Below are 121,896 nucleotides of genomic sequence, written 5' to 3' on the forward strand. Positions count from 1 at the left end.
CTTCGTAGAGCTATCCGCACGACTAAACTGAACAATCGGGGGAGTAGGGCCTTGGTCAGGGAGGTGACCAAGAACCCGATGGTCACTCTGACAGAGCTCTAGGGTTCCTCTATGGAGATAGGAGAAACTTCCAGAAGGACAACCATCACTGCAGCACTCCACCAATCAGGCCGTTATGGTAGTGGACAGACGGAAGCCACTCCCCAGTAAAAGGCACAAGACAGCTTGCTTGGAGTTTGCAAAAAGGCACCTAAAGAATCTTAGACCGTGAGAAACAAGATTATCTGGTCTGATGAAACCAAGATTGAACTGTTTGGCCTGAATGCCAAGCATCATGTCTGGAAGAAACATGGCACCATCCAGACGGGGAAACATGTTGGTGGCAGCATCATGCTGTGGGGATGTTTTTCAATGGCATGACTGGGAGATTAGCCAAGATCAAGGAAAAGATGAACAGAGCAAAGTACAGAGAGATCCTTGATGAAAACCTTCTCCAGAGCGCTCAGGACCTCAGACTGGTGCGAAGGTTCACCTTCCAACAGGACAAAGACCCTGAGCACACAGCCGAGACAACGCAGGAGTGGCTTCAGGACAAGTCTCTGAATGTCCTTGAGTGACCCAGCCAGAGCCCGGACTTGAACCCGATTGAACATCTCTAGAGAGACCTGAAAATATTTGTGCAGCAACGCTCCCCATCCAACCATACCGAGCTTTAGAGGATCTACAGAGAAGAATGGGAGAAACTCCACGTAACAGGTGTGCTAACCTTGTAGCGTCATACCCACGAAAACTCAATGCTGTAATTGCTGCCAAAGGTGCTTCAACAAAGTACTGAGCAAAGGGTCTGAATAATTATGTAGAGGTGACAGTTTTTTTTACACATTTGCAACAATTCCTTAAAAACAGTTTTGCTTTGTCATTATGGGGTATTGTGTGTAGATTGAGGGAAAAAAAATGTAATACATTATAGAATAACGTAAACAAATTTTGAAAAAAGTCCAGGGGTCTGAATGCACTGTACAGGATTTAGGGTTAGATTTATTTTTTTTCCCCCTTTCCCTTTTTTGAGAACAAAATGTGTAATTCCCTTTCCGACCTGTGAAAAGTCTGAAATACACAACAAAGCATCTAGTCTGCCGTAAAACCACACGAAGAAGAAGAAGCAGTGTGTAGGTTGATTGGGCATGTTTGAGTGTTAAATTGATAGTAGCCGACTGTAGACGGAAGTCGACAGGTAAAGTTGGGGGAGGTACATACTGTATGCACTGACAGCAATTCGGATAACTTCTGATGATTCTAAGGAAACCCGACAATGGCAGACATGGCATTCGCCTTTGTTATTGTCGATGAAGTGGATGCTGTCGAAATTCCACTTCTCCTACACTAAGCTGAACTTAATCAACATGGCCCAAGGAATGAATATCCTGATAAGGAAATTAGATAATAGCCCAAGATCTTTATATATACACATACTGTATTTGTCAACAGTAACCTTGGGAAAATCCTCTGCATTATTATTAACAGCAGACATTTCCTCAATGAAAACAATGTACTGAGCAAATGTCAAATTGGCTTTTACCAAATTACCGTACAACAGACCATGTATTCACCCTGCACACCTTAATTGACAACCAAACAAACCAAAACAAAGGCAAAGTCTTCTCATGCTTTGTTGATTTCAAAAAAGCCTTCGACTCAATTTGGCATGAGGGTCTGCTATACAAACTGATGGAAAGTGGTGTTGGGGGTAAAACATACGACATTATAAAATCCATGTACACAAACAACAAGTGTGCGGTTAAAATTGGCAAAAAACACACATTTCTTCACACAGGGTCGTGGGGTTAGACAGGGATGCAGCTTAAGCCCCACCCTCTTCAACATATATATCAACGAACTGGCGCGGGCACTAGAAAAGTCTGCAGCACCCGGCCTCCCCTGCTAGAATCCGAAGTCAAATGTCTGCTGTTTGTTGATGATCTGGTGCTTCTGTCACCAACCAAGGAGGGCCTACAGCAGCACCTAGATCTTATGCACAGATTCTGTCAGACCTGGGCCCTGACAGTAAATCTCAGTAAGACCAAAATAATGGTGTTCCAAAAAGGTCGAGTCACCAGGACCACAAATACAAATTCCATCTCGACACTGTTGCCCTAGAGCACACAAAAACTATACATACCTTGGCCTAAACATCAGCGCCACAGGTAACTTCCACAAAGGTGTGAACGATCTGAGAGACAAGGCAAGAAGGGCATTCTATGCCATCAAAAGAAACATAAATTTCAACATACCAATTAGGATTTGGCTAAAAATACTTGAATCAGTCATAGAGCCCATTGACTTTATGGTTGTGAGGTCTGGGGTCCGCTCACCAACCAAGACTTCACAAAATGGGACAAACACCAAATTGAGACTCTGCACGCAGAATTCTGCAAAAATATCCTTGTACAACGTAAAACACCAAATAATGCATGCAGAGCAGAATTAGGCCGATACCCACTAATTATCAAAATCCAGAAAAGAGCCATTAAATTCTACAACCACCTAAAAGGAAGCGATTCACAAACCTTCCATAACAAAGCCATCACAAACAGAGAGATGAACCTGGAGAAGAGTCCCCTAAGCAAACTGGTCCTGGGGCTCTGTTCACAAACACAAACACACCCTACAGAGCCCCAGGACAACAGCACAATTAGACCCAACCAAATCATGAGAAAACAAAAAGATAATTACTTAACACATTGGAAAGAATTAACAAAAAAACAGAGCAAACTAGAATGCTATTTGGCCCTACACAGAATACACAGCGGCAGAATACCTGACCACTGTGACTGACCCAAAATTAAGGAAAGCTTTGACTATGTACAGACTCAGTGAGCATAGCCTTGCTATTGAGAAAGGCCGCCGTAGGCAGACATGGCTCTCAAGAGAAGACAGGCTATGTTCACTGCCCACAAAATGAGGTGGAAACAGCTGCATACCTCCTGCCCAATTATGACCATATTAGAGAGACATATTTCCCCCAGATCACACAGATCCACAAAGAATTCGAAAACATATCCAATTTTGAAAAACTCCCATACCTACTGGGTGAAATTCCACAGTGTGCCATCACAGCAGCAAGATTTGTGACCTGTTGCCACGAGAAAAGGGCAACCAGTGAAGAACAAACACCATTGTAAATACAACCCATATTTATGCTTATTTATTTTATCTTGTGTCCTTTTAATTATTTGTACCATTTATAATATGACATTTGTAATGTCTTTACTGTTTTGAAACTGTTTACTGTTAATTTTGTTGTTTTTCACTTTATATATTCACTTTGTATGTTGTCTACCTCACTTGATAAAGCAACTGACTGACTTTTTCCTGGCCAAGATAAAGCAAAGCAGTTCGACACACACAACAACAGAGTTACATATGGAATAAAACAAACACAGTCAATAATCGGGTGGGGTGCAAAGGAGCAAAATAAATAAATACAGTGTGGTAATTGATTGTATGTTAGCATCACTACAACCTGCAGTATATTTCTTTCATTCTCAATGTTCATGTTGCTTTTGTCAGTAAGAATGTCAAGCATGTCAATTGAATCTATGAAGGACAAAACACTAATTGTACAGAAAAGGATTCGACTATATACAGTGCATTCGGTAAGTATTCAGACCCCTTGACTTTTCCCACATTTTATTACGTTACAACCTTATTCTAAAATGGATAACATTTGTCTTTACCCCGCATAATGACGAAGCAAAAACTGGTTTTCAGACATTTAAAAACAGAAATACCTTATTTACAAAAACAATGCAAGATGTTTTGAATACTTTACGAAAGCACTGTATGTTACTGGGTAAACAATAAGAAAATGATTCGATTATACATGTACATCAGTTCATATAAGTTACCGGGTAAACAATATGCCAACCAATATACCAAGCAGTCAAATGCACTTGGTATTAACCCCACGACTGGTGTCTGGGGTAATTACTCAGGCCGGTTTCCTACACACAAATTAAGCTTCTAAAATTGCCAGTGAAGAAATCCCCCAACATAACCGATGTGTAGCCTACAATATGTCTAACATTTTATTCACACTTAATAGACAATGAACACATTGGAATTTGTTTGGTGAGAACAATATTACAGACAAGACCAATTGTAGGCTTTAACATGGGACACAACATCACAGTAACATCTAGATAAATATATTAGCTATATTGTTGTCGGATTTATTTATGTTAGAAATGTGGATTACATGTAGGCCTACGTAATTACATTGGAAGGATGAATATGTATTCAAGCTCTAAAAAGTTATCCACCCAAAACAGTAAACATGCGTCAATAATAACCAATCATAGGTGGCGACACCAACCATTTATGAGCATGTAAAAAAGCAGAAGGTTGTCTCCCATATTGCTTTGGTTCCGACTTCATGTTGCAGTTGGTGAGGAACAACTGCAGAAATTTCCAGTCAACTGCAGTCAAAAGTTCATAACTTTAGATCACATGGTTGGTGTAAAGGTCATGCAGTCGACTTGTAGCAAAGATTGTCTTTCCTTCCTAACAATGGGAATCGTTGTCCACAAAGCGGCTCGGTGGGCTGTCTAGCTCCCGCCTGTCCTTTCTTTGGATTGGTGGATACATCTCATTATTGTAATCCTTTTTTGAATATTCGGGTTGTTGACGTCAACCGCCTGTATTCAACGGAGAGAAGTGCTATGCTACTAGCCTCATGCCATGAATATGCATAGCCATCACAGGTCCTACTTATATCAGTACACTCGTAACAACGTGAGCAGTACGAAACGTCTATTCGATAAAATAAACCTTACGTAGCAAATAAACTCTCTTATTGAACTCCATACAAAAACTCCTTGCTTGGTGGGCGAAACGATTAAAAACGCCACCTGCTGGAGGGAGAATAAATAAATAAACTCTCTCATTGAGGTGCACCTCTATTCCTCTTCCTCTCTGCATGTAGTCAAGTCAGACAATGTTTATGCACACAATGCAACACACTTTGAAAAGTGGTGACCAATGTTAGTTTAAGTCTTGACAAAAGTGATCCGCTTGAACCAAGAGGCCAGGGTTTCGGTGTAGAAGCACTGTTTCAACTGCTCCTATAGTTTTGCTTCGGTTCTGCAGTTTAAAACTGACGCCAGGCCCAGAAAGACAATTTCCATAGATGGCCACATAGAGAAGTCACATATGAAAATTCCTACTGAGACACTTTAGTCATCACCTTTGTGGACAAAACATCCATTGAATTATTCAAATAATTATCGATGAGTACAATTTTTTTCCATCACTCACAGCCAATGTTTGTCATGTTTTTGGATAACATAATTCTGCTCTCTTTGCACACAGGTGATGCAATTTGGATATAGTTGAACCATGAATCAGGGTGTGCAAGCCTGAGTAGATTACCTTGAAAACAATGGTTGGACATCTTGGATGCTGTCTCCAGCTGTTATTATACCTCAGTGTCTCGAATTATCCAATGTCTTTAAACCTTAGTGTGCCCTGGGTGTTTTCAACTGCCAATGGTTTGTGCCTATTTACTGTTTAACTTTCTTTGCAGTTTTAAAATAAATCTACAACATTATTCTCAGTCATTGTTATAAGCCTTTTGAAGTCGTATCACATGCTGACAGCCTTAAACACGAGTTACTTATCATTAATTGTCAACCTTCTTTGAAAGTTGATCTAACATTTTAGATGAGATTCAGTCATTGCCTAAAATTACTCAAAATACGCCAATTTATGCGCATTTTACGGTATGTAGGCGAAATGTCACTGTTCTATCGCTCCTCCCACCCGACCCTCCCCCAATTACCTACTTCCCCTCTTCCATAGAACCTAATAAGTGATCAACTCCAGGACAGGAAATGGCGACGGCGGGGAGCCGGACCTCGTCGTCGGGAATGTATGAGTCGAATAACGGCACAAACGTTGGAAGTGGTCCTCAGGGAAACTCAAGCACTCCTGGTCTTCCAAGCTGTCCCGGTAAGGCGAAGAGTAGTGCCGGGGAAACCTCGCAATGGGGACATAAAGAGCTACTGAAAGTCCGAAGTGTGGATCTGGATAAGCATGAGTCGCTGCTCCTGTCTCCCGAGACTGGGACGGACCCGATATCAGTGCAGCTGCACTTGTCTATGTCCTCGCCTGGTGCGGTGCAGGCTACTTTATTAGAGCAAACTCACTACATTCAGCAGAGCAACTCACTAACCGATCACCCTGTCTCAGATAAAACAAGTACTAGTTTATCTACAGACGCTCAGGAATTGTTGAACACTTCTTTAAAAAACAGCAGCGACCATCTCAATCCCGATAATGGTGCTTCCCGAACTTCAATAGAAGTGAGCGCAACACAAAATAGGTAAGGTTTATAAGATTGGCTCTTGTGCATGGATTTTTGATGATCATTAATACTTTGTTGGTTGCATTCTGTCAGTTGCAGACATAACAGCTTGTAATTTGTTGCACAATTTTAAATTGATTTGTGAGATTTCCTCATCTTAACTTCCATTTATTGAAGTCAAGTGCGTCTTTACCCTAAAGCGTGACAGTAAACGTTTTATTGGTTTATAAATTATTAATTAATAATGATAATGCTTCTTATGTAGGCTATTTATATATTATAATTATTCAAACGCATATCCCAATTCCAAGACAGGATAATTTAAGGTCTGAAATGCTCCATCTCTAACCCAGTATAACTTTTTGTGTAAACTATAGAGGCAAAATACTTTTCACTGCCTATTTACAGATGTAGCAGCACTAGGTTGCACTCGCAATTGGTTGTCTGGGAGTAAGACTTAAATGTCATTACACTGAGAACATTACATTTACATTACATTTAAGTCATTTAGCAGACGCTCTTATCCAGAGCGACTTACAAATTGGTGCATTCACCTTATGACATCATAGGTGAAACAACACAACATAGGTGAAAAGCAAACAATATTTAAATACAATTGTTTTATTTATAAACATTTTGGATTGAAATCATTTGTGTGTATGACAAACTCAGATTTATAGCAGGTCACGTGCTTCAAGACGGTATTTCAAATTCTACTGTTGATCCTTTGCTATGCAATGTTCTACCATTCAAATAAATGTACACACACTACAATATATCTCTCAAAAACAATGTGACCTGTCATAATAATGTTACTAATTTACTCCTTGTTTTGTAATGGTTGTCATAAAAATGAGTCAGCTTCTAGGTGTTTATTTTTGTGAGTAGTGTTTAACAATCAACAGTTATGGTTCCCGGTTCATTTACCATAGCATGCAGGTGCTTAGGCTCACTGAAAATGTAAATTCTGTGTACCTTTACAGAATGAAGAGCCTCGGTTAATGAGTGATATATAGTACATAGATAATTGAACATAATCACATGAGAAAGACAAGAGTCGCCTTGGATGAATGACAGCTTTTTAGAAAATAAAGATTGTGAGACGACAATTTGTTGCAACATGAGACGTTGGCTTTTGGAACTGTGCATATAATAAAAGATTAATAGGATGTTGTAAGCTAAAGAAATGGATGGAAAGAGAGCTGGATTCCATTGTGGCGTTTCTTGTCCGGGATAATTGGCCAAGGGAAAACATCAGTATCCCCTCACCGCACAAATGTAGAATTCCAACAAACAACTGAACCCCATTCACTGAGACCCACTACTGGACCGCAGAGGCCCAAACCTTTTCTGACACAATCGTTTCCAGGTTGACCTTTAGTCCTTTCTCCGCTGATCCTTTAGAAACAACACAATGAAATATACAGAACATTTAGACATTTCTGTATTATTACAAATGAACGCAACAGCATTCATAATTGTAAGCAGTCATGCTGTATAAAAAAAACAGCAGCAGCTGTGATGGAAACAGGAAGATTCGATACAATTTGATTAATGCTGACGGATAATTTGTTTGTTCGACAAGGTGGGATCTTTTTGTCTGTAAAATGATTTATGTGATGGTGGTGGAAACGCCTTTGTGTGCAAATATTGACATAATTTACATCATATCGAAGTAAATTTGGAGTCACCCGATGATATGGTGTGTGGTCCTCCCACTACAACTTGGGAACAGTGCAGTTTATTAGGCAACAAATGAAATAAGTTACGATGAACTTCACAGGGTGGTGAAAGTGCATTCTTGATGAGCTTGATGCTCCTTTCCAATAAATATCGAGGGTCTTATTCTGGTGATATGATGATCGATGCTTGACTGCCATTTGACAAACGCAGTGCCTCTAGAAAGTATTAATACCCTTTACTTATTCTACATTTTGTTGTTTACAGCCTGAATTCAAAATGGATGACATTTCTCACCCATTGCTACATATAATAATACCGAATAATGACGAAGTAAAGACACATTTTTTGAGATTTTAGCACATTTTTTGGAAAATGAAATACAGAAATGTCTCATTTGCATAAGTATTTACACCCCTGAGTCAATACATGTTAGAATCACCTTTGGTAGTGATTACATCTGTGAGTCTTTCTGGCTATGTCTCTTAAGCGCTTTGCACACCTGGATTGTAACAGCCCAAGGAGAAGTGCATGAATGTAAATATTCAATGCTTTGCTTCTACTACTTTACTTAACGTTGGTGGCTCCTTGAATCTCTCTATCAATCATAGATTGAGCCCAGGACAAATATACCTGACTCTGTAAAGAATAATCTCATTTAAAGCCCAAACCACATACAAATAAACAATCTATACTGAACAAAAATATAAACGCAACATGTAAAGTATTGGTCCCATGTTTCATGAGCAGAAATAAAACATACCAGAAATTGTCCATACGTGCAAAAAGCTTTTTCTCAAATTTTGTGCACAAATTTGTTTACATCCCTGTTCATGAGAATTTCTCCTTTTGCCAAGATAATCCATCCACCTGACAGGTGTAGCATATCAAGAAGCTGCTTAAACAGCATGATTATTACACAGGTGCACCTTGTGCTGGGGACAAAAGTCCACTCTAAAATGTGCTGTTTTGTCACAATGCCGCAGATGTCTCAAGTTTTGAGGAGTGCAATTGGCATCCTCTGTTGCCAGAGAATTGAATGTTAATTTCACTACCATAAGCCGCCTCCAACGTAATTTTTTTGAGAATTTGGCGGTACGTCCAACCGGCCTCACAACCGCATGATTTATGTGTGTAACCACGCCAGTCCAGGACCTCCACATCTGGCTTTTTCACCTGCAGAATTATCTCATATATGCCACCTGGACAGCTGATAAAACTGAAGAGTATTTCTGTCTGTAATAAAGCGCTTTTGTGGGGAAAAACTCATTCTGATTGGCTGGGCCTGGCTCCCAAGTGGGTTTGGCCTATGCCCTCCCAGGCCCACCAATGGCTGCGCCTTTGCCCAGTCATGTGAAATATATAGATTCAGTCCTAAGGAATTCATTTCAATTGACTGATTTCCTTAAATGAACTGTAACTCAATAAAATGTTGAAATTGTGCATAGCATTTACACTGAGTGTACAAAATATGAAGATCACCTTCGTAATATTTAGTTTCAACCCGCCCCCCCGACTCCAATACTTTCTACAGTGACTCCAATACTTTCTAAAGTTGTGTCAAGTTGGCTGGATGTCCCTTGGGTGGTGGACAATTCTTGATGAACATGGAAAACTGTTGAGCGTGAGAACAAGCAGCATTGCAGTTCTTGACATACTCAAACCGGTGCGCCTGGCACCTACTACCATACCCCGTTCAAAGGCACTTAAATATTGTGTCTTGCCCATTCACCCTCTGAATGGCACACTTACGCAATCTGTGTCTCAAGGCTTAAAAATCATTATTTAACCTGTCTCCTCCCCTTCATCTACACTGATTTGAAGTGGATTTAACAAGTGACATCAATAAGGGATCATATCAGCTTTCACCTGGATTCACTGGTCAGTCTATGTCATGCAGTGGTGGAAAAAGTACTCAATTCTAATACTTGAGTAAAGGTAAAGATACCTTAATAGAAAATGAGTAATGTAAAAGTGAAAGTCACCCAGTAAAATACTAATGTAATCGTTAAAATACTTATATACCTAAGTATCAAAAGTACAAGTACAAATAATTGAACATTCTTTTTAAATTTTTTATTAAGGATAGCCAGGGTCACATTTCAACACATAATTTACAAACAAAGCATTTGTGTTTAGTGAGTCTACCAGATCAGCGGCAGTAGGGATGACCAGGGATGTTCTCTTGATAAGTTGCGAATTTGACCATTTTCTGTCAGGAAAAACATCAGGGACAGACTGGTATTCTGCAAAAGGTACAGGGATTGGACTGCTGAGGACTGGGGTAAAGTCATTTTCTCTGAATCCCCTTTCCGATTGTTTGGGGCATCCAGAAATAAAGCTTGTCCGGAGAAGACAAGGTGAGCACTACCATCAGTCCTGTGTCATACCATCAGTAAAGCATCCTGAGACCATTCATGTGTCTGGTTGCTTCTCGGCCAAGGGAGGAGGCTCATTCACAATTTTGCCTAAGAACCCAGCCATGATTAAAGAATGGAACCAACACATCCTCCGAGAGCAACTTCTCCCAACCATCCAGGAACAGTTTGGTGATGAACAATGCCTCCTCCAGCATGATGGAACACCTTGCCATAAGGCAAAAGTGATAACTAACTGGCTCGGGGAACAAAACATCGATATTTTGGGTCCATGGCCAGGATACTTTGGCGGGTGGACAAATAAAACCCCACAAATTCTGACCAACTCCAAGCATTGATTATGCAAGAATGGGCTGCCATCAGTCAGGATGTGGCCCAGAAGTTAATTGACAGCATGCCAGGGCGGATTACAGAGGTCTTGAAAAAGAAGGGTCAATACTGCAAATATTGACTCTTTGCATCAACTTCATGTAATTGTCAATATAAGCCTTTGACACTTATCAAATGCTTGTAATTATACTTCAGTATTCCATAGTAACATCTGTCAAAAATATCTAAAGACACTGAAGCAGCAAACCTTGTGGAAATGAACATTCGTGTCATTCTCAACACTTTTGGCCATGATGGTACAAGCATACCCATGACCTGATGCAGTCACCATTATGCTTGGAAATATAGAGAGTGGTACTCAGTAATGTGTTGTACACAAACATAACACTTTATATTCAGGAGAAAAGGTTAATTGTTTTGTCAAATGTTTTGCATTATTGCTTTAGATTTCATCTTTTGCATTCTAATAAGAGGTTCCCTTCTTTTCGCTCTGTCAATTAGGTTAGTATTGTGGAGTAACTACAATGTGGATCCATCCTCAGTTTTCTCCTATCACAACTATTAAAGTCTGTAACTGATTTGAAGTCACCATTGGCCTCATGGTGAAATCCCTGAGTGGTTTCTTTCCTCTCACGAGCTGGGAAAGACGCCTGTATATTTGTAGTGACTGGGTGTATTGATACACCATCAAAAGTGTAATTAATAACTTCATCATGCTCAAATGGATATTCATTGTCTTTTTTCTTTTTTTTTTTAATTCATGAATTGGTTCCCTTCTTTCATTAACCCGTGCTGTAAGTCAAGGAGCATGGACAAGGTCAATGATTAATCAAAGCTCTAGATGTTCATGAAATGAACATTTCATGAAAGTCATGAAATGTTGTGGAGGTTAGGCCTCAGTTCTGCTGAAGATCGAATGCATTACAACAAAAAAATGGAGACCCTATTTTTATATGCACTCTGTTCAAAAGTTTTAGAACACCTACTCATTCAAGGGTTTTTATTTTTTTTAACTATTTTCTACATTGTAAAATAATACTGAAGACATCAGAACTATGAAATAACACATGTGGAATCATGGAGTAACCAAAAAAGTGTTAACCTCTCTGGGATATGTGGGACCTGGCCAAAAGCCAGGGAAAATGCAGAGCGCCAAATTCAAATAAATTACTATAAAAATCAAACTTTCATTAAATCACACATGCAAGATAGCAAATTAAAGCTGCACTTGTTGTGAATCCAGCCAACATGTCAAATTTCAAAAAGGCTTTTCGGCTAAAGCAAACGATGCTATTATCTGAGGATAGCACCTCCGTAAACAAAGAGAGAAAAACATATTTTACCCTGCAGGCGCGACACAAAACGCAGAAATAAAAATATAATTCATGCCTTACTTTTGATGAGCTTCTTTTGTTGGCACTCCAATATGTCCCATAAACATCACAAATGGTCCTTTTGTTCGATTTAATTCCGTTGATATATATCCAATATGTCCATTTATTTGGCGCGTTTGATCGAGAAAAACACTGGTTCTAACTTGCGCAACGTGACTACAAAATAACTCAAAACTTACCTGTAAACTTTGCTAAAACATTCCAAACTACTTTTGTAATTCAACTTTAGGTATCTTTTAATGTAAATAATCGATAAAATTGAAGACGGGATGATATGTGTTCAGTACAGGAGGAAAACGAACAAAAAGTTTTCTGGTCATGCGCCTCTAACAGTCCACTTCAAGTGACCCTCGTTCAAGATGGCCGTACTTCTTCATTACACAAAGGAAAAACCTTATCCAATTTCTAAAGATTGTTGACATCCAGTGGAAGCGATAGGAACTGCAAGAAGGTCCCTTAGAAATCTGGATTCCTAATGAAAACTCCCCCTCCCCTAAAATCTGAATGGTTTGTCCTCAGGGTTTCGCCTGCTAAATAAGTTATGTTATACTCACAGACATGATTCAAACAGTTTTAGAAACTTCAGAGTGTTTTCTATCCAAATCACATAAGCATATCTTATCTTCTGGGGATGAGTAGCAGGCAGTTGAATTTGGGCATGCTTTTCATCCGGTCGTGAAAATACTGCCCCCTGTCACCAAGAAGTTAAACAAATCTAAATATATTTTATATTTGAGATTCTTCAGCCTTTGTCTTGATGACAGCTTTGCACACTCTTTGACATTTTATCAACCAGCTTCTTGAGGTAGTCCCCTGGACTGCATTTCAATTAAAAGTTAATTAAAAGTTCATTTGTGTAATTTCCTTCCTTCTTGAATGCATTTGAGCCAATCCGTTGTGTTGTTACAAGATAGCCCTATTTGGTAAAAGACCAAGTCCATATTATGGCAAGAAAAGCTTAAGTAAGCAAAGAGAAATGACAGGCCATCATTACTTTAAGACATGAAGGTCAGTCAATCCATAAAATGTCAAGAACCTTGAAAGCTTCTTCAAGTGCAGTCGCAGAAACCATCAAGCGCTATGATGAAACTGGCTCTCATGAGGACCGCCACAGGAAAGGAAGACCCAGAGTTACCTCTGCTGCAGAGGATAAGTTCATTAGAGTTACCTGGCTCTCATGAGGACCGCCATAGGAAAGGAAGACCCAGAGTTACCTCTACTGCAGAGGATAAGTTCATTAGAGTTTACTGCGCCTCCGATTGCAGCCCAAAAAATACTTAAATGAGTTCAAGTACAAGCAGCACAGTAATGAAATCATCAACATGTGTTGATCACATCTTTACTAATGCTGCAGAAATTTGCTTTAAAGCAGTATCCAGATCCATAGGATGTAGTGATCATAATATAATAGCCAAATCTAGAAAAACCAAAGTACCAAAGGCTGGGCCGAATATACTGTGGTGTATAAGAGGTCATACAATAAGTTTTGTAGTGATTCATATGTTGATGATGTAAAGAATATTTGCTGGTCTGTGGTGTGTAATGAGGAACAACGAGGTGCTGCACTTGACAATCACCCATTAAGAAAATTACTGTAAAATATGTTAAATCCCCTTGATTGATGAGGAATTGCAAATTGTATGGTTGAGAGTAGAGGTTGACTGATTATGATTTTTCAATGCTGATATCAATACCGATTTATTGGAGGACCAAAACAAAACCTATGCCGATTAATTGGGCGATTTAAAAAAAAAAAATGTTTTTAATATATATATATATATATTTGTAATAATGACAATTATAACAATACTGAATTATCACTTTTATTTTACCTTAATATAATGCATAAATAAAATCAATTTAGTCTCAAATAAATACATACTAATGAAACATGTTCAATTTGGTTTAAATAATTCAAAAACAGTGTTGGAGAAGAAATGAAAAGTAAAGTATGTGCCATGTAATAAAGCTAGCATTTAAGTTCCTTGCTCAGAACATATGAAAGCTGGTGGTTCCTTTTAACATGAGTCTTCAATATTTCCAGTTAAGAAGTTTTAGGTTGTAGTTAATATAGTATTTATAGGACTATCTCTCTCTATACCATTTGTATTTCATATACCTTTGACTATTGGATGTTCTTATAGGCACTATAGTATTGCCAGTGTAACAGTATAGCTTCCGTCCCTCTCCTCGCTCCTCCATGGGCTCGAACCAGGAAAGATTAAGATTGATTGATTATTTTTTATAAGATAAGTTTAATGCTAGCTAGAAACTTACCTTGGCTCTATGCTGCACTTGTGTAACAGGTGGTCAGCCTGCCATGCAGTCTCCTCGTGGATTGCAATGTTACCGAAAATGAAAACTTGTGAAAACTTGAGACCGGCCCTAATTAATTGTCCATGCCGATTAATCGGTCAGGCAAAAGGTGTGGTAAATAAGTCTGGTAGCCCAACTGATTGGAAAACGTACTGCAAATTAAGAAATCATGTGACTAAACTAAATCAAATAAAATTCAACTATACTATGAAACAAAGATAAATGATATAAATAATGATTGTAAAACACTTTGGAGCACCTTAAATTACATTTTGGGAAAAAAAGCCAACTTGGCTCCATAATTCAGTGAATCAGATGACTCATTCATCACAAAACTCATTGATATTGCCAAATACTTCATTGACTTTTTCATTGGCTAGATAAGCAAACTAAGGGAAGACATGCCACCAACAAACACTGTCACTACAAATCCAGGAATATCTGACCAAATTTTGAAATTACAAGTATTGTATATTTTGAATTCTGTAAAGTCAGTGTCAAACAAATTATTGTTGTCTATCAACAACGACAAGCCACCAGGGTCTGACAATCTGGATGGAAATTACTGAGGATAATAGCGGACGATATTGCCACATCTGTCACGAGTCCGACTGAGGGTGGCTTCCCTTCCCGGGTGGGTGGAGCTCGGCGGTCGTCGTCACCGGCCTATTAGCTGCCACTGATTGTCTTTCCTCCCCCTCCTTGTATGTTTATTGGTAGCACCTGTCTGTCTGTTGTGCGGGATTAATTATTGTAACCTTCGGCTCTGTAGTAGAGGAACGTGTTTGTTCCTGGTCGTGCATTTTCAGTTGTACATTTTTCATTCCGCGTGTTTGGGGCCGTTATTATTGTGAGCACCCTGTGGTGCGTTGGTGCATTAAAGAGCACAGCATTGCACTCTCTGTCTCCTGCGTTTGACTCCACACCCACGACACCCGGAGCATTACAACATCTTCAATTTAAGCATACTAGAAGGTGTGTGCCCTCAGGCCTGGAGGGAAGTAAAAGTCATTCCGCTACCCAAGAATAGTAAAGCCCCCTTTACTGTCTCAAATAGCTGACCAATCGGCCTGTTACGAACCCTTAGTAAACTTCTGGAAAAAATTGTGTTTGACCAATGCTATTTCACAGTAAACAAATTGATGACAGACTTAAAGCATGCTTATAGGGAAGGACACTAAACAAGCACAGCACTTAGAGAAATGACTGATGATTGGCTGAGAGAAATTGATGATACAAAAAGATTGTAATGGCTGTCTTGCTACACTGGGGTCTTTGACAATTTTCAGGGCCTTCCTCTGACACCGCCTGGTGTAGAGGTCCTAGATGGCAGGCAGATTAGCCCCAGTGATGTACTGGGCCGTACGCACTACCCTCTGTAGTGCCTTGCGGTCGGAGGCTGAGCAATTGCCGTACCAGGCAGTGATTCAACCAATCAGGATGCTCTCGATGTTGCAGCTGTAGAAACTTTTGAGGATCTCAGGACCCATGCCAAATCTTTTTAGTTTCCTGAGGGGGAATAGGCTTTGTCGTGCCCTCTTCACGACTGTCTTGGTGTGTTTGGACCATTATAGTTTGTTGGTGATGGACTGCTTTTCTCCACTACATCACCCGATTCCTGCCACAAGCTCTACCATTACACCAGATCATCGCAGCTAGTTACCGGGTGGCTATTGTGGCTAACGTCCCTGTCTAGAAGCAAGCACCAGTTAGCCTTGAGCTAGGCCCATCTCCCGGCAAGCCAACGAAGTACACCAACTACAATTCCTCTCTTGCCAATTGGCCTCGACCCTTTGTCGTCACGGCGCCCCGCCAATCCATCACGACCCGGTCTGCTGACATTCTGCTGAGGTGCTCTCAACCGGAATCTCTGTGTCATGGATGTCAGTGAAGACCCATCTGCTTGTTCCAGCCCGCTAGCTTTCTGAATGCTGTGTTTCCCGCTTGCCTAGTGTAGTAACGACTAACGAACAGCTCCCTGTTTCATCTATTGCTGCTCATTGGACCCTATGATCACTTGGCTACACAGCTGATGCCTGCTGGACTGTTCATTTACACGGTACTTCATTTTTGTTTATCTGTCGGCCCCAGCCTCGAACTCAGGCCCTGTGTGTAGCTAACTGACCCTCTCTGCCCATTCATCGCATTGCTGTTGTCTTAGCTGTTTATCCGTTGTTGTCTTACCACTTTCTGTCTTAGCTCTCCCAATCAACACCTGTGATTGCTTTATGCCTCTCTCTAATGTCAATATGCCTTGTATACTGTTGTTTTGGGTAACTCTCATTGTTTTATTTTACTGCGGAGCCCATAGTCCCGCTCAACATGCCTTAGATAGCTCTTTTGTCCCACCCCCCACACACGTGGAAACCTCACTTAGCTTAACTGGTGCTTCCAGAAATGCAACCTCTCTCATCTTCACTCAATGCCTAGGTTTACCTCCACTGTATTCACACCCTACCATACCCTTGTCTTTACATTATGCCCTGAATCTATCCTACCACTCCCAGAAATCTGCACCTTTTATTCTCTGTTCCCAACACACTAGACGACCAGTTCTTATAGCCTTTAACCGTACCCTCATCCTACTCCTCCTCTGTTCCTCTGGTAATGTAGAGTTTAACCCAGGCCCTGTGTGTCCCCAGGCACTCTCATTTGTTGACTTCTGTAACTGTAAAATCCTTGGGTTAATGCATGTTAACATAGGAAGCCTCTTCCCCAAGTTTGCTTTATTCACTACTTTAGCACATTCCGCCAACCCTGATTTCCTAGCTGTGTCTGAATCCTGGCTTAGGAAGGCCACCAAAAATGTAGAGATTTACATCCCCAACTACAACATTTTCCGTCAACATAGAACTGCTGAAGGGGGCGGAGATGCAATTTACTGCAGAGATAGCCTGCAGAGTTCTGTCATACTATCCAGGACTATGCCCAAACAGTTTGAGCTTCTACTTTTAAAAATCCATCTCTCCAGAAATAAGTCTCTCACTGTTGTTGCTTGTTATATACCCCCCTCAACTCCCAGCTGTGCCCTGTACACCATATGTGAATTGATTGCCCCCCATCTATCTTCAGAGTTTGTGCTATTATGTGACCTAAACTGTGATATATTTAACACCCCGGCAGTCCTACTATCTAAGCTAGATGCCCTCAATCTCACAGAAATTATCAAGGAAGCTACCAGGTACAACCCTAAATCTGTAAACATGGGCACTCTCACAGATATCATTCTGACCAACTTGCCAACTAAATACACCTCTGCTGATTTCAACCAGGATCTCAGCGATCACCTCCTCTTTGCCTGCGTCCGTTATGGGTCCATGGTCAAACGACTACCCCTCATCACTGTCAAACGCTCCCTAAAACACTTCAGCGAGCAGGCCTTTCTAATCAACCTGGCCCGGGTATCCTGGAAGGATGTTGACCTCATCCCATCAGTAGAGGATGCCTGGCTGTTCTTTAAAAGTGCTTTCCTCACCATCTTAAATAAGCATGCCCTTTTCAAAAAATGTAGAATTAAGAACAGATATAGCCCTTGGTTCATCCCAGACTTTACTGCCCTTGACCAGCACAAAAACATCCTGTGGCATATTGCACCAGTATCGAATAGTCCCCGTGATATGCAACTTTTCAGGGAAGTCAGGAACCAATATACACAGTCAGTTAAGAAAGCAAAGGCTAGCTTTTTCAAACATAAATTTGCCCCCTGCAGCACTAATTCCAAAAGGTTTTGTGACACTGTAAAGTCCATGGAGAATAAGAGCATCTCCTCCCAGCTGCCGACTGCACTGAGGCTAGGAAACACTATCACCACCGATTAATACACGATAATCGAGAATTTCAATAAGCATTTCTCTACAGCTGGCCATGCTTTCCACCTGCCTACCCAAACTCGGCCAACAGCTCTGCACCCCCCGCAGCAACTGGCCCAAGCCCCACCCAGGAACTGGCCCAAGCCCCACCCACTTCTCCTTCACCCAAATCCAGACAGCTCATGTTCTGAAATAGCTGCAAAATCTGGATCCATACAAATCAGCTGGGCTAGAAAATCTGGACCCTCTCTTCCTAAAATTATCCGCCGTCATTGTTGCAACCCCTATTACTAGTCTGTTCAAGCTCTCTTTCATTTTGTCTGAGATTCCTAAAGATTGGAAAGCGGCCGCGGTTATCCCCCTCTTCAAAGCAGGGAGACACTCTAGACCCAAACTGTTACAGACCTATGTACATCCTGTCCTGCCCTTCTAATGTCTTCGAAAACCAAGTTAACAAACAGATCACCGTGCATTTTGAATCCCACCGTACCTTCTCCGCTATGCAATCCGGTTTCCGAGCTGGTCACGGGTGCACCTCAGCCACGCTCAAGGTCTTAAACGATATTATAACCGCCATCGATTAAACGACAGTACTGTGCAGCCGTCTTCATCAACCTGGCCAAGGCTTTCGACTCTGTCAATCACCGTATTCTTATCGGCAGACTCAACAGCCTTAATTTCACTAATGACTGCCTTGCCTGGTTCACTAACTACTTCTCAGATGGAGTTCAGTGTTTCAAATCTGAGGGCCTGTTGTCCAAACCTCTGGCAGTCTCTATCTGGGTGCCACAGGGATCAATTCTTGGGCCGACTCTTTTCTCTGTATATATCAATGATGTCGCTCTTGTTGCGGGGGATTTTTTGATCCACCTCTACGCAGACGACACTATTCTGTTTACATCTGGCCCTTCTATGGACACTGTGTTAACAAACCTCCAAATGAACTTCAATGCCATACAACACTCCTTCCGTGGCCTCGAACTGTTCTTAAATGCTAGTAAAAACGAATGCTCTTCAACCGATCGCTGCCCGCACCTGCCCGCCTGACTAGCATCCACTACTCTGGACGGTTCTGACCTAGAATATGTGGACAACAATAAATACCTAGGTTTCTGGCTAGACTGTAAACTCTCCTTCCAGACTCATATTAAGCATCTCCAATCCAGAATTAAATCTAGAATTGGCTTCCTATTTTGCAACAAAGTCTCCTTCACTCACACATACCCTCATAAAACTGAATATCCTACCGATCCTTGACTTTGGTGATGTCATTTACCAAATAGCCTCCATCACTCTACTCAGCAAATTGGATGCAGTCTATCACAGTGCCATCCGTTTTGTCACCAAAGCCCCATATACTACCCATCACTGCGACCTGTATGCTCTCGTTGGCTGGCCCTCGCTACATTTTCGTCGCCAAACCCACTGGCTCCAGGTCATCTATAAGTCTTTGCTAGGTAATGCTCTACCTTATCTCAGCTCACTGGTCTTCATAGCAACACCCACCCGTAGCATGCGCTCCAGCAGGTATATTTCACTGGTCATCCCCAAAGCCAAAATCTGCTTTGGCCGCATTTCCTTTCAGTTCTCTGCTGCCAATAACTGGAACGAATTGCAAAAATTACTGAAGTTGGAGACTTATATCTCCCTCACTAACTTTAAGCATCAGTTGTCAGAGCAGTTTACTGATCCCTGCAAGTACACAGCCCATCTGTAAACAGCGAATTCCACCAACTACCTACCTCATCCCCATATTTGTTTTTGTTTTTCTGCTCTTTTGCACACCTGTATTTCTACTTGCACATCCTCATCTCATCTATCACTCTAGTGTTCATTGCTAAATTGTAATTACTTCGCCACTTTTGTCTATTTTATTGCCTTACATCCTTACTTCATTTGCACACACTGTATACAAATTTCTCTATTGTGATATTGACTGTACTTTTGTTTATCCCATGTGTAACTCTGTGTTGTTGGTTTTGTCGCACTGCCTTGCTTTATCTTGGCCAGGTCGCAGTTGTAAACGAGAACTTGTTCTCAACTGGCCTACCTGGTTAAATAAAGGTGGGAAAATACCTGATCCGGTCGAGCCTCACTAGCCAGTTGAAGCTAGCTAGCTGCTTATAAAATTAGCTTTGGGCAACAGGGTAGCTGGCTAGCTATATATTTTCATGAATAGGAGAATAACAAGTGGCTACCTAGTTAATACTTAGTCACATGGATTCCTAAATCATTGTTGAGAATATTGAAAATAACTGCAGTTTCTACTGGTCTTTGTTTTCAGGCTGGTTGCATTTGTGCTAGCTAGGATGGTACCAAGCTCAAGCTAACTAGGGTTAGCTACCCCAGACATTTCTAATAACATCTGTATCAAATATATTTGCAAACATGTTTGATACTGCTCGTTTGATCTTGCTCTTATTTCAATTGCTCACTCATACGTTTTCCCATTCGGGTCTTGTGAAAGAAATGCTATAACCCCCAACCACATCTTGCCAAGTGGGTGGGTCTCTACAGAAGGTGTAAACAGAACAGCCAAATGGTTACTTGCATAGTAGCAATATCAGAAATAAATAGTGTCAATAAAATAAAATAATATTCATTATTTATAAGAACAATAACAATATCAGTGATAGATCAGGTATGCATACAATCAGGGGTAAAGTGGCTGAGCAGCAGGATAAAAAAAATTAATGCAGAAACGTATAGCGTGTGTGTTAGGAGAGAGTAATTTGAATAGAGGCACTGCAGATAGTGCTGATGACTGGTCCGTCCGAACCACGCAGGGAATCTTTATTTGGAGAGCTTGTTTCTGTCCTGCCCTTGAGTTAGGTGCAGGGCATGTGTTGTCCATAGCCTTTCCTCAGCAAAACTCTCTGATCTTCTCAAAAATATAAGTTTGTCTAGCTGTGTCCAGTCCAGGTGGTGCTTGTACAAGCAGACCATCTATGGGAGGATGGATGTCAGCGTTGCACAGCAACTGAAACCTGGTCCCGACTGAGTCCAAACGCTCCTTGACGACAACAACACCAGGCTCCAGAGCATCAAAGCTGTAAAACAGGAAATAATAAAACAAATGTAGAAGACATTACATCCTTGCACAACATCAAATCAATCACATCAATTCACCTCTTAAGTTTAGATAAGAAGAATAACCTCATACAATGCAATGAAAATTATATTCACCTGAAGTGCTGGTACTGCTTGATCTGTACAGAGTACAGAGTCAGGTGTTGTTGCTAGCAGATAGCTTTCCACCAACACCGTACCATCCTCCAGTCCAACCAGCTGTGGGATGTTGACCACTGTCACAGTGCTGTCCTTCACAACACCAGCAATCTCAGACAAAGTGTTCACTCTGGTCTTTCTGAAGCGCTACTTGATGTGGCCTGTGATCAGGAAGTAAAGGTCCAGACTGTGATGTAGCTTTTGCATGGTCCACCAGGCACAATACCAGAGCAAAGACTTGTTCTTGTTTTGGCCACTTTAGTTGTGAGGAGTTAAAAAGTAGATGGGACCTGGCTGCATCGGGTCAGAAGGATAGTGCACCTGCAAACAACAAAAGAACATTAAGATAAGTTAATGAACAGAAAAAATAATGTAAATCGTATCAATATCATTTTTTGATGCATCATTGTCAGGTAAGTTTTACTTATCTACACGTGTGTGGAGCAGCAGCACTGCACACAGAAACATAATCTTGGAAACTGGAAGTTAAAATGATAACACACAGCCTGACTACACGTAACTCTGTAAAATACAGAAATATTGTGAGATTAATAAAAGTAGTGCCAATCATGTTGGAGGTCAATTAAATAATCAAAACGTGTTGTTTATGTTTTACATCGATTCTTTGTAGAGATGCCACACTGCTGCTTTTGTCACATGGGATGGCAGCAGCTTTCCACCAAAGTGTTTGTGTCCTATTTTGGCATTATTATACAATAGATAGCCATAATCACCTTCAGACATACCTGGCTAACTTAATGGGTCATGTAATCATCTGGCGAAGTGAAGTGTTTTGTTTAGACATGCTAGCTAAACAATTAACCATAATCCTAATCCATGGAGTACTGGCAATACAAACCGATTGTCATAGCTAGCTAAAGTTAACCAAATAGGTTCAATGTTAGCTCATTAGCTAGCTAACATTAGGCTAAAACTAGCAATGCAAATGGATTTCTGAGATAATATTACGACACACAGATCATAAATGTAATGTTAGCTAGCAAGCCAGCCATCTAACGTCAGCTAGCTAGCTAACAGTAAGCTTTAATTTAGGGTCTTTTGTTTATACATGGAGCTAGCTAGCTAGTTAAACAAGGAATCATAATCCCAATTCATAGAGTACTAGCAATACAAACCGATTGTCATAGCTAGCTAAAGTTAACAAAAAATAGGTTCAATGTTAGCTAGCTAACATTATGCTATAACTATCAATGCGAAATTGTATTCTGAGATAGTATTACTACACACAGATCATAAACGTAATGTTTGCTAGCGAGCCAACAGTCTAACGTCAGCTAGCTAGCTAACAGTAAGCTTTAACTTGCAATGAAATAACTTTATGGTTTGAAACATCTATCTTAAACTGTAGCCAGACTCTTTTCCGTATACATGGATGAATGCTTCACGTCCGACTACAACCCCTTTCATTAAAAGTTTTGCATGTATAGCTTGCTTGGCCTGTTGTTGTGTCAAGACACTCTGGTTCACACTGACCGTGTGCAATGCCATAAGAATCATCTTAAACTTCAGCCCCCACCCAAACTCTGACCATTTTACTTGCCGTACCAGAGCTGGTTAGGCTGTTTTCATGTTATCCTGAGCGTTGGTGACTGTAACTGTGCTCCTGGCAACAACTGAATTATGCTTTTTTGCTGACGTTTACTGACACCGGCCATATTCAACCAGTGTTGAGTGTTTGTAAATTCATCAGTCATTCTGCGCTCTGCTACACTCAGACGAGAGTGTTCTGAAAAAGGTGTTGCAGCGATGTTCTATTGAAATGGATACTTGCATACGGGAGTATTTTGTTAAGTTTTAATACTCAATTTTTAAAAATTAAGCCGCATTAGACAGGATTACCCTACGCATACTGACCAGCTCAAATAGACAGAAGCAGGCTATATGGCAGACCAATCCAAACTCCTCTCTCGCCGTGTCCAGGCCACTCATTATCTCAGCCAATCATGGCTAGCGGAAGGTTGCTGACTTTTTCTGTGGCTTAATCAACTAGGCTCGTAATTTAACAATTGTATTCGTATTTACATATGGCATACAAGTGTGTTATTATGAAAGTTCACATGTTCGAGAAGGCAAATCTGCCCAAAACTTTTTTTTTAAAGTTTTCATTCAAACATCTCTCCTGTGTAGTGACTCGCGACATACGCCTAGTTTCCTGAAACGGGTCACATATGTTAGTAGATGAAGAAGATTGCATTCTTCATTTCACCTGTCACATAAATTGTCATTATGAAGCTCACTGGCAGTCCCCATTCACGTGGTGTATGTTTACAAACACTCAACGACCAGAGACCGGAGCCTTGTGAGTCACTCACTGTTGTGTTGCACGTGCCAGATTATCTAGTTACAGTACTAAATTCACAAATAAATGTTTACCAGCTAGATATCTTATAACTATTACGTTAGCTGTCTAAAACGTGCTAAATGCCCTCCAGTTGTGCATTTAATAGCTCGTTAGCTATCTAGTTAAGTGGTTAGCTTCTTCCTTGCTGTATGTTTGTTTTGTGCATGCAGAAAACTGTGAGTAGCATTTTTCAGGTACTTGTACACTTGTATAGTTTAGGCCAGAGACTGTGTAAAATAGTTTGCAATATGCTCGTTATCATTTAGTTAGCATTCTCTATGGGATTTTACATGTACTTGTTAGCATTGCTAACCTTCGGATCACATGTGTTTTGAAAACAGCGGCCCTTGTTTTCAAATCCAGTATTGCCGAATATCCTGGTATGGCACAAGGTCGGTATGAAAATCTGGATACCGCCCAAGCCTAAATTTAATGGCAATCTTTAACTACGTTTTTATCTGATAACCTTTCCAAAGGTCATGCGTTGTTGAGAGAGGTAGTCTGGTAGTCGGCCTGTTTCTGTAGCCCAGCTCAACGCTAACAGCTGGAGGCCGCCAACAAAAGGCCTGGATATTTCCATCCCCATTAGGCGTGTTGGCAGGCCTAGGGTCGCCCCTCCCAGATTCTGTTTAGTTAGCAGCAGGACGAGGCAAGCTGGAGAGTACATGTAAAAAGTAAGCACATGGGTTCCTGCCTAAACAGGGTCAGATTACCAGTTAAAACAACGGGTCTCTTGCAGGCCCTCAGTAGACGCATTCAACACAGCCCACATACACACAGATGTGTATACACACACACACACACACACACACACATGACGACATGTTCTGAAAATAGTCCTCCTAAAATCATATGGCACTGATACTACACACTCCTTCAAATCTGGAGCAGCAAGTAAGGAAATAAGAACCAAGCTATCCAAAGGAGTTGAGTCTCATAACTATAGCTGGCCATTTATGGGGACCTTGCTTTGAATTGTCTGAAATAAAATATACACTGCTCAAAAAAATAAAGGGAACACTAAAATAACACATCCTAGATCTGAATGAATGAAATATTCGTATTAAATACTTTTTTCTTTACATAGTTGAATGTGCTGACAACAAAATCACACAAAAATGATCAATGGAAATCAAATTTATCAACCCATGGAGGTCTGGATTTGGAGTCACACTCAAAATTAAAGTGGAAAACCACACTACAGGCTGATCCAACTTTGATGTAATGTCCTTAAAACAAGTCAAAATGAGGCGCAGTAGTGTGTGTGGCCGCCACGTGCCTGTATGACCTGCCTACAATGCCTGGGCATGCTCCTGATGAGGTGGCGGATGGTCTCCTGAGGGATCTCCTCCCAGACCTGGACTAAATCATCTGCAAACTCCTGGACAGTCTGTGGTGCAACGTGGCATTGGTGGATGGAGCGACATGATGTCCCAGATGTGCTCAACTGGATTCAGGTCTGGGGAATGGGCGGGCCAGTCCATGGCATCAATGCCTTCCTCTTGCAGGAACTGCTGACACACTCCAGCCACATGATGTCTAGCATTGTCTTGCATTAGGAGGAACCCAGGGCCAACCGCACCAGCATATGGTCTCACAAGGGGTCTGAGGATCTCATCTCGGTACCTAATGGCAGTCAGGCTACCTCTGGCGAGCACATGGAGGGCTGTGCGGCCCCCCAAAGAAATGCCACCCCACACCATGACTGACCCACCACCAAACCGGTCATGGAGGATGTTGCAGGCAGCAGAACGTTCTCCACTGCATCTCCAGACTCTGTCATGTGCTCAGTGTGAACCTGCTTTCATCTATGAAGAGCACAGGGCGGCAGTGGCGAATTAGCCAATCTTGGTGTTCTCTGGCAAATGCCAAACGTCCTGCATGGTGTTGGGATGTAAGCACAACCCCCACCTGTGGAAGTCGGGCCCTCATACCACCCTCATGGAGTCTGTTTCTGACCGTTTGAGCAGACACATGCACATTTGTGGTCTGCTGGAGGTCATTTTGCAGGGCTCTGGCAGTGCTCCTCCTTGCACAAAGGCGGAGGTAGTGGTCCTGCTGCTGGGTAGTTGCCCTCCTACGGCCTCCTCCACGTCTCCTGATGTACTGGCCTGTCTCCTGGTAGCACCTCCATGCTCTGGACACTACGTTGACAGACACAGCAAACCTTCTTGCCACAGCTCGCATTGACGTGCCATCTTGGATGAGCTGCACTACCTGAGCCACTTGTGTGGGTTGTAGACTCCGTCTCATGCTACTACTAGAGTGAAAGCACCGCCAGCATTCAAAAGTGACCAAAACATCAGCCAGGAAGCATAGGAACTGAGAAGTGGTCAGTGGTCCCCACCTACAGAACCACTCCTTTATTGGGGGTGTCTTGCTAATTGCCTATAATTTCCACCTGTTGTCTATTCCATTTGCACAACAGCATGTGACATTTATTGTCAATCAGTGTTGCTTCCTAAGTGGACAGTTTGATTTCACAGAAGTGTGATTGACTTGGAGTTACATTGTGTTGTATAAGTGTTCCCTTTATGTTTTTCAGCAGTGTACATTTACATTACATTTAAGTCATTTAGCAGACGCTCTTATCCAGAGCGACTTACAAATTGGTGCATTCACCTTATGACATCCAGTGGAACAGCCACTTTACAATAGTGCATCTAAATCTTTTAGGGGGGGGGATTACTTATCCTATCCTAGGTATTCCTTAAAGAGGTGGGGTTTCAGGTGTCTCCGGAAGGTGGTGATTGACTCCGCTGTCCTGGCGTCGTGAGGGAGTTTGTTCCACCATTGGGGGGCCAGAGCAGCGAACAGTTTTGACTGGGATGAGCGGGAACTGTACTTCCTCAGTGGTAGGGAGGCGAGCAGGCCAGAGGTGGATGAACGCAGTGCCCTTGTTTGGGTGTAGGGCCTGATCAGAGCCTGGAGGTACTGAGGTGCCGTTCCCCTCACAACTCCGTAGGCAAGCACCATGGTCTTGTAGCGGATGCGAGCTTCAACTGGAAGCCAGTGGAGAGAGCGGAGGAGCGGGGTGACGTGAGAGAACTTGGGAAGGTTGAACACCAGACGGGCTGCGGCGTTCTGGATGAGTTGTAGGGGTTTAATGGCACAGGCAGGGAGCCCAGCCAACAGCGAGTTGCAGTAATCCAGACGGGAGATGACAAGTGCCTGGATTAGGACCTGCGCCGCTTCCTGTGTGAGGCAGGGTCATACTCTGCGGATGTTGTAGAGCATGAACCTACAGGAACGGGCCACCGCCTTGATGTTAGTTGAGAACGACAGGTTGTTGTCCAGGATCACGCCAAGGTTCTTAGCGCTCTGGGAGGAGGACACAATGGAGTTGTCAACCGTGATGGCGAGATCATGGAACGGGCAGTCCTTCCCCGGGAGGAAGAGCAGCTCCGTCTTGCCGAGGTTCAGCTTGAGGTGGTGATCCGTCATCCACACTGATATGTCTGCCAGACATGCAGAGATGCGATTCGCCACCTGGTCATCAGAAGGGGGAAAGGAGAAGATTAATTGTGTGTCGTCTGCATAGCAATGATAGGAGAGACCATGTGAGGTTATGACAGAGCCAAGTGACTTGGTGTATAGCGAGAATAGGAGAGGGCCTAGAACAGAGCCCTGTACATGACTATATGATGTATTCATACCAAGTAACACATTTATTACCTTAATAAGGGATTAATTAGGGCCTAAAAGTAGCTCTATTAAGAATCATTCACTTATTGAACACGATGAGGCTGTAAGGAGGGTGACGGAATAGGAATTGTGAACCCCAAGTCAAAAACAGCGTCATGGCAGGCAGGGGCGGCAGGTAGCCTAGTGGTTAGAGCGTTGGACTAGTAATCAAAAGGTTGCAAGATCAAATCCCTTAGCTGACAAGGTAAAAATCTGTCATTTTGAACAAGACAGGTAACCTACTGTTCCTAGGCCATCATTGAAAATAGGAATTTGTTCTTAACTGACTTGCCTGGTTAAATAAAGGTAAAAATAAAATAAAAATTTTAAATGACTGGCGTGTGAGATCCAAAAAGTGATCGGTGGAGGCATACATAATTGGGAGAAATTTAAGCGCTACTGTAACCTCAGTGGGGAATCCTGTAATATCAGAAAAATTGGATAAATAGCTCGTGTTTCATCGCAGAGGCTGTTCTGGCCCAGATTGACAAGTATAATTTTACAACCACATTACGAGTTGATAAACTGAAAGTTGTAATAGTAGCTTGGGTGATAGATTGTTATTTTCACTCCCGATCCCCTCTGGGTTTTGCCATGGGCGATCAGCTTGTAAACAACATGGTGTCAGAGCCAATTGATTGGTCCTCTCCCAGACACATGCTCCATGTATGTCCATAGGGGGGTAGCTGGCAGATCAACAATGGACAAAGGCCCTCTTGTCACGTAACGAGGAGGGTCCCTTGACTCTACTTTACCCCTCATTAGTTACAGCCTAAGCTGTTTATAGAAGGGCTTGGAAATGCTTTCTTAGCCAGGCCTTTCTTCCACAGTGTGTTCATCTGGGCAGCTGCCTTGGCCTCCTCACACTCCCCCAGATCAAGTTGTTTTGTTTCAAGCCACGTTTCCTCAAGCAGATTGCTGAAAACGCTGGCTTGTGCCTGGCTGAATGCTGCTGTGTTATTCATCTTTTCACCCTCATTTGAGTGTCCCTGCCTTTGACGACAGCGAGGGAAGCACTTTTTTAAAACGATCCACAAGCCAGTTTGAATGAGTCTTGGAAGAGATTACGCATGTTGTTAGAGGCTCTGAGTTTCTTAGCGAGATACTATCTTGTCTTACGATAGAGCTGTTACCTGGTAGCCTAGTCAAAAACAACTTCTGATAGCCATTGACCATCAGCCTCACTTATCTACCGCTCCACAGAGAAGAGAACTTTGCAGTTCTACTGCAGTGCCAACCTTGCATATTGCTCTCCCTCCCGCACTCTCTCTTTCTCTCCTTCTCTCCCTTCTCTCTTCCTCCCTGTCAGTAGTGCTAGAGGAGAGGCCATGCATGTAATTCTCTTGGTAGATTTGGCCCAGATTCTCCCATGAATCGAGTCGCTCTCACATGTGACTGGGGAGGGCCTGCTGAAATCCTGTGAAATGTGCTGCTGCTGTTGCCTCTGCTCACTATGAGGACGGGTGAGTGGTGCGAGCGAGGGAGAATGAAAGAAAGATGGATAGTTAGAGGATAGGGGGGTGTCAACCACTGCCCCATGTAGTAGCCACCCTTGCCCTGAGGGGCTCCCATGGGGTTCTGGGTGTTTGTGTTTGGACATTTGTTAAAGTGTTTTGTGCTTTGCGTTTAATGCATGTACCCCGATGGGCCCTGTGCGAGCTCCATCGTTTTCCCCCTGTTAGCTTTCCTCTCCCGTGAGGATCCTGATGTGCACAAGGACAGCAGCTCCAAACATGATCTCAGAGAGATAATGACTGCAGCAGCCAGTATCTCATCCAATATAAATGAGGAAAGGTCATGGGCAGTTCATGAATTATATCTACAGACTCCCATACTAGCTTCTCTGCTATATGCACAGTTATCCAGCTTCAGAATAAAGGTTACTACAGGCTCCATTCCGCTGATCTATGTGTGCATGCAGGCACGTGGGTGGAGTGGGATTTTTGGAGTAGCGGGGACACCTTTTGGTAACATGATATCCTTGACGGTCCCACTCCCATTCACAAGGGGGCAATGGCAACGTATTTTATTTTTGTCTTGATTTTGTGAAAACAAGAAAGGGTCGCCTTTCCTTGCTAGTAGTAGCTACAGTGGTTCCTCCTTTAAAAGTTGCGAGCTTACACCGTGGGACTTAGAGGTACCCAGCATCACGGCTTCATTGCTCCAGACCACCACAAGGGGGAGGTAGAGCACTCATTATGCATTTGGGTCCCACGGTTTTTATATGACCAATCATATCGAGTGGTTCCAATGATGAATTTGATGCGAGCCACCCCTCCCTGGTGACTTTCTTCAGCAAAGATGGCTGACAAAACATTATGGGGGAAGCAGATGTAAGTAGTTATAACATCATAACGAGTCAAGCTAAAAACTTACAATTGAGAGGAATATGTTAGTTCATGTAGAGACAAACGATTGTGCATATTTTTTTGTCATAAAGTTAATTTACGAAAATTGCGACTTTGCAAGTTAACTGACTAGCTAACATTAGTCAGCTAGCTAGCTGTTGTAATTTTACATTTTACATTTAAGTCATTTAGCAGACGCTCTTATCCTGACATGAGTACAGTATGACTTGTAATTCCTGTTGTTTAATGTTTTAGGGACTAAGAAAACTAGCAAACCAGGCTGCCATCTTGGGAAACAGTAGATGTAAAGAATCGAGCTAGCTAACGTAAACTCACCCCATTCCCTATAAATGTGCGCAACCGCAACATTCAAACAAGGCTACAAAGAAAACTAAATGGGACTGTAGCGACTGGGTTGACTTCAAAATCTGGGTTGTGAACTACGCTTCCATTCAAGCGTTGATCGACATGGTAATGGCTCTATAGTATTGGAGAAAAAACTGACCCTCTGTTACATCTAGACGTGTCATGTCGTAACGTACAGCACACAAAAAGCAACTATTTCTGTCTTTCAATCTCTCTCCACCAGATGTAGCACTTCTCTCATCCTTTAAAAACAAGAAATGGACAGTGATGGGGGTAAGGGGGGATACCTAGTCATCATTCTCAAAGCCGCTGTTTACTTCTAAGATCACTTTAACACCGCCCTAAAAACCAGATTCAAATTTGACACAAACCTTCAAATAGGTATGTAATGACACATTATATAAACTCTTTATAGTGTTTTATTTATATTTTAGAGGCTATATGGTGATAAGTTGGTCAGTTTTCCCACACAACATCTCTCCTTCTCACTATCACGCATTAGTTTCGCTTACCCACCCGCCATTTTTAAAAAGACCCGACGGGGCTCGTTGCCTTCTTGAATTATGCAGAAACAGGCAGCGTTTAGGTCATGTAATTGATTCTGTTGGAAAGGGGAGAAAATGTGCTTTACAATGGTATTGACATTACAGTTTATCTGGAAGTATTATGTTTTTTGGGGTGCTAAAATAAGGTCAATTGTACGGCCCAAGGCGATGTACAAAAGTGAGTAAGGTTACATTAAAGCATTTACTGCAAATTGAATGTACAATTGTGAAAGCTTGCCTTGCTGTGTAATGCAGCTTAAGTCATAAGGTGAATGCACCAATTTGTAAGTCGCTCTGGATAAGAGCGTCTGCTAAATGACTTAAATGTAAATGTAAATGTAAGTAACATAGCTAACTTTAGCTAACTATTTACTTGCTTAATGTGTAGTGGAGAATAAAAATAACTGTATGCTTATGGATGTATAGCTAGCTACAGTATGTAGCTAATCTGTTTGCCTATGGATCTGTAGCTTGCTATACAGTATGTAGCCGATCTGTGTATGAACCCTAAAACGTTAGGTTCTGAACTAATATTCATACCAATCTAAGAACCTCAGCTATCATAGTTGTTGTATCAACTTCAAGTCTGAATGGCATTAATGAAGCCCATGGATTGAGTAGAATATAATGACTTTATTGTGCCAAGGATGCAAGTCCTATATACTGTAGTTATTACCACGCACGAGATCCACACATTGTAGCCTGTACATTGAATATATTCACTGATCATGTACTGTAGTTATTACCACGCACGATATCCCCACATTGTAGCCTGTACATTGAATATATTCACTGATAATGTACTCTCATATCCAATACCAGGTGTATCAAACTCCATTATTTGAATAATGCTGTGTCTGCAGGTGTGTATTACAATGATACACTTCAACAGTGTTTACCACTCCTGCTCCTGGGACATCAATGATTACACATTGTAACTATGCAATAGAATACAAACATGATTGATTTGTAATTCATATATACAGAAAGAAAACTATGCATATCTAACTCCCTTCATCTGCATTAATCTGAGGACACAGGATAGTATTTCAATGAGATACTTAATTTCAACCAGCAGGGAATGTGAGACGCTTTATTGAAAGAAGTTCATTATCCAGGTGTTTGAAATACATAATACATGCATTATAATTATGATAATTGTAATATTATATTATAAATACAAGTTCACTCTGTACTTCAATGCACATATGATCATTAACTCTGGGACTACTACATCTCTGTCTGTATTTCAATGTAAAGCATCTCTTTAATAACCTCTCACCTATGATCATGCTTTGCCCTCTATGTCAGCCAGTTCAAAAGCGGGAGGGGTTCACCGACACAGCTGATATAGCCTAGAGGATTTAGGTAGAAGGGGGAGAGGGATGAAGTGAAGGAGAGAGACTGTTATTGTGCGTTTGTGGTCTCACCTGGTGTCCACACGAAGTGGCTACAGAGTACTTTATGCTGAAAAACAGACAGACGAGGACAAACAATAGAAGATAATGTCATTATTAGACATAAATACCAATTGAAGCTTGATGATGACTTGATCATTTGAATCAGCTGTGTACAAGGAAACACAGAATGTGCACAGGTGTTTGGAGCATTCCGATATGCCACAGCTGGTGAGGTCTTAGGTTTGCCTCTATACTTAAAGGGGGATTACTCCAACTCTCTGTGAAATGCTGCAGATCTGCCCGCAGACGAGGTAGGAACACATTTCACACAGAAGAGGTGGATAGAATTCGACAAGGTCAAGGTATTCTTCTTCTTCCAAACTGTGCATGTGAGACCGGATCCATGTACAACATTTTCCTTCAAAATCCATGTATACCGCTAAAGATGACAATGTTGTATCTTCAAAATCCATGTATACCGCTAAAGATGACAATGTTGTATCTTCAAAATCCATGTATACCGCTAAAGATGACAATGTTGTATCTTCAAAATCCATGTATACCGCTAAAGATGACAATGTTGTATCTTGAAAATAAGTATTGGGATTAAAAGTGACTGTTTAACCTATTAACCTGTATCATTATTTATGTGTTACCAGTTGATGAAGAACAACTCCAATTTTATACATCATTGAAAATATGTCTACTGTCACGCCCTGACCTGAGTATTCTTTGTTTCCTTTATTTGTTTTGGTTAGGTCAGGGTGTGACATGGGTGATGTTTTTGTACTGTCTAGGTTTTTTTTGTAGGTTAATGTGGTTGTTTACCATCTAGGTGTTTACGTAGAATGTAGAATGTATGCACACATGACTGTAAGTCGCTTTGGATAAAAGCGTCAGCTAAATGGCATATATATTATATTATTATATTATGTATGTCTGTGGTTGTCTAGATTCGTTCTCAATTAGAGGCAGCTGTTTATCGTTGTTTCTGATTGGGAACCATATTTAGGCAGCCATCCTCTTTGGGTATTTCGTGGGTTATTGTCTATGTGATGTTGCATGTTAGCACTCAGTTTCTTTAGCGGTCACGGTCGTCTTGTTAGTTTGTTTTAGTGTACTTCGTGTTTTTTTTCGTCCAATCATTAAAAGCATGCATTCACACCACGCTGCGCTTTGGTCTACTCAATACGACGATCGTGACATCTACAAATAAGTAAGAATAAAAAAGTTAAAATAACTTCTTAGATTTGATGCAGACATTATACATCTTAGTACCTTATCAATTTATGATTTGTATCAATGTGGACGAGACACAGGGGAGCAGGATCAGAGTATTTTTGCCGAGCAATGCAATGGATCATTCTGGCAATGATACCTGCGCCATCTACACACTGCAAAGCCTCTTCGCCATTGTACACGATGGCCCATAGCTCTGAGACTTCCTTTGACCATTCTAATGCCCTCATGGGACATCTTTGCCTTAATGGTCCTGACTTTCTGGTCTAACTCTTCATCTGACCTATCAGAATAGCATTCCCCGACAGACATATTGTGTTCTTTTATCCTTCTGTAAATAAAGCTAACTGTTATACTGTCATGAAATATGATTATATATCAACTATGAAACAAATAGGACATGGCATGCTTATGAGTTGCCATGAAAGAAAGTTAGATTAATTCAACTGAAAACGGCGAGAACAGGCGTTCGTAGCTGAATGCTTTGGCTAGCTTGAGAATAATTGCATTATTTATCATTCTACGGTATGCATGTATGTAATATAGTAGAATGTTATGAACCGACACTGAATCGTAGGAGCTAACTACTAGCTATGAAAACGTTAGACGGAAGAACGCCCAGTGCTGCTTACCTGAGATGCCATCACCACACAGTCCTTCTTTGTAGGTGTCCGCTATGACTTCCTTTGTGTCGGAAAGAAAGGCTGAACAGTATTGGTTGTAGCCAAATTGACACTCAGAAAATGGCCAAAATGGAGGGTGGTTGACAGCGAAATGAAATTGGAGTTTTGTTTTCAAGTACATTTTCGGTTTTGAAAATATTTTGGGAATAAAATGCATAAAGTTTTGCGCTCTATTACGAAATATTTGATTGAAAACATTTGTTTTTTACTTTTTATTTTTGACTTGAAAATAAAAAGCTTTGCTCTCGACAAAAGACATCCATTTGTTGCAAGTTTGGGAGGGTGCTAATAGCTGAACAATAGACTATTCAACCTTTACTAAAGAATAGTCTAATAGCCGAGCTAGGTGTGAAAAGACAGGGGTTTATCACAGACCAGATTTTCCTTAACGACCAAGGGGGAGTTCGAGCACTGATTGTGCTTTTGGGTCCCAATCCACTACTCTCTAACTGACAATGAATGGACAATATAAACCAAATAATATAGACCAGAGCGAAACTGTCTGAATTTACCCAGTGTGTTTTTCTTTTTTCATGGAATAGAAACACCATAATATTAATTTTGTTCTATGTTGCTCTGTCTGTATGCTATGTCTTGCTTGTCCTATGTTGCTATGTTGCTATGTCTATGGTGCTATTGTCTATATTGTAATTGTTTTTAATAACCTGCCCAGGGACTGCGGTTGAAAATTAGCCGGCTGGCTAAAACCGTCACTTTTACTGAAACGTTGATTAATGTACACTGTACTAGCACTACATTCAGAAGTTAGCAACACTTAAATGAAATCTTCAGATTATTTCCAAATATAAGATCTAGAGAAAGTGAATACCCGGACGTTAATTCTGTCAGCAGCCTAAATCACATGTGATTATGGAATAGAGAGGTCTTTCAAAGGCAGGGTCACAGCTTTAGTACAACATTTGGCAGATTTCTACTCTTGTATTTGTTTCAAATCAAAACTAGAGAACTCAGCTAGAAAAATATTGGGAAACAAACTAAATTGCTATTAAATGGGTAGACCTGCCATTACTCAAGCATAGTTGGGCATTACAGAAAATTATGTCATGGCTTTAGAAGCTTCTGATAGGCTAATTGACATAATTTGAGTCAATTGGGTGTGTGCCTGTGGATGTATTTCAAGGCCTACCCTTCAAACTCAGCGCCTCTTTGCTTTATATCATGGGAAAATTAAAAGAAATCAGTCAAGACCTCAGACTTTGTCTGAAATCAGCCAGGACCTGGGGACAAAGATCATACCTTTTGGAGAAATGTCCTCTGGTCTGATGAAACAAAATATAACTGTTTGGCCATAATGACCATCGTTATGTTTGGAGGAAAAAGGGGGATGCTTGCAAGCTGAAGAACACCATCCCAACCGTGAAGCATGGGGGTGGCAGCATCATGTTGTGGGGGTGCTTTGCTGCAGGAGAGACTGGTGCACTTCACAAAATAGATGGAATCATGAGGGAAATTATGTGGATATATTGAAGCAACATCTCAAGACATCAGTCAGGAAGTTAAAGCTTGGGCGCAAATGGGTCTTCCAAATGGACAATGACCCCAAGCATACTTCCAAAGTTGTGGAAAAAATGGCTTAAGGACAGCAACGTCAAGGTATTGGAGTGGCCATCACAAAGCCCAGGCCTCAATCCTATAGAAAAGTTGAGGGCAGAACTGACAAAGCGTGTGCGAGCAAGGAGGCCTACAAACAATGGCTCAGTTACACCAGTTCTGTCAGGAGGAAAGGGCCAAAATTCACCCAGCTTATTGTGAGAAGTTTGTGGAAGACTACCCGAAACATTTGACCCAAGTTAAACAATTTTAAGGCAATGCTACCAATACTAATTGAGTGTATGTAAACTTCTGACCCACTGGGAATATGATGAAATAAATAAAAGCTGAAATAAATCATTCTCTCTACTATTATTCTGACATTTCACATTCTTAAAATAAAGTGGTGATCCTAACTGACCTTAGACGGGGAATGTTTTACTAGGATTAAATGTCAGGAATTGTGAAACTGAGTTTAAATGTATTTGGCTAAGGTGTATGTAAACTTCAGACTTCAACTGTACCCAACGGATAACATGTCCGCCCAATGACATCACCTCTGTCTGTAGTAAATCCATTAAAAAAGTCTCAGAGGCAGGGAATCCTGTTTTTTCTCTCTTTGCATCAGATTGCTATTGAGGCCCTCAATCATTTTTGCTCTACCCATCTTACCAACCCTTTATCTGAATTGACAGGGGTGGCAGTATATGGTTTCAAACCGGCAGCTTGTGGAATCTTGTGAAATGTCTCAGGTCATGCTGTTGTTTTTTCCCTCGCCTGTCCACGTGATCTGAAGCGGAAGTAGGCAATCGCTCCTCTTAATATTGGTTGACCAGTTTCAGTCTGTCAGGCATGTATATTGCAGGATATCTGCTTGGATTTATGTTTGTCTAGTTCAGACGGGCCATTTGAATGTGTTGGAATGATATGTCAATGGGTTTATTCCCCCGGACCTGTTGTTTCTCTAGAGAAAGAGTGACTTGTGATAGATGCTAAAATGTTCATACTCACGTGCATTCCCATCATCTAAATAGAGCGGAATATGTGTGGGCAGGCTACCTGATTATGAAGATAACATTCAGTGAGGCAGAATTCCACTGTGTTTCAGTGGGTGTTGTCTTGTGTGTTGTCTTCTATTGGGAACAGTGACGCACTTTGTCACAATAGTTATTCCATGGCTGATTCTCTCACCGTGGAAACGATGGACAGAATCCTGCTCTGAAATGTTTTCTGGCTGTTTACATTGCTGATGTTCTTTGAATCAGCATTAATAAGACTAATGGGGTCTAGAAGCAACCAGATTCATCAGCAAAGTGGCTTAAACATATTGATTGATTTGGAAGCACTCATTTAAAACGTCATCAAAACTACCTCCACCAGGTTGTTTAGTCTCATGACTTGACAAGTTGTTGTGGGGATTGCATTGTCTTTTTCAGTTCCATTTCAGCTGTCTAACTGGTTCACTACCGTTGGTTCCCAAATTATAATAGAAACATTGCCTCAGATCTCAGGTCAACTTTTATTGGTCTATCGAGGACATCTCCCAGGATCCATTAGTTCACCATTGGTTGCTCGCTTAGGTAGTCTGTGGAGTTAGATCACCCACTGCATGGTGATGATGCCAGGCAGCTGTAATACGGCTGATGTTAAGTTACCTCCTTCCCCCACACTAAGGTCATTGTTAATGTTGTAAATGACTATTGTATCTGAAATGGCAGATTTTTAATGGAATATCTACATTGACGTACAGAGGCCCATTATCAGCAACCATCACTCCTGTGTTCCAATGGCACGTTGTGTTAGCTAATCCAAGTTTATCATTTTAAAAGGCTAATTGATCATCAGAAAACCCTTTTGCAATTTTGTTAGCACAGCTGAAAACTGTTGTCCTGATGAAAGAAGCAATAACACTGGCCGTCTAACATTGGAACACAGTAGTGATGGTTGCTGATAATGGGCCTCTGTACGCCAATGTAGATATTCCATAAAAAATCAGCCGTTTCTAGCTACAATAGTCATTTACAACATTAACAATGTCTACACTGTATTTCTGATCAATTTGATGTTATTTTAATGGACATAAAATTAGCCTTTCTTTCAAAAACAAGGACATTTCTAAGCAAGCCTAAACCTCTGAACGGTAGTGTACATTAGTCAGAACAGTTGACATTTCGTTGCATCAGTTAGTCATGTGCATATGTTTCTTTCCCTTTTAAATGTATGTTTTTTGGTTAGGCCAAATTCAATTGCTGCTTTTTGTTTTGTCTGAAAGGTTAGCTATGCCGTGTCCGTTTTGAAGTGGTGTTTAAAGTTGTTGTTGAGTCTCCTCAGCCTTGTTTTGACCAGAAACACCAGGCGCCGTCTGCCATTATCCTCCATTAAGCAGCAGTGAACAAGTAACCAGAGTTTTGGGAGTGCAGAGGCTCATGAGAAAGTGTGTGTGCCCAGCGAGCCTGGCGCTGTGTGCGTGTGTGTATGTGAGTGAAATAGACTCCCAGCCTGCCGGCCCTTCCACGTCCCACCTGCACAGCCCCACAATGCCCCTTTGTTCCTGGACCACAGCACTGTGGGATAGCTGTTATTTGAGAGGCGAGGCGATGGCCACACCGCCAATCCTTTATTCAGAGGAAAGATGGTAAATTCCTGCTATCTGGTTTCATTGTCCCCACTCACTCACTGCCACTCATGAAATACACACAAGGCTTCCCACTAGTCCATAGGCTACAACTTTCAAGGCATTTGAGCCCCCCTCTGTTTGCGACCAACATGTCATCCACAGAGTAAAAACCCAATACATGGTAGCTAAAGGCCTTCCCACACTAAGTCGGATTCACTCTTTTAAAATTATTACATGTCACACTGTCACACACAATGTTACCAAATAAAACATCTTCATATCAACCTGTCCAGATTGTACAATTTGCTTTAGTTCTGTCGTCACATTCTGCGATTGGCTGTTGAGGCTACGTCAGCCGACAGTCTACGTCAATAGGAGTGGAGTATTTGATCTGTGCCAGCAGCGCAAGCCTCCCTCAGTGTTCATGTGTGAGTGAAGTGGAAAAACATAAATCAAATCAAATGTTATTGGTCACATACACATGGTTAGCAGATGTTATTGGTCACATGGTTAGCAGATGTTATTGGTCACATGGTTAGCAGATGGTATTGGTCACATACACATGGTTAGCAGATGTTAATGCGAGTGTAGCGAAATGCTTGTGCTTCTAGTTCCGACCGTGCAGTAATATCTAACAAGTAATAAAAAAATTCCTAACAATTTCACAACAACTACCTTATACACACAAGTGTAAAGGAATGAATAAGAATATGTACATATAAATATATGGATGAGCGATGGCCAAACAGCATAGGCAAGATGCAGTAGATGGTATAGAGTACAGTATATACATATGAGATGAGTAATGTAGGGTATGTAAACAAGATGCAGTAGATGGTATAGAGTGCAGTATATACATATGAGATGAGTAATATAGGGTATGTAAACATTATATAAAGTGGCATTGTTTAAAGTGATACATTTATTACATCCACTTTCTAATTATTAAAGTGGCTAGAGTTGAGTCAGTATGTTGGCAGCAGCCACTCAATGTTAGTGATGGCTGTTTAACAGTCTGATGGCCTTGAGATAGAAGCTGTCTGATAGAAGCAGTCTCTCGGTCCCAGCTGTGATGCACCTGTACTGACCTCGCCTTCTGGATGATAGCGTGGTGAACAGGCAGTGGCTCGGGTGGTTGTTGTCCTTGATGATCTTTATGGCCTTCCTGTAACATCGGGTGGTGTGGGTGTCCTGGAAGGCATGTAGTTTGCCCCCGGTGATGCGTTGTGCAGACCTTACTACCCTCTGTAGAGCCTTACGGTTGTGGGCGGAGAAGTTGCCATACCAGGCGGTGATATAGCCCGACAGGATGCTCTCGATTGTGCATATGTAATAGTTTGTGAGGGTTTTTGGTGACAAGCCAAATTTCTTCAGCCTCCTGAGGTTAAAGAGGCGTCGTTGCGCCTTCTTCACCATGCGGTCTGTGTGGGTGGACCATTTCAGGTTGTCCGTGATGTGTACGAAAAGTAACTTACAACTTTCCATATTCTCCACTACTGTCCCGTCGATGTGGATAGGGGGGTGCTCCCTCTGCTGTTTCCTGAAGTCCACCATCATCTCCTTTGTTTTGCTGACGTTGAGTGTAAGGTTATTTTCCTGACACCACACTCCGAGGGCCCCCACCTGGGGGCAGCCCGTCAAAGTCCAGGACCCAGTTGCACAGGGTGGGGTCAAGTCGCAGGATCTTGAGCTAAATGACCAGATTGGAGGGTACTATTGTGTTAAATGCTGAGCTGTAGTCAATGAACAGCATTCTTACATAGGTATTCCTCTTGTCCAAATGTATTAGGGCAGTGTGCAGTGTGATTGCGTCGTCTGTGAACCTATTGGGGCGGTAAGCAAATTGGAGTGGGTCTAGGGTGTCAGGTAGGGTGGAGGTGATATGTTCCTTGACTAGTCTCTCAAAGCACTTCATGATGACGGAAGTGAGTGCTACGGGGCGGTAGTCATTTAGCTCAGTTACCTTATCTTTCTTGGGAACAGGGACAATGGGGGCCCTCTTGAAGCAGGTGGGAACCACAGACTGCAATAAGGTTTGATTGAATATGTCCGTAAACACACCAGCCAGCTGGTCTGCGCATGCTCTGAGGGCGCGGCTGGGCCTGCAGCCTTGCGAGGGTTAACACTTTTAAATGTTTTACTCACGTTGGCTGCAATGAAGGAGAGACCGCATGTTTTGGTTGCGGGCCGTGTCAGTGGAACTGTATTGTCCTCAAAGCGGGCAAAAAGTAATTTAGTCTGTCTGGGAGCAAGACATCCTGGTCCGCGACGGTGCTGGTTTTCTTTTTGTAATCCGTGATTGACTGTAGACCCTGCCAAATACCTCTTGTGTTTAAGCTGTTGAATTGTGACTCTACTTTGTCTCTATACTGACGCTTAGCTTGTTTGATTGCCTTGCGGAGGGAATAGCTACACTGTTTGTATTCGGTCATGTCACCTTGCCCTGAGTAAAAGCAGTGGTTCACGCTTTCAGTTTCATGCGAATGCTGCCATCAATCCAGGGTTTCTGGTTTGGGAACGTTTTAATCGTTGCTATGGGAACGACATCGTCAATGCACTTTCTAATGAACTCGCTCACAGAATCAGTGTATTCGTCAATGTTGTTGTTGGACGCAATGCGGAACGTATCCCAATCCACGTGATGGAAGCAGTCTTGAAGCGTGTAATCAGGTTGGTCGGACCAGCGTTGGACAGACCTCAGCGCGGGAGCTTCTTGTTTTAGTTTCTGTCTGTAGGCAGGGAGCAACAAAATGGAGTCTTGGTCAGCTTTTCCGAAAGGAGGGCGGGGGAGGGCCTTATATGCGTCGCGGAAGTTAGAATAGCAATGATCCAGGGTTTTACCAGCCCTGGTTGTGCAATCGATATGCTGATACAATTTAGGGAGTCTTGTTTTCAGATTAGCCTTGTTAAAATCCCCAGCTACAATGATTGCAGCCTCAGGATATGTGGTTTCCAGTTTGCAAAGAGTCAAATAAAGTTAGTTCAGGGCCATCGATGTGTCTGCTTGGGGGGAATATATACGGCTGTGATTATAATCAAAGAGAATTCCCTTGGTAGATAATGCGGTCAATATATTTTATACAAAAATTTAAATTGTCCTCCATCCCCTTGTATAGGATTTCTTCAACTTTCTAAAGGCCCAATTGCGACATCATTACTTCCAACATTCCATTCACTGTAAATACAACAATACAACTTTTGACACAAATCAGATACTTTGACCACTTTTTTAATAACTTAGACAAAAAGTTAGAGGGTATATATGACATGTTGGTTTACAGTACCAGTCAGTAGTTTGGACACACCTACTCATTTTTACTATTTTCTACATGACCAAATATATTTTCTATTTGAGGTTCTTCAAAGTTGCTACCCTTTGCCTTGATGACAGCTTTGCAATCTCTCAACCACTGTTAAATCATGTTATTTGTCACATTTTTTTTACCTTTATTTTACTAGGCAAGTCAGTTAAGAACAAATTCTTATTTTCAATGAGGGCCTAGGAACAGTGGGTTAACTGCCTGTTCAAGGGCAGAACAACAGATTTTGTACCTTGTCAGCTCAGGGATTTGAACTTGCAACCTTCCGGTTACTAGTCCAATGCTCTAACCACTAGGCTACCCTGCCGCATCATGTGCCGAATACAACAGTTGAAATGTTTACTTACAAGCACTTAACCAAGAACGTAGTTTTAAGAAAATACAACAAAAAAGTAATAGATAAGAATAGCAAAGAATTAAAGAGAAGCAGTAAATAACAATAGTGGGGCTATATTACAGGGGGTACCAGTACAGAGGCAATGTGTTAATGTGCAGGGGCACCAGTGTCGAGGTAATTGAGGTAATTATGTACATGTAGGTAGAGTTATGAAAGTGGCTATGCATAGATAATAACAGAGAGTAGCAGCAGCGTGGGGGGCAATGTAAAAGTCTGGGTAGCCATTTGATTAGATGTTCAGGAGTCTTATGGCTTTGGGGTAGAAGCTGTTAAGAAGCCTCTTGGACATAGACTTGGCACTCTGGTACCGCTTGTTGTGCGGTAGCAGAGAGAACAGTCTATGATTAGGGTGGCTGGAGTCTGACAGTTTTCGGGCCTTCCTGACACCGCCTGGTATAGAGGTATTGGATGGCAGGAAGCTTGGCCCCAGTGATACACTGGGCCGTATGCACTACCCTCTGTAGTGCCTTGCGGTTCGGAGGCCGACCAGGCAGTGATGCAACCCGTCAGGATGCTCTTGATGGTGCAGATGGAAAACCTTTTGAGGATCTAAGGACCCATGTCAAATATTTTCAGTCTTTTGAGGTGGAATAGGCTTTGTCGTTTTTGGTGACGTGGATGCCAAGGAACTTGAAGCTCTCAACCTGCTCCACTACAGCCCCGTCGAAGAGAATGGGGGCATGCTCGGGCCTCCTTTTCCTTTTGTCCACAATCATCTCCTTTGTCTTGATCACGTTGAGGGACAGGTTGTTGTCCTTGCACCACACAGTCAGGTCTCTGACCTCCTCCTGATCTCATTGTTGTCGGTGATCAGGCCTATCACTGTTGTGTCATCAGCTAACTTAATTGGAGTCATGCCTGGCCGTGCAGTCATGAGTGGAGTACAGGAGGGGACTGAGCAGCCACCCATGAGGGGCCCCCTTGTTGAGGATCAGCGTGGCTGATGTGTTCTTAACTACCCTTACCACCTGGGGGGCGGCCCGTCAGGAAGTACAGGATCCAGTTGCAGAGGGAGGTGTTTAGTCCCAGGGTCCTTAGCTTAGTGATGAGCTTTAAGGGCACTATCGTGTTGAATGCTGAGCTGTAGTCAATGAATAGCATTCTCACATAGGTGTTCCTTTTCTCCAGGTGGGAAAGGGCAGTGTGGAGTGCAATATATATCGCATCATCTGTGGATCATGTTGCTGCGGTATGCAAATTGGAGTGGGTCTAGGGTTTTCTGGGATAATGGTGTTGATGTGAGCCATGACCAGCCTTTTTAAGCATTTCATGGCTACAGACGTGAGTGCTACAGGTCGATCGATAGTCATTTAGACAGGTTACCTTAGTGTTCTTGGGCACAGGGATTTAGGTAACCTACTTGAAACATGTTGGTATTGCAGACTCAGACAGTTGCCAGTTGGTCAGCGCATGCTTGGAGTACACGTCCTGGTCCATCTGGCTCAGCGGCCTTGTGAATGTTGACTTGTTTAAAGGTCTTACTCACATCGGCTGCAGAAAGCGTGATCACGCAGTCGCCTGGAACAGTTGATGCTCTCATGCATGTTTCAGTGTTACTTGCCTCGAAGCGAGCATAGAAGTTATTTAGCCTGCCTGGTAGGTTTGTGTCACTGGGCAGCTCTCGGCTGTGCTTACCTTTGTAGTCTGTAATGGTTTGCAAGCCCTGCCAATCCGACGAGTGTCAGAACCGTGTAGTACGATTCGATCTTAGTCCTGTATTGATGCTTTGCCTGTTTGATGGTTCGCCGGAGGGCATAGCGGGATTTCTTATAAACTTCCCGCTCTTTGAATGCGGCAGCTCTACCCTTTAGCTCAGTGTGAATGTTGCCTGTAATCCATGGCTTCTGGTTGGGGTATGTACATACAGTCACTTTTACAACATGATTCCATATGTGCTATTTCATAGTTTCAATATCTTCACTATTATTCTTCAATGTAAAAATGTGTGAAAATGAAGAAAACTCTTGAATGAGTAGGTGCTCTAAAACTTTTGACTGGTGCTGTACATCTCTTCTATTTCCACTATGGTCTAACAATACAGCTGTTTTAGTAACCGCATCAACATTTTTGTGACTTTTTTCAAGAAACTGCTGTTTTGACCACTCCCCCAACAAGTTAGACAAAAACATAGGGTAAGAAATCTTTCTCTACCTCTGTGCTTTTGAAATCTGAAGAAATATTAAGTATAGAGTCTACCTATCAATAGAACTAGCTGTTTTTGTAACTCATCAATTGCTCTCTTTCTAGATGTAGTCATGTCAGAAGCTAACAGTTTCATCACTTACCAACAGCTTCAAATTCCAATAAAACTACATCACGGTTTGAAATTTACTTTCCTTGCTTTGTCTAACAACACCCATGAATCTAGCACATACATTTTATGGGTTAGAGTGCAGTATTTATTTATTTAGTTTAAAGAAAACGTTTGTTGTTAGCATGTTTTTCACACTAGCTTTATCCATAAGGGAGCAGTGTTGCCAAGGCTACTGTTGCCTAGCAGAGCTTGACTCGTAGGGAGAGAACGTCTTCATAGCTGAACACGTAACTACTGACCACAAGTCCTGACCACAACTACTAACCACAACCACTGAACAACTGACCACAACCACACAAATATTTACCACACAACTACTGACCACACCTACTGACCTAACCTACTGAACACAACCACACAACTACTGACCACACCTACTGACCTAAACTACTGAACACAACCACACAACTACTGACCACACAACCACCTGTCAACTACTGACCACAACCACCTGGCCACAACTGCTGACCATAATTACTGACCACAGCCACACAACTACTACATTTTTCCACTACCACAAAAATAATTTGAGGTTTAGCAAGGTGGGGCTAGTAAAGTTATAATCTCATTGACTCAAAACATTTCAGCTTTTTGTTTCTTATTTATTTGTAAATGTTTCTGAAAAGATAATTCCACTCTAACATTATGGGGTATAGTGTGTAGAATGTGACACTTTTTAAAGATGAATTTATAGAAACCGTAATATCAACTTGTTAATATTATATCATGGAACACAATCTTCAAAAAGTCAGTAACCTCAGCAGTGACAGTTACTTGTAAAGCCTATTGCCATGCAATGGCATGGCCTTGCTTTGTTCATTTAGCAGACAAGACCCTCTTATTTCCCGAGCCCGTATCACAGTCAAGACACCTATTTTATAGTAAAAAAAAAACATGATGTAAGATAACAGAATAAAATTGAACAGAATATTTTTCTAATTGAAATAAAGTTGCCACTGCGAAGTGATGCGCATATCGTCTGGAACAGTTCTTCTCAAAAGAGTCATCATTTGAAACTGGGCTCAATTTGGCGAGTTGAAGTGATATTATTATTATGTGTTAGAGAGTAGAACTTGTAAGGTAGTGATGAATAGTTTGTGGCGATATATTGCCATCTGGTGGTGACTAGAAACAATTGCATAATAGGAATGATTACAAATCGATGGTCCTTAAGTTATTGAATTTCACTTGCCATTGTCTATACGAACCCCATGAATGAGACTTGGACGTGTATAGCATGGCAGACCACGTATTATCTTACTCTACTCCCTCTCCCTTTGGTAGTCTTTTGAGCTAAAGCCTAGGCATTAGCTCAGGGAGCTAACGCAAATCTTCATGTCTTAGACAAGGTTAGTCATACTCTGTAGAGTTCTCTTCCTCTGCTCTCTCTGCGGGCTCTTTCGTCACAACATGTGTTAGCTTCCCAAATTCCAAGTTTTCAGGTCTTAGACAAGGTTACTCATCATGCAAGCATGGTTCACCATACCACATCCCTACACTAGCACATTATGCCCACTCTGTAGAGTGTATTGTTTAACTATGCTTTCTCTGTGGTTTTTGTGTAGTTGCGACATGGAGACTAAAGACACCCTACGAGGCCTGCAGAAGATTGAGGACCGCCCTGAGGACAGGATGATCCGGGAGAAACTCAAAGCTACCTGCATGCCCAATTGGAAGCACGAATGGCTGGAGAGACGCAGTAGGAGGGGCCCCGTGGTGAGCTGCTGTAACCTGACACACAAACACATGTGCGATCATGCAGACACACTCACATGCACGTATACACACACACACAGGGCCATGATCTGCCCAACGATGCCTCTTTTTCAGACCAACTCAATGAATTTTATGTACGCTTCAACAATAACAACACCGTATCGTGCATGAGGGCCCCCGCCGACATAGAGGACTGGGTGATCTCACTCGCAAGGCCGCAGTGCTGGATGGTATTCCAGGGAGCATGCACAGAAATGCTGGCAGGCATATTCACTGTAATTTACAACCTCTCCTTGTCCCAGTTTGTAATCCCCACGTCTTAAGATGACCACCATCGTTCCTGTTCCCAAAAACTCTGAAGGCTTCATTCCACAATAACTACTGCCCTGTAGCACTCACATCTGTAATCATGAAGTGCTTTGAAATGCTATGGCACACATCTACTCCATCATCCCAGACACCCTAGACCCACCCATCAAGTTTTCTGACGACACAAGTTTAGTAGGCCTGATCAGTTGGTTTTGGGTGGTGCGGACAGCCCAGTACATCACTGGTGCCGAACTCCCTGCCATCCAGGACCTCTATCAGACGGCATGTAAAATATTTAAAGACTTCATCCACTCAAGCCATAGACTGTTCTCTGCTTTCACACAGCAAGCGGTACCGTGCATCAAGTCTGACACCAACAGGCTCCTGAACAGCTTCAATTCCCAAGCCATAGACTGTTCTCTCTGCTTTCACACAGCAAGCGGCACCGTGCATCAAACCTGACACCAACAGGCTCCTGAACAGATTTTTTTCTTAACTGACTTGCCTAGTTAAATAAAGGTAAAATAAAGAAATTAAAAAATTGACAGGTGCCTTTCCAAATGATGTCCAATCAATTCAATTTACTACAGGTGGATTCCAATCAAATTGTAGAAACATGTGAAGGATGATCATTTACATTTACATTTAAGTCATTTAGCAGACACTCTTATACAGAGCGACTTACAAATTGGTGCATTCACCTTATGACATCCAGTGGAACAGCCACTTTGCAATAGTGCATCTAAATCTTTTAAGGGGGGGGGGGGTGAGAAGGATTGCTTTATCCTATCCTAGGTATTCCTTAAAGAGGTGGGGTTTCAGGTGTCTCCGGAAGGTGGTGATTGACTCCGCTGTCCTGGCGTCGTGAGGGAGTTTGTTCCACCATTGGGGGGCCAGAGCAGCGAACAGTTTTGACTGGGCTGAGCGGGAACTGTACTTCCTCAGTGGTAGGGAGGCGAGCAGGCCAGAGGTGGATGAACGCAGTGCCCTTGTTTGGGTGTAGGGCCTGATCAGAGCCTGGAGGTACTGAGGTGCCGTTCCCCTCACAGCTCCGTAGGCAAGCACCATGGTCTTGTAGCGGATGCGAGCTTCAACTGGAAGCCAGTGGAGAGAGCGGAGGAGCGGGGTGACGTGAGAGAACTTGGGAAGGTTGAACACCAGACGGGCTGCGGCGTTCTGGATGAGTTGTAGGGGTTTAATGGCACAGGCAGGGAGCCCAGCCAACAGCGAGTTGCAGTAATCAAGACGGGAGATGACAAGTGCCTGGATTAGGACCTGCGCCGCTTCCTGTGTGAGGCAGGGTCGTACTCTGCGGATGTTGTAGAGCATGAACCTACAGGAACGGGCCACCGCCTTGATGTTAGTTGAGAACGACAGGGTGTTGTCAATGGAAACAGGATGCACCTGAGCTCAATTCCGAATCTCATAGCAAAGGTTCTGAATACTTATGTAAGTAAGGTATTTATGTTTCTTGTTTTTTTTTACATTTGCAAAAAAATCTAAACCGTCGCTTTGCCATTATGGCGTATTGTTTGTAGATTGCACATTGTAAATATGGTATTGGAAATGACCTTGTATCTAGGTTTCTTTGTTCTACCTTATGTTATTTTTAATGCTACATTGATATTGATTACTGCAGTGTTGGGTTTGGTACAATAAAGGCATTTGTGCACGTGACAATGAGAACTTAAAATGACTGCGTGTCTCCATACTAACCGTTCGAATAGCAATACGTTTTTGGGGGGGACGCACATTTTTCTCCTCTTTCACTCCTGACTGTGTTCAAATCAATGATGCCATAAAGGGTGGACTGGCAGCCATTGTGAGTGTACCCAAAGGAGCAATGCAGGAAGTGAAAGTATGTCTAGCCATTAATGTAGGGTGTCCATCCTCTCTGCCCAGAGTGGGTGAAAACACGTTTTGGTAATGACATTTCACTTATGTTATAAAATACATTTTACCAAGACAAATATGATTCTTCATGTTTTGAATTGTTCAATGGCATCTTTTTCTAACATATCATTAACATTATATTGGATTATGTTGGATTTTCTAACCTAATACAGCCGATAATAAGCAACGAGCTCTGTTGACAGATGCGGTGCAGTTTTAATCGCCAAAACATTAGAGGATTTTACATTTTGTGGTCGTTGTTGCCACGGGTCGCAAATAGCAAGATTAATATGGCAATTGCTGAATTCAATGTAAAAGGCTTTGGAAATAAAAACATTTGGGATACACTCAGTGCTCACAGATTTCACAGACATGCATGTGTTTTTGTGAGAAGTCTTCGAAAAAGAACAGGAACTTTATTAATATTAATACTTTATTAATAACTTTATTAATTAATATGAACAGAGTATACTACACTGAACAAAAATAGAAACACAATATGCAGCAATTTGAAAGATTTTACTGATTTACAGTTTGTATAAGGAAATCAGTCAATTGAAATAAATTCATTGGGCCCTACCTACTCTATGGATTTCACATGACTGGGAATACAGATATGCATCTGTTGGTCACAGATACTGTGCAAAAAAGGTAGGAGCATGGATCAGAAAACCAGTCAGCATCTGGAGTGACCACCGTTTGCTTCATGCAGTGCAACACATCTTTTTCACACAGAGTTGATCAGGCTATTGATTGTGGCCTGTGGAATGTTGCTTAATGGCTGTGTAAAGTTGCTGGATATTGACGGGAACTGGAACATGCTGTCGTACACGTCAATCCAGAGCATCTCAAACATGCTCAATGGGTGACACATCTGGTTAGTATGCAGGCCATGGGAGAACTGGGCCATTTTCAGCTTCCAGTAATTGTGTACATATCCTTGTGACATTGGGCTGTGCATTATCATGCTGAAACATGAGGGGATGGCTGAGGATCAAAGGCATGACAATGGGCCTCAGGAACTCGTCATGGTATCTCTGTGCATTCAAATTGACATTGATAAAATGTAATTGTGGTCGTTGTGCGTAGCTCATGCCTGCCCATACCATAACCCCACTGCCAGCCACCATAAGGCATTCTGTTCACAACGATGACATCAGCAAACCGTCCACATGATGCCATACACGCTGCCTGCCGTCTGCCCGTTACAATTGAGACCAGAATTCATCCATGAAGAGCACACTTCTTCAGTGTGCCAGTGGCCATCGAAGGTAACCATTTGCCCACTGAAGTCGTTACGACACCGAACTGCAGTCAAGTCAAGACCCTGGTGAGCTTCCTTGAGACGGTTTCTGACAGTTTGTGCAGTAATTATTTGATTGTGCAATCCTACAGTTTCATCAGCTGTCCAGGTGGCTGGTCTCAGACGATCCCGCAGATGAAGAAACCGGATGTGGAGGACCTGGGCTGACGTGGTTACACATGGTCTGCGGTTGTGAGGCCAGTTGGACGTACTGCCAAATTCTCTAAAACAATGTTGGAGGTGGCTTATGGTAGGGAAATTAACTTTAAATTATCTGGAAATAGCTCTGGGGGACATTCCTGCAGTCAGCATGCCAATTGTACGTGTCCTCAAAACTTGAGACGTCTGTGGCATTGTGTTGTGTGACAAAACATTTTGGAGTGGCCTTTTATTGTCCCCAGCACAGGGTGTGCCTGTGTAATGATCATGCTGTTTAATCAGCTTCTTGATATGCCACATCTGTCAGGTGGGTGGACTTTCTTGGCAAAGGAGAAATGCTCACTAACAGGGATGTAATCGAATTTATGCACAAAATTTGAGAGTTTTCAGGGATCATTCATGTCAACTCATGCAGCATGGGTTGACATGTTGCGTTAATATTTTTGTTCAGTATGAAATGTGAAAATACTACGTCAGGTCTCAAAATCGATATTGTTTTATGTTTTATGTCCTCCAGATTTGAGAAGAAAGACGACGAGTACAATGGTAAGCTTGTCAAGTAGCCTTAATTCTCACACAGCATCCAACCTAACTGACGCAATGCTATTTTCCTGATTTATAACCACATTTTTTCTCTGTCATCCATTTATTTAGTCACTCTAATTTTGACCATCCTACAAGGGTAAAATCATTTTTGATTGGACACCCTAAAATATGTGCTGTGATTTGTTGATTCAACTTAAAATACGTTCCATTGTATGAGCCACATCAATTAACACCATTAGAATTCAAATTTGACATTACCCTGATATGTTTGCATCACAATACCAGGCAGCTATTGCAAGAATCAGGGGTTTATATCTTTCCTTCCTGTTAGTTTTTTGTGCAGAACGGCACCAGATTAACGTCATAACACGTCATACCTTTTTGTAGTTAATAAATCCAATGTGAAACTATAGTATCCTTAACAAGCATTGAAAAGGTTCATCCATTCTTCTCTAATTTAAAATGTCTCATAGCCTACTGACATTCTTGTAATGTCAGTAGGCTACTAGACTATGCTTCCGAGGGACAGGTTGCCTACAAACACACACACACACACACCAGGTTTTCCATTAGCCGGTAGGCATAATTGCAAAAAAGATGATTAAATGAAATTGTAGCCAGGAGAGGCTGTCTATCATAGCCTTCAGCCCGAATTTGCGCTTCACCATCATTCTCACACTCATTGCGGGCATCTGCTGAGGAGAGAGAGGAAGAGAGTGGAACCTTGGTCTAGGCTTTTTTCTGAAACCAATTCAATAAAATTGGAGCCAGCAATGGCCCGGAGAGGCTGTCTGTCTAATGTCTATCGAGAAGAGAGCGAAAGAGAGTGGAGCCTAGTTCTAGGTTAATGTTGATTGCGAAGATGGAGGCCTTTTTGTTAAACAAATGTTAGATGAAAAAGAGCAGGCTTATGCCTACAGTGAAAAAGTGTACAAGAGTAATATCCTCTTTTATTGTAGTGGACTAAGATGGGAAGAAATGTATTGTGCATTTCGCAATTCAGGTAGGATGCAATTTTGGAACTTACATTTTATTATTTACGTATTTATAATAATTTGTTTTATTATTATTGTATATCATTGTTATTATTGTAAGCCTATTTATTCATTGAAACCAGTTTTTTTTTTACATATAAACAATGGCTTGACTTAATTTGAAAATTACCCCAATAAAGTTAAGAATCTTTTGTGAAGGTTTGGTGTGGTGTGGTTATTATTAAGCTGCAAGCTATGATTGCAGTGATTGCAGTGAGCATCGACACTCCAACTGACTCCAACATGGGGTGGCAGGGTAGCCTAGTGGTTAGAGCGTTGGACTAGTAACCAAAAGGTTGCAAGTTCGAATCCCCGAGCTGACAAGGTACAAATCTGTCATTCTGCCCCTGAACAGGCAGTTAACCCACTGTTCCTAGGCCGTCATTGAAAATAAGAATTTTTTCTTAACTGACTTGCCTAGTAAAATAAATAAATAAATAAACAGTTGACCTTGAGGTGAGGAAGAATGTTTTAGGCCTACCAGAGTTACTCCTAGTTAGTCCTATAATCTAATAATATACTTATTATTGCTTGTCTTTATACAACATATTTTGATTAAACATTCATGAGTTAGCCTCCTTATGTAACCGCAGACGCAGTACCCATCTGACATAATCGGTGTTGTACAATGCCGCTGGTAAATTTCTCTATCTCTCTGGGGCTAGGCCTAAGCTTATCTCCCTTTATTTATATAAACAGTACCAGTCAAAAGTTTGAACACCTACTCATTCAAGAAGTTCTTTATTTTTACTATTTTCTACATTGTAGAATAATAGTGAAGACATCAAAACTATGAAATAACACTTATGGAATCATGTAGTAACCAAAAACATGTTAAACAAATATATTTTCAATTTGAGATTCTTCAAAGTAGCCACCCTTTGCCTTGACGACAGCTTTTCACACGCTTGGCATTCTCTCAACCATTGTTAACCTGTCTAGGACTGGGGTTCCTAATCAAATTTCTCAAACATACAAGTATTAGGCACCATTTTAAAGAGAAAATTCTCATTAATCCAGCCACAGTGTCTGATTTCAAAAATGCTTTACAGCGAAAGCTCCACAAACGATTATGTTAGGTCACCACCAACTCACAGAAAAACCCAGCCATTTTTCCAGCCAAAGAGGGGAGTCAAAAAGCAACAAATATAGTCAGAATTAATCACTAACCCTTGATGATCTTCATCAGATGACACTCATAGGACTTCATGTTACACAATACATGTATGTTTTGTTCGGTAAAGTTCATATTTATATCCAAAGATCTTATTTTACAATGGCGTATTATGTTCCGTAGTTCCAAAACATGCAGTGATATTGCAGAGAGCCACATGAATTCACAGAAATACAAGTGTTATGAATGGAACTTTAGATACACTTCTCCTTAATGCAACCGCTGTGTCAGATTTTTAAAACAACTTTACGCAAAAAGAGCTCAGAGCCCAAACCAACCAAAATAAATATCTGCCATGTTGCGCAGTCAACATTAGTCACAAATAGCATTATAAATATTCACTTACCTTTGATGATCTTTATCAGAATGCACTCCCAGGAATCGCAGTTCCACAATAAATGTTTGTTTTGTTCGATAATGTCCATGATTTATGTCCATTTATGTCCAAATAGCTTCTTTTGTTAGGGTGTTTGGTGAACAAATCCAAAAGCTCGTTCAGGTCCAGTCGGACAAAAAGTTATATTACAGGTCGAAGAAACTTGTCAAACTAAGTATAGAATCAATCTTAAGGATGTTTTTATCATAAATGTTCAATAATGTTCTAACTGGAGAACGTGACTGAGAACGAGGCTGCTGGCAGACCCCTTAGTCAAACAGCTCCCATCTGGCCCACCTTCACATGAGAAGCCTGAAACAACGTTCTAAAGACGGTTGACATCTAGTTAGCCTCCTTATGTAACCCTATATCTGTATGTAACCCTACAATGCCGCTGGAAGCCTTAGGAAGTGCGACATAACCCATATCCCACTGTGAATTTGATAGGGGCTGAGTTCAAAAACTACAAACCTCAGATTTCCCACTTCCTGTTCAGATTTTGTCTCAGGTTTTTACCTGCAATATGAGTTCTGTTATACTCACAGACATCATTCAAACAGTTTTAGAAACTGCCGAGTGTTTTCTATCCAATACTAATAATAATTTTCATATATTAGCATCTGGGACATAGGAGGCAGTTCACTCTGGGCACGCTATTCATCCAAAAGTGAAAATGCTGCCCCCTATCCCAAAGAAATTAAATCAAATCAAATTGTATTTGTCACATGCGCCGAATACAACCTTACAGTGAAATGTTTACTTACAAGCTCTTAACCAACAATGCCATTTTAAGAAAATACAACAAAAAAGTTAGAGATAAGAATAGCAAAGAATTAAAGAGAAGCAGTAAATAACAATAGTGGGGCTATATTACAGGGGGTACCAGTACATAGGCAATGTGTTAATATGCAGGGGCACCGGTGTCGATGTAATTGAGGTAATTATGTACATGTAGGTAGAGTTATTAAAGTGGCTATGCATAGATAATAACAGAGAGTAGCAGCAGTGTGGAGGGCAATGCAAAAGACTGGGTAGCCATTTGATTAGATGTTCAGGAGTCTTATGAAATAACACATATGGAATCATGTATACCACCCCTACCTTGTCACAAAACAACTGATTGGCTCAAACGCATAGACCAAACAGAGTTTGCCAGTGCTGTGATAAGATAGTGTAAAATAATGAATCTGAAGAATATATATGCACTGTATGTTTGTAAGCTGTTAAACTCTGACCCCCTCTGGTGGTATTTTCTAAATGACTATTGTATACTACTCTCATGAAATAAATGTTGGTTTTAAATTCCTACTAACACATGCTTAGTACTGTTAGAAAGGAAACAATGTGACTACTACAGAGTCCGAGATACAGCAGACCCCCCAAAATGTTTTTTTTTTGAGGTGATGGGGGTCCCCACAATTGTTTGGGGAATAAGATATTTGTCTAGGTTTGAGATTTTAAAGAGAGAAAAAAAAATATATATATATATATATATATATATATATTTAAATATATATTAAATTGGTAGATTTGGCTATTTCAGCCCCACCTGTCGCAGACTGGTGGATAAAATTGAGCACACAGCCATGCAATCTCCATAGACAAGCATTGGCAGTAAAATGGCCTTTCTGAAGAGCTCAGGGACTTTTAACGTGGCACCGTCATAGGATGCCACCTTTTCAACAAGTCAGTTTGTCACATTTCTGCCCTTCTAGAGCTGCCCTGTTCAACTGTAAGTGCTGTTATAGTGACGTGGAAACGTCTAGGAGCAACAACAGCTCAGCCGCGAAGTGGTAGGCAACAAAAGCTCACAGAACGGGACCGCAGAGTGCTAAAGCACATAGCGTGTAACAATCTTCTGTCCTCAGTTGCAACACTCACTAGCGAGTTCCCAACTGCCTCTATCGAATGTCTATCGAGGAGAGGGAGAAAGACTGTGCTTGGTCTGGGTTAATGCGTTTGAGCCAATCAATTATGTTGTGACAAGGTAGGGTTGGTATACACAAGATAGCCCTATTTACAGGCTCTAACCAATAGTGCAAAAAATGTATTATGTGAACAATAGGTAAGTAAAGAAATAAAACAACAGTAAAAAAAACAGGCTATATACAGTAGCGAGGCTATAAAAGTAGCGAGGCTACATACAGACACCAGTTAGGCTGATTGAGGTAGTATGAACAGAGAGTAGCAGTAGCGTAAGAGAGGTGTTGGTGGGAGGCGGGACACAATGCAGATAGCCCGGTTAGCCAATGTGCGGTTGGTCGGCACTGGTTGGTCGGTCCAATTGAGGTAGTATGTACATGAATGTATAGTTAAAGTGACTGTGCATGTATGATAATCAGAGAGTAGCGTAAAAGAGGGGTTGGGGGGGGGGTGGAATTAGCCTGTGCAATGCCGGCGTCAAACGGAGGGGTACAGACTTCAACTGTAAGTGAGCGTAGCATGTACAGTTGAAGTCGGAAGTTTACATACACCTTAGACAAATACATTTAAACTCAGTTTTTCACAATTACTGACATTTAACCCTAGTAAAAATTCCCTGTTTTAGGTCATTTAGGCTCACCACTTTATTTTAAGAATGTGAAATGTCAGAATAATAGTAGAGAGAATGATTTATTTCAGCTTTTATTTCTTTCATCACATTCCCAGTGGGTCAGAATTTACCATACACTCAAATAGTATTTGGTAGCATTGCCTTTAAATGGTTTAACTTGGGTCAAAGGTTTTGGGTAGCCTTCCACAAGCTTCCCACAATAAGTTGGGTGAATTTTGGCCCATTCCTCCTTACAGAACTGGTGTAACTGAGTCAGGTTTCTTGGCCTCCTTGCTCTCACACATTTTTTCAGTTCTGCCCACCAATTTTCGATGGGATTGAGATCACGGCTTTGTGATGGCCACTCCAATACCTTGACTTTGTTGTCCTTAAGCCATTTTGCCACAACTTTGGAAGTATTCTTGGGGTTATTGTCCATTTGGAAGACCCATTTGTGACCAAGCTTTAACTTCCTGACTGATATCTCGAGATGTTGCTTCAATATATCCACCTAACTCTCCTCCCTCATGATGCCATCTATTTTATGAAGTGCACCAGTCACTCCTGCAGCAAAGCACCCCCACAACATGATCCTGCAACCCCCGTGCTTCACGGTTGGGATGGTGTTCTTCAGCTTGCAAGCCTCCCCCTTTTTCCTCCAAACATAACGATGGTCATTATGGCCAAACAGTTCTATTTTTGTGCCATCAGACCAGAGGTAATTTCTCAAAAAAGTATGATCTTTGTCCCCATGTGCAGTTGCAAAACGTAGTCTGGCTTTTGTATGCCGGTTTTGGAGCAGTGGCTTCTTCCTTGCTGAGCGACCTTTCAGGTTATGTCGATAGAAGACTCGTTTTACTGTGGATATAGATATTTTTGTACCCATTTCCTCCAGCATTTTCACAAGGTCCTTTGCTCTTGTTCTGGGATTAATTTGCACTTTTCGCAGCATAGTACTTTCATCTCTAGGAGACAGAACACGTCTCCTTCCTGAGTGGTATGGCGGCTGTGTGGTCCCATGGTGTTTATACCTGCGTACTATTGTTTGTACAGATGAACGTGGTATCTTCAGGCGTTTGGAAATTGCTCCCAAGGGTGAACCAGGTTTGTGGAGGTCTACAATGTTTTTCTGAGGTCTTGGCTGATTTATTTTACCCACCCGTAGTACAAACTTTAGTTTATTGAAATATTTGGTTGTTTAGTACATGGCCTGACATGTGAATCCTTAAAGAGATGGGTGGGGCTAAAGCTTAACAGGGTGTGAATTATCCAGAATGGGTGTCGACAAAGAAGTGCTCTCTGGTAGGTGCAACGAAACATTCAAGGGCCATTTTCTTAAAAGTGAGATTTCTAAAATTTATCAACTTTCAAAGCAGAATTACTTTCCATTGTTTCTTCCCTGTAGTGTATGATATACACTATCTACTTTTATCCAATGTAAAGAACACAACTTCAAATTTTTCTCCATAAGACCGAATCGAGACGGTCGGTCACACATACTTTGAATTTGCTTGTCATCTATAGTGATGACGGCAGAAGTCCGACTGACAACTTTATCAGGACGAGGAATTGCCAACGTCAAGCTCTTTCCATAAGCTTAATCTCTAAGGAAGCAAGCTAAATGACACATGTTGTTTGCTTAGCTAGCTAGCTAGCTACAGATGAAGTTGGAAGATAACATACACTTAGGTTGGAGTCAATAAAATTCATTTTTCAATCACTCCACAATTTTCTGGTTAATAAACTATAGTTTTGGCAAGTCGGTTAGGACATCTACTTTGTGCATGACAAGTACTTTTTCCAACAATTGTTTACAGACATTATTTCACTTATAATTCACTGTATCACAATTCCACTGGACAGAAGTTTACATACACTAAGTTGACTGTGCCTCAGAAAATTATGTCATGGCTTCAGAAACTTCTGATAGGCTAATTGACATCATTTGAGTCAATTGGAGGTGTACGCGTGGATGTATTTGCAGGCCTTCCTTCAAATTCAGTGCCTCTTTGCTTGACATCATGGGAAAATTTAAAGAAATCAGCCAAGACCTCAGAAAAAATGTAGACCTCCACAAGTCTGGTTTATCCTTGGGAGCAATTTCCAAATGCCTGAAGGTACCATGTTCATCTGTACAAACAATAGTACGCAAGTATAAACACCATGGGACCACGCAGCTGTCATACAAGAGCAAAGGAAGATGCTGGAGGAAACAGGAAACAAAAGTATCTATATCCACAGTAAAACGAGTCCTGTATCAACATAAGATGAAAGGCCGCTCAGCAAGGAAGAAGACACTGCTCCAAAACCAAAAATTCCAGACTGCGGTTTGCAACTGCACATGGGGACAAAGCTTGTACTTTTTGGAGAAATGTCCTCTGGCCAGATGAAACAAAAATAGAACTGTTTGACCGTAATGACCATCATTATGTTTGGAGGAAAAAGGGGGAGGCTTGCAAGCCGAAAAACACCATCCCAACCGTGAAGCACGGGTGTGGCAGCATAACGCATAACGCGGCAGGACGCAAAGTTTTTTTGATTGTCAGAAAAATCATTGACTAACTCACACGTTGAAAAGGGCGAGGAACGAGATGGAGTCAAAATCCATGCCAGGCGCTACTGTGAGCTCAAGAACTCCACCTCCGACAGACAGAGTCAACATATGTGGCGGGTTCGTCAGGTCTTCGGTTCACCCTGACATTTCCATTCCTCTTCTGACAATAGAACTTAACCAACTGCTCACCAGGCACAGCAAGGGCTGCCCGGACCGTTCTGCTATTCCAAGAGTGTATAACCGAATAGAGATACCAGGAGTGGGCACAGAATACATAGCCTCCCCACTGTGGAAGTATTTCAGCACCGTTTCGCGCTGCTCTGAGACAAGCATGGAGAAACGAAAATGTAAAAATATTCCATGATATTCTTAAGATATGTGTTAACTGAATATAAGCAAGTCATGTCTGCTAAATAATCAAGTTAGGTTTCTCCAGAAATAAATATTTCTAAATAACAAGCTGGCTTTATTTACAAATGAGTGAGAATGTCTCATCCCATGTTCAAGAATTGCCTTTTTCGTGCTCTCTCTAGGTTAAATGAAAACAAAATCTCCAAAATATTGTTTTTTAAACAATGCATTATTATTATTAATTAATAAATATATATAAAAGCCCCTTAGATATTCTCAGATATTCTCGCAGATCCTAATGGAAAATGCCCCTTAGATATTCATTTAGAGTCCTCCAATCCTCTAAATGTCACGCCCTGGTCATAATATATTGTGTTTGTCTTCATTTATTTGGTCAGGCCAGGGTGTGACATGGGTTTATTGTGGTGTGTTTTGTCTTGTGGTTTTGTGGGGTGTTGGGTGTGTGGCTTAGTGGGGTTATCTAGCAAAGTCTATGGCTGTCTGGAGTGGTTCTCAATCAGAGGCAGGTGTGTATCCTTGTCTCTGATTGGGAACCATATTTAGGCAGCCATATTCTTTGAGTGTTTTGTGGGTGATTGTTCCTGTCTTTGTACCAGATAGGGCTGTTTCGGTTTTCACATTTCATTATTTTTGTAGTTTCTTCATGTATAGTTTTTTCCTTCATTAAAATATAATGAATCATCATCACGCTGCATTTTGGTCCGATCCTTGTTCCACCTCTTCGTCAGAGGAGGAGATAGAAGAGAACCGTTACACTAAATGTAATTATACCAGCAACAGTGTGTGAAAACCTTGTGAAAACTTACAGAAAACGTTTGACCTCTGTCATTGCCAACAAAGGGTATATAACAAAGTATTGAGATAAACTTTTGTTATTGACCAAATACTTATTTTCCACCTTTATTTGCAAATAAATTCATCTGGATTTTTTTTTCTAATTTTGTCTGTCATAGTTGAAGTGTACTGATGAAAATTACAGGCCTCTCATCTTTTTAAGTGGGAGAACTTGCACAATTGGTGACTGACTAAATACTTTTTTGCCCCACTGTATATAAACATGTACGTCCAAAGGGATATAAAGGTAAGCCCTCATATTTCCGTACATTAACATATTAATCCTTATGCATAAACGTATGTCCATATAAATATACACTCACATGCAGGAATGTTATACACAAGTATACAAACAGATACACACACACCATCACAGAACACATACAGTACATATGTGCTTTACTTACTGTGTCACACTCAACATTATAGATACAATGTCACGATCGTCGTAAGAAACGGACCAACGCGCAGCATGGTGTCAATGCATTGTTTAATGGATGACGAAAAACACAAAGTAAACTGAACAAACTAACGTGACTGCTAATGAAACAATGCAAACATGCAACGTAACATAGACAATCACCCACGTTGACAAAACAGGCTACCTAAATATGGTTCCCAATCAGAGACAACAACTAACACCTGCCTCTGATTGAGAACCATATCAGGCCAAACACAGAAACAGACAAACTAGACATACAGCATAGAATGCCCACTCAGATCCCACCCTGACCAAACAAAACATACAAAGCAAACTATAGTCAGGGCGTGACATACAAGCGACTATCAAATATTCCCTACTCTACTAAAGACTGATATGATACTGTTTTTGCTTTGAAATAAGGATTTTTTTTTCATGACTAAGTGAAAGCTAGCAGACTAAGGGAATTGGACATTTTCCAACTCTGTGCATTGCACTATTAAATTGCAGCCAGTCTGTCACGGTTTTCTTGTGCTGAAGGAGAGTCGGACCAAAATGCAGCGTGGTAATTTTGATACATGTTTAATAACTGAATAAACACAAACAATACAAAAACAATAAACGTAACATGAAAACCTAAACAGCCTATGCTGGTGCAAACTAACACAGAGACAGGAACAATCACGCACAAAACACTCCAAGAATATGGCTGCCTAAATATGGTTCCCAATCAGAGACAACGATAAACACCTGCCTCTGATTGAGAACCACTCCAGACAGCCATAGACTATGCTAGAACACCCTACTAAGCCACAATCCCAATACCTACGAAAACCCCAAGACAAAACACACCACATAAATAAACCCATGTCACACCCTGGCCTGACCAAAATAATAAAGAAAACACAGAATACTAAGACCAGGGCGTGACACAGTCTTTCACAGCAGACACAGATGCTGACTTCTAAATTGACCTCTAGTCTGGCCCCTGTGTGCCATTCAGAGGTAGAATGGGCAAGACAAAATATTTAATTGCCTTTGAACGGGGTATGGTAGTCAGTATCAGCCACACTGCTTTGTCTCAAGAACTGCAACGCTGCTGGGTTTTTCACGCTCAACAGTTTCCCGTGTGTATCAAGAATGGTCCACCACCCAAAGGCCATCCAGCCAACTTGACACAACTGTGGGAAGCATTGAAGTCAACATGTGTCCATGCCCCGACCAACTCAATATTGGGAAGGTGTCCCTAATATATGGTATCCTCATGGTAAGTATTATGGTAATATAGCTACATCTTGCCTTCAGATTGGCTGGGTGGAATGTCACCATATTGCTTCCACCTTGCCAATTCTCTAAGATCTACAGGAGTGGTTAGGGAATAGGGTTTTGACCAGATTTTGCATTTAGCCACTGTAATGGAAATCTGTCATTTGGCCCTCATTTGGCCTAACCCCAAACCACATACTGACATCCCACTCCCCCTCTCTCTCCCTCCCTCCCCCTCAGGTGGTGAAGCCCGTCCCCCTGCGACCAGACGGGAGCGAGGCAGGTTGCAAGGGGGCCGAGGATGAATCCAACACGCTCACCAACGCTTCCCCCCAGCAGATCGGTGGCCTCCGCAGCCCCTCCCCTGGACATCCCTCTTCCTCCTCCTCCTCTTCCTCTGGCAGGGCCTGCGGGAAGCCTGAGTCCCCAGGGGTGCACAGGAAGAGGGCCTCGCCCGTGCCAGTGAGTAGCCACACACACATACGTAGCATGCATACACACACATATGAGAACATCAGCTATGTGTTTAAGCGTACTTCATAGTATTTGAGAATGCATAGACATATAGTTTCAAGTTTCAAAGTTTATTCGCCACGTGCACGGGATACAACAGATGTAAAACAGTGTAGGGAAATTCTTACCTTGACTTACATAGCTCTTTCCCAAGAATGCAGAGATAATAATATAGATTTAAAAAACTAAAAGAACTACGATGAACTATGATGTGAGTTAAAGAAACATGAGAATGCAAGACATTTTATAATAATATACCACTGATTAGATATTAACCCTCTTCACTTTGGGTTTGAAGAATTGTTAAGTCCTAAGTGACTATTTATTAGACAATAACTATGAATGGGAGAGGATTAGGACTAGTTTTTCCTCTGAGGCTGTCTTGATCTAATGTTGATGTAATTTTGTTATTGTTGATTTGTTGTTGTGTAGTTTCAGAGTGGCAGGGTGACCCCCCCTCGCCGGGTGCCCTCCCCAGATGGATTCTCCCCCTACAGTCCTGAGGAGACTAGTCGCCGTGTCAACAAGGTCATGAGGGCCCGCCTCTACCTACTGCAGCAGATAGGCCCAAACTCCTTCCTGATTGGAGGAGACAGCCCTGACAACAAATACAGGGTGTTCATTGGCCCACAGGTAAGAAGTGCCCGCAGTCCACTCAGACCAATGAAAAAAGATTAGACAGAATTATTCATTGGCTCACAGGTAAGAAGTGCTCGTAGTCCACTCAGACCAATGAAAAAAGATTAGACAGAATTAAAAGACTCACGCTCAATTTCAAATCAACTCCCACTACCCTCTAGGTAATAAAATGATTGGATGGGTGTTTAATATTACATAAATTCCACCTAGCCTATCAGAAGACAAGGTCAAGACAAGGTCACCGTATTGCCTATTATGCTTATGCAGTTATTTCAAATGTATAAGTAGCTAGTTGGAATTGGGCCTTTTGTGTCAGTTTGATTTAGCTGATGCAAGTTTGCGAGATTCCAACTGTCTGGCAAGATTGAGGCTAAGCTGTTTGTAAATTATTTTGTACATAATGTTTCTGCTACGTCTCTTATGAGCAAGAAAAGCTTCTGGACATCAGAACAGCGTTGACTCACCTTGAACTGGACAAAGATGTTTTCTTTAATGAGTCTGACGCGAAGGATATACTGCTTAAGACCAGGACCAAATCCCTGTCATTAGCGTGAAGAAAAGATGGAGAAAAAGGGGGAAGAGAGTGGGGTGCCTTGTAAAAATTAGTCGACGAGTAGGTAAACCACCACTACCCTCTGTATTATTGGCCAACGTGCAATCGTTGGAAAACAAACTGGACGATCTACGATTTAAGATTATCCTACCAACGGGACATTAAAATCTGTATTATCTTATGTTTCATAAGGATAATATAGAGCTGGCTGGGTTTTCCGTGCATCGGCAGGACAGAGCAGCTACGTCTGGTAAGACGAAAGGCTGGTGGAGTGTATGTCTATTTGTCAATGTCTGCTGGTGCGTGAATTATTGCTCGCCTGAGATAGAATACCTCATGAAAAGCTGTAGACCACACTATCTACGAATAGAGTTCTCATCTATATTATTCATGGCTGTCTATTTACCACCACACATCGATGATGGCACTAAGACCGCAGTCAACGAGCTGTATAAGGCGATATGCAAACAAGACAATGCTCATCCAGAAGCGATGGTCCTAGTACCGGGTGACTTTAATGCAGTGTAACCTCTTTTCTACCAGCATGTAACATGTGCAACCAGAATTTGAAAAGCTCTAGACCACCTTTACTCCACACACAGAGACGCATGCAAAGCTTTCCCTCCATTTGGCAAATCTGACCATGATTCTGCTTACAAGCAAAAACTAAATCAGGAAGTACCAGTGACTCGCTCAATGCGGAAGTGGTCAGATTATGCAGATGCTACCCTACAGGACTGTTTTGCTAGCACAGATTGAAATATGTTCCAGAATTCATCCAATGACATTGAGGAGGAGTACACCACCTCAGTCACCGGCTTCATGAACAAGTGCATCGACGACGTCATCCCCACGGTGACCGTACGCACATATCCCAACCAGAAGTCATGGATTACAGACAACCCCTGCACTGAGCTAAAGCTGCCGCTTTCATGGAGCAGGACTCTAACCTGGAAGCTTATAAGACATTCCACTATGTCCTCAGACGAACCATCAAACAGGCAAAGCGTCAATACAGGACTAAGATTGAATCCTACAACACCGGCTCTGATGCTCGTCGGATGTGGCAGGGCTTGCAAACTATTACGGACTACAAAGGGAAACCCAGCCACGAGCTTCCCAGTGACGCGAGCCTACCAGACGAGCTAAATGCCTTTTATGCTTGCGTCGAGGCAATCAACACTGAAGCGTACATGAGAGCACCAGCTGTTACTGACGACTGTGTGATCACGCTCTCTGTAGCTGATGTGAGCAAGACCTTTAAACAGGTCAACATTGACAAAGCTGCTGGGCCAGACTGATTACCAGGACGTGTACTCCAAGCATGCACGGACGAACTGGCAAGTGTCTTCTTTCAACCTCTCCCTGACCTAGTCTGTAAAGGTAACCTGCCTAAATGATTACCGCCCCATAGCACTCACGTCGGTAGCCAGGAAGTGCTTTGAAAGGCTGGTTATGGCTCACATCAACACCATCATGCCGGAAACCCTAGACCCATTCCAATTCGCACACCGCCCAACAGATCCACAGATGATGCAATCTCTATCGCACTCCACACTACCCTTTCCCACCTGGACAAAAGGAACACCTATGTGATAATGCTGTTCATTGACTACAGCTCAGCATTCAACTCCATAGTTCCCACAAAGCTCATCACTAAGCTAAGCTCATCACTGACCCCGGGACTTAACACCTCTCTCTGCAACTGGTTCCTGGACTTCCTTACCCCAGGTGGTAAAGGTAGGCAACAACACATCTGCCACGCTGATCCCCTCAAAGGTGCATGCTTATTCCCCTCCTGTACTCTCTATTCATCCACTACTGCGTAGCCAAGCACAACTCCAACACTATCATTAAGTTTGCTGATGACACAACAGTAGTAGGTCTAATCACTGACAACGATGAGACAGCCTATAGGGAGGAGGTCAGAGACCTGGCAGTGTGGTGCCAGGACAAGAACTTCTCCCTCAATGTGATCAAAACAAACGAGCTGATCGTGGATTATAGGAAGAGGAGGGCTGAACAGGCCCCCCTTCACATAGACGGTGCTGTAGTGGTGCAGGTCGAGAGTTTCAAGTTCCTTGGTGTTCACATCACCAATGAACTATCATGGTCCAAAAACACCAAGACAGTCGTGAAGAGGACACGAAAACACCCTCAGGAGAATGAAAAGATTTGGGGTGGGTCCCCAGATCCTCAAAAAGTTATTTTGAGAGCATCCTGATCGTTTGCATCACCTCCTGGTATCACAACTGCTCAGCATCTGACAGTAAGGCGCTACAGTACGGCCCAGTACATCACTGGGACAAGCTTCCTGCCATCCAGGACCTTTACACTAGGCGGCGTCAGAGGAAGGCCCAAAAAATTGTCAAAGACTCCAGTCACCCAAGTCATAGACTGTTCTCTCTGCTACCGCAAGGCAAGCGGTACCGGAGCGCCAAGTCTAGGTCCAAAAAGCTCCTTAACAGGTACTGGTACCCCCTCTATATAGACTCGTTATTGTTACTTTTTCTTTTGTTTTTACTTTTGTTTATTTAGTATATATTTTCTTAACTATATTTATTGAACTTCATTGTTGGGTAAGGACTTGTAAGTAAGCATTTCACGGTAAGGTTGTAAGGGCGCATGTGACAATTAACATTTTATTTTATTTGATCTACTTCCACAGAGTCAGATGAAGTCATGGATACCATTTTTATGTATTTTAGGAAGTTAAGATGTAGTTTTGCGAGCCAATGTTAACTAGCGTTAACACACTGACTAGAAGTCTATGGTATCTACTAGCATGCTAGCTTGCTTAAACGCTGGTTTTCAACTTCCTTAAACTGCTTGCAAAGACATAAAAAAAGATATCCATGAGTTCCACTTACTCTGGGGAAGTAGATAAAGAGCCTCATTGCCAAAATCCTGAAGTATCCCTTAAGAATTTACTTTACTTGTACATTGGCCAGCTTGTTTTTTTTACCCAGCCATTTGCTACTACAGAGATCGATTGATGTAGAGCTCCATTGCCTCTTACTAAAGGTTTACACTACCTTTGTCAAAAGTGATGCACTATATGTGGACTACAGTGACATTTGGAACGCATAAAATGATTCTTAAGCAGATGTAGATTAAATTGGGCTCCTGAGTGATTTTTGACTGAGTGTTCTGTCGAAAAAGGGAAGTTGCTGTAGATGTGTGTGTTTTTGCATCTCTGTGTGTGCTTGTGTGTCTGTGTAGCAATTTATGAGTGCATGCCTGCGACCATAATGGAGTGTGTATGTGACCAATGTATGTATATACACACACATTCGTGAGTAACCCCCGGTCTGCGTTCATCCTCTCCTCTCTCTGTAGACCTGTAGCTGTGGCCGAGGGGCATTCTGTATCCACGTCCTATTCGTCATGCTCAGAGTCTTCCAGCTGGAACCCTCAGACCCCCTGCTCTGGAGGAAAAGCCTCAAAAACTTTGAGGTAACCTTCCAGCAACCAACCGACATGCCCTCTAACCAATCTGTATAATTCCCCTTATCCACCATAGTGCTTGAACTGTGCTGGACAGGACAATGTGGAAAGTCAATATCCGTGCCAGCACAGTATGGTTCGGGTCAGCACAATAGTGTGAAAGGGGTATACATGATTTGTTGAACCCATTGTATGTAATGACCAATTTTCTAAAAACTTAAGAGCCAGAATATGTCCACTTTAGAATATGTGACTCACCACCTGGATTCGGTCTTATGTAGCAACATTTGAAATTGTGTTTTTTTTTACATTGTATTAATGTAGAGACTCAGAGCTACAAAATGGTATATCATACTGCATTGTTGGGGAACAATGGGAAAGTAATTCTTCTTTGAAAGTTGATAAACTTGTAAACTCAATGGCCTTTGAATGTTTTGGTACCTAGTGAAAAGCTCTTCTTTGTCTACACCCATTCACCATTGTTCACACCCTCTTAAAGTGTAGCCCCACCCATCTTGTTTCGAGCGCACACTTGACGCTCTGGCCAATGATTTGTTTACCTATGGATAACATGAAAACAGTCTAACCAGCTCTGCTGGCAACAATCTCATTACTCTTCTTTGCAGACGTTTACTGACACGGGCCGTATTCAACATGTGATGTCCACATTAGCTTAAGACGTGTAGCTAGCGAGTTAAACAATGAACCTAGCTAGGTAAACAATGTGTAAAATAACACACGTCACGTAACGTTAGCTAATGAGCCAGCCAGCTAACGTTAGCTAGTTAAACAACAATGAACATAGTGCCAAATCATGTCGTTAATACACTGCATGAATATGCTGGAAACTAACTAACCAGGTTCAATGATAGCTAGCTAAAATTAGGCTCTAACTAGCAAAGCAAACAGCTCTGGAATACGAATAATCAGTTAGGGAGCCAGCCAGCTAACGTTAGCTCGCTCGCTAACAGTACACTTTAGCTTGAAATGAAGCCACTTTCTGTCAAAATTACAAACATGTAATATCTAAAAATTCTGCTAGCTAATGCTAGACTATCTTACCCGTATACATCATCATGCATGATGGACGCGTCTCCCTGTCATGGATGCCATGCCAGAGTTGCCCTTAGTTTGAAGATGTAATCCGGTTTTCTCTTTAGCTATCCAACTCTAACTTCACTGATTTCAAAACTTGATCCTCCAGAGAGTGGACACTTAGCAATGCAGCTCCACTACACAATACTTTTTTTTAAAAGCTGTGTTCGACAGGATTACCAACAGACTGACCAGCTCAAATAGACAGAAGTTCTCTATTTGGTAGACCAATCATCTCTCCTCTCTCGGCATGTCCATTCCACTCATTAGCTCAGCCAATCATGGCTAGTGTTAAGGTTGCTGCTTTTTCTGTGGCTAAACCAACAAGGCTCGTAATTTAGCAATGTTATTAGTATTTACAGATGACATACAAGTTTGTTATTACGGCACATGAAAGTTCACATGTTCGAGAACGGCATTTCTGCCCAAAAAATGCATTTTGATTAAAAAATATATTTTTTACGTTCAAACGGCTCGTGTGAAGTCGTGACTTGTGACATACGTCTAGTTTCCTGAATCGGGTCGCATATGTCCATTTACATTGAGGATAACCTTCAGTGACTTGCACTGTATTGAATGCACATTAGATATACATAGATACTTCATGATGTTTAAGATTGACCTCTATGGTAAACTGGCTCCGGGGTGAAGTTTCCACTAGGGACAGATCTAGGATCATCTTCCACTGCCCCAATCCTAGCCTTAATCACAAGTGGGGAAAATACTAAACTGACCCAAGATCAGCATCTAACTGTATCATTGTCTCCACGTCGTCCAGGTGGAGAGCTTGTTCCAGAAGTATCACAATCGCCGCAGCTCGCGCATCAAGGCGCCATCGCGCAACACCATCCAGAAGTTTGTGTTGCGCATGTCTAACCCCCACACGTCCTGTCCATCCAGCACCTCCAGCGCCTCCAGCAACGAGAGCAGGTAGAGTAGACACACACACGCACATGAACAGTCAATCGCACACAGATACACCAGGTTTAGACGTTGTACTGTAAAACCTATTTTGCCAGAAGGCCCTTGAATACGTCCAAGTTGTATTTTGATAGATGTTTTGATAGATGTTTAGATTTTTACATTAACACTGATTATTGGGAACCAAAAATGTTACTGGCTCATTTTTCCTTTATTTGTATCTTTCCTTTCTTTTTCCGTCTTTCTGTCTCTTAATGTTTCTCTCCCCTGTACCTCTCTCCCCTGTACCTCTCTCCCCTGTACCTCTCTCCCCTGTACCTCTCTCTCTCTCCCTTTGTCCCTATCTCCCATGTCTTTCTGTCTCTTAATGTTTCTCTCCCCTGTACCTCTCTCCCCTGTACCTCTCTCCCCTGTACCTCTCTCTCGTGCTCTTTTGTGCTCTCTCTCGCTCTCTCTCCCTTTGTCCCTATCTCCCTTGTCTTTCTTCATCCCTCTTTCTTTCCCCTAATCAATTTCTCTCTCTCTATCCATCGTTCCCTCTCTGTCAGTAGTCTGAAGGATGAGGAGGAGCAGATGTGTCCTATCTGTCTGTTGGACATGCTGGACGAGGAGAGTCTGACTGTGTGTGAGGAGGGCTGCAGGAACAAGCTGCACCACCACTGCATGTCTATCTGTGAGTACAACTGTACACTATCAAAAACGGTGGAGGCTGGTGACTTGACAAATTGAGGAGAATGAGACCCACGGTATAGGCGTGGACCGCACACACACCCCAGGGGGGGTCTATATAGTGAACCACACACACACACCCCAGGGGGGGTATAGGCGTGGACCGCACACACACCCCAGGGGGGTCTATATAGTGAACCACACACACACACCCCAGGGGGGTATAGGCGTGGACCGCACACACACCCCAGGGGGGGTCTATATAGTGAACCACACACACACACCCCAGGGGGGATAGGCGTGGACCGCACATAGACGGCAAAGTGTGTTTCAAACTATTTTAACCTAAAACATTTAATAAAGATACATAGAGTAACATATTATGGGAGTGTGAATGAGGGCTACTTATAGTGTTGGGAAGGGATCACAGCAGTGATAAAATGAGGGTATGAGGCATGAGTTGAGATGTTCAGAGGCTTGACTTCAGTGCAGGACAGGGGTTGAGGTGTTCAGAGGCTTCAGTGCAGGACGGGCTCCTCATGGACGGATGGTGTTGGAGAAGAGCTCTACTCTTCCACAGAGGGCTGGACAGGATTTGGCTGAGAAGGCAAAAACATCAACGCAGTTAGACAAAATAACTAAGAATGAGCTAGTCCAAGCAAGGACTAAAATCACATTGATTTTTAATAATGTGATTGTGTTTGTGTATGTGATTGACTCTACATACAGTAATGAGAGAAAATTGACAGGGCTACTCACAATGCTTGAAAAGTAAACATTCAATGTGCCAATGGATGAGAGGGCACATGAGACACATGGCTTCAGTTCATATCAGAGAGTTTACACTGAAATTTCAGTGGAGTGGTCATCTCCTGTTAACCGTTTGACACGTACCAACAAAAGGGTGTGATCATTCTATAGTTGTCACTGCAGCGTACCCTCAAACTGGTGTGATTAGAACACTTATTTAGAACGTCCAGTTTCGATTGACACAACAGTCAGTGTTTGATCTGGCCACACTGCTTTTTCACAGAAACATTTAGCACAAACACAGTCCTTACAGTGCTATGTCCTGAATGTGACCAGTTTGCTTTTGGATGCAATGTTCAGACATTCACAGAAGTGGTGACAGCATAACACAATTATCCAAACTAGAAAATGTAGGCTACATTAGTCCTAGCACTAACTGAGGAAAGACACAACACAATTATCCAAACCGTCAAATGTAGGCTACATTAGTCCTAGCACTAACTGAGGAAAGACACAACACAATTATCCAAACTAGAAAATGTAGGCTACATTAGTCCTAGCACTAACTGAGGAAAGACACAACACAATTATCCAAACTAGAAAATGTAGGCTACATTAGTCCTAGCACTAACTGAGGAAAGACACAACACAATTATCCAAACCGTCAAATGTAGGCTACATTAGTCCTAGCACTAACTGAGGAAAGACATCGCACAACTGGTCATATTTAGAGAACTCCTGGCTGACATAAACCACAATATGAATTAGCTCATTGTAATTACTATTTACAATTATGAAGAGATCATCCGTTCACCTATTCTGCGTCTCATAAAGGAACCAAAAATCTCAAAAGGACAGATTTCCACCGGTCTAATGTCCATTGCTCGTGTTTCTTGGCCCAAGCAAGTCTCTTCTGATAGGTGTCCTTTAGTCGTGGTTTCTTTGCAGCAATTCAACCATGAAGGCCTGATTCACGCTGTCTCCTCTGAACAGTTGATCTTGAGATGTGTCTCTTACTTACATTTACATTACATTTAAGTCATTTAGCAGACGCTCTTATCCAGAGCGACTTACAAATTGGTGCAAACACCTATGACACCCAGTGGAACAGCCACTTGCATCTAAATCTTGTTGGGGGAGAAGGGGGGTGAGAAGGATTACTTACCCTTACTTACCCTATCCTAGGTATTCCTTGAAGAGGTGGGGTTTCAGGTGTCTCCGGAAGGTGGTGATTGACTCCGCTGTCCTGGCGTCGTGAGGGAGTTTGTTCCACCATTGGGGGGCCAGAGCAGCGAACAGTTTTGACTGGGCTGAGCGGGAACTGTACTTCCTCAGTGGTAGGGAGGCGAGCAGGCCAGAACTCTGCGAAGCATTTATTTTGGCATTTATCTGAGGCTGCTAACTCTAATGACCTTATCCTCTGCAGCAGAGGTAACTCTGGGTCTTCCTTTCCTGTGGCGGTCCTCATGAGAGCCAGTTTCATCATAGCGCTTGATGCTTCTTGCAACTGCGCTTCAAGAAACTTTCAAAGTTCTTGAAATTCTCTAGATTGACTGACCTTAATGTCTTAAAGTAATGATAGACTGTAGTTTCTCTTGGCTTATTTGAGCTGTTCTTGGCATAATATGGACTTGGTATTTTACCAAAAAGGGCTATCTTTTGAAAACCACCCCTACCTTGTCACAACACAACTGATTGGCTCAAACGCATTAAGAAGGAAAAAAATTCCACAAATTAACTTTTAACAAGGCACACCTGTTAATTGAAATCCATTCCATGTGACTACCTCATACAACTACTGTTCGCTGAAGGAGTCAAATGAGGTACAACACCTGTTTGGCCCCACGCCGTCCCAGTTCTGGGTTTGGTGAAGAATTAAAGGAATGAATACTTGCCTCGGGTTTATCATCTGTGTAAGGTGGGGCTTCCGGTGAGACAAGGTGTTCATTGGCCTTGCAGGTGTTCATTGGCCTTGCAGGCATGATTCTATTGTCCTTCAGTAGAGGGCACTAGTGTGCAAACTCCCCATAGCTGTGTTGTACCTCGTTTCCCTCCTTCAGGTTAAACAGTGCATAGGGCATTCACCTTACACACACACACATGCAATGCACCCCTCCAGGTACTCCTGTTCCATTTCCCCCTGCACACACACACACACTTCCAGCACTATACAGCCCCCTCGATAGAAATCTGATATGTTCATCCCGAGGCCCTGGCCCTTCTCTTCTCTCTAAAAACTACAGTCTAATTTTTGCTCCATTTTATCGGAGCCTTGACTTCCATGACAGCCAGTCGGTGCATTGTCCCCTATCTTAACTGGGTGTAGAGCTCATTTTGTCTGTCTGTCTCTCTGTCCGTCTCTCTGTCTGTGTCTCGCAGGGGCTGAGGAATGCCGGCAGAACCACGAGACGCTCATTTGCCCCCTCTGTAGAACCAAGTGGAAGTCCCATGATTTTTACAGGTAATTTTAAGATGTACGCAGTCTCGGATCTAGGAACTCCTGGTCAAGACTCCTGGAGTGGGGGATGAATTCAGCAGCCTACCAGCTGGTTGTGTGAAAGGCGGGGGAAGTGGCTTCACTATATTTGTTTCTGGGAGGAAAGGAAACATCTGCCTCAGTCTGAGACGTCAGAACAGCTTTTCTGTTTTGCAAATCTCATGCGAGCTGAATGCGAGTTATGGTTAACTTAAAGTTAGCTAACTATTAAATGGTTTATAAGCTATTTATACTGTATGCTCACAAAGTGTTAATGATTTAAACTAGAGCATTTAGTGTGGAAGTGCACTCAAACCTGTGATGGATTTATTGTAGGCTACGTCAATGGCGCACAGTAGCCTAGAGACAGGAACGAGCCTTGAGTGTTTAGCGGTGAGATAAGCTATATTAGACTATGCCTCACATAGCTAACAGTGTGTCATTACATTAGCATTTTAGCATGGCACTAGGCTATATTAAGCTATGCCTCACATAGCTAACAGTGTGTCATTACATTAGCATTTTAGCATTGCACTAGGCTATATTAGACTATGCCTCACATAGCTAACAGTGTGTCATTACATTAGCATTTTAGCATGACACTAGGCTATATTAGACTAGACCTCACATAGCTAACAGTGTGTCATTACAGTCAACTCAGTCTGTGTAGCCATTTGTTAGAAATTTAGTTAGCTATTTAGTGGTCTTATGGCTTGGGGATAGAAGCTGTTCAGGAGCCTGTTGGTGTCAGGCTTGATGCACTGGTACAGCTTGTTGAGCAGAAGCAGAGAGAACAGTCTATGGCCTGGATGGCTGGAGTCTTTTAACAATTTTCCAGGCTTTCCTTTCACACTGCCTGATTTAGAGGTCTTGAATAGCAGGGAGCTCTGCCCCATTGATGTACTGGGCTGACACAACACCCTCTGTAGCGCCATGCGATCGAGGGTGGTGCTATTGCCATATCAAGTGGTGATGCAGCCAGTCAAGATGCTCTCAATGGTACAGCTGTACCATTTTTGAGGATTTGAGGGTGCCAAACATTTTCAACCACCTGAAGGGGAAGAGGTGCTGTCGCGCCTTCTTAACGACTGAGCTTTCGACCCACTGGGCTGCAGTGGAGGGGTTGCAGTGGAGAGGTCAGTGGACTGGCAGTCCTTGGTCTTACTGACGTTGAGGGAAAGGTTGTTGTTCCTGCACCATACTGCCAGTCCACTGACCTCCTCCCTGTAGGCTGTCTCATCGTTGCCGGTGATCAGGCTACCACCGTCGTGTCGTGAGCAAACTTGATGATGGTGTTGGAGTCGTGCGTGGCCACGCAGTCGTGTGTGAACATGGAGTCCAGAAGGGGTCTACAGACAAACGCAAACACTGCTGAAGGAGCGTAGTGCAGTGTTGCAATGTCGTTTTCCATCACAAAAGGGGTGGCTCCTTGTTATACGCTTCGTCATTTGACACAGTTTTTTTTCTACCTGGAAATTGAGACCCATCATTCCTTGCGATGACTGAGGGGCAGTAAGTAACTTTTGCAACGGAAGTTCTGCCCCTGTGTCTACATCACATATTTTACAATATAATTTCTAGTATAAACTCAGAACCAATGAACATTCTTCTACTTTGCTTCTACTACTCTCAAGCTTCCTTTTTTGTGCTTTTTTAAAATATTTTCTAAGCGTAATTATGTCTGTCCAGTTTTGAGGAGCGTCTGTGCAAGCTGGTGTGACAATAAGAGAACCTTTACTACCCTTCGATGGGGTTGTATTTGGACAAGCATGCAAAAGATGACAGTTGGAGGGAGATTTCACGAAATTTGAACACCAATACTGATGTCAAAGAAGCATTGAAAAGATTTGGAGCCAGTATGTTCACAATCTGAAAAGGGTGAAGGAGATGAGGAGTGGGGCTGGTGTGTGTGTCCCACCGTTTGTCAGACAACCGGATTGGCTCGGTGTTCACGTGAAATATCGTCAGACAGACACCAATATGCCCGATACGGTATGTACTCGTCATACATCGTCATACATCCAAGTGTATTTGTACAGTGTGTGTCTTTGGGATCGTATGTTTAGCAGACCTAGTTAGAACATGTAAAATTAGCTCTTTTCTGGAGAAATTGTGAGTGGGAAATATTCAGTGCCTGTGTTGTTATCATAATGATTAGCCGGACTAGTTCAAACATCTGACACAGGCACTGTGGTGTGTGCTAATTAGATTGAGATGTTTATGAAATCATCTATTTTGGGTAAACATTTTAGCTCAAAGGAGCCAATGGAGATGTTTTAAGATTTCTTGCACAGTATTCTAATGTTTTCACCATCTGCTTGTAGGTGTTGGAGGGTGGTGGTGTGTTGGACAGTCCAGAGACAGAGCTGAGCCCTGAGGGCCAATCTACCGGTGGTTCATCGCCCCTTGATTCATCATCTCCCCAACCTGGTTCATCACCTCTCAGGCCCCTCTACCCAACACCCAGGCCCTTCTCACCAACACCCATCCCACCGTCCAGGCGCACCCTTGCTCTCTGCCCTGCAACTCCATCAACCTCCGCCCCATCTCCCCGACCCAGCTCCAGTGGCAGGAAGAGGAAGACAGCTGAGGGTCCTTTGGATACTGACATGATGCAGCAGGTGGATGACTTGAAGAAACATCAGCAGGAGTTCCAGAAACAGCAGCAGTTTCCAGTAAAGTCTGTCTACGACATCATGGTGCCATGGACGGTGTGTAGTCCTGCTGATCAACATCTCCCGTTTGTCTCACCCAGTTTTCATTTATTTAACCAGGCAAGTCAGTTAAGAACAAATTCTTATTGACAATGACAGCCTACACCAGCCAAACCCGGATGAAGCTGGGCCAATTGTGCGCCGCCCTATGGGACTCCCAATCACGGCCGTTTGTGATACAGCCTGGATTCGAACCAGGGTAGTGGGTATTTTTTTGTGCTGTTTTTTCATCCTCATTCACATGTTGCTGGTATTTACTTTGTTTTTTTCTCTTATTTCCCCTTTTATCACATTTCTTTGTACATTTCCTCTTGTGATGGTAAATAAATATCTAAAAGGTCTGCAAATGTATTTGTCTAGTTATTTTTACTTGTGGCAGAAAATATTACTGTTTTGAATGAGTCACTCAGTAAACTTGTACTGCTTTGTACATGAGCTGTCTAGATGAGGTTAATGTTTTGGGGTCTGCTCTTAATGTCTACAGCTGGACACTCTGTACCAAAGCACTAAGGTCTCCATTGAAAGGACACTACACATAACCATGTACAACCTTGTTATGTAGATGAGGTTAATGTCTCGAAGGTCTAGCCTTGTTGTCTACAGCTGGACAGCCATTCTCACCCATGTACCATAGCAGAAAAGTCCCCATTTTAAGGCCACTACACATAACACAAGGTTAGGTCAATGTCTTGACGGTCTAGCCTCCCAAAAAGTGACTGTCATTGTAGTACTCTTTATTGTGATTTGTAAAGTGTGAATTAGAAAAACAGCAAAACCAAGTGTGTAAGTCACAACATGACATAATCAACCAGAAGAAGAGAACATACAGTATCAGTCAAAAGTTTGGACACACTTACTCATTCAAAGGCATGTTTGCTTTTGTGGCTAAAGTGTAGTGTCGTAAAGCATAAAAAAAATAAAAAGCTTAAATATCACATTTACATAAGTATTCAGACCCTTTACTCTGTACTTTGTTGAAGCACCTTTGGCAGCGATTGCTGCCTCCAGTCTTCTTGGGTATGATGCTACAAGCTTGGCACACTTGTTTTTGGGGAGTTCCTCCCATTCTTCTCTGCAAGCTCTGTCAGGTTGGATGGGGACCGTCGCTGCACAGCTATTTTCAGGTCTCTCCAGAGATGTTCGATTGGGTCCAGGCTCTGACTGGGCCACTCAAGGACATGCAGAGACTTGTCCCAAAGCCACTCCTGCATTGTCTTGGCTGTGTGCTTAGTGTCGTTGTCCTGTTGGAAGGTGAACATTCACACCCAATCTGAGGTCCTGAACACTTTGGAGCAGGTTTTCCTCAAGGATCACTCTGGACTTTGCTCCGTTCATCTTTCCCTCGATCCTGACTAGTCTCCCAGTCCCTGCCGCTGGAAAACATCCCCACAGCATGATGCACCACTATGCTTCACTGTAGGGATGGTGCCAGGTTCCTCCAGACGTGACACTTGGCATTCAGGCCAAAGTGTTCAATCTTGGTTTCATCAGACCAGAGAATCTTGTTTCACATGGTCTCAGAGTCTTTAGGTGCCTTTCGGCAAATTCCAATCGGGCCTTCATGTGCCTTTTACTTAGGAGTGGCTTCAGTTTGGTCACTCTACCATAAAGGCCTGATTGGTGGAGTGCTGCAGAGATGGTTGTCCTTCTAGAAGATTCTCCCATCTGCACAGAGGAACTCTAGAGCTCTGTCAAAGTGACCATCGGGTTCTTGGTCACCTCCCTGACCAAGGCCCTTCTCAAAAGAATGCTCAGTTTTGCTTTAGGAAGAGTCTTAGTGGTTCTAAACTTCTTCCATTTAAGAATGATAGGGCCACGAAACACGAGCAATGGACATTAGACCAGTGGAAATTTGTCCTTTCGCCTGATGAGTCCAAATTTGAGATTTGTGTCTTTGTGAGAAGCAGAGTAGGTGAACGGATGATCTCGTGGCCCAAGCAGGTCTCATCTTCTCATTGGTGTCCCTTAGTAGTGGCTTCTCTGCTGAAATTTGACCATAAATTTGCTTGCTGCCACGGAGCCCCGTCGATCCATCATGACTGGTCTGCCTACGTAACCGTCCGAGGGGGTTACAACAGGCTCTCCCGTTGCTTCGTCCCCCTAAGGCCCATCTGCTAGCCTACTATCCCCGGCTTGCTAGCTGTCTGAATTGCTGTGTCCCGGATGTCCTTGCAGTGTCTGAATCCTGGCTTAGTAAGGCCACCAAAATCCAGAAATTTCCATCACTAACTATAACATTTTCCGACAAGATAGAACTGCCAAAGGGGGCGGAGTTGCAATCTACTGCAGAGATAGCTGCAGAGTTCTGTCATACTATCCAGGTCTGTGCCCAACAATTCGAGCTTCTACTTTTAAAAACCCACCTTTCCAGAAACAAGTCTCTCACCATTGCCGCTTGTTATAGAGCCCCTTCATCCCCCAGCTGTGCCCTGGACACCATATGTGAATTGATCGCCCCCCATCTATCTTCAGAGTTTGTACTGTTCGGTGACCTAAACTGGGACATGCATAACACCCTGCTGTTTTACAATCTAAGATAGATGCTCTCAATCTCACACAAATTATCAAGGAACCTACCAGGTACAACCCTAAATCCGTAAACATGGGCACCCTCTCAGATATCATCCTGATCATCTTGCCCTCCAAATACACCTCTGCTGTCTTCAACCAGGATCTCAGCGATCACTGCCTCATTGCCTGCATGCGTAATGGATCCGCGGTCAAACGACCACCCCTTATCACTGTCAAACGCTCCCTAAAACACTTCAGGGAGCAGGCCTTTCTAATCGACTTGGCCCAGGTATCCTGGAAGGATATTGACCTCATCCCGTCAGTAGAGGATGCCTGGTTGCTCTTTAAAAGTGCTTTCCTCTCCATCTTAAATAAGAATGCCCCTTCCAAAAAATGTAGAACTAAGAATGGATAAAGCCCTTGGTTCATCCCAGACTTGACTGCCATTGACCAGCACAAAAACATCCTGTGGCTTTCTGCATTAGCCTCGAATAGCCCCCACAATATGCAACTTTTCAGGGAAGTCAGGAACCAATATACTCAGTCAGTTAGGAAAGCTATGGCTAGCTTTTTCAAACACAAATTTGATTCCTGTGGCGCTAATTCCAAAAAGTTTTGTGACACTGTAAAATCCATGGAGAATAAGAGCACCTCCTCCCAGCTGCCCACTGAGCTGAGGATAGGAAACACTGTCACAACCAATAAATCTACGATAATCGATTATTTCAACAATAATTTTTCCATGGCTGGCCATGCATTCCACCTGCTACCCCTACATCTCAGCATCCCCTGCAGCAACAATGTCGCTCTTGCTGCTGGTGATTATCTGATCCACCTCTACGCAGACGACACCATTCTGTATACATCTGGCCCTTCTCTGGACACTGTGTTAACATACCACCAAACAAGCTTCAACGCCATACAACACTCGTTCCGTGGCCTCCAACTGCATTTAAATGCTATTCCACAACAAAGCCTCCCTCACTCATGCCGCCAAACATACCCTTGTGAAATTGACTATCCTACCAATCCTTGATTTCGGCAATGTCATTTACAAAATGGACTACATCCAGTTTGCTGAGTAGAGTGTTGGAGGCTATCACAGAGCCATCCGTTTTGTCACCAAAGTCCCATATACTACCCACCACTGTGACCTGTATGCTCTCGTTGGCTGGCCCTCACTACTTATCCGTTGCCAAACCCACTGGCTGGGTTATCTATAAGTCTTTGCAAGGTAAAGCCCCGCTTTATCTCAGCTCACTGGTCACCATAGCAACACCCACCCGTAGCATGCGCTCCAGCAGATTGCACTGGTCATCCCCACTGATGTGCACATCTATCCCTCCATTATTAATGCTAAATTGTAATTATTTTGCCTCTAGTGCCTATTTATTGCCTACCTCCCTACTCTTCTACATTTGCACACACTGTACATAGATTTTTCTATTTTTCTTTTCTTTTGTGTTATTTTTTAATTTTTAATTTTTTTTATTTCACCTTTATTTAACCAGGTAGGCAAGTTGAGAACAAGTTCTCATTTACAATTGCGACCTGGCCAAGATAAAGCAAAGCAGTTCGACAGATACAACGACACAGAGTTACACATGGAGTAAAACAAACATACAGTCAATAATACAGTATAAACAAGTCTATATACAATGTGAGCAAATTAGGTGAGAAGGGAGGTAAAGGCAAAAAAAGGCCATGGTGGCAAAGTAAGTACAATATAGCAAGTAAAACACTGGAATGGTAGTTTTGCAATGGAAGAATGAGCAAAGTAGAAATAAAAATAATGGGGTGCAAAGGAGCAAAATTAATTAATTAATTAAATACAGTTGGGAAAGAGGTAGTTGTTTGGGCTAAATTATAGGTGGGCTATGTACAGGTGCAGTAATCTGTAAGATGCTCTGACAGTTGGTGCTTAAAGCTAGTGAGGGAGATAAGTGTTTCCAGTTTCAGAGATTTTTGTAGTTCGTTCCAGTCATTGGCAGCAGAGAACTGGAAGGAGAGGCGGCCAAAGAAATAATTGGTTTTGGGGGTGACTAGAGACCTGCTGGAGCGTGTGCTACAGGTGGGAGATGCTATGGTGACCAGCGAGCTGAGATAAGGGGGGACTTTACCTAGCAGGGTCTTGTAGATGACATGGAGCCAGTGGGTTTGGCGACGAGTATAAAGCGAGGGCCAGCCAACGAGAGCGTACAGGTCGCAATGGTGGGTAGTATATGGGGCTTTGGTGACAAAACGGATTGCACTGTGATAGACTGCATCCAATTTGTTGAGTAGGGTATTGGAGGCTATTTTGTAAATGACATCGCCAAAGTCGAGGATTGGTAGGATGGTCAGTTTTACAAGGGTATATTTGGCAGCATGAGTGAAGGATGCTTTGTTGCGAAATAGGAAGCCAATTCTAGATTTAACTTTGGATTGGAGATGTTTGATATGGGTCTGGAAGGAGAGTTTACAGTCTAACCAGACACCTAAGTATTTGTAGTTGTCCACGTATTCTAAGTCAGAGCCGTCCAGAATAGTGATGTTGGACAGGCGGGTAGGTGCAGGTAGCGATCGGTTGAAGAGCATGCATTTAGTTTTACTTGTATTTAAGAGCAATTGGAGGCCACGGAAGGAGAGTTGTATGGCATTGAAGCTTGCCTGGAGGGTTGTTAACACAGTGTCTAAAGAAGGGCCGGAAGTATACAGAATGGTGTTGTCTGCGTAGAGGTGGATCAGAGACTCACCAGCAGCAAGAGCGACCTCATTGATGTATACAGAGAAGAGAGTCGGTCCAAGAATTGAACCCTGTGGCACCCCCATAGAGACTGCAACAGGTCCGGACAGCAGACCCTCCGATTTGACACACTGAACTCTATCAGATAAGTAGTTGGTGAACCAGGCGAGGCAATCATTTGAGAAACCAAGGCTGTCGAGTCTGCCGATGAGGATGTGGTGGTTGACAGAGTCGAAAGCCGTGGCCAGATCAATGAATACGACTGCACAGTAATGTTTCTTATCGATGGCGGTTAAGATATCGTTTAGGACCTTGAGCGTGGCTGAGGTGCACCCATGACCAGCTCTGAAACCGGATTGCATAGCAGAGAAGGTATGGTGAGATTCGAAATGGTCGGTAATCTGTTTGTTGACTTGGCTTTCGAAGACCTTAGAAAGGCATGGTAGGATAGATATAGGTCTGTAGCAGTTTGGGTCAAGAGTGTCCCCCCCCTTTGAAGAGGGGGATGACCGCAGCTGCTTTCCAATCTTTGGGAATCTCAGACGACACGAAAGAGAGGTTGAACAGGCTAATAATAGGGGTGGCAACAATTTCGGCTGATAATTTTAAAAAGAAAGGGTCCAGATTGTCTAGCCCGGCTGATTTGTAGGGGTCCAGATTTTTCAGCTCTTTCAGAACATCAGCTGAATGGATTTGGGAGAAGGAGAAATGGGGAAGGCTTGGGCGAGTTGCTGTTCGGGGTGCAGTGCTGTTGACCGGGGTAGGAGTAGCCAGGTGGAAAGCATGGCCAGCCGTAGAAAAATGCTTATTGAAATTCTCAATTATGGTGGATTTATCAGTGGTGACAGTGTTTCCTATCTTCAGTGCAGTGGGCAGCTGGGAGGAGGTGTTCTTATTCTCCATGGACTTTACAGTGTCCCAGAACTTTTTTGAGTTAGTGTTGCAGGAAGCAAATTTCTGCTTGAAAAAGCTAGCCTTGGCTTTTCTAACTGCCTGTGTATAACGGTTTCTAGCTTCCCTGAACAGCTGCATATCACGGGGGCTGTTCGATGCTAATGCAGAACGCCATAGGATGTTTTTGTGTTGGTTAAGGGCAGTCAGGTCTGGGGAGAACCAAGGGCTATATCTGTTCCTAGTTCTAAATTTCTTGAATGGGGCATGTTTATTTAAGATGGTTAGGAAGGCATTTAAAAAAAAATATCCAGGCATCCTCTACTGACGGGATGAGATCAATATCCTTCCAGGATACCCCGGCCAGGTCGATTAGAAAGGCCTGCTCGCTGAAGTGTTTCAGGGAGCGTTTGACAGTGATGAGTGGAGGTCGTTTGACTGCTGACCCATTACGGATGCAGGCAATGAGGCAGTGATCGCTGAGATCTTGGTTGAAGACAGCAGAGGTGTATTTAGAGGGCAAGTTGGTTAGGATGATATCTATGAGGGTGCCCGTCTTTAAGGCTTTGGGGGGGTACCTGGTAGGTTCATTGATAATTTGTGTGAGATTGAGGGCATCAAGTTTAGATTGTAGGATGGCTGGGGTGTTAAGCATGTTCCAGTTTAACCTAGCAGCACGAGCTCTGAAGATAGATGGGGGGCAATCAGTTCACATATGGTGTCCAGAGCACAGCTGGGGGCAGAGGGTGGTCTATAGCAGGCGGCAACGGTGAGAGACTTGTTTTTAGAGAGGTGGATTTTTAAAAGTAGAAGTTCAAATTGTTTGGGTACAGACCTGGATAGTAGGACAGAACTCTGCAGGCTATCTTTGCAGTAGATTGCAACACCACCCCCTTTGGCAGTTCTATCTTGTCTGAAAATGTTGGAGTTTGGAATTAACATTTCTGAATTTTTGGTGGTCTTCCTAAGCCAGGATTCAGACACAGCTAGAACATCCGGGTTGGCAGAGTGTGCTAAAGCAGTGAATAGAACAAACTTAGGGAGGAGGCTTCTAATGTTAACATGCATGAAACCAAGGCTATTACGGTTACAGAAGTCATCAAAAGAGAGCTCCTGGGGAATAGGAGTGGAGCTAGGCACTGCAGGGCCTGGATTCACCTCTACATCGCCAGAGGAACATAGGAGGAGAAGAATAAGGGTACGGCTAAAAGTAATACGAATTGGTCGTCTAGAACGTCTGGAACAGAAAGTAAAAGGAGGTTTCTGGGGGCGATAAAATAGCATCAAGGTATAATGTACAGACAAAGGTATGGTAGGATGTGAATACAGTGGAGGTAAACCTAGGTATTTATTTATGTGTAACTCTGTTGTTGTTTTTGTCGCACTGCTTTGCTTTATCTTAGCCAGGTCGCAGTTGTCAATGAGAATTTGTTCTCAACTGGCCTACCTGGTTAAATAAAAGTGAAAAAAAAAGTCCTGATTCACGCAGTCTCCTCTGAAATGTTGATGTTGAGATGTGTCTGTTACTTGAACTCTGTGAAGCATTTTTTAAGGGTGCTCTTTCTACGTCTGGTAACTCTAATGAACTTATCCTCTGCGGGAGATGTAACTCTGGGTCTTCCATTCCTGTGGCGGTCCTCATGAGAGCCCGTTTCATCATACTCTTCATTGTTTTCATAACTGCTCTTGAAGAAACGTTAAAAGTTCCTGAAATTTTCCGGATTGACTGACCTTCATGTCTTGATGGACTGTTGTTTCTCTTATTTTATTTTTGCATTTTTTTAATTTAACCATTATTTCACCAGTGGGCTGGCCCATCAGGAAGTCCAGGACCCAGTTGCACAAGGTGGGGTTCAGACCCAGGGCCCCCCTTATCTTAATGATAAGCTTGGTTACTATGGTGTTCAACAGTTCTTGTCAGTTGGAAAAAAATTATAGCGGATACATTTCACAAAATGGCAAAGTTGTATCGGAGCTTGCAAAACGGCGGCCATCCAGTAACATCTAATAAAAGCCAACAACTGAGCCCAGGGTAGGGATTCAGGAATCAGGCCCCAAATTAGACCCCCCACACCACTATTAGAGACATCTTAATTCTCAATCATTATAGTCAAGGGAAGAAAGACACAAATCAAATCAAAGTTTATTTGTCACGTGTGCCGAATACAACAGGTGTAGGTAGACCTTACAGTGAAATGCTTACTTACAGGCTCTAACCAATAGTGCAAAAAAAGGTATTAGGTGAAAAATAGGTAGGTAAAGAAATAAAACAACAGTAAAAAGGCAGGCTATATACAGTAGCGAGGCTATAAAAGTAGCGAGGCTACATACAGACACCGGTTAGTCAGGCTGATTGAGGTAGTATGTACATGTAGATATGGTTAAAGTGACTATGCATATATGATAAACAGAGAGTAGCAGTAATTTAAAAGGGGTTGGCGGGTGGTGGGTGGGACACAATGCAACAATGCAGATAGCCCGGTGAGCCAATGTGCGGGAGCAGTGGTTGGTCGGCCCAATTGAGTAAGTATGTACATGAGTGTATAGTTATAGTGATGATGCATATACGATAAACAGAGAGTAGCATCAGCTTAAAAAGAGGGTTTGCGGGGGGGCGTCCTTGATGGCAGGCAAATAGTCTGTGTAGCCATTTGATTACCTGTTCAGGAGCCTTACGGCTTGGGGGTAAAAACTGTTGAGAAGCCTTTTTGTCCTATGAGTGTTGAATTTGATTTGATTTGATTTATGGCTGGGGTGGCTGGGGTCTTTGACCATTTGTAGGGCCTTCCTCTGACACCGCCTGGTGTAGACGTCCTGGATGGCAGACAGCTTAGCCCCTGTGATGTACAGGGCCATGCACACTATCCTCTGTAGTGCCTTGCGGTCAGAGGCCGAGCAATTGCCACCTAAACCACCACTCCTGGGATATGTAGCCAGCCACTGTAAAACATTATATACAGTTGAAGTCTGAAGTTTACATACACCTTAGCAAAACATATTTAAAGTCAGTTTTTCACAATTCCTGACATGTAATCCTAGTAAAAATGCCCTGTCTTAGGTCAGTTAGGATCACCACTTTATTTTAAGAATGTGAAATGTCAGAATAATAGCAGAGAGAATTATTTATTTGAGCTTTTATTTCTTTCAGAAGTTTACATACACTCAAATCGTATTTGGTAGCGTTGCCTTTAAATTGTTTAACTCGGGTCAAATTGTTTTGTAGCCTTCCACAACCTTCCCACAATAAGTTGGGTGAATTTTGGCCCATTCCTCCTGACAGAGCTGGTGTAACTGAGTCAGGTTTGTAGGCCTCCTTGCTCGCACACGCTTTTTCAGATCTGCCACACAAATTTTCTATAGGATTGAGGTCAGAGCTTTGTGATGGCAACTCCAATAACTTGACTTTGCTGTCCTTAAGCCATTTTGCCACAACTTTGGAAGTATGCTTGGTGTCATTGTCTATTTGGAAGACCCATTTGCGACCAAGCTTTAACTTCCTGACTGATGTCTTGAGATGTTGCTTCAATATATCCCCATAATTTTCCTACCTCATGATGCCATCTATTTTGTGAAGTACACCAGTCCCTCCTGCAGCAAAGCACCCCCACAACATGATCCTGCCACCCCCATGCTTCAAGGATGGGATGGTGTTCTTTGGCTTGCAAGCCTCCCCCTTTTTCCTCCAAACATAATGATGTTATTGCCAAACAGTTCTATTTTTGTTTCATCAGACAGGACATTTCTCCAAAAATTACAATCTTTGTCCCCATGTGCAGTTGCATTCCGCAGTCTGGATTTTTTATGGCGGTTTTGGAGCAGTGGCTTCTTCCTTGTTGAGTGGCCTTTTAGGTTATATCGATATAGGACTCGTTTTACTGGGGATATAGATACTTTTGTACCCTTTTTCTTCAGCATCTTCACAAGGTCCTTTGTTGTTGTTCTGGGATTGATTTGTGCTTTTCACACCAAAGTACGTTCATCTCTAGGAGACAGAATGCGTGTCCTTCCTGAGCGGTATGATGGCTGCGTGGTCCCATGGTGCTTATACTTGCGTACTATTGTTTGTACAGTTGAACATGGTACCTTCAGGCATTTGGAAATTGCTCCCAAGGATGAATCAGACTTGTGGAGGTCTACAATTATTTTTCTGAGTTCTTGGCTGATTTCTTTTGATTTTCCCATGATATAAAGCAAAGAGGCACTGATTTTGAAGGTAGGCCTTGAAATACATCCACAGGTACACCTCCAATTGACTCAAATTTTATCAATTCGCCTATCAGAAGCTTCTAAAGCCATGACATCATTTTCTGGACTTTTCCAAGCTGTTTAAAGGCACAGTCAATTTAGTGTATGTAAACTTCTGACCACTGGAATTGTGATACAGTGAATTATAAGTGAAGTAATTGTTGGAAAAATTACTTGTGTCATGCACAAAGTAGATGTCCTAATGGACTGGCCAAAACTATAGTTTGTTAACAAGAAGTATATAATATTGCATACCACTGAATGGGCTCAAGCCGTACCATAAGTACATGCATGTATGCTAAATACACTATCCTCAATCATATCTTTGACCTTTAAGTACCACAGAATGCTCAGCAGAGCTTACCTAGGGCCTATGCTGGTGCCCGGGCTCTCTGTGTGTGAGTGTGTGTGTGTTTATGCGAGAGTGTGTGCGTCTGCGTTTGTGTGTGCACTCGTAGGTTTGTCGTGAGCTGAATCCTCTCCACTGGCTCGGTTAGATGAGCTAGACAGCCAGACACCAGCCCTTGTTTTGAGCGTCTGCCTGGGAATGAAATGATAGAAGCCCAGTTCTTGTTGTTTTTCCCCCTCAAGCCATGAATACAATCAGAAAGGGTCTGTGTTACCCCCTCCGCTTCCTCCCTGCACTGAAACCCTAACCAGTTGTTTTTCGCTGAAAAATGTCCAACCGCCATTATGATAATGATCCGCAATGTTACATTACCCTTGTGACAATCCAACAGGTAGGACAGAGTTTCAAAGAAGGGATTCAGATTTTTTCACTAGTTTGGTGCCAGTTTGGTGCCAGTTTGGTGCCTGCTGAAAGGGGAATTTTACCCGTCCTCTCCTTTGACTAAATTCCCCCCATTTCATCCGGTTTGTATAACTATATTCCTAACCGTGCCTGTATCAGCATATTCTTGACCAAGGCTATTTGTAATATCAGTTGCTCAAAACATGAAAATGCTAATACTCAAATACCAATTCAAACCTTGACTCTACTGCCACCATTTTTAAAAGTCCCCCAAAAGATGCTAAAACCTGGCTGACTTTGGCATCTTTCTCGGCAGCCATGACCCCTCCTCTGTCTCTATTGAGAACGCTGCAGCGGTGGGTCATCCCCAGGTGTCATCATCGTCCCACAGCGAGGGGGACTCCAGAGGCTGGTCATCGTCCCAGGATGGGGACTTCACCCTGCCCCAATTCGGGGTCCAGCAGGTCCCCCAGACCTACAAAGAACTGGCCGAGCCCTGGATCAAGGTGAGAGGGGTGGAAAGATAGATGTGGGGTCTAATAATGTCAACCAGACCTGGATCAAACACATATGTACAATACTTTCAAATACTTTATTTACCATTTTAATTTTTATTTTAGTTTGACCTTTATTTAAAGTCAGTTAAGAACATATTCTTATTTTCAATGACGGCCTGGGAACAGTGGGTTAACTGCCTGTTCAGCGGCAGAACGACAGATTTGTACCTTGTCAGCTCGGGGGTTTGAACTCGCAACCTTCCGGTTACTAGTCCAACGCTCTAGCCACTAGGCTACATTTTGTGACTATTCCATTCCATTTGGGAATTTCCATTATACTAAACAAACAAAACCAAATGTCTTCATCCCTTTGCATACCAAGACGGTTTACATGTAGTTGTTGTCTGTATCAGATCAGTGCCATATTCCGTTCGTAGTTATAATTTTGTGTGTGTCCTCCTCTCCAGGTGTTTGGCATGGAGTTGGTGGGCTGCCTGTTCTCCAGGAACTGGAACATCCGGGAGATGGCCCTGCGGCGGCTGTTGCACGACGTCAGTGGCGCTCTCCTCCTGGCCAATGGCGAGCACGCCTGCCCGGGGGCCGGGGCGGGCTGTACAGAGGTGTCAGGTGATGTGGTGTTGGAGTCATGCTGCAGCGTCCTCTCCATGGTGTGTGCTGACCCTGTCTACAAGGTCTACGTGGCCGCACTGGTGAGACTCTTTAATAATACTGTACCCCCACAGATCCTGTGAAACTAAGAATCAAGTTTTACTGTGTAATTCTATAACTGTACTCCAGCTGTCAGGGAAAGCATTGTGAACCCTTTAAAGTCTTAGGCCCCATCCAGAAACAACTCCGAGCCCAGCGATTCCCAAAAGTTTATCTTTATTAGGATGCCATGATGACAACTAATCTTGGGATTGGGACCCCATGTATTAAACGATAGAAAATCAAACTAACTTCTGTAATTTGATCAAAGGAAAGAATTGGATATGTCTAAGAAATATGGTTGTAGATCCATCTAGTGGTTGTTTCTGGACTGGGCCTTTTGATATTCATACGTGTTCCTGATAAGTGAGAGGCCCATATATCAAATATATCTTCACTTGATTAGCTGATTCGCAATAGCTGATCTCTGCGTTCAAACTTTGGCCCTTCTCCCTCCCACGCAATATTGATGAAAGTTATCTCTTGAATTGTGCTGAAGTTCACTTCAACAACAAGGTAGTCTGGTTAGCTCTAAAGTCCACTGAACATCCAGGAAGTGTGAACAGAGTCAAACCAGCAGGGATTCTCCAGGGACAGACTGAGCGAGAAAAAAAGGTCTTTCTCGCTATTTATTTACTTGGTCTCTTTGAATAATTGTTTTTTTTTAAAGTATTTGTCATTTAGCAGACTACTGTAGTGAGTGCATACATTTTTCATACTTTTTTTTTTACTTATCCCTTGTGGGAATTGAGCCCACAACCTGGCGTTGCAAGCGCTATGCTCTACCAACCTAGACCCACGGGATCCTAGTTCTTGGTGCGTGCTTTAAAAAATGCAGGCCCTCTGGACATTCAACATTTCCCCAAAGCACTTTGCTTCAGCAGAGCAGCAGTTATGGAAAACAAAAAAAGTTCTGTCCTCTTGGGGGTTTTCCATGGTGTTTAGTAGCAGACAGACTTTGGTGTTTACTGTATTCTTCTTTCAAGACAAAGAAGGGGATGGTGGTGATGGCGGGTGGACAAAGAATACCACGGGCACCACCAGATTTGGAGTGGGCCAGATCGACTTAAATTGTTGCTTTGAAAAGGCTCTATTTTGTTTGAGGTTGAAGAGCGCCTTTCGCATCGCGGGGCAAAGTCGTTAGCTGCATGTGCACTACCTGGGACCTTGTAGCAAGTGAAAACAGCAGAGCCACCATTTCAAGAACTTATTTTCTTACCTTTTCGTACCATGTGATGTGGCCCTCACTATTGGAAGTAAACACTTGTTTATTGATATTATCTGTCTCCTAAGAGTGGAGTAGACTCGGGAGCATGGAGTAATGGGGGTTGAGAGGGAGTGGAGTAGACTGGGAAGCTTGGAGCAAATGGGGTTGACAGGGAGAGATAGTGTGCATTGTGTGTGTGAGCATGAAAGAGTGAGTGGGACAAAGTAGTTAGAGGGAGGGAAGCATGAGGGGGAGGAAGGAGTAACCTTGCCTGCCTGGCAGAGGGAGAGTGAGAAAGAACTTTGAATCTGTCTCTGGGCAGCGTTCCAGTGCAACTCTCTATCAGTCACCAGTTCCCACGCCTCTTCTCTCTCTCTCTGGGAGTCAGGCTGGGGCGGAGCACCACCAAGTCTCCACCTCCTGCCAAGGCCACAGAGGCCTCTCTAATGGCCTTGAGGTCATGCCCAGGCAGCCATATTGTCACAGGAATAGACAGGGTCGTAACTCGGCGGGGTCAAAAGTACAATTCCTCCCACCACCGAACCACAGTGTTATGTTAGGGCACTCCAAGAGGTCTTGTGTTTCTCAATGACTCTCAATGACTCTACTAAATTCGCTTGATAGTAAGTTCTCAGCCATTAGTTTGATCAGCCCATCTAATATTTTGTGATGAAGCTTTTCACTACACATCACCATATCTCCTTTTTAACTTTCCACACACTGGACACACAGTAACAATATTGGTACTTTATGTTTGAGTTGTAAATGTGAACCCTGGTCCCTTGTCCTCTTTCTGTAGAAAACCTTGCGGGCCATGCTGGTGTACACGCCCTGCCACTCGGTGTCTGAGCGCTCACGGCTGCAGCAGCTGCTCCGGCCTGTGGTGGAGACTATCCTTGTCAAATGTGCCGACGCCAACAGGTAAAGTCCGTCTCAAACTAACGAGTGGGATAGATATGCGAGCCTGTCAGGGGTTCACTGCAACTGCTAGTAGCTAGTGCCCTCTGTTGGGGAATACAAAATATGACATGCACTTGTTAGATCTCCCCACTGATCATACTGTATGATGTACTGTATATCAGGGGTATTCAAATAGGAGCCAGGAGGTCCAAAGCTTATTTTCTGTTCTACCTTATAATTCATTGCACCCACCGGGTGTCCCAGCTCCAAATCAATCATTGATTAGAGGGGACGAATGAAAATCAACAGTGGAACTGGCTTTGAGGTCCAGATTAGAATTTGTCTGATATACATCTTCAAGAACTGACTCAAACATGACCACCTTTTCTTGTGATATAATACTGTATTCATTAGGTTGATAGTACATGAATTAACAGATTACATTCCCCATGTCTCATTTCAATGTCTCAATTGCACAATTTGTAGTCTTTGTTAACCCAGAACTGCAATCTCGCTGGTCAGATATGTTTACGTCGTCTGTTCACGAGAGATTACAAACTGTAAAAAAAAAAAAAAATAATCAAAATTAATGAAAAGCATTAGCAGTCTACCATGGACATAAATACATTTTGAGTGGTGTTTCTCTGTGTCATGTCCAGTCGTACCAGCCAGCTTTCAGTGTCAACACTACTGGAGCTGTGTAAAGCCCAGGTAGGAGAGCTGGCCGTGGGCAGAGAGATCCTCAAAGCAGGTAAGAACTACAAATCCCATTTATCCTCGCTGAGTGTTCAGCGGAAATAGCACTATCTCTCCCCATATTACTCAAATTGATGTACAGTGGTTTGCGAAAGTATTCAACCCACTTGGCATTTTTCCTATTTTGTTGCCTTACATCCTGGAATTAAAATATTTTTTACAGTGAAACAAACAAGAAATAAGACCAATAAAATCCAACTTGAGCGTGCATAACTATTCACCCCCCAAAGTCAATACTTTGTGGGGGTGAAATTGCAGCAATTACAGCTGAAAGTCTCTTGGGGTATGTTTCTACAAGCTTGACACATCTAGCCACTGGGATTTTTGCCCATTCTTCAAGGCAAAACTGCTCCAGCTCCTTCAAGTTGGATGGGTTCCGCTGGTGTACAGCAATCTTTAAGTCATACAACAGATTCTCAATTGGATTGAGGTCTGGGCTTTGACTAGGCCATTCCAAGACATTTAAATGTATCCCCTTAAACCATTTGAGTGTGGCTTTAGCAGTATGCTTAGGGTCATTGTCCTGCTGGAAGGTGAACCTCTGTCCCAGTCTCAAATCTTTGGAAGACTGAAGCAGGTTTCAGAATTTCCCTGTATTTAACCTTCTTCCATATGTTTGGGGAATCTCCCACATGCCTTTTGGCGAACACAAAACGTGTTTGCTTATTATTTTCTTAAAAGCAATGGCTTTTTTTTCTGGCCACTCTTCCGTAAAGCCCAACGGTGTGGAGTGTACGGCTTAAAGTGGTCCTATGGACAGATACTCAATTCTCCGCTGTGGAGCTTTGCAGCTCCTTCAGGGTTATCTTTGGTCTCTTTGTTGCCTCCCTGATTAATGCCCCCTTTTGGTCAGCGGTCCTCTCCAAGTTTGTGGTGACATATTCTTTCCATTTTTTAATAATGGATTTAATGGTGCTCTGTGGGATGTTCAAAGTTTCTGATCATTTTTTATAACCCAACCCTGATCTGTACTTCTCCACAACTTTGTCCCTGACCTGTTTGGAGAGCTCCTTGGTCTTCTTGCCGCTTGCTTGGTGGTGCCCCTTGCTTAGTGGTGTTGCAGATTCTGGGGCCTTTCAGAACAGAAGTATACATACTGAGATCATGTGACAGATCATGTGACACTTAGATTGCACACAGGTGAACTTTATGTGACTTCTTATTTAGAGGCTTCATATCAAAGGGGGTGAATACATATGCACGCACCACTTTTCAGTTGTTGTTTTTTTTGTTTGTTTTTTTAATAAGTATTTTTTTCCATTTCACATTAAATCCAAATAAAAATCTATTTAAATTACAGGTTGTAATGCAACAAAATAGGAAAAACACCAAGGAAATGAATACTTTTGCAAGGCACTGTACGTGACTGTAACTCATGTCTTAACAACAGTTTACAAATTAAAAAAAGACCCAACTGACTACTCATTGTAAACGTCTCTACCTTTCTCCCAGGGTCCATCGGTATTGGCGGGGTGGACTATGTCCTGAACTGCATCCTGGGGCCCCAGACAGAGGCCAATAACTGGCAGGCCCTGATGGGCCGCCTTTGTCTGATTGACAGGCTCCTGCTAGAGTTCCCCGCCGAATTCTACCCCCACATAGTTTCCGGAGGGGACTGCCACCAGTCTCAGACCCTGGGGGAGAGGTCCGTGATTTTATAGTCATATCATATAGCCTTGAGCGCACAGCCATGAGTTGGTGACCTTGTCCTTGTATAGCTTTGTTGGTCACCTACAGTAGCTGATGACTCGAGTCTCAGGGGGAGAGGTGGAGGTGCGCCACAGGGATGAGCATTGTGCCCAGTGATATTTTGTTTTGATCATGTCGTCATGTAGCCTTGAGCTCACAGCCTTGAGTTGGTGACCTTGCAAAAAGAATTTGGTAGGTGCTTATATTTGTTCTATTTCACACATGCACAAGTGTGTATTATACATGTGTGAATTTGAGATACATTTTTTTGCGTATCCCGACTCCCCCTGAGACACCCTCGGAGAGTGGGGTCATGACCAGTCTGTCATTATCAACAGCGACCTTGGAGCAATTAGGAAAAAAGGAGGAAAATTGAAAAAGGTTCTTCTTCATAATATAACTGTTTATTATTAAATATGTTTTATGATAGCTGAAAAACAAGAACATTGATTTTTCACTGTGTTTGAGGAAGGGGAAGAGTGGACCCAAAGGTGCACAGTTCGAATCCCTCCTCAGCCAGAATTGACATTTCTAAACAACCACTTTAGTGTTCTTTTTCACATTGGTGAATTTAAGATCACCTAAGTCAGTAATGGAACGATTATGGCATAAGAGCATAATCATAAGATATAGAAGTGTTATTCTTTATTGCTGTACTATTCTCCTGTTACCTTGTTTATGCAATTAGTATCTTAAGTGATCAATTATCTCCTGCGGTTTCTTGTGGACTGCATATTACCTGATATAATTGTAAATATACTGAATGTAACGGATGTGAAACGGCTAGCTTAGTTAGCGGTGTGCGCTAAATAGAGTTTCAATCGGTTACGTCACTTGCTCTGAGACCTTGAAGTAGTAATTCCCCTTGCTCTGCAAGGGCCTCGGCTTTTGTGGAGCGATGGGTAACGATGCTTCGAGGGTGACTGTTGTCGTTGTGCGCAGAAGGTCCCTGGTTCGCGCCCGGGTATGGGCGATTAGACGGTTTAAAAGTATACTGTTACATGAACAATAACATAAACGCAACATACAGCAATTTCAAACATTTTACTAAGTTACAGTTAATAAAAGGAAATCAGTCCATTTAAATAAATTCATTAGGCATGAATCTATGGATTTCACATGACTGGGAATATAGATATCTATCTGTTGGCCACAGATAACTTAAATAAAAAGGTAGGGGTGTGGATCAGAAAACCAGTCAGTATCTGGTGTGACCACCATTTGCCTCATGCAGTGTGACACATCTCCTTTGCATAGAGTTGATCAGGCTGTTGACTTTGGCCTGTGGAATGTTGTCCCACTCTTCTTCAATGGTTGTGTGAAGTTTCTGGATATTGGCGGGAACTGGGTCACACTGTTATACACGTCGATCCAGAGCATCCCACACATGCTCAATGGGTGACCTGTCTGGTGAGTATACAGACCATGGAAGGATTGGGACATTTTTAGCTTCCAGGAATTGTGTACAAATCCTTGCAACATGGGGCCGTGCACAGGGCTGTGGCAGTCATTCATTTTTGTCAGACGGTTATTGCCATGCAAAAGACTGCTGGTCTCACAGTAATTAACTTAAACAGGTTTACCATCTTCAGGCCTCTAGCCATACAAGCCGCTGTTGCGTGCCTTTGCAACATCTACATTTTAAAAAAGGATAATAAATCAATTTAATATACACCATCACAACAAATCCATGATTTATTTTAGTCAGATCTAAAGAAACATTATGATATGAAAAGAATGTATTTCCAAAGAAGAGAATATGTGTTGGCCTACTGTAGACCTACGTTATCTGGCTCCATGCCATAGGCTGTAGGCTTGTTCATTTAGCTGACAAGATATGCTTCCCATGCCATTTTTTTATTTGATCTGATTTTATAGTAAGATGAATATAGTTGAACTTAGCTGAATAAAATAGAAAGGATATTTTTCCCATTACAGATTGACTGCGCGCATATGAAGTTGCTATGTATTGCTATAAGTGATCATTTGAAACAAGTCCTATATGCTAGATTTAGAGTTATTTGTCAACTTTAGTTGTGAATGATACAAACCTTATAATGTCTTGGAAATCAAAACATATATGGGCTGCATGGTGTGACTACAGGCTATTGATGATTGAGAAAGTAGCAAAAATGGCTTACTTTCTCATCAACTGATCATATTTTCACGCATCAGACTATTCTCAATTTGATCTAGTCTTTACTAATTATTTTTGATTCACAATGGCCAATTATCAAATGGGCCATTGCACTCAAATAGCCTAGTGAGGAGGCTGCACGCTTTCCCGCCAGTCTGTTATGTAGGCTACTTGGGTTTTATAGTGGAGCATATGCTTAATATATAATATGAGCAGCTGAGAAATAAATATAAGAACACTTACTTCACTCCATGCATCAACCACTGTTTGACGAGCATGCTCTCGCTGCTCGATCGGTGAGATTCTCCCAAACGCTATGCCATGGTCTCTCTCCAACCTTGTTCCTGCAGCTACCCTGTGCTTAGTTTGGGAAACCAAGTGTTATCTGTTCGGGAACATCAATTTTTCGCAACGAAATACGATAATACAGTCCACACTCAACAGCGATTACTCAAATGTTGGAGTATAGGCTAGACCAATTATGTACCAAAACATCTTAAATCAGTTTTATGTTTTTCTATCATACATACAGTTGAAGTCGGAAGTTTACATACATTTAGGTTGTTTTTCAACCAACTCCACAAATTTCTTGTTATTTTTTAGACCAGAGGAAAGAGTGCCACCTACTGGCCCTCCAACACCACTTCCAGCGGCAACTATAGTTTTGGATAGTCGCTTAGGACATCTAATTTGTGCATGACACAAGTAATTGTTCCAACAATTGTTTACAGACAGATTATTTTACTTATTTAAGCAGCATACCATCCTGCATACCACTGCTGGCTTGCTTCTGAAGCTAAACAGGTTTGGTCCTGGTCAGTCCCTGGATGGGAGACCAGATGCTGCTGGAAGTGGTGTTGGAGGGCCAATAGGTGGCACTCTTTCCTCTTGTCTAAAAACATATCCCAATGCCCCAGGGCAGTGATTGGGGACACTGCCCTGTGTAGGGTGCTATCTTTCAGATGGGATGTTAAATGGGTGTGGGTGTCCTGACTCTCTGAGGTCATTAAAGATCCCATGGCACTTATCGTAAGAGTAGGGGTGTTAACCCCGGTGTCCTGGTTAAATTCCCAATCCGGCCTTCAAACCATCACTGTCACCTAATAATCGCCAAATTACAATTGGCTCATTCATCCCCCTCCTCTCCCCTGTAATTTTCCCCCAGGTCGTTGCTGTAAATGAGAATGTGTTCTCAGTCAACTTACCTGGTAAAATAACGGGGGAAAAAATAAAAAATTACTGTATCACAATTCCAGTGGATCAGAAGTTTACATACACTAAGTTGACTGTGCCTTTAAACAGCTTAGAAAAGTTCAGAAAATTATGTCATGGCTTTAGAAGCTTCTGATAGGCTAATTGACATAATTTGAGTCAATTGGAGGTGTATCTGTGGATGTATTTCAAGGCCTACCTTCAAACTCAGTGTCTCTTTGCTTGACATCATGGGAAAATCAAAAGAAATCAGCCAAGACCTCAGAAAAAAAAATGTGGACCTCCACAAGTCTGGTTCATCCTTGGGAACAAATTCCAAATGCCTGAAGGTACCACGTTCATCTGTACAAACAAAACCCAAGTATAAACACCATGGGACCATGCAGCCGTCATACCGCTCAGGAAGGAGACACATTCTTTCTCCTAGAGATGAACGCACTTTGGTGTGAAAAGTGCAAATCAATCTCAGAACAACAGCAAAGGCACACTTGTGTAGATGCTGGAGTAAAACAAGTCCTATATCAACATAACCAGAAATGCCACTCAGCATGGCAGAAGCCACTGCTCCAAAACAGCCATAAAAAAACAGACTACGGTTTGCAACTGCACATGGGGACAAAGATCATACTTTTTAGAGAAATGTTCTTTGGTCTGATGAAGAAAAATAATAGAACTGTTTGGCCATAATGACCATCATTATGTTTGGAGGAAAAAGGTGGTGGCATGCAAGCCAAAGAACACCATCCCAACCGTGAAGCATGGGGGTGGCAGCATCATGTTGTGGGGGTGCTTTGCTGCAGGAGGGACTGGTGCACTTCACAAACTAGATGGCATCATGAGGTAGGAAAAGTATGTGGGTATATTGAAGCAACATCTCAAGACATCAGTCAGGAAGTTAAAGCTTGGTCGCAAATGGGTCTTCCAAATGGACAATAACCCCAAGCATACTTCCAAAGTTGTGGCAGGGACTGTAGTGCCTTAGACCGCTGCGCCACTCAGGAGCCCTTTACAGACATGTTGTGTAAGGGTTAGGGTTAGGGTTAGGGTTAGACATGTTGTGTAAGGGTTAGGGTTAGGGTTAGGGTTAGGGTTAGGGTTAGGGTTAGACATGTTGTGTCTGTATAGAATACGTAGATCATTTCAGATTATTTAAGGTTATACTGTTCAAATGAAACAGATCATTACAAATCAGCCTGTATTTTATTCACCTGAGAAGGCTTCCTTGCCAAGTTAAGGTTTGTCTTGTTGCAGATGTAACAGGGTTATATTGGTGATTCCTTTGCCACTTTATTGTTAAGCCAATGGGTTTTTGGTTTGAGTTTGTCTTGCCTTCACCTACTCAACATGGCATCTTATTGGCTGGTTTGCGTAGCTTGCTGACGAGGGGGATGTTCCAGTTAGAATCGTCCCAGTGAACAAGCACCAAACCAGCGGTAAGTTGTTGGTTGCAAAGCACTGTACATCAAAAGTGATTTTTATACTCTAAAGTGATGATTTAAATGTGCAATTTATATCAATTGTTTGTAAATGTTATTCGAACATCACACATAAGATGCAGCGGTTTTTGGAGAATATTTGTTGTGCATTTTGTTGTAAAGAATTCCCGCCAGTACTAGCTAGAAACTTACTGTGTCTTGTGAACAGGGGGAGTTCATATATTTTGTACAGTGCGTGAGTTCAGAGTTGGATGGTGAGACGTGCATTGCATGACGTTTTAGCAATTTTGTGCTGTTCCTATCAGGTACATTGTTGAAGATAGTATATTGTATATTGTAATTGTATTATTTTTGGTAACTAGCATTTAACCATCCTGTGTCACTTTACTTGGACTAAGAAAATGCACTTTATGACACTGTCATGAAGCATTATGACCATCCTGTGTCACTTTACTTACTGTCATGAAGAAATATGACCATCATAATTATACAGTATAAGCCAGATAGGTTAAACACGTACATTCTCTTATGTCAGTCATCAGTCAAAAAAGAGGGTGTCTTGTCCTGCTCCTGAAATCTACATTCCAGTCATCAGTAACTGAGCATTGGGGTAGGTACATGTCCGTGAATCTACATTCCAGTCATCAGTAACTGAGCATTGGGGTAGGTACAAGTCCGTGTGTGTTCAATGTCTGCTCAATTACAATGACAATTGAATATGGTCAATTTCAGAAAATGTACTGTTGACTACCTTACAAGTCCTCAACTTGCAGCTTCATTAAATAGTACCCGCAAAACACCAGTCTCAACGTCAACAGTGAAGAGGCGACTCCGGGATGCTGGCCTGCTTGGCAGAGTTGCAAAGAAAAAGACATATCTCAGACTGGCCATTAAAAATGGTGGTCAAAAGAACAGAGACACTGGACAGAGGAACTGGAGTTGCCTCTTCACTGTTGACTGGTGTTTTGCGGGTACTATTTAATGAAGCTGCAAGTTGAGGACTTGTGAGGCGTCTGTTTCTCAAACTAGACACTAATATACTTGTCCTCTTGCTCAGTTGGGCCTCCCACTCCTCTTTCTATTCTGGTTAGAGCCCGTTTGCGCTGTTCTGTGAAAGGAGTAGTACACAGTGTTGTACGAGATCTTCAGTTTCTTGGCAATTTCTCGCATGGAATATCCTTAATTTCTCAGAACAAGAATAGACTGACGAGTTTCAGAAGAAAGTGCTTGGCCAAGTGTTTCTGGCCATTTTGAGCCTGTAATCGAACCCACAAATGCTGATGCTCCAGATACTCAACTAATCCAAAGAAGACCAATTGTATTGCTTCTTTAATCAGAACAACAGTTTTCAGCTGTGCTAACATAATTGCAAAAAAGGTTTTCTAATGATCAATTAGCCTTTTAAAATTATCAACTAGGATGAGCTAACACAACGTGCCATTGGAACCCAGGAGTGATGGTTGCTGATAATGGGCCTCTGTACGCCTATGTAGATGTTCCATTTAAAATAACAGTAGTCATTTACAACAATAACAATGTCTACACTGTATTTCTGATCAATTTGATTGTATTTTAATGGACAAAAAACAAGGACGTTTCTAAGTGACCCCAAACATTTGAACGGTAATGTGTATATGGACACCTGCTTGTCGAACATCTCATTCCAAAATCATGGGCATTAATATGGAGTTGGTCCCTCCTTTGCTGCAATAACAGCCTCCACTCTTCTGGGAAGGTTTTCCACTAGATGTTGGAACATTGCTGCGGGGACTTCATTCAGCCTCAAGAGCATTAGTGAGGCCAATCAAGTTATTCCATGCCGATCTCGACAAACCATTTCTGTATGGACCTTGTTTTGTTGCCACAAAGTTGGAAGGCCAGAATCGTCTAGAATGTCATTGTATGCTGTAGTGTTAAGATTCCCCTTCACTGGAACTAAGGGGCTTGTCTGTCGAAACGTCGGTTATTAAATTATTGCATCTGAGCTCCTAGAGTGTGCGGCTCTCCTTTTCTTTTTCAAGTCTTTTACTCCGCTAGCCAGCACCTCACCCAAACAGGTGTGCATTTATTTCGCCTCCAAGTCAGGTGTCATGACATATTATGACATGATTAGGAATGTGTCATAACGTGTGATGGCACTAAGTGTCATGTAAAATGTTACCAGAAAGGTCCCTGCTGGCGACTTCACAATCTCACAGCACTCTCAAGCAGCTCACCCCACTACCTATCCCACACACCCGAAACCAGGAGTCAAGGGGTGATGAACTGTAGCTCTCTCTGGAACTTTCCTTAACCTGTTTTTTTTTTGTTTTTTGGTTGACAAGATCACAGCTTGGGACTTTGACACTGTGTATACTTTGTTACAAAATGCAATGACAATTTGATGGCCAGATATTATAATTAAGTTGCTGTTTACATTAGTAGTAAAGGCCTACATTTAATAACAGGTATTTCTAGTATCACAGCATGTTTTCTGGATGAACATGTAACAGTATAACTTTAGACCGTCCCCTCGCCCATACCCGGGCGCGAACCAGGGACCCTCTGCACACATCAACAACAGTCACCCACGAAGCATCGTTACCCATCGCTCCACAAAAGCCGCGGCCCTTGCAGAGCAAGGGGAACTACTAGTTCATGGTCTCAGAGCAAGTGACGTCACTGATTGAAACGCTATTTAGCGCGCACCAACGCTAAATAAGTTAGCCGTTTCACATCCGTTACAAACACACAGTTCAAATGTTATAGGCCAATGCATGTTTTTCCATTTACCATATACTTTCTGAAAGAGGTCATACCTGCCTCGGAGCTGGCCTGTTGCCCGCATCAGCAAGCCAATCCCCTGTGGTGGCAAATGTCCGCAAGCGAGACATCCACTCACTTGTGGGGCTTTTTGGACATCTGAAATTAGCAGGATGAATGACTACCACAAGAACAACTAGCAATACATGTCAAACCTAATGTAAACTGGGCTAAAATAGTAAGCCTATAAGAATGCATGGTATTATTGGAACATTTTTGGTATTCAAGCAAGTAGGCTAATCAATCACCATGGCAAATTAGTCAACAGGCTATATCAACTAGGCTATATCATGGACTGACTGATTTTAATTCATAAACAAGTACGTAAGTATATACAGTGCAATCAGAAAGTGTTCAGATCCCTTGACTTTTTCCACATTTTGTTACGTTACAGCCTTATTCTAAAATGGATTAAATAAAACATGTTCTCATCAATCTACACACAATACCCCATGACGACAAAGAGAAAATACGTTTTTAGAAATTTTTGCAAAAATAAAGAACAATACAGAAATACCACAAATAGCTCAGGTGCATCCATTGATCTTCCTTGAAATGTTTCTTCAACTGGATTGGAGTCCACCTGTGGTAAATTCTATTGATTGGACATGATTTGGAAAGGCACACACCTGTCTATATAAGGTCCCACAATTGACAGTGCATGTCAGAGCAAAAACCAAGCCATGAGTTCGAAGAAATTGTCCGTAGAGCTCCGAGACATGATTGTTGTCGAAGCACAGATCTGGGGAAGGTACCAAAAAATATCCTGTGTTCCCAAAGAACACAGTGGCCTCTATCATTCTTAAAGGGAAACCACCAAGACTCTTCCTAGAGCTGGCCACCTGGCCAAACTGAGCAATCAGGAGATTGGCCATGGAGGTGACCAAGAACCCGATGGTCACTCTGACAGAGCTCCAGAGTTCCTCTGTGGAGATGGTTGTCCTTCTAGAAGGTCCTCCCATCTCTGCAGCACTCCACCAATCAGGCCTTTATGGTAGAGTACCCAGATGGAAGCCATTCCTCTGTAAAAGGCACATGACAGCTCAAGAGTCGGCCAAAAAGGCACCTAAAGGATTCTCAGACCATGAGAAACAAGATTCTCTGGTCTGATGAAACCAAGATTGAACTCTTTGGCCTGAATGCCAAACATCACGTCTGGAGGAAACCTGGCACCATCCCTATGGTGAAGCATGTTGGAGACAACATCATGTTGTGGGGATGTTTTTCAGCGGCAGGTACTGGGAGACTAGTCAGGATCGAGGGAAAGATGAACGGAGCAAAGTCCAGAGAGATCCTTGATAAAAACCTGCTACCGAGCGCTTTAGAATCAGACTGGGACAAAGGTTCACCTTCCAACCGGACACCGACCCAAAGCACATAGCCAGGACAACGCAGGAGTGGCTTCGGGACAAGTCTCTGAATGTCCAGCCAGAGCCCGGACTTGAGCCCGATCGAACATCTCTGGAGATACCTGAAAACATCTGTGCAGCGATGCTCCCCATACAGCCTGACAGAGCTTGTGAGGATTTGCAGAGAAGAATGTGAGAAACTCCCCAAATACATGTGTGTGCCAAGCTTGTAGCGTCATACCCAAGAAGAATCAAGGCTGTAATCGCTGCCAAAGGTGCTTCAACAAAGTACTGAGTAAAGGGTCTGAATACTTACATAAATGGGGTATTGTGTGTACCTTGATGAGGTTAAAAAACATTTAATCAATTTTAGAATAAGGCTGTAATGTAACAAAATGTGAAAAATGTCAAGGAGTCTGAATACTTTCTGAATGCACTGCAGGGCATTTTACAGTAGCTATGGCTTGACAAGTTTACAACCTGAATATCAAAGCATGATTTACATTTACGCATACATTTTCATACTTTTTTTTCATGCTGGCATTGTAAGCGCCATGCTCTACCTACTGAGCAGCACAGGATTTGTAACGGTTTTCTTCCGTTGAAGGAGAGGAGGACCAAAATGCAGTGTGGTTAGTGTTCAACATGTTTAATATAGACGATATATATATATATATATATATATATATATATATATATATATAATATAGACGATAACCGAGAACACTACAAAATACAAAACAACAAATGTGAAAACCGAAACAGTCCTATCTGGTGCAATGACACAAAGACAGAAGACAACCACCCACAAAATACCCAAAGAACATGGCTGCCTAAATATGGTTCCCAATTAGAGACAACGATAAACACCTGCCTCTAATTGAGAACCAATCTAGGCAACCATAGACTTACATAAACACCTAGACTAGAAAACACCCCATAAACATACAAAACCCCTAGAACAGACTAAACACATAAATCCCCCATGTCACACCCTGACCTAACCGAAATAATATAGAAAACAAAGATAACTAAGGCCAGGGCGCGACAGGATTATCTAATTTAGCAGGCATAATCACATAATAACTAGTCAAAACAAACGTTGATAGCTCCCCCCATTGAAAGTCAATGCTATTGTAACGTTACCGAATGATATGTGTGACCTGTTTACATAGATAGCAAACATTAGCTAGATAGCTAATGAACTTAGCTAGCTGAATAGCATTTACTTAAATGGACAATAACTTAACCATGGTAATGTTAGCAGATAGCATTATATTTTTCGTGAACAGTTCTCTTACCTATGAAAAAGAGAGTTACTGTAAATGTACTATACTGTTACCATGCTAGCTAGCTAGCTAGCTTGCCAGGTAGCTAAGCTATGTAGCAGCTATTGATAGCCACAAGTTAGAGGTTACAATTTAAATTATATTGTTGGAAAACAAGTTGGCTGTGGTTAATATCAGCATTGCAGTACAATTCATGTTTTTAATCTGATAGTCCAAGAGAAAGTTGGAGAAGGTTGGCTAGCTAGCTAGCTACAGTTCTGTCTCGATCGTGCACTGTCTGGACGTCGCTCTTTTTTCCCCAAGTGGTTGAAAGAGTCATCCAATAGCGTCGCACCCCTCCATTGTTCGAAATATGGAGTGGTGTAAGGCTGTGTCCTTCTTCCAAAGAATGAGAAGCTATACATGATTGGCTTTTGAAACATGGACATGGAGATGGTGATTGGACATGGTTGACAGCCTAATGTGAGTTAAAATAGCGCCACCTGCCGCCCCGGGTCCCATTTTTACAGTTTTTGGTATGACTCGGCTGGGAATCAAACTCCCAGTCTCAGGGCGGACACTCTAACCACAAGGCCACTGAGTAGGTATAGCCTGGTATATCCTCGACCACCGAATCAAGGTCAAGACCTTTTAGACTGGAGTGCATAGCCTTTGACACATAGCCTTGACCTGGTCCATTTATCTAAATGTGCAATGCCAAACTCCTAAGGTTCTATTATATATTATCTGGGCCTTTTAGTAAACACCTCAAACTTTATTAGAAATTGTGTCCTGATTTGTAGTTTGTTATTCAGTAGTTTGGGCTATTTGTAATGTTGGTAGCATTATGGAAATGCTAAACCTTTTTTTCAAGTCATATATAATATTGGCTCATAACCACTCTCCATTCTGGAATCATACATTTGTATCTCACACAGCATTTATTGCAAAAAATTGTACACTTTCTAGGGAATAGGGAGTCATTTGAGACACAGACTTTTAAGTTGCCCTTCTCCTCTCTCCAGGTATCAGAAGCTGCTTCCCTTGCTGAGCTTCGCGCTGCAGTCCACCGACAACTCCCACTCCACGGTGGGTAAGTTGTCTCGCCGCATTTTCCTGAGTGCCGCGCGCATGGTGGCCCGAGTGCCGCATGTCTTCGTCAAACTCCTGGACATGCTTAGCATCATCAGCTCCACACACTACGCCCGCATGCGCCGCCACTTGCTCGCTATCGCAGAGGAGATGGACATCCTGGACGCCCTCAATCTGAGCCTGGAGATCATGGAGTACAGCGCCAGTGAGGCACATGAACTGGTCAGCGCCGCCTTCCTGAAGCCCTTCGCACCTCAGAACTCGCCCAACATGACCGAGAGCAACACACCAACGCATACGATTCAGCTAGCCAGTGGAAAGGGAGGGAGAGGTTGCTTTGGCAAGGTAGAGGCAAGTCCTGAGGATATAACTGAGAGGTTAGCGGCCATTTCGACTAGCACCTGGCATCCCGATATGGCAGCTCCCGCGGGCAGTGGGGCCCATGCCGGGCACCCAAAGCTCCCTGTTCGGGCACGTAACTGCCTCCTCAGCCAGTTTCTGAACTCCTCCTCTTCCAGCCAAGCCCCTAGCCTCCCCTCGCCCTCCACCTCCTTCCAGGGCCCTGACACCAATCCCAAACCCCGACCCCAGAGTTTCGGCCCCAGCAAGCTGACATCTTCTGCCTCCTCCTGCACCCCTGGCGCCCAGCGCATATTCCACCAGCAGAAGCTCTGTAGCTGCAAGGACCCTGAGAAGCAGCTCCCCTCCCCCTGCTTCACCCAGGATAGACACGTCCCCTCCAGCCAGATCCACAGACCAAAGCCCTCCCGATCCACCACCCCCGAGGGGCCCAAGGTCCTCTGCACCCCACCCACCCCAAGAGTCTCTAAGCTGGACCTCCAGTGGGAGTCGACCAGCCTTTCTACTAGCACCTCCGGAGGCGAAGGCCTCTCCACAGGGGGCCACATGGGGGGAGCCACCACCCTTATCACCAGCGAGGACAGCTGCTTCACCCCCGTGGAGGAGAAGTTATGCGCCTTGAACGCCTCAGGCGAGCTCAATTCCTCCATGGAAGACCTCCTGGAAACCTCAATATCGGCAGCCGGCGATGCCACCACCGTCACCTTCCAGTCAGAGGTGGCCGTGCTATCGCCAGAGCAAGTCGGGGACATGTCAGGGGGAGGGGGGGCTGTGGGGACGTACAGTGAGGACGTGACGCAGCACCAGAGGTGCAAGGAGAAGATGGAGGCGGAGGAGGAAGAGGCGCTGGCCGTGGTCATGGCCATGTCGGAGTCACAGGATGCGCTGCCCGTCATCCCGCAGCTACAGGTGGACAAGGACCAGGACTGCATCATCGTCCAGGCAGATGTGAGTTAATTAAAACACCCTCAGTTACTTACGTACCTATAAGACCAATTTCACAGACACAGATTTAGTGTAAAACTGGACAAAAAAATAATTTGAACTGAGAATCTTCATTAAGCTTGCTTCTTAGTCCAGGTCCGGCAAATTAACCAATAAGGGTTTAGACTTAACAATATAAGGTCGAGTAGACATAATAACTGGCAGTTGAGTAGGGAACATTGTTACACCAAAGCTCGTAGACTTCATCTGAATCATATCATACATATCAACCTGTTGACTGGTAAACCGTATTATAAACTGGTTAGTTTGGGTCCTGGATGCTGATTGGTTTAAACAGAATTTCCGCCTTGTGTATATCAGACAATATACCACGGGTATGACACAAAAATACTTGCTTACTGTTTTATTTAGGTTGGTAACCAGTTTATAATAACAATAAGGCAACTCAGGTTGTGGTGTATGGCCAATATACCACGGCTAAGAACAGCCCTTAGCTGTGGTATATTGGCCAATATACAACAAGCCTTATTGCTTAAATAAACCATGATTTACAAATATTGAATATTAATATTGAGCCTCGAAAACAACGAGACATAAACATCTTAAAGCACTTTAAGATGCAGGCACAATAACATATCAGACAGCAAAAGTATTTTTAACCACAGGAGAAAGACTAGTAGGATGGAAAACATGAAATGCTGTCAGTATGGTGAAAGTAAGTTGCTGACTAAAGCACTTTTCTGGCATCTGCCCTGCTCGTGCTACACTGAACGTCCCAGAAATACTAACTGCTGATAGGCTAACATAATGCAGTCTGGCATGACCTTGACCAATAACAACTAAAGAAGTTTGGGTCTTGTGAATAGGAGGCTGAACTGCCAATGTAGAAAGCACTAAATAGCTGACTGAAGCTGGCCATTTTTTACAATGGCCGTCTCAGTCACCAGATCTCAACCTAATTGGACACTTATGGGAGATTCTGGAGCGGCGCCTGAGACAACGTTTTCCACCACCATCAACAAAACACCAAATTATGGAATTTCGTGTGGAAGAATGATGTCGCATCGCTCCAATAGAGTTCCAGAATCTATGCTGAGGAGCATCGAAGCTGTTCTGGCTTGTGGTGCCCAACGCCCTGTTAAAACCCTTTATGTTGGGATTTCTTTATTTTGGCAGTTAATTGTATGTGTATAGGCAATAGGCCCAGGCCACGTTCAGTCGACAGACGTGAAACGTTGCAGATAGAAACGTCATAAATAGAACTGACCTGATTCCTGGCTACATGTCAGAAATGCATGTTTGATCTACATAATATCTATCTGAGTGTTCCACAACATTGTATCCTGCCCTGGTATGGGATGGCATACTGACATGGTGTCTTCTATGGTTCCCCAGACCCCAGAGACTCTGACTGGCCTTACTAAAGCAAAGCAGCCCTACAGGGAGGGCCACGAGTGGCTGAAGGGCCAGCAGATTGGCTTGGGGGCCTTCTCCTCCTGCTACCAGGCCCAGGATGTGGACACTGGCACCTTGCTGGCAGTCAAACAGGTGAGAAGAGGAGACACATACAAGGCAATCAGAGATCCTATCCTAGGGCTGATTCTCCTATGATGAATTCCAAACAACCCCAATGTACTCCTGTTGATATGATAGAAATGGATAGGTATGAGCAAAATTGTGAAAATTCATCCTAGCCGTTCAGAGGGCAAGGGGGACCTATTACCATATTTTCTATACCGATTCAATTCTTTCAGATCTGCAGGAGTGTCTAGGATTGGGAGCTAGGTGTTGTTTCTAGGTAGGCACTATGGATTCCATTTCAGAGTTAATTCAATTTTAACAAGTGACATCAAACTGAGATGTATCCCTTAAAGAGAATGTCCAGATCATTCATCCCATGAGTGTGTGTGTCCTCTCCATCTAGGTGACGTATGTGAGGAACACATCGTTGGAGCAGGAGGAGGTGGTGGAGGCTCTGAGGGAGGAGATCCGGATGATGGCCCACCTCAACCACCCCAACATAATCCGCATGCTGGGGGCCACCTGCGAGAAGAGCAACTACAACCTGATGGTAGAGTGGATGGCCGGTAAGTGCCTTTGATGATGACACATCCAACGTTGAAAAAACGTTTCCCGCTTTCATCCTTTGTTCAATTCAAATCAATCCAGTTTGATTTAGATGGTTTTTAATCTAATTTAATAGATTATTGTTTTCTGCTTTGTAACTTTGTGACATGATCATTAATTATTTATTTTTTAACTTTTCAAAATGTATAGTATTAATTGAACTTGTATTACCAATGAGAGAACTTTCAAGTTATGGGATGAATATGTATCAGCTGCAATAACTTCATGTAACTAATTAAGAAATTCTAGAAGTTTAACGTCATAATAGATATTGTAACTTCTGACCCTATCCCTCCTACTATGAAACATTGTCCTCCCTCCTATAACAATCACACTGTTGCTCCCTTAGAAATAGAATGACTAGGTTATAGTAATTCTATCTCTATGGTTTATCCTCTCTATGTTCTGTCCAGGTGGGAGTGTGTCCCATCTCCTTAACAAGTACGGGGCCTTCAAGGAGGCTGTGATCATCAACTACACGGGGCAGCTGCTCCGAGGCCTGGCCTACCTCCATGAGAATCAGATCATCCACAGAGACATAAAAGGTGAGTGCACACACACACACACACACACACACACACACACACACACACACACACACACACACACACACACACACACACACACACACACACACACACACACACACACACACACACACACACACACACACACACACACTCAACCTCCAGCACATAGGAAATCCCTGCTGAAATTGTGCTGCCATTTACAGAGCTGAAGGAAGGGGGATGGCAAGCCCATATGTGCTAGACCCATGACACAAACAAATTCATTCATGTGTTCCACGTTTTAGCTTTTGACTGTGGGGGCTTACTATAATAAGGGCTTGGGATTCTTACAGGACATCCTATCTCTTCAATAACTACCCTTCCCCATCTCCACTCTCTCTCTCCCCCAGGTGCCAACCTGCTGATTGACAGCACAGGTCAGAGGCTGCGTATAGCCGACTTTGGGGCTGCTGCCAGACTGGCCTCTAAGGGCACTGGAGCAGGGGAGTTCCAAGGCCAACTCCTGGGAACCATCGCCTTCATGGCCCCCGAGGTAAACATGGATGACAGAGAGAGACTAAATCTGTGTCAGAATTAGCACTCTCTTCCCGGCATTTAGTGCACTAATTTTGACCAGAGCCACAGAGCATTTCAGACACACACACTGTGTACAAGTGATGGCTGACATGAAGCTTGTGAGCATAAAGCTAGAAAATTCTGCCACTTAAACGAATGCCCTAAGATCAAAACCTCTCAGTACTCTGTATCCTGTTTGTGGAGAGGATCTGAAAGAGAAAGAAGAAACAGAGGCAGAAGCAGTAGCCTTCTGTGGGGTCTGTTTTTTAAAGAGGTCCCTGAGGTCCACTTTAGTTCAGTTCCCCAGCAGACACGTGATTCTGAATGGCCTGCATAATGACGGCTGTGTTTCGCCACGAAAGAAAATCTTGGTCGGAAACCATTGACATTTAAATATCCTACCCCAAACACAAGATAGAAAGATTTGGCCTCAGAATTTTTACATTTATTATTTCACCTTTATTTAACCAGCTAGGCTAGTTGAGAACAATTTCTCATTTGCAACTGCGACCTGGCCAAGATAAAGCATAGCAGTTCGACACTTACAACAACACAGAGTTACACGTGGAATGAACAAAACATACAGTCAATAATTCAGTATGGATGTGCAAGTAGAGATACTGTGGTGCAAAAGGAGCTAAATAAATAAATACAGTATGGGAATGAGGTAGATCGATGGGCTGTATACAGATGGGCTATGAACAGGTGCAGTGATCTGCGAGCTGCTCTGACAGCTAGTTCTTAAAGCTAGTGAGGGAGATGGGAATCTCCAGCTTCAGTGATTTTTGCAGTTTGTTCCAGTCAGTGGCAGCAGAGAACTGGAAGGAAAGGCGACCACAGGAGGAATTGGCTTTGGGGGTGACCAGTGAGATAGACCTGCTGGAGCGTGTGCTACAAGTGGGTGCTGCTATGGTGACCAGAAAGCTGAGAGAGGGCGGGGCTTTACCTACCAGAGACTTGAAGATAACCTGGCGACGAGTATGAAGGGTATGTTTGGCTGCATGAGTGAAGGAAGCTTTGTTGCGAAATAGGAAGCCGATTCTAGATTTAATTTTGGATTGGAGATGCTTAATGTGAGTCTGGAAGGGGAGTTTACAGTCTCGCCAGACACCTAGGTATTTGTAGTTGTCCACATATTCTAAGTCAGAGCCGTCCAGAGTAGTGATGCTGGATGGGCAGGCAGGTGCGGGCAGCGATCGGTTGAAGAGCATGCATTTAGTTTTACTTGCATTTAAGAGCAGTTGGAGGCCACGGGGAAGGAGAGCTGTAATGACATTGAAGCCTGTCTGGAGGTTAGTTAACACAGTGTCCAAAGAAGGGCCAGAAGTATACAGAATGGTGTTGTCTGCATAGAGGTGGATTAGAGAATCACCAGCAGCAAGAGCAACATCATTGATGTATACAGAGAAGAGAGTCGGCTCGAGATTTGAACCCTGTGGCACCCCCATAGAGACTGCCAGAGGTTCGGACAACAGGCCCTCCGATTTGACACACTGAGCTTTATCAGAGAAGTAGTTGGTGAACCAGGCAAGGCAATCATTTGAGAAACCAGGGCTGTTGAGTCTGCCAATAAGAATGTGGTGATTTACAGAGTCTTGGCCAGGTCGATGAATACAGCTGCACAGTAATGTCTCTTAACAATGGCGGTTATAATATCCTTAAGGACCTTGAGCATGCCTGAGGTGCACCCATGACCAGCTCGGAAACCAGATTGCATAGCGGAGAAGGTAAGATGTGATTCAAAATGGTCAGTAATCTGTTTGTTAACTTGGCTTTCGAAGACCTTAGAGAAGCAGGGTAGGATAGATATAGGTCTGTAGCTGTTTGGGTCTAGAGTGTCTCCCCCTTTGAAGAGGGGGATGACCGCGGCAGCTTTCCAACCTTTGGGAATCTCAGATGATACAAAAGAGAGTTTGAACAGGCTGGTAATAGGGGTTGCCAGATTGTCTAGCCCGGCTGATTTGTAGGGGTCCAGATTTTGCAGCTCTTTCAGAACATCAGCTATCTGGATTTGGGAGAAGGAGAAATGGTGGGGGCTTGGGCGGGTTGCTGTGGAGGGTTCCAGGCAGTTGACCGGGGTAGGGGTAGCCAGGTGGAAAGCATGGCCAGCTGTAGAGAAATGCTTATTGAAATTCTCAATTATAGTGGATTTGTCGGTTGTAACAGTGTTTCCTAGCCTCAGAGCAGTGGGCAGCTGGGAGGAGGTGTTCTTATTCTCCATGGACTTTACAGTGTTTCCTAACCTCAGAGCAGTGGGCAGCTGGGAGGAGGTGCTCTTATTCTCCATGGACTTTACAGTGTTTCCTAGCCTCAGAGCAGTGGGTAGCTGGGAGGAGGTGCTCTTATTCTCCATGGACTTTACAGTGTTTCCTAGCCTCAGAGCAGTGGGTAGCTGGGATGAGGTTCTCTTATTCTCCATGGTTACAGTGTTTCCTAGCCTCAGAGCAGTGGGTAGCTGGGAGGAGGTGTTCTTATTCTCCATGGACTTTACAGTGTTTCCTAGCCTCAGAGCAGTGGGTAGCTGGGAGGAGGTGCTCTTATTCTACATGGACTTTACAGTGTTTCCTAACCTCAGAGCAGTGGGTAGCTGGGAGGAGGTGTTCTTATTCTCCATGGACTTTACAGTGTTTCCTAACCTCAGAGCAGTGGGCAGCTGGGAGGAGGTGCTCTTATTCTCCATGGACTTTACAGTGTTTCCTAGCCTCAGAGCAGTGGGTAGCTGGGAGGAGGTGTTCTTATTCTCCATGGACTTTACAGTGTTTCCTAGCCTCAGAGCAGTGGGTAGCTGGGAGGAGGTGTTCTTATTCTCCATGGACTTTACAGTGTCCCAGAACTTTTTTGAGTTTGTACTGCAGGATGCAAATTTCTGTTTAAAAAAGCTATCCTTAGCTTTCCTAACTGCCTGTATATATTGGATCCTAACTTCCCTGAAAAGTTGCATATCACGATGCAAATCGATGCAAATCGAACACCACAGGATGTTTTTGTGCTGGTTAAGGGCAGATAGGTCTGGAGTGAACCAAGGGCTATATCTATTCTTGGTTCTACATTTTTTGAATGGGGCATGCCTATTTAAGATGGTGAGGAAGGCGCTTTTTAAGAATAACCAGGCATCCTCTACTGTCGGCATGAGGTCAATGTCCTTCCAGGATACCCGGACCAGGTCGATTAGAAAGGCCTGCTCGCAGAAGTGTTTTAGGGAGTGTTTGACAGTGATGAGGAGAGGTCTTTTGCTCGCAGACCCATTACGGATGCAGGCAATGAGGCAGTGATCGCTGAGATCTTGGTTGAAAACAGCAGAGGTGTATTTGGAGGATGAGTTAGTTAGGATGATATCTATGAGGGTGCCCGTGTTTACAGATTTGGGGTTATATCTGGTAGGTTCATTGATAAATTGTGTGAGATTGCGGGCATCAAGCGTAGATTGTAGGATGGCCTGGGTGTTAAGCATGTCCCAGTTTAGGTCACCTAGCAGCACGAGCTCAGAAGATAGATGGGGGGGCAATCAAATCACATATGGTGTCGAGGGCACAGCTGGAGGCAGAGGGAGGTCTGGTAGCAAGCGGCAACGATGAGAGACTTGTTTCTGGAAAGCTACATTTTTAGTAGAAGCTCAAATTGTTTGGGTACAGACCTGGATAGTAAGACAGAACTCTGCAGGTTATCTTTGCAGTAAATTGTAACACCGCCCCCTTTGGCAGTTCTATCTTGTCAGAAAATGTTATAGTTAGGGATGGAAATTTCAAGGTTTTTGGTGGTCTTCCTAAGCCAGGATTCAGACACGGCTAGGACATCCGGATTGGTGGAGTGTGCTAGGGCAGTGAATAAAACAAACTTAGGGAGGAGGCTTCTAATGTTAACATGCATGAAACCAAGGCTTTTACGGTTGCAGAAGTCAACAAATGAGAGAGCCTGGGGGATGGGAGTGGAGCTAGGCACTGCAGGGCCTGGATTAACCTCTACATCACCAGAGAACAGAGGAGGAGTAGGATAAGGGTACGGCTAAAGGCTAACAGAACTGGACGCCTAGTACGTTCAGAACAGAGTGTATAAGGAGCAGATTTCTGGGCACAGTAGAATATATTCCAGGCATAATGTACAGACAAAGGTATAGTAGGATGTGAATACAGTGGGGGTAAACCTGTGCATATAGTGATAATGAAAGAGATATTGTCTCTAGAAATAGCATTTAAACCAGGTGATGTCACTGCGTGTGTGGGGGGTGGAACTAAATTGTTAGCCGAGTCGTGTTGAGCAGTGCTAGAGGCTCTACGGTGAAATAAAACAATAGTTACAAACCAGAACAGCAATCGACACGGCATGGTGACGTTAGGGAAAGGCATGCATGGCCGGGTGATCATACAAGTCCAGTGCGTGGCTTCAAGCGGCATTGAAGCCATAGTCATGAAGTGTGTGGCTTCAAGCAGCTAGCGGCATTGAAGCCATAGTCATGAAGTGTGTGGCTTCAAGCAGCTAGCGGCATTGAAGCCATAGTCATGAAGTGTGTGGCTTCAAGCAGCTAGCGGCATTGAAGCCATAGTCATGAAGTGTGTGGCTTCAAGCACCTAGCGGCATTGAAGCCATAGTCATGAAGTGTGTGGCTTCAAGCAGCTAGCGGCATTGAAGCCATAGTCGTGATAAAGAATGAAGAAAGAGAGCAACTAAATACAGACCCAAAAAAACATGATGGGAGGCTCCGTGATAAATGTAACTTGTTGGCCTAGTCACATTCTTTGGTTTGACATTGTGTCCATCCACCAAAAATAAGTCTGTTGTGTAACTGTGCCACCGCTCAATAATACCCAGTCAAGTGCTGTAAAACAATGGCTTGCCATTTCAGTCCATTCTGCTGCTATTTGCACATTAAAGACTATGAATGGAGAAGAGTTAAGTGTGCGTGTGTAGTGGGTGCGTGCATTAAATGCTTAAATTCAATAAACAATGTATTTGTCCATATGTTGACACCTTCAGTGTATGGTTGACTCTGTAGGTGCTACGTGGACAGCAGTACGGCCGGAGCTGTGATGTGTGGAGTGTGGGCTGTGCCATCATCGAGATGTCGTGTGCCAAGCCCCCCTGGAACGCAGAGAAACACTCCAACCATCTTGCCCTCATATTCAAGGTAGCGTCAATACAAGTAGTGTGGTCCTGTATGGCTCAGTTGGTAGAGCATGGCGCTTGAAATGGGTTTGATTCCTGGGGCCACCCAATGTGAAAAATGTATGACTATAAGTCTCTTTGAATAAAAGTGTCTGCTGAAGGGCATTTATTATTGTTATAATAAAAGCCACAAAGTTAGGATTTTAAGGAAACCATGTCCAGTCACTTAGATATGTGATCAATTTGTCTTCAGGACCAGAAATAGCCTATATCTCGACATTATATTGTTGGTCATTAGCATTATCATTGAATATGCGACACAAAAAACTGCACAATCAGTGTTTTCCCCAACTAGATGGAGTTGTCACTCTCTGCTTGTAAGTCTGAACTGAGATAATTCATAGAATATACTGTCACAACATTACTTTATATTGATTGATGTACACACATATAGCTGTAAAGACTCACGTATAGTTGTAAAAGACATACAGTACTCTAGTGACTTCATAAAGCATTCATACCCCTTGACTTGTTCCACATTTTTTTGTGTTAGAGCCTGAATTCAAAATGGATTAAATATTTGTTTTTCCTCTCACCAATACCCCATAATGACAAAGTGAAAACATGTTTTTAAAAATGTTTGCTAATTTATTGAAAATTAAATACAGAAATATCTATATATTATATTCTATATTCAGACACCTAAGTCAATACTTCATAGAAACACTTCCGGCAGCGATTACAGTCTTGAATATTTCTTAAGTCTCTAAGACCTTTCCACTGGATAGTGCAACATTTGCTCAATATTCTAAAAAAAAGTATTCATTCTCTGTCAAATTGGTTGTTGCTAGACAACAACTTTGCCACTCAGGAACATTCACTGTCTTCTTGGTAAGCAACTCCAGTGTAGATTTGGCCTTGTGTTTTAGGTTTTTCTCTTGCTGAAAAGTTCATTAATCTCCCAGAGTCTGATGGAAAGCAGACTGAACCATGTTTTCCTCCAGGATTTTGCCTGTGCTTAGCTCCATTCCATTATTTTTTTTATCCTGAAAAACTCCCCAGTCCTTAAGACTTACAAGCATACCCATAACTATACTTGAAAATATGGGGTGTGGTACTCAGTAATGTGTTGTATTGGATTTGCCCCAAACATAACACTTTGTATTCGGGACAAAAAGTGAATTCCTTTGCCACATGTTATGCAGTATTACTTTAGTGCCTTGTTGCAAACAGAATGCATGCTTTGGAATATTTTTATTCTGTACAGGCTTCCTTCAATTTCACTTTGTCAATTAGGTTATTATTGTGGAATAACTGAAATGTTGTTGATCCATCCTCAGTTTTCTACTGTCACAGCCATTACACTGTAACTGTTTTAAAGTCACCATTGGCCTCTTTCCGGCAGTTAGGAAGGACGCCCGTATCTTTGTAGTGACTGGGTGTATTGATACAACATCCAAAGTGTAATTAATAACTTCACCGTGCTCAACGAGATATTCAATGTCTGCTTTTTAACATTTTTACCCATCTACCGATAGGTGCCCTTATTTGCGAGGAATTGGAATACCTCCCTGGTTTTTGTGGTTGAATCTGTGTTTTAAAATGTACTGCTTCACTGAGACCTTACAGATAATTGTTAAGGTCATATTGAAAAACATAATTCCACATAATTCCACTTTCAGGCAGAATTTTATGAGATTTGAGAACATATTGTGAGTGATTTTAGATCATTCCTCTATGCAGAGTCTTTCCAGATCCTTGATATCCTTCGCCTGCGCTGATGGACTGCCCGGCAGGTAGCCTAGTGGTTAGAGCGTTGGGCCAGTACCTGAAAGGTTGCTGGATTGAATCCCTGAGCTGACAAGGTACAAATCTGTCGTTCTGCCACTGAGCAAGGCAGTGAACCCACTGTTCCCTGCTGCCGAGGACGTGGATGTTGATTATGGCAGCCCCCCGCACCTCTCTGATTGAGAGGGGTTGGGTTAAATGTGGAAGACAAATTTCAGTTGAATCCATTCAGTTGTACCACTGACTACTACCACTGACCCCCTTTCTTCAATTCAAATCACAGGTTTTCAATAACCAGGTTTCTATCCAACCTTTTTATGCGAGTAAAGTACATTTCGGATATAAAATGTCATGACAAGCTTGATGGGATCAGCAATTTTGACAGTAAACTTTCCACATATTGACCCCCAAAAATACCCTAGAAAAGGTGGGATAATTTTTATGTGAGAAATAAAAACGCTTTATATGCAAACATTGATATAACAACCATCATATTGAAGTAAATTCGAGCCACAGAGTGATATTGTCTGGTCCTCCCACTATGACTTTGGAAAGCATGCAGTTTATTAGTCTGCAGATTAAATAAATGATGATGAACTTCACAGGGTAATGAGCTTCACACTCCTTTCCAATAAATATCTTATTCTGGTGACATGATGATTGATGCATGGCTGTCCATAATAATCTCATCATGTTCAGTTGAAGTCGGAAGTTTACATACACCTTAGCCAAATACATTTAAACTCAGTTTTTCACAATCCCTATTTAATCCTAGTAAGAATTCCCTGTCTTAGGTCAGTTAGGATCACCACTTTATTTTAAGAATGTGAAATGTCGAGAGAATGTAATAGTAGAGAGAATGATTTATTTCAGGTTTAATTTTATTTCATCACATTCCCAGTGGGTCAGAAGTTTACATACACTCAATTAGTATTTCGTAGCATTGCCTTCAAATTGTTTAACTTAGGTCAAACATTTTGGGTAGCCTTCCACAGGCTTCCCACAATAAGTTGGGTGAATTTTGGCCCATTCCTCTTGACAGAGCTGGTGTAACTGAGTCAGGTTTGTAGGCCTCCTTGCTCAAACAAGCTTTTTCAGTTCTGCCTGCACATTTTCTACAGGATTGAGGTCAGGGCTTTGTGATGGCCACTCCAATACCTTTACTTTGTTGTTCTAAGGCCATTTTGCCACAACTTTGGAAGTATGATTGGGGTAATTGCCCATTTGGGAAGATCCGTTTGCGACCAAGCTTTAACTTCCTGACTGATGTCTTGAGATGCTGCTTCAATATATCCACATATTTTCCCTCCTTCATGATGCCATTTATTTTGTGAAGTGCAGCAGTCCCTCCTGCAGCAAAGCACCCCCACAACATGATGCTCCCACCCCTGTGCTTCAGGGTAGAGATGGCGTTCTTTGGCTTGCCCCCTTTTTCCTCCAAACATAATGATGGTCATTTTGGCCAAACAGTTCTATTTTTCTATCTAGTTCTATCAGACCAGAGCATTTCTCCAAAAAGTATTGCAAACCGTAGTCTGGCGTTTTATGGCGGTTTTGGAGCAGTGGCTTCTTCCTTGCTGAGCGGGCTTTCAGGTTATGTCGGTAAAGGACTCGTTTTACTGTCGATATACAGTGGGGAGAACAAGTCTTTGATACACTGCCAATTTTGCAGGTTTTCCTACTTTTAAAGCATGTAGAGGTCTGTCATTTTTATCATAGGTACACTTCAACTGTGAGAGACGGAATCTAAAACAAAAATCCAGAAAATCACATTGTATGATTGTTAAGTAATTAATTAGCATTGCGCCAAATACTAAAAATATTTAATGTTCATGAAATCACAAGTGCAATATAGCAAACCACAGCTTAGCTTGTTGTTAATTTCTTATGGTATAGGGGACGGTTGCGTCCCACTTGGGAAAAAAACAGGGAAAATGCAGCGTGGCAAATTCAAAAAAATTCTATAAAAATCAAACTTTCATTAAATCACACATGTAAGATACTAAATTAAAGATACACTCGTTGTGAATCCAGCCAACATGTCAGATTTTTAAAAGGTTTTTCGGGGAAAGCATAAGAAGCTATTATCTGATGATAGCACAACAGTAAACAAAGAGGTTAGCATATTTCAACCCTGCAGGCGCAATACAAAACGCAGAAATAAAATATAAAACATGCCTTACCTTTGACGAGCTTCTTTTGTTGGCACTCCAATATGTCTCATAAACATCACAATTGGTCCTTTTGTTCGATTAATTCCGTCCATATATATCCAAAATGTCAATTTATTTGGCGCGTTTGATCCAGAAAAAAACAGCTTCCAAAATGCGCAACGTCACTGAAAAATATTTCAAGTTTCCAAAATATTTCAAAAGTTGCCTATAAACTTTGCCAAAATATTTCAAAGTACTTTTGTAGTTACTTTTTTAAACATTAATAATCGATTAAATTGAAGAAGGATCTATCTGTTTTCAAGTCTTGGCCAACTCTCAACAGCGTTACCCTTTTCCAGGATGGCCCTACTTCTTCATTGCACAAATGAATAACCTCAAACAAATTCCAAAGACTGGTGACATCCAGTGGAAGCGGTAGGAACTGAAAACAAGTTCCTAAGAAATATGGTTTGCCAATGAGATCTCAGTGAACAGACAGAGACCTAAAAAAAAATGTGAATGGTTAGTCCTCGGGGTTTTGCCTGCTACATAAGTTCTGTTATACTCACAGACATGATTCAAACAGTTTTAGAAACTTTGGGGTGTTTCCTATCCAAATCTCTACTAATAATATGCATATCTTATATTCTTGGCATGAATAGCAGGAAGTTGAAATTGGGCACGCTATTTATCCAAAAGTGAAAATTCTGCCCCCTATACCTTTAGAAGTTAATCCACCTGGCGTGTCAGATTTCCATAAAGCTTTTCGGCGAAAGCATAACAAGCATTTATGTAAGAACATCTCTCTCAGTAGACAAAATATTACAAACAGCTAGCAGCCTAGCTGTTTGGTCACGAAAGTCAGAAAAGCAATCAATTAAATCGCTTACCTTTGATGATCTTCGGATGTTTGCACTCACGAGACTCCCAGTTACACAATAAATGTTCCTTTTGTTCCATAAAGATTATTTTTATATCCAAAATACCTCCATTTGTTTGGCGCATTATGTTCAGAAATCCACAGACTCGAGCGGTCACGACATCGCAGACGAAAATTCCAAATAGTATCCGTAAAGTGCGTAGAAGAAAGATGTCAAATGTTTTTTATAATCAATCCTCAGGTTGTTTTTACAATATATTATCGATAATATGCCAACCGGAATGTAGCTTCTTCCATAGTCGAGAGAGAGAAAATGGCTGTTGCGCATGAAAAACTCTGCTGGCACCCAGCCATCCACTGACGTGATGGGTTCTTTCTCGCTAATTCTTCAAAATAAAAGCCTGAAACTACGTCTAAAGACTGTTCACAGCTTGAGGAAGCCATAGGAAAATAAATCTGGTTGATATCCCTTTAATTGGAGGCAAGGCATCCAATGGAACAGAGAGTTTTCAGGAAAAACAGCACTTCCTTGTTTGATTTTCCTCAGGTTTTCGCCTGCAATATCAATTCTGTTATACTCACAGACAATATTTTGACAGTTTTGGAAACTTTAGAGTGTTTTCTGTCCTAATCTGACAATTATATGCATATTCTAGTTTCTGGGCCTGAGAAATAGGCAGTTTCAAATGGGTACGTTTTTTAGCCAAAAATGAAAATACTGCCCCCTACGCTCAAGAAGTTAAAATTAAGATGGATCTATAGGATAAGTTGTTTGTTTTTATTAAAACAAAATATCAACAGGATAAGGCCATGGGTATCAAATTGACACATTGAGGCTCCTGTTAGGTCTGTAAATTTGTCGTAATCGACAGGCTATAAATGGTGGGGGCCTATGTGAAAATGATAACTACCAATAATAATGAAAAGGGGGGAAAATAAAGATAAAAGTTTAGTAGGCATAGGTTAGGCTATAGGGCCTATCCCTCTCTCAGCTAAAACAAAATTAATTCAAATTAGACGGCTATGATGACATTTAGCGGGGCGGGTGGGTCATTGGATGTCGGCTATATGTCGTCTTACCTCCTTTAGTAATAACAGTAATCACTTTTAATCATTGGTCCATTTCTCAGTGGCCAGCATTGTCCTTCAAAAAATATTTTGCCCTCTTCAGGAGTTTTGAAGTGTAGCAGGGCTCCTTGGTGAAGAATCCTGAGCTTGTTTTGGTATTTGAATCCCATAAAGATGCCTCAGTCAATGGAGTATTTCTTCACCATTATATAAGGTAGCATTGTTTAAAGTGGCTAGTCAAATTCCCATTATTAAAATGGCTCTGCGCTTTCGCCGTATACCAGTGGACAGATCTTGGTGTAAGGTGAGTTTGACATTACCCACTGTAATGGTGTTGATTTTTGTCGCCTGTAGGACTCGTTCCTTGTTGGTGAATCTCAGGAAACATATGGTGATTGGGCACGGTTGTTGTCTGGCTGCTGGTGGGGGCCTTAGTGCTCCGTGAGCTCTCTCCAGTTCTATGGGCCTGTCGGTGGACAGGTGGAGCCACTCAGGAAGTTTGTCTTGCAGGTAGCGGATCAGTGGAATGTTTAGCTCTTCTTTTTTGGCCACAATTATTCCTTCGCCCCCTATTTTCCAGATCCTCTGTTTTCTCCTCCAGATGCTCTATTTTCTATTTAGCAGATGCTATTGTTTCCATGGCATCTGCCAGTGACTTTTCCACGGATAGGATTCGCCCCTCTGCCTCATCCAGGTGGCCCGTGTTGATGCTTATCTTGTTGTTGATGTCAGGCAGGGCATTTTCCAGGGTTGTCACCTTGCCCCCTATCACTCTGAGCTGAGATCATTTTGATCTAATTTGATGTTGAGTTCTGTACGTTGGGATCTTAGCTCAGAAAGGAATCTTCAACAGAGTGCGAGGTTGGCAGTTGTTGGCCCTCGTGAGGGGACGGGTCCTCTTGCTCCTAGCTAATGGCACTATCTTTTTCTGAAGCTAGCTGTTTCTTGGAGGCTTTTTCCACGGCTATTGGTCGAGTCTGGGTAAAAATGTCACCTGTAATGCCGCCTTTTGTAGCCTCCATGATTTTTTACTAGAGCTAATGGAGTTTTTAACTTGAAGTGGGGGTAAGATTAAGAATTGGAAACTAATTGTGCGGAGCTCTTAGTTCATGCGGCCATCTCGTTCAAGGGTCACGGGATCCCCCTATAGCTCAGTATTTCAATTGTTTATTTTATACAGTCATTTTTGCTCATCTTTATCAAGGGTGTCAATAATTTCTGGACCCCACTGTATATACAGCTGAAAAAGCACCCTATTGGCCTTCCTCTTTCATCCAAAGTCCTTGTGGTTGATTGGGTTTCTACAGTATCATAACTTCACCCTCAACTCCTCTCTCCCTCTCCCCCAGATTGCGAGTGCCACCTGTGCACCCTCCATCCCTCCCCAGCTGACTGCGGGCCTGAGGGACGTCACCCTGCGCTGCCTGGAGCTGCAGCCCACGGACCGTCCCCCCTCCAGGGAACTCCTCAAGCACCCCATCTTCCGTCTCAACTGGTAGTCCCCAACATCCTCCCCCAGTCCACTACCCTCCCTATCCCAAAGCTTCCGTATGGAAATACTACTGAAGGCCTAGCCAAGCCTGCTTTCTCTCCTCCTCTAAACGCTTCCAATCAGACCAACCTCCCTAACCGCTACCATTACCACCTTCCTTGCACCCCAGACCCTCCCCAGTCAAGAGTGGAGGGCCTGGGATGGACAGTAGTATCTGGGCCCTCCTCTCACCCTCCCTTCTACTATGGACTCAAACTGCTGTATCTTAGCACAAAATGCAAAAAGCAAGTCGCAAAATCTCTACTACGTAAATGGTGCATTCTTAGTCACAGGGCCATGTTGGTATACTGTAGTCTGTATTGCTCTTCAAGGCTTTATTCTGGTAATGAAATGGTTCCTTAAGCACTTCCGTAGCCATTTTGCAGTGCCGCAAAGGTTTCAAGAAGTTATTCCCATTTTAACCCGTGAGTCAAAATTAAGTCCTTAGAACCACAAATGGAAGACGATGGAGTAAAGATGGTTTTTATCACTTGTGTTGTATAGTCTGGTCATAAGTCTCAGAAGAAAATCATAATGAAGTGGTTTAATCGGTTGATTTTGTGCATAACTGCGTTTCTACAAAGATGCCGTTAAAATGTGCATTTTACTGTTGGACCATCAAGCTTAGTCGAATAATCATGAAGATCACTTCAGTGTTTCAGGGATTAGTGACATATCTAACAGAAACTTTGCTAGTTTGGCTTAACACTGAATGTGAACGCTTATGATGCCGGTATTTGTCTGAACTGTTTTTTTGTTTTTAAGATTTTGTTTTTAAGACATGAAAAGACATAAAACGTTTTAGAACACCTACTCATTCAAGGGTTTGTCTTTATTTTTAGTATTTTCTACATTGTAGAATAATAGTGAAGACATCAACACTATGAAATGACACATATGGAATCATGTAGTAACCAAAAAAGTGTGAAACATATCAAAATATATTTTCTTCAAAGTAGCCACCCTTTGACTTGATAATAGCTTTGCACACTCTTGGCATTCTCTCAACCAGCTTCATGAGATGGTCACCTGGAATGCATTTCAATTAACAGGTGTGCCTTGTTAAAAGTTACTTTGTGGAATTTCTTTCCTTCTTAATACGTTTGAGCCAATCAGTTGTGTTGTGACAAGGTAGGGGTGATATACAGAAGATAGCCCTATTTGGTAAAAGACTAAATCCATATTATGCCAAGAATAGCTCAAATAAGCAATTAGAAACAACAGTCCATCATTACTTTAAAACATGAAGGTCAGTCAAGCCGGAAAATGTCAAGAACTTTGAAAGTTTCTTCAAGTGCAGTCGCAAAAAACATCAAGCACTATGATGAAACTGGCTCTCATGAGGACCGCCACAGGAAAGGAAGACCCAGAATTACCTCTGCTGATAAGTTCATTAGGGTTATTAGCCTTTTTGCCCAAATAAGACTCATCTCATCTCAACATCAAGTGTTCAGAGGAGACTGTGTGAATCAGGCCTTCATGGTCACTTAACCAGCATGGCTACAACAGCATTCTGCAGCGATACGCCATCCCATCTGGTTTGCGCTTAGTGGGACTATAATTTGTTTTACAACAGAACAATGACCCAACACACCTCCAGGCTGTGCAAGGGCTTTTGACCAAGAAGGAGAGTGAGGGAGCGCTGCAACCCAATTGACATGGTTTGGGAAGAGTTGAACCCTGGAGTGAAGGAAAAGCAGCCAACAAGGGCTCAGCATATGTGGGAACTCCTTCAAGACTGTTGGAAAAGCATTCCATGTGGAGCTGGTTGAGAGAATGCCAAGAGTGTGCAAAGCTGTCATCAAGGCAAAGGTTAGCTACTTTGAAGAATCTGAAATATAAAATATATTTTGATTTGTTTAAAAAAATGTAAGTTACTACATGATTCCATATGTGTTATTTCATAGTTTTGATGTCTTTACTATTATTCTACAATGTAGAAAATAGTAAAAAAATAAAGAAAAGCTCTTGAATGAGTAGGTGTTTCCAAACTTTGGTCTGGTACTGTGTATGTAACAAGAAGTGTTATATTGAGTGAACAAAACATTAAGAACACCTGCTTTTTCCATTACAAATTTACCAGGTGAACCC

The 121,896-nt window shown here is 42.6% G+C and overlaps 1 protein-coding gene across 2 annotated transcripts; it reads left to right on the forward strand.

The window, feature by feature from the left end:
* Window positions 1–5,856: 5,856 nt before the first annotated feature.
* On the forward strand, window positions 5,857–120,618 carry LOC118385561 (mitogen-activated protein kinase kinase kinase 1-like). Of its 2 annotated transcripts, none has more exons than XM_035772792.2 (20): window positions 5,857–6,382; window positions 45,891–46,041; window positions 61,056–61,277; window positions 61,761–61,961; window positions 65,860–65,976; window positions 67,841–67,992; window positions 68,532–68,656; window positions 71,782–71,863; window positions 86,032–86,221; window positions 86,680–86,922; window positions 88,927–89,048; window positions 89,687–89,778; window positions 91,236–91,428; window positions 102,702–104,076; window positions 105,469–105,621; window positions 105,998–106,160; window positions 106,614–106,745; window positions 107,120–107,262; window positions 112,276–112,407; window positions 119,624–120,618. In XM_035772792.2, exons 1-20 carry the CDS (start codon window positions 5,892–5,894, stop codon window positions 119,771–119,773), a joined length of 4,629 nt encoding a protein of 1,542 aa, XP_035628685.1. In that variant the 5' UTR covers window positions 5,857–5,891; the 3' UTR covers window positions 119,774–120,618. The 2 variants fall into 2 exon arrangements, with proteins under 2 accessions (XP_035628685.1, XP_052371741.1); XM_052515781.1 differs by having other exon boundaries at window positions 68,535–68,656.
* The last annotated feature ends 1,278 nt before the right edge of the window (window positions 120,619–121,896 follow it).

Source organism: Oncorhynchus keta, unplaced genomic scaffold, assembly GCF_023373465.1.
Source record: "Oncorhynchus keta strain PuntledgeMale-10-30-2019 unplaced genomic scaffold, Oket_V2 Un_scaffold_30379_pilon_pilon, whole genome shotgun sequence".
NCBI classification, from domain to species: domain Eukaryota; kingdom Metazoa; phylum Chordata; class Actinopteri; order Salmoniformes; family Salmonidae; genus Oncorhynchus; species Oncorhynchus keta.

What these genes read in the sequence shown, in the direction of transcription:
- LOC118385561 (XM_035772792.2), top strand. Translation starts at nt 5,892, where the DNA reads ATGGCGACGGCGGGGAGCCGGACCTCGTCGTCGGGAATGTATGAGTCG. An exon ending in GCCTCCAGCAACGAGAGCAG is followed by an intron (nt 67,993 to 68,531) that starts GTAGAGTAGACA and finishes CCTCTCTGTCAG; the next exon opens with TAGTCTGAAGGATGAGGAGG. An exon ending in AAGTCCCATGATTTTTACAG is followed by an intron (nt 71,864 to 86,031) that starts GTAATTTTAAGA and finishes CTTTCTCGGCAG; the next exon opens with CCATGACCCCTCCTCTGTCT.